At 37.0% G+C, this 116,370-nt stretch overlaps 2 protein-coding genes and 1 pseudogene across 10 annotated transcripts; 2 read left to right on the forward strand and 1 right to left on the reverse strand.

The window, feature by feature from the left end:
- The first annotated feature begins 3,044 nt into the window (after positions 1–3,044).
- LOC138074708 (U6 spliceosomal RNA) lies at positions 3,045–3,141 on the forward strand (annotated as a pseudogene).
- Positions 3,142–23,174: 20,033 nt separating this feature from the next.
- FUBP1 (far upstream element binding protein 1) lies at positions 23,175–56,683 on the forward strand. Of its 6 annotated transcripts, XM_068966048.1 has the most exons (22): positions 23,175–23,351; positions 29,201–29,291; positions 30,121–30,183; positions 30,997–31,035; positions 31,999–32,038; positions 32,484–32,533; positions 32,627–32,698; positions 32,823–32,880; positions 34,501–34,663; positions 34,755–34,853; positions 34,981–35,082; positions 35,328–35,430; positions 35,532–35,632; positions 36,100–36,241; positions 36,890–37,050; positions 39,661–39,812; positions 39,900–39,979; positions 43,180–43,308; positions 45,475–45,549; positions 51,439–51,584; positions 54,206–54,252; positions 55,158–56,683. In XM_068966048.1, exons 1-22 carry the CDS (start codon positions 23,232–23,234, stop codon positions 55,186–55,188), a joined length of 2,064 nt encoding a protein of 687 aa, XP_068822149.1. In that variant the 5' UTR covers positions 23,175–23,231; the 3' UTR covers positions 55,189–56,683. The 6 variants fall into 6 exon arrangements, with proteins under 6 accessions (XP_068822149.1, XP_068822150.1, XP_068822147.1 ...); XM_068966049.1 differs by lacking the exon at positions 30,121–30,183; XM_068966046.1 differs by lacking the exons at positions 30,121–30,183; positions 54,206–54,252; positions 55,158–56,683 and adding exons at positions 51,298–51,357; positions 51,954–52,421 and having other exon boundaries at positions 32,481–32,533.
- NEXN (nexilin F-actin binding protein) lies at positions 56,657–109,979 on the reverse strand. Of its 4 annotated transcripts, none has more exons than XM_068966053.1 (13): positions 109,863–109,979; positions 88,519–88,597; positions 86,782–86,860; positions 86,548–86,696; positions 80,845–80,886; positions 79,468–79,665; positions 79,199–79,375; positions 77,304–77,492; positions 70,043–70,240; positions 62,734–62,955; positions 58,417–58,602; positions 57,803–58,160; positions 56,657–57,705 (listed from the first exon to the last, which is right to left on the reverse strand). In XM_068966053.1, the coding sequence occupies exons 2-13, from the start codon at positions 88,543–88,545 to the stop codon at positions 57,692–57,694; spliced, it is 1,839 nt and encodes a 612-aa protein (XP_068822154.1). In that variant the 5' UTR covers positions 88,546–88,597; positions 109,863–109,979; the 3' UTR covers positions 56,657–57,691. The 4 variants fall into 4 exon arrangements, with proteins under 4 accessions (XP_068822154.1, XP_068822153.1, XP_068822156.1 ...); XM_068966052.1 differs by adding an exon at positions 87,071–87,262 and having other exon boundaries at positions 56,657–58,160; XM_068966055.1 differs by lacking the exon at positions 80,845–80,886.
- Positions 109,980–116,370: the final 6,391 nt, after the last annotated feature.

The following is a 116,370-nucleotide window of genomic DNA, read 5'->3' on the forward strand; positions in this document are numbered from 1 at the left end:
TGATGGGTACTACACTTGTTTTCAAACATGGATATGGGAATTCCCTAGTGCTCAGGTGGTTAAGAATCTGCCTGCCAATGCAGGTGACAGTTTTGATCCCTGGTCTGGGGAAGATTCCACATGCCCATGTGCTTATTAAGCCCATGTGCCCTAGAGCCTGTGCTTGGCAAAGAGAAGCTATTGTAGTGAGACACCCACACATGGAAACTAGAGAGTAGTCCTTGCTTAATGAAACTAGAGAAAACCTAAGTTTAGCAATGGAGACCCAGTGCAACAAAAAATAAATTAATTTTTAAAAATCTAAGATTATAAAACAATAAATAAAAATTATACTAAAAATTTGGCACTAAGGTAGGTAGCAGCTTGACTAGAGGAAAAGCAGCAAGCCTGGGTATCATGCTTTAAAAGACATAATGCATTCAGAAGCTAACGGGCTGGTAAGGAATTCGTAATGACCTCTTCAATTGTTATTAAGAAGAGATGTATTCAGCTCTCATCATCTTTTCCATTTCCATTCCCCATGCACAAATCCGTACATATCTCAAGTCTATAGCTAGCAATCAAATTAAATAGTTTGATACAAAGACAATAAACAATTAAAAGCTAAATGGTGTTATGTAACTAAAACAGGAGTAAAGGGGCCCTTGAGGCATAGAAGAAAGAGCATCAGAGTTGGAATGAGAGAATTTGGTTCCAGTATTCTTAGTTGTGTTATTTAGTGTCTATGCAAACTTCTGGAAAAATCAGGTATTATTCCCTTATTCTCCAAAATGAGTAACATCATCCACCTCACTAGACTGACATATAGAATGAGAAAATATGGAAAGGGCTTTTAAAAGGAAAACACTATACAAATGTTAATTATATGCTCACTCTGGACAGAGTGGGGATGAAAAAGAAAAAATGTTTCATTTTTCAGGGAAAAAAATGTGTTTCAGAAAAATGTGAGCAGTATCTTGAAAGATTATTATAATTTAGAAAGAAAGGAAGGGGAAGGGTTTGTGATTTGGACCAAGAATTCAAAGCCCAGAAGAAAAAGCATAAAATTATTCATCAGATTAAATGATAAGATTTAGGAAGGCTCACTTTAAGAAGCTGACACAAAGAAGTTATGATCAGATTGTGAGAAAGTTTTAAATGTCAATTTTTTTACCTAATGACTGCTCCTTTATGACTGCTCCTAATGACTGTTTCAAAAAGTGCTATTTCCATAGGTCTTTGAAATAAACTTTGGGCTTCCCTCGTGGCTCAGCTGGTAAAGAATCCACCTGCAATGCGGGAGACCTGGGTTTGATCCCTGGGTTGGGAAAATCCCCTGGAGAAAGGAAAGGCTACCCACTCCAGTATTCTGGCCTGGAGAATTCCATGGACTTCTCCATGGTACATGGGGTTGCAGAGTTGGACATGACTGAGCAACCTTCACTTTCACTTTGAAATAAACTATTTCAAACCTTGTTTCCTATCTTAAGTGTCAATTTACTTTGAAGCTAGTGAAATGACTTTTTTGGTTCTCTTAGTAAGTTAGTGAAATTATCTTAGTTCTCTTACTAAGGTAAAAAGTTTCATTAATATTTGTAAGCTTCCAAAAACACCAGGAAAAGATGTCAAACTAACATTAAAAGTTTGATAGGAAGGAGAGACTTATCAATCATAATTCTCCTTGGACTACTGTTATGCCACCTAAATTTCCCAGTATTTTAATCACTATAGTTATATTAGTAATCCCCAAGTTCTCAAATTTTGATTTTTCCAAGTTTTGATTCCATCATTGCTTTTTTACAATAGTTTTCCCAGCACTATAATAGAATGTATCCATTCAAATTTACCACTTTAACAGTCTTTACCCAAAAAAAGACAATAAAATTTAAAAAAATTTAAGTATATACCCTTTAAAAAATAAATAAAATGGCTTTAATGTTTATTAAAAAAAATAGTAGTGTTATCTGCAGATACTCAGGTATAAGAAATATTCCACACTTTTCAAGAAAGCATTTCCCTTTGGGAAATATAGAATTGATTTTATTCTGTGGTAATATTAAAATGTTTCCTAATAAAATAGCCCAATAATAACTTGCCCTTCTTTCCAACCCTCTTTTACAAGAAGTCACTGAAAAACTTACCACAGGGCTAGTGAATAGACAGTGGGCTAATCTCATACTTTCCTAATTTTTTAGCATTAAAGAGTTCTGGGACTTCCCTGGTGGTCTAGTGATTGGGACTATGCACTTCGACTGCAGGGAGCGTGGGTTCAATCCCTGGTTGAGGAACTGAGACCCACTTGCCACACAGTGCAGTCAAAAATTACAAAAAGAAGAATCAAAGTGTTCTGTACAGTATTTTTCAATACTGAATCAGAAAGTAAAAAAAGCTATAGAATTTCTTGGTCACTTTAAATGGGTCTTGTAAACTGGTATTTGATTATGTTGAAAGATCACATAATTTACAGCACTGCTGTCTAGCAGCGAGCTACAAATAAAGTGAGTTACAAATGAAAGCCACATATGTAATTAATAATTTTATAATCCACATTTTAATAAAAATGTGAAATTTTAATATTTTAACTCAATAAATCTAAGATATACACTATAACATATAGTCAACATAAAAATTATCAATAAGATATTTTACAGTTCTTTTTTGTTGTACTAAGTTTTCAGAATAATCCAGTGTGAATTTTACATTTATACAACATCTCAATTCAGTGAGCCACATTTCAGGTACTTTGCTTCACATGGCTAGTGGCTACTGTATTAGACAGTGTAGATCTGAGGATTGTTCTAATTACCAGTGCTATGATTCAACTTTTCAGAAACCTTAACCTATGAACTTAAATATATCATATATACACATCTCTTACATGCACATTTGGGGAAAACAAAATCTGAACAGCTGAATACTAAAGAGAAGTTCATTTTGGGGAATTCCTTAGTGGTCCAGTGGTTAGGACTCTGCTTGGGGAACTAAAATTCCACAAGCCACACTGCATGGCCAAATAAAATTTAAAAATAAAAGTTTATTTTTACTTATAAAACAGTATCCCAGTGCTGACTTCAGTTGTATATTAATTGGCATAACACAGAGAAGATTATTATAGCCCTTGCCCAAGGAAACATGCATATTCATAAGGCATTTTACATTTTTTAAAAAGATAAGAGGGGAATTCCCTGGAATTCCAGTGGTTAGGAGTCTGAGCTTTTACTGCTGAGGGCCCAGGTTCATGGTTGGGAAAGTAGGATCCCACAAACCACCCTGGCATGGCCCCCCCCAAAAAAGATAAATATGTGAAGTGATGGATGTATCAATTAGAGGGGAGTAATAGTAATCCTTTCACAACGTATACATATATCAATTTTCACAATGTACACTTTAAGTATCTTACAATATTGTCAATTATATCTCAATAAAGTTAAAAAGCAAAGCATCTCATTTTTCATCTACAAAAAAGGACTTTTTTGTGAGAATTTTTTCAAAGGAATACTTTACTTTTAGGATAAAGTAGTGGGAATTGTTCTGTTTACACATGCTCCCTCAGTATATGCTTTCACAATGTTAAAAGTAAAAGCAACACTGGGAAATGAGGAATTTATGTGATTTTTATTCTTTTCTAGAGTTTCTCCTCTCACAGGTAGCTAGAGAAGGCATCATAGTCACCTGGTAAACTTAATTGGCTGGTCAGAGAGGTAGTCTGTGGAAAAGTGAAACCAACAGCTCCTCAGGGTAAGACAAGCACTAGAGAGAAAAAAAAAAAGATGCAGCACAGAGGTAAGGCAGGAGAGGAGAGGATAAGCTGCTGCTTTCCCAAACTATTAGACTCTGGCAAGACTGCAATAAGCTTATTATTTGGCAAGTTTGTTTAGCTCTCCAACTGTTTATAACTCAATAAAATGATTTATTTTAAATTTAAAACAGTACCTAACCTTAACTATGAAATATCTTTATGGGCTGCATCTGTAAAGGCAGAAATAATTAAACCACTGCCACTGTGGAAACTAAAATATGATTCAAAGACTTCACTGAAACCTAGCAAATAGTACTAAAGACATGTATAAAATAAGCCAACCTATTCTATAGTATTCACCAACTGCTATAAAATTAGGCCACTAATTGCCTAACTCCAAATACAATGAGCCCAAAGTACTGTAATTGCTTAAAGGAAGAAAAAGAAGTAGGATTTCAAGAATAATTTAATTTTAAATGGATTGGATTTAATGTTTGAGTTTTTAATATTTTAAAATACAGCCTTTTATTTTCTAGGCTAAAGCAGCAAGTCAAGGCAACTGTTCAGTTCAGCTCAGTCACTCAGTCTTCTTGACTCTTTGCGACCCCATGGACTATAGCACGCCAGGCTTCCCTGTCCATCACCAACTCCCGGAGCCTACTCTGGCAACAGTTACTGAAATCAAAACAATTTTGGTCATGATCCCTCCCCTTACAAATATAAACATAAAATAGTACCTACTGTCTACTGCTGCTTTCCCCATACAGTGGCAGAGACTGTGGCCCATAAAACTTACTGTGTGGCCCTAAAGAGAAAATGTTTGCCAACCCCTGCTTTATATAAATTATTTTTTGACTGGAGCAGAGGGCAAGCTAAAACAGCAGTGAACACAATAAAAGCCTATTAAATCTAGCAAAATTTTTAAAATAACATAGTTTTCACTATAAACACTTAGCTTATAAAATGTCAGCCTGGCGATGGTAAAATAAAACTAAAATTCTCAACCTGGGCATGTTTGCTAAAGGGAACATATAAGAAAACTTAGGGTAGGGAGGTGAGATGTTTATCAGAAGAGGGACATGTATTTTAGAAGTTTCACAATACTTTAATAATCATACCTCTATATTGTCCAGCTTGATCTAACTCATCAATCCTAGCCATAAATGAAAAGTCAAATTTACGCTATCTCATTATTTACCATAGTTACATTCTATAAACCTGCATAACACTGAATTAGCAAATACTGAATCATTGCCCCTAAGGGAAATGCTACATTAAGTCAACTCATCAACACATAACCTTTTTTCATGTGTGTTCCTGTATAAAGACCGTTTATTACAAAACTGAACTCATGGTCAAATAGCACTTTAACTCCTACCTGAATGAAGCTTATTTTAACACATGTATTCCCTCCATAAGGCACATCACAGCTTTCTTGTGCTTAGTGGGAACATCAGCTAGCATTTCAGTACGACACTGAAATATCTCTTTAAACAGTAAAATTTTTAAAAAAAAGCACAAAAATGCAAAAACACACTAAATACACTACAAAGACTTGTTCATGAGAGCTGAAATAAGGTTAAGGCCTTACTGGAAATCAGCTGTGAACAAAGACTCAATTTTTTTGCTGCTCTGCTCATGCACATGCACATGACCAGGAAAGCGCCCTGAGCACTAACTTCAGGGTTATAAATAAATTTTAGTGAGTGCTCAAACTGCAAGAATTGGTGGATAATGAAGGATCAACTGTGTAATGATGGACTACTACTGATAACTAAATTATGATCAGTTAAAAATTATTTTTAAGCAACAGCAAAATGAATACTACATAATCACCCAAAGTAATGTCTTTTATGTAATATTTCTTTAGTATGTATAAATCAAGTGATGTGTGTATGTGTGTGTATTTTCCTCTTCTCCACAGTCAGTTTAGTACTACTTTGAGATTCAGTCTCTAATTGAGCAAATCAGACTCCCAACTTGGGTTAGGTTCCTCTGACCACAAGTTCCCACATTTTTCTCAGTATCTCTTTCACTTATCACAACTATGTAACCATCTGTTTGCCAAAACCCTACTCACTGGCTTATAGCCTCCTTACAGTATTTGTTTTTTTAAGAACAATTTCACTAGTATAAGGCCTTACTATACATTGCTGTTCAATTCACTTCTACTGAGCAAACAATTCAATGAAATGAGAAATCACAAGGACCTAAAGTATGAAGACTATGATATAAAAAGACAAGTGGGTAAATCTGATAGAGGTAGAATACACACAATTTACCAACCAACTTTATATTGGGAATTTGGAAAGATTTTAGATGGCCCTGTTTTTCTCTTCTTCTTCTTTTTGGCCATGTGGCTTGCAGTATCCTCCCCAACCAGGGATTGAACCCAGGCACCATCTGTGAAAGCCCGGAATCATAACCATTAGGCCAAAGATGTGCAATGCTGGGCTACTAATGAACGTATAGAATATAGGAAGAGTAGATTTGAAGAAAAAGATAAGTTCCATTTAGCTGCCTATAACCCCTTCATCTATGCTACTTCTATACTTGGAAAATTTTATTGCCTGATAAAACTGGATTCCTAAGTACTAGCTGTGTTGGAATAACTTGTTCCAACTATAATGTAAGATCATACAGAGCAATGTTTACTTTCTGACTCCCCAAAACCTGGCACAATATTTAATTGAATTTAATGTGGATGAAGATGTCCAGGAGACAGCTGGATATTCTAAACAGGCTTTTAGGAAAGAGGTCTTCGCTGGAGATAAAAATTTAGAAAAGATCGTAACACAGGTGGTATTTTAAAAGATTAAAAGAGTCACATTTGAGGGACTTCCCTGGCGGTCCTTGGTTAAGACTCCCCCATCCAATGTGTGTGTGTGGGGGGGGGGGCAGGGTGCAGGTTCGATCCCTGGTCAGGGAGCTAAAATTCCATATGCTTCATGGCCAAAAAGCAAAACATAAACCCAAAGCAATACTGTAACAAATTCAATAAAGAGTTTAAAAATGGTCCACACCAAAAGAATCTTAAAAAAAAAAAAAAAAGAATAACATTTGAAAGAATCAAACACAGAATGCTTTGGGATACCAGTATTTAGGGGACACATCAATAAAGAGGAGAAAATGAACAACACTAAGAAGTCATACTCTGAGATCAACCAGGTGAGAGTAGTTATGGCAGACAGTGCTGATTATGAACCAAACAGCCATTCCTATTCTTCCTGGAAAACAGATATCTAGCTTCCTCCAGAGTAATGAACCTTCAAGGAAGGTTGATGCCTCCCCCTGGCTCCTGGGGAATGACTAGTGGTTAGTCTAAGTCAATCATGTAATCACATTTCCTTTTGCCAGTGACTGGTGCACAGGTGGCCAATGAGATGCAAGGGAAATGCTCTGGGGGAGATTCTCTTCCCTATAAATAGATACCTACCCAAGAGAAAACCCAGCATTGCCTATCTGCTTTGGGATAATTAAAATATTGTACCTATCTTACAACCCTGAAAGTAAACATCTGTGACACAGTGAGAATGCTAGAGTAAAAAGAAAGCAAGAGGCTGGGTTGCATCCCTGAACCAATACTGGAATCATCTATAACTGGCCTTATTGTTAAAAGAAATTGTTACTTGGAGCTGAAAGCATTGTGGTATCACTTGATATCACTGGTGTCCCAAAACCAAAAGAAGGACAGTGTTTCATGAAGGATAAAGAAAAGTCAAGAAGGGTGACAGAAAAGTACTCACAAGAGTGAGAGCGATTTTGGTTTCAGTAGTTATAACTAATCATGGTAAGCACTCAGTCCTTAACTATGTGCAAGAATTATTCTAAAAACTTAATACATATGAACTGAACAGTAAGAGAGATATGAAATTGTAAATTTAAGCTTTTAAAGATAATCTGAGGGAAGAAGAGAGACTTGTAATAAAGTAGAGATAAGGAAGGTTTGGGGCTTCCAGGTGGCACAGAACCCACCTGCCAATGCAGATATAAGAGACATGGGTTCAGTCCCTGCCTTGGGAAGATATGCTGGAGAAAGGCATGGCAACCCACTCCAGTATTCTTGTCTGGAAAGTTCCTTGGATAGAGGAACCCAGCAGGCTGCAGTCCACTGGGTCACAAAAAGTCAGACACAACTGAAGCAACTTAGCAGCAACAGCACCAAATAAGTTAATTTTAAGATAGTAAAGAGAGGAAAAAAACAGGAAAATGAGAAATATAAACATACACACAAATACGTAAGAAAAGAAATAATTGCCTAAGTAAAGTCTCAGAGGAGAGAGGAAGGTTTGAAATAGAGGAAACTGGAACAAACTCAGAAGTAAAGGTCTGAAATCAAGAGAAAATAAATAAGGAAAAACATTATAAATCTGAAGGCAAGAGGATTAGGACATCCACAACTAAGGAGCTAAGAATAAAAGTAGGGCATTTGATGCAGAATGATGGTTTGACACAGCAGTTATGGGAACTAGGAAGGAAACTAACCAGAAACATGTAAAGGATTACTAAGTCTCACTGAGGACCCAGCCAAAACCAGAAACCATAAGATGAATCAACATTCATTTATTTCTTCATAAACATTTTAAGGATTTTCCATATGCCAAGGCACTTTCCTAGGTGTTGGGGATAAATTAAGAACAAAAATTCCTGCGTCATGTACTTTACATTCTAATGAAGGTATAATTTAAAATATTTTTAAATACTATATGGAATATTAGATAATGGTAGGTACTAAGGAAAATAAAGTGGAAAAGGGAAATAAGAGAATTTAAATTTTAGATGGGGTGGCCATAAATGGCTTCACCAAGAAAATAACATTTGCACTCTGACCTAAAAGAAGGAAAGGGGAAAGCAATATAAATATGGTGGTAGAACAAATATGGTAGAGGGAAATTTCAAGTACAAAAGCCTAGAAGTGAGGGAATGCCAGGAATCTTTGAGGCTTGCTTACTTAAGAATGGTGAGGTAGGGGATTTCCCTGGTGGTCCAGTGGTTGAGAATCCATTGACCAATGGGGAAGACAAGGGCTTGATCCCTGATCCAGGAAGATCCCACATGCCTCAGTGCAACTAAGCCTACGAGCCACAGCTACTGGGCCTGTGCGGCTAGAGCGTGTGCTCTGCAACAAGAGAGAAGCCATCGCAATGAGAAGCCTGTACACCACAACTAGAGAGTAGCTCCCACTCACCACTAGAGAAAGTCTGCATGCAGCAATGAAGACCCAGCACAGCCAAAAATAAATAAATTAAAAACAATTAGGGGGTGGGAGTGGTGAAGGAGTTGGGAAATGGTCAGAGAAATAACAGATGCCTAGATGGTGTTGAGCCTTGCAGGTCACTAAAGACTTTGACTTGAATTGAGGGAAAGAAGCCATTGGAGAGTTTTATGCAGAAAGACAATAGGATTACTCTGGCTTCTAGAATGCAGAAGGACGGTAGGCAAGGATGGAAGACCAGTTAAGAATGTATTGCAATAATTGATTGCAAGTGATTTGGTCCATGATATAGTAGTGAAAGTCCTATTTTATTTATTTTAGAAGTAGAGTCAGGATCTTCTGGTGAATCAGATATGGAATGTAAGAGAAATCATAACGACTCCTAGGTTTTTCAGCTTCAGTAAATTAAAAGAACAGAATTGTTATTTACTAAAATAGTAAGATAGATGAGCTAGATGAGGAAATTGGAGAGTTCAGTATAGGACATGTTAAGTTTAAGATGCCAGTTAAACATACAAATGGTAATGTCTAATAGGCAGTTGGATATGAGTTTGATATTCACAGGGCTTCCCTAGTGGCTCAGAGCTTAAAGTGTCTGCCTCCAATGCGGGAGACCTGGCTTCAATCCCTGGGTCGGGAAGATCCCCTGGAGAAAGAAATGGCAACCCACTCCAGTATTCTTGCCTGGAGAATCCCATGGATGGAGGAGCCTGGTAGGCTACAGTCCATGGGGTCGCAAAGAGTCGGACATGACTGAGCGACTTCACTTTCACTTTCATTGATATTCATAGAGGCAGTACGGAGGAAAGACAAAAAAATCAGTAGAAATGAACTTTAAAACCGTAAGACTAAGGAGATTCTACTAGAGTGAATGTAGATAGCAAAAAAAAAAAAAAAAAAGGGTTCAAGTAGAGAGTCATAGGTTTAAAAACATAGTACTAACAAAAACTATTACTAATAAGTTAGGGTCTCTCTCTTAGCCTCAGAAGAGGCATCTCAATTATTCAAAGCTGAGTATGATACTTGCTAGAGTAAACCAGTGATTCCATTCTGATCAGCACAAGGTTAATCAGTCAGCATCTGGAAGGAGGTGGAGGTAGTAGAAAGGTCTCCTTGTTTTTATTATTTTAAAAAATTTTATTGGAATATAGTTATTGTACAATGTTGTATTAGTTTCTGCTGTTCAGCAAAGTGAATCAGCTATTTTGTTGTTGTTGTTCAGTCACCAAATCGTGTCCAACTCTTTGCAACCAGTGGATTGCCGCACGCCCGTCTTCCCTGTTCCCCACCATCTCCCAGAGTTGGAGAGCTATACATGTATGTATACATATATGTATATGTATACCCCTTTTTTGGATTTCCTTCCCATTTAGGTTACTATAGACCACTGAGTAGAGTTCCCTGTGCTACACAGTAGGTTCTCATTATTTATCTACTTTATACATAGGATCAATAGTGTATGCATGTCAATCCCAATCTCCCAACTCATCCATCCCCTCTTCTCCCCCTTGGTATCCATGTTTGTTCTCTGTATCTGTGTCTCTACTTCTGCTTTGTAACTAAGATCATCCATACCAATTTTTTCAGTGGTTTCCTTGTTTTAAAGAGAAGAAACTTTTTTCCACTTTACAATCATGCCTGCATAACACTGGGAACTGTGACAACCATTATGCAATCATGAGGTGCACTAAGCCAAATGCTGTGGATGGCAGAGGGCAAAAATGAAAAAAATAAATATATATATATGGATACTTCATATATTATTGAGCTGCTCAATCAACCAGCCCAAGAGTAACTCTGCATCTAAATTTTTTAGTTATTATTTAGTAAAGGTTTTCATTACTTACAGGCAATTGTATATGGTTACCATAATCTCATTTAATTTTCATAACAATCCTTAGAGCACAAAGAACAAAATGAGACTCGAAAAAGATTAAACATGGCCAGGTTAAATAACTTAACACATAGGTAACTAATGATGAATTGAAGCTTATCTAATTCCAAAATCTTTTTCAAGTGATTTAGAGTGGATTTTAAACAGTGGACATAACTGAAAGACAAAGGGCAATGGGAGTTGGGAATTCCTGGACTGCCAAATAAGACCAGGAAGTAACAGAGACTGAAAAAAAAGGGAAGTGTCAAAAGACAAGAAGAATGGAAAGAGTATGTTAGTAAAGAGTCTAAAATCATAAGTCTTTTTAAGAGAATACTGGGATGGAAGGCTTTTATTGTTTGAGTGGTCTGGATGAAGATTAGATGTAGACTGTACTCATAGACTGTAGCTCTGAGTAGGAGGAAATTGCATTTTGAGTGGTCAAGGATTGAGTTATTAATATTTACTAGCATCTACTATGTGACGCATTATTTTCTGTACTTGGGGTACAGTGATGACTAGACCCTGTGGAGCTCACATTATGGTATGAAACACTGACAACAAATAAACAACTAGAACTTCGGTGTGTACAGTTTTGGGCCCTAGAGTCAGAGGCACTCAGTGCTATCTGATTTTTTATGAAGTTCCCTGGCTTGCAACTGAGGCCTTTACTCAGAATTACAAACAGAACATTTTACTCAGGGTTACAAACAGAAAAACTTCTACCTCTGTTTCATTGACTATCTAAAGCCTTTGACTGTGTGGATCATAAGAAACTGTGGAAAGCTCTTAAAGAGATAGGAATACCAGACCATTTTACCTGTCTCCTCAGAAACCCGTATGTGGGTCAAGAAGCAACAGTTAGAACCCTATATGGAATACCTGACTGGTTCAGGATTGAGAAAGGCGTATGACAGGGCTGTCTGCTGTCACCCTGTTAATTTAACCTATATGCTGAGCACATTAAGAGAAATGCTGGGCTGGATGAGTTTCAAGCGGGAATCAAGACAGGTGGGAAAAACAAGAACCTGACATGTGGATGATTCATGAAATCAGAAGACAACTGCTTCTTGACAGGAAAGCTATGACAAACCTAGACAGTGTGTTGAAAAGCAGAGACATCACTCTGCCGACAAAGGTCCATATAGTAAGGCTATGGTCTTCTCAGTGGTCACATATGGTTGTGAGAGCTGGACCATAAATAAAGGAGGCAGAGCACCAAAGAATTGATACCTTCGAACTGTGGTACTGGAGAAGATTCCTGAGAGTCCCTTGGACAGCATGATCAAACAGGTCAATCTTAATGGAAATTAACCCTGAATACTTATTGCAAAGACTGATGTTGAAGCTGAAGCTCCAGTATTTTGGTCACCTGATACAAGAGCCAGCTCATTGGATAAGTCCCTCATGATGGCAAAGACTGAGGGCAGAAGAAGAGAGTGTCAGAGGATGAAATGGCTGGATGGCATCACCGATGTAAGGAACATGAACTTTGGCAAATTTCAGGAGATGGGAGGGGCAGGGAGGCCTAGAGTGCTGCAGTCCATGCGATCGCAGAGTTGGACACGACTGCACAACTGAACAACAACAACAAACAAAACACAAGAATTAAATGACAACCATGTAATTAAATGACAATTATGTAATTACTTAAAATAATTTTACATCCACTAGGAAATCAATACTTAAATAATGAATGATCTTATCTTCTCCCATTCTGACTCTGCAATACACTGCTTAATAAACTACAGTCTATTCTTTTCCATTCCTTCGAAGTTTTTTTTCTTTCTTTTTTTCTTTTGGCTGCATCTCACTCCTATGGGATTTTAGTTCCCTGACCACAGATCTAACTCAGGCCCCCAGCAGTGAAGGCACCAAGTTCTAACCACTGCACAACCAGGGAATTCTCTTTTTCAGACTGATGTAAACAACTACCTACAAACAAATACAGAGTCCTTCCAAAGTGATTCACAGTTTCATTCAACATTCACTCACTAGAATAAGCTCCCTGAGGGTAAGGATATTGTCTATTTAGTTCACTACTGTATCTCTGACACCTAGAACAATGCCCAGCGTTTTCACTAAACTGAATAAATGAATAGATTAATAAGTAGCCACTAGATGCCAGATGTTATATTCATCTCAAAAGTAAATAAGACATTTCCTGCCCTTAAAGAGTATACCATTTAAAGGTTCTAACTAAAATAAAATTTCTTGATCTTTACTTATATCAGAGTACAGTTTAAAAAGCAAGTTGTTAAGACTCAAAGTAATATCTATCCCGGATAAAAGGAATTCACTGTAGACTTCATATGTTTTTAAATTTAGAAATAAACTACCCATTCTATCTTGAAAAGTTAGTATTTCTATCATTAGGTACTATATTATATAATGTTATAAAGAATATTATGGTTAAGTCACAGGAAAATAGTAATTTCAGATACTTTTGAAATTTGTATTCCTTATTTTCCTTCTCCAGTCCTTTAAAGTACATTTTTTAAAAAATGAAGTGAGAATATCAGTTAATATGAAGCAACATAAAAGAACAAACAGAATCAGAAGGCAAATTCCAAAGAGATCACTGCTATAAATAGAGATGTGGAAATGTCAGGACAGAGAAGCAAAGTTCCACTAAAAACAACAACATAATTGTATGCCAAATGAGTTTTATATCTCACACCCACACATCTTCAGTTAAGGACTTCACTGGCAAAGATTCTCCATCTTCTAATTATCTTAAAAAGTAAATGTGAGTAAAGGCAGATGTCCTAATTTTAAAAACCAAGATGTTTTTGATTCTGCACAGATTCTTCTTTCCATTGTACCTAAAAAGCAGAAAACTTCTATCTGAAACTTAACCCAATCACTGCTGCTTCAAATGAGAAGTTATTTCATGAAATAAGAAACACTGGACTAGGAATCTAGTCTTGCAATTAATTCTGTCACTTTGTACACAGCACTCAAGTAGTCTGAGTCACAATTTCCTCCACAATAAAATGAAAGAAATGGCCTAGATGATCCTCAACATCTTTCTAAGTTCTTAGAAAAAGTTTAAGTGAAGATGCTGCTCAGCACTATTTAGCCTCAAGGGGCCCCAACATTCAGAATCATATTCAACAATTTGTTTTTAGCTCTAGCTTGGCAGGAAAATGATAAAAATAACTATAACACATAAAACTCAATTCAATAAGTATTTAGGCTTCTACCAGCAGAAAAGTGTAAGCCAGATGGGGCAAGCCAAAAAATAAGAGGCAGTCCTTGACCACAGCCCTCTCTTACACAGAGGGGAAACTAGATAGGATAAGATCTCTGAATTCAGAACATTTACTACAGTCACACTCCAGTGTTCTTGCCTGGAGAATCCCAGGGACAGGGGAGCCTGGTGGCCTGCCGTCTATGGGGTCGCACAGAGTTGGACACAACTGAAGTGACTTAGCAGCAGCAGCAGCAGCAGCTGGGGAAACAAATTTTAATTCAGCCTCCTCATGTAAATACTTATTAAATACTTTTTTGTATAAAAGTCAGTTTTCAAACTATGATAAACGTAAGAATCTAAGATGCTTTTTTTTTTTTGGCCATGCCCCGTGGCTTGTGGGATCTTAGTTCCCTAATCAGGTATTGAACAGGCCTCTGGCAGTGACAATATCAAGTCCTAACCACTGGACTGCCAGAGAATTTCCTTAAGATGCTTACTTTTTAAAATGTGTATTTCCCAAAAATATAATTCACTAGGTCCAGGTGAGGCTCAGGTATCCACATTTTTCAAAAAGCTGATAGGGTTTAGAAACAGAAAATGTTTCTAGAGCTTGAATTCTTAAGATTATATGCCTGTGACTACCAGAGGGCAAATTGCAAGGCATTAAGAATAAGCAAAAGTCTGATGGAGCCCGTAGACTTTATATTCCAGTGGTTCTCTAGTGTGGGCTGCACTTTAAAAATCAACATTTTTACAGTTTTTACAGATACAGATATAGACCAGTTAAATCAGAGTCTCTGGGAGTGGTAGTTGGGGCCCAGGCCTAACATTTAAAAAAAAAATCTCCTGTAATCAATTGCAGACAACCACTGAATTAAAGACAAGATCATTGGAATTGGTCCTGAAGAGTCTTACAGTCTAGTTAGTGATGTGTACTACAAATACATAACCCCCTTGAACAATATATTTGAAAAATAACACAGCATCATCAAATATACAGGTATATACATATACACACACACACACACCATAAAGCACTATGTTCTTTAGTAAGGTATATTACTAATCCACCAATGCAATCAACAATACAGAAAAACAAACTTCTATAACATACAACACATTGGTTCTTTAAATTCTGTAAGTAATCTAAATATTTTTATTACCTTACATTAAGAGTTGCCTTTCCATGAAGAATTTTAGCCTATATCTTGATAAAAACTAACACAAATATTTAAAAATCCAAGTAAGAAATAACTTGTGACTCATACCCTAGAAATTATAGAGAGATATGTTTCATTACTTGACTTTTTAGTAGATTCTTCTTTTTTTTCCAAGTCAGGCTGCCTAAGCCCTAACATTTATTAACATGTGATCTTGGGCAAGTTATCTATACCCCAGTAAAATGGAGATATTAATAGCACCTACGTCATAAAGCCATTGTATGGATAAATGAATTAAACATATGTAAAGCACTTAGAGGTGCCTTCCCAGGTAGCTCAGCAGTGAAAAATCTGCCTGCAATGCAGGAGACACAGCAGACGTGGGTTTGATCCCTAGATTGGGAAGGACCCCTGAAGGAGGGCACGGCAACCCACTCCAGTATTCTTGCCTGGAGAATCCCATGGAATGAGGAGCCTGGTGGACTACTGTCCACAGGGTCACAAACAGTGGGGCATGACTGAAGTGACTGACCATGCACCCATGCAAAGCACTTAGAAGAGTGCCCAGTATATAGCACTTTAGAGTGTGTTCTGCAGTAAAGATACAGGAAAAGACATAGCCCTTACTATCATAAACCTTACAATAGAGTGAAATTCTAAGTAAACAATAAATGATATTACCATGACATGGTATATGAGAACAAATAGGAATCCTTAAATTTTAAGAGTTTTATACAGGTTTTTTGGAAAAATGGAAAATTTTCAACAGACAACAGGAAATAAGAGGTGAGGAAGTGTTCCTAACAAAGAGAAAGATATGGGTAAAGGCCCAGGGGCTCTGCAGTTAAGAATAGGTGGGAATGACAGGATTTATGGCAAATTAATGGTCATCAGCAAAATCCTAGAGGATCTGTCAATCCGCTAACAGCCTTTCAATCAAGACACTATTAAATCTGACATACAAATCAGAGAAGAAATTTCTAATAACTGAGGGTGAGATGATACTTCTGAAAGAGAAAACAAAAATCACTGTGTAAAAACATATGACTTAAAAAAATTTTTTTTTTTTACTTTTCAAAAACAGATTAAACTGTTCTCTCTTTTTAGTATGCTGGTAAAAGGAAGAAGTTATGTGACTTACCAAAGGGCACATGGGTTAGACTTGAGTCTAGATAGATCCTCTGGGATCAAGTCCAGAGTTCTTTTCACTATATGAAGCTGCCTCCAATTTCAGACACTAGTCAAAATGTGGTTCTCCTCAAAGTTCCCAAGTTACCTTTGTGTTAACAACCTTGTCCTTTAAAATAAAAGTATTTCCTGCTTCCATTCACACAGTCTGAAACAGTATCCTACAAACTCAATCAGAAAGGATACAAAAGTCATTAAAACCAATATTCAAACACCCTGAAACAACATTAACCATCAGATACCTTAAAATAACACTGTGGACCACTTACTTCAGTTTGAATTGGCCACTTTCTTCCTCATATCTAACCTGGATCTGTTGTGACTGTGCACTGAGAAAGTACAGGCCTGGTTCAAATGACACAGAGAGTACAGGATGAAGTTATCAGATTCTTTTGGCTAAGAGCTGTTCGGATATAGGTGATGGATAATAAAAGTGAGGCGAGAAGTCTAAAATTTTGCCACTCAAACACCTATCCAAAAAGCCATAAAAGGACTGTTTTTCTTCAGGAGCTATAAAAATCTATTAATATTTCACACAGATTTAACAAATTCAATAGTGGAAAGACTTTTATAAGCTTAAAAACACTGAATTTGTTTCATTCTAAGCACAAAATATGAAATACTAATTTCTATGTTAAGACAGTGACTATAAAATATAATTCAGCTGAACAATTAGCCAATCTCTTAAAGCACAATAAACAAGTTTTAGATTATTAGCTCTTATACACCCATTTTAAAGATGATTTACATTAGGCAAAGGGAAATGAACTTACTAAAGAAGTCTTATTTCATCAATTACAGTGAAATTATCTAGAGTTACAAGCAAAGTACAAATGAGTCCAAAGACTGAATAGATCCAGAACTAATTCACATATAACCAAATCAAAAGTCATTGGTTATAGTTTTCCACAAGTCAGTTGTATTTCAGGATCCTGGCTTTTACAAAAACTAAGATTTGAACATAGATGTTTAATCCAAAAAGTGTATAGAAGTTGCATACCATGGATCATCCTTTCCTAATTATGAAATGTGCTGATGTGTGTTCAGTGGCTTAAGGTCAACCCAGGTAGTTAGTGATGAATTTAAGATTTAAACTCAGATGCATGCTAAATCACTTCAGTAGTATCTGACTCTTTGCAACCTCATGGACTCCATGCTGCCAGGCTCCTCTGTCCATGGGATTTTCCAGGCAAGTACACTGGAGTGGGCTGACATTTCCTACTCCAGGGGATCTTCCCGACTAAGGAACAGAACCCACGTCTCCTGTGTCCTCTGCACTGGCAGGAGGATTCTTTAACCACTGTGCCACCTGGGAAGCCCCAATTATGAAATACCAGAAGACAAATTCTACATTTAATAATGCCAATTTCCATTTGATAGTATTTCCTGGTTTCTGAAGAGCTCACAGAGATATCTCATTTGAGGATACCAACACAGATTATGATCCTTATGTAGATAAGAAATCTAAGATACAGAGGCTAAGTTCACTTGACCAAGATCACAGAGTCAACTAAAATGTGGAAGTGGATTTTTTTCAATATTCATTCATTCAACAAATATGTAAGCCTACATGTTAGGGACTAGTCAATAGTAGAGACAGACAAGGTCTTTACTACCCAGGAGTTAACATTCTAATAGAAGAGAAACAATAAACAAGTTAACACCTACAACATCATACAATTTTCAATCAATTCTATAAAGAGAACATGGTAAGTGGAGAGAGACTGCAAAATGGCACAACCAGAGGTCAGAGATGGTCTAAGATGACATCTAAGCTGAGACCCAAATGACAAGGACAATTCATCCATGTGAACGTCCCTAAGAACATCTGAATCATCTGAAAGGAAAATGCAAATATAAAACCCTAGAGGCAGGAATGATCTTGGGCAGCCAGGTGGCTCAAGTGTTTCCTGATAGTAGCCTGATTATATGGAGCCCATAGGCCATTCCAGGGGATAGGATTTAAACATAGGTGAGACTATCTGACTGATGTTTTACATAAAGCTTTTAAGCTCCTATATGAAGAAACAATTATAATACAATCAGGTAGAGGCAACTTTGAGCTTCAAAAGTATTGTTAATGGTCTGCTTCTTGGAGACCCTTCTTGGAAAGAGGATGTACGGGTGCTTGTTACTTTTGAGAACTTATGTATATAACTACACAAGCTGGAATCAAGATTGCCGGGAGAAATATCAATAACCTCGGATATGCAGATGACACCACCCTTATGGCAGAAAGTGAAGAGGAACTAAGAAGCCTCTTGATGAAAGTGAAAGAAGAGAGCGAAATAGTTGGCCTAAAGCTCAACATTCAGAAAACGAAGATCATGGCATCCGGTCCCATCACTTCATGGCAAATAGATGGGTAAACAGTAGAAACAGGGTCAGACTTTATTTTTTGGGGGCTCCAGAATCACTGCAGATAGTGACTGCAGCCATGAAATTAAGACGCTTACTCCTTGGAAGAAAAGTTATGACCAACCTAGATAGCATATTCAAAAGCAGAGACATTACTTCACCGACTAAGGTCCATCTAGTCAAGGCTATGGTTTTTCCTGTGGTCATGTATAGATGTGAGAGTTGGACTGTGAAGAAGGCTGAGTGCCGAAGAATTGATGCTTTTGAACTGTGGTGTTGGAGAAGACTCTTGAGAGTCCCTTGGACTGCAAGGAGATCCAACCAGTCCACTCTGAAGGAGATCAGCCCTGGGATTTCTTTGGAAGGAATGATGCTAAAGCTGAAACTCCAGTACTTTGGCTACCTCATGAGAAGAGTTGACTCATTGGAAAAAACTCTGACGCTGGGAGGGATTAGGGGCAGGAGGAGAAGGGGACAACCGAGGATGAGATGGCTGGATGGCATCACGGACTCGATGGACATGTGTCTGAGTGAAATTCCGGGAGATGGTGATGAACACGGAGGCCTGGTGTGCTGCGATTCATGGGGTCTCAAAGAGTCGGACGCAACTGAGCGAATGAACTGAACTGAACTGATATACTTCGCTATACAAAATCTCATAATTTTTAAAAGTAAATTGAAGAGATGTAAGGGTACAAGCAGAAAATCTAGAATGCTACTCTAACAGCCAGGACTGACTCAGGAGCAGTGGAGGTGAAAAGTAGTGGCATGTAGAATATACCTCTGAAGGATGGCAAATACATCTTCTTGATGGAAAATCAGGGACAGCTATTAAGGCTGACCAGTGGTCAGGAAATGGCAACCCACTCCAGTGTTCTTGCCTGGAGAATCCCAGGGACAGGGGAGCCTGGGGGGCTGCCGTCTATGGGGTTGCACAGAGTCGGACAGGACTGAAGCGACTTAGCAGCAGCAGTGGTCCTTACTGTGGAGTGATTTTGCCTCCGAGGGGACAGCTACAGTATCCAGAGACATTTTTGGTTATCATAATTGGTATGGGGGGGTATGTGCTTCCGGCGTCCATGGGTAGAGGCCAAGGATTCCGCTAAACATGCTACAATGCACAGTAGTGCTACAAAGCAAAGCATCTAGTTATAAAGTGTCCATAGTGCTGAGGCTGAGAAATCCTGGTCTTGACTGATTTCAAATGGTTCCCATTCTAGAATATCCATACTTCCGGAAGACTTTACAAAAAAAAAACTAGAAATGGAGGCCTTTACTTAACATTTCAGTTCTGTTCAGTCACTCAGTCGTATCTGACTCTGTGACCCCATGGACTACAGCACGCCAGGCCTCCCTGTCCATCACCAACTCCCGGAGTTTACGCAAACTCATATCCATTGAGTCCATAAAGCTATCCAACCATCTCATCCTCTGTCATCCCCTTCTCCTCCTGCCCTCAATCTTTCCTAGCATCGGGGTCTTTTCAAATGAGTCAGCTCTTTGCATCAGGTGGCCGAAGTACTGGAGCATCAGCTTTAACATCCGTCCTTCCAATGAACCTCAGAACTGATCTCCTTTAGGATGGACTGGTTGGATCTCTTTGCACTCCAAGGGACTCTCAAGAGTCTTCTCCAACACCACACTTCAAAAGCATCAATTCTTCAGTGCTCAGCTTTCTTTAGAGTCCAACTCTCACATTCATACATGACTACTGGAAAAACCACAGCCTTGACTAGACAGACCTTTGTTGGCAAAGTAATGTCTCTGCTTTTTAATATGCTGTCTAGGTTGGTCATAGCTTTTCTTCCAAGCAGAAAGCGTCTTTTAATTTCATGACTGCAGTCACCACCTGCAGTGATTTTGGAGCAAAAAATAGAAGTCTGACACTGTTTCCACTGTTTCCCCATCTATTTGCCATGAAGTGATGGGACCAGATGCCATGATTTTAGTTTTCTGTTGAACTTTAAGCCAATTTTTGCACTCTCCTCTTTCACTTTCATCAAGAGACTCTTTACTTCTTCGTCCTTTTCTGCCATAAGGGTGGTGGTGTCATCTCCGTATCTGAGGTTATTGATATTTCTCCCAGCAATCTTAATTCCAGCTTGTGTTTCATCCAGCCCAGCGTTTCTCATGATGTACTCTGCATAAAAATTAAATAAGCAGGTGACAATATACAGCTTTGACGTACTCCTTTTCCTATTTGGAACCAGTCTGTTCCATGTCCAGTTCTAACTGTTGCTTCCTGACCTGCATACAGGTTTCTCAAGAGGCAGGTCAGGTGGTCTGGTATTCCCATCTCTTTCAGAATTTTCCACAGTTTGTTGTGATCCACACAGTCAAAAGCTTTGGCACAGTCAATAAAGCAGAAATAGATGTTTTAATATTTAGAGCTAACCAAAATTGTAGTATACATAAAATCTATCTCTTTGGAGGTAAATTATAGCACTCTGTGACTATGTCAATAAGGACTTACTGGTGTATGTCTAATTAATAAACTATTAAAAAATCAATTATTGACTAATAAATGCCATTGATTGGGCAGACTTTCTCAAAGAACCACTGAAGAAAGTCTATTTAGCAATACCACCCAACACTGCTTTTAGATTTTCTTTTTACCGGTAAGCTTAAATCTATAGCCCAACACACGCACTGCTTTTCCAAATACAGATTTCCCCTATATCAAAATAGATGGCCATGCTGCACACTGAAAAAGATAATCAGAGCTGTAAGATGGTAGGAAAAGCTAGTAATAAGAGAATAATGGCCCACGTGTATCCGCGTGCATGTAACTGTTTCCAGGCAAGAGTACTGGAGTGGGTTGCCATTGCCTTCTCCGTAAAGGTCCATATAGTCAAAGTTATGGTTTTTCCAGCAGCCATGTACGAATGTGAGAGCCGGACAATAAAAAAGAACTGATGCCTTCAGACCTGTGGTGCTGGAGAAGACTCCAGAGTCCCTTGGACAGTAAGGAGATCAAATCAGTCAATCCTAAAGGATATAATCCTAAATATTCATTGGAAGGACTGATGCTGAAGCTCCAATACTTTGGCCACCTGCTGCGAAGAGCTGACTCATTGGAAAAGACCCTGATGCTGGGAAAGATTGCAGGCAGAAGGGGATGACAGAGGATGAAATGGTTGGATGACATCACCAACTAAATGGACATGAGTTTGAGCAATCTCCTGAAGATAGTGACCCACAGGGAAGCCTGGCGTGCTGCAGGCCATGGGGTCACAAAGAGTCAGACACAACTGAGAGACTAAACAAAAACTCTTTGAGAACTGATTCACTAAACACAAAATACCAAAGTTGGTAAAGTTCATTTTACCTCATTCTTTGTTACCTAAGCGGAAAAAATAGGGGCAGGGAGAGAAATACAATCATTGTAATAGACTCCTAAAGCATTGTAATGTGTCTCAAACTATTACTAATGAGTCTAAACTACTACTACTATTGCAGTAAATTACATGTGACGATATGCTCCAAAAGGAAATTACCTGGTAACTGAAGATAACAGAAAATACCTAACAATACAACCTAGCTCCCAGATGACAATAAATTACATTTGAGTTCTCACAGGTTTGGGACACTATTTCTAAGAAGCCAAGAAGCCACAAAGAATTTCTGTCAAGAAATGGATGCTGTTCAACTATAAGGACCTCAATAAAACTGGCCATGGTTACATACGATATTAGGTTACCAAGTCCGGCGAAAACTACATTTTAGGAACAATCACATTTCTAAAAATTAAAGAAATGAGCAATCATATCGTCACAGCCTCATCCAAAATATTTACACAAAACCTTTGTAAAATCAACTCTAGAACTAAGGCCTCCAGCCTGAATTCATCCCCGCTTGTGATAAAACTCCAAACTGACAACCTAGAAGTAAAATACAGGGACACTTTACTCCCCTGAAAATCAGGCCGCGTTGCCGCTAGGCCGGGCGGACGTTTTCCGCAGCATCACCTCGCGGCGGCCGGGGCGCGCTCTCTCCCAGGCGCACTCCCGGCCGCAGCGCTCTCGAGACACTGTTGCGCCGCCGTTGCGCCTGTCGACGTCACCTGCTTCCCCAAGGATACAACAGAATGACCCTCGGTGGAAAATCCACCCACTCTACTCCCTGAGGCGGCGGCCAATAAGACACTACTCCTTTCCTCCGAGCTTTCAAAAATTAAAGCGAACCGCAGTCGCCCCGCGAGTCTCTACCCACGACCAAAGTGGGAAAATCGCACCACCTTAGCTCAAGGATGCACAAAGAGGCGGTGCCAAAGTAAACCCCATTCTCGCGAAATATAAAGACAATTCTCGCGATGTCTCCTCGCCTTTTTCTAGCCTCACCCCTCAAGCCCGCGCGTTGCCTCAAAACTTCGCGAGATTTTCTTCTCTCAGTCTCCGCCCCTTTACGGCACGATGGTCGCACAAGAATGCGATACAGGCTTGACGGCCGCCATTTTCTTTCTTTCTTAGCAGTTGGCTGAGAGGTCACTGGGAAGAATCGGTAGCGGCCACTGTAGTGTAGGCATGGCAGACTATTCAACAGTGCCTCCACCCTCCTCTGGCTCAGCCGGTGGCGGAGGCGGCGGCGGTGGTGGTGGAGGAGTTAACGATGCTTTCAAAGATGCACTGCAGAGAGCCCGGCAGGTAAGTCTGGACCGCGCGGCGGGATCCCGACAGCTCACGGTAATTGGCCGCTGGCTGAGTAGGCCGCTACTTCTTCGCGCGTTAGGAAGAGGAAAGAAGTGCCCTTCCGGCCTCTGAGATGTGAGAAGACTCACGTTTCTCCACGTTGGTAATACTGATTAGAAGCTGGAATTCGGGTTTTGTGTTCATAGTGTATGTGCCACTTTGAACCCCAACGCATGCTCTGCGAAGATGGCTTTAGGTTGTTCTCCCGCTTCTGCGGTACTCGCGCTTTTTTCTCCAAAGAGTTAGCATTTCCTTTTCTTCTGAGTGAACATCCACTTCCACGGGATAAAGCGCGCGTAGTTTTACACAATAGTATGGAAGCTTCTAGTAATGAGTTTGGGAAAGGACTAGGGTCCGTCTGTAGCAGCCATCGTAAGGGAAGGGACCTGTCATTAAAGCAGTCTTTAGAGCTTCCAGCCCATTCGAACTCTCCCGCAGTTAATCTTTCGGTATCATTCACTTTCACACATTGAAGGAAGAGAATTAAGGGAGCAGCAATATCCCGGGCTGGAATCCTTCCTCAGGGCGGGATTTACGCGTATTCTCTGGCTCCTTCCCTCTTCTCAAAATGGCTTCAGGTCCTTCATACCCGAAGTTTCAGTTTGAATCTGCCTCTCAGTTCAGAGTCGTAAACTGACCAAGGACTCTTTGTATTACGTAGGTGCGCACATTAGCCCTGAAGGCACTTCTTTCCCAAACGGCAGCTGTTGAAAAGAAGTAGTAACGTTGTGCTCTAGGATTTAATTTGAACTTTACCTTCATGTAATTTTCAAATGTATGATGTCGGTATGAACTTGTGTCTAAAGCAAAAGTAAGAATCTTTGTGACACGATGCTTATTAGATGCTAGACATTTTTGGAATACAGTGTTAAGCTAATGGTAATCAGAAATCAATTTTGTGTTATATTTTGATAACATTAGGAGTTCACTTCGTTAACTTACTTTTTAACCCCTAGTTGGATTAAAGGATCATTTGACTCAGAATCCATAAAATCTGTAGTGATGTAGCATATCGGTCATATTTTAATAATGTGAACATATTGTAAGTAAAAATGTACCTGTACTTGTTTATAATCAGAAATTTTCCAGGTAGTCAACAGGGGGTATTTGTTTACCTAGTTTTTATTTACTTTTTCTGAACGTGTTTAAAATCGTGACTGAAACGTTAATATAATGACAGCAACCCTGTTAGAGGGGTTTTTAGAGAAGACTCAACCGGAATTAGTTTATTCAAGCAGCATATTGAATTAGTTTGTTCCATACACTATACTTCGATACTGGAGAATTTTTTGAATGTGTTAATTGGATTTTTTGCTTTCTAGGAAGCCATGATATAGTCAAAGAACCAAATGCAAAAGAGTAGTAGTATCTAATGCTTTCAAAACGTAGACAAGATTTAGGCACTGTTAATTCGTCCATTTGTTCTGTAAACATTTAGAGTTCTGCTGTGAATCAGGTACTGTACACATCACAAGGGAGTGGGGTACCCTACTGCCAAAGGACTGATATTTTAAGCAAGGCATTAAAGAATGAGAGTTTGACCAGTGGATAAAGAAGCAGCATGCGCTAAGGTATGGGGGTTTGGGGGAATAGAGTGAAGTCGTTGAAGGATAGGGTTGGGTGGGGAAGGAGGGTGGAATATGACGTGAGAAAAAGTGAAGGTGGATACCAAGTTAGAATGCTTTCTTACCAAGTTAGAATGCTTTTTTAATATAGAAATTGTCCTCAAACTATGAATTTCTTGTCCTGCAATAGAGTTTACAAGTGTCTTTTCTGTGATTTGATTATTTCTACAGAACTGATCTTAAATCTGATATTCTCAAGTTTAGCATTTGAGTTGAATTGCCCCTTCTCGTGGTATTTGAGAATGCTTCCATATATATTGGTTGTAGCTGCTTGTCTGATTATTCAGGTGTGGAGTATAGGGAAAGGTGTTTGGGTTGAAGGAACAAGTTAGGTTAATATTTGAACTACTTTTTTCCTTATTTATATTAAGTGGATTCTGAATTGTATTTCCAAAATCTCCATCTAACCTTAAGTTTCTTTTCTTTGTCCAGAGTATTATGCTATGTTCTTTGGAAGGAAGAGGTATAAGAACAGCTTATTGCCTTCAAAGAGCTACATACTGGTGGGAAATCTATTGGCATTTCAGCTGAACAGTTCTTTGTTATGCGGGAAAGCAGCACAAATGATTAGTGTCCCTGGACCCTATCTAGTTAAAGCTAGTAGCATTTACTCCAGCTGATTGTTGCCATCTGGCAGTGGAGCTCAGTCTTTTTTCCAGAGAATTCTAATAGTTTTATTTTTAATGTGAAGTTTTCAGATCTGTGAGCTAAATCTAACACAAGGGCACTAAATTGCTTCTCTAGGGTTTCCAACGGTATAGTTTAGAAATTATATTTGGGTATTTCAAGCTTTATCTGTGGAGGGTGATATTGAAATTATTTGACTAGATATTTAGTGATCACACTGATAACAAGTTCTGTCCCTGAAACATTGGAAAATTAGTATATATCTACTTTTTTCCCCTTAAAGTTATATGAAGATAGAAGTAAATCTGAGACCAAGTAGTAAGTAGATCGCAGGTTAAGCAAGATTATCAACCCTCATCACTTCCCCTCTAAACTATTAAATTAGTTGTTAGGTACTCAATTCTTTAAGTCTCTTCCTTGATAATTGTGAAAGTAATTCAGACTATTGTTTGAATAAAAAGAAAAATTTATAAAATAGAACTCTTGGCTTTTTACTTACCATTATTCTCTTCAGCATTTGAGAGTTTTGTTTTGAGGGCTTTTTTAAGTAACATTTTGAGATAGTATAGCAAAGCATGATTATGATATTAAAGACTTGGGACTATAGAGAGGGGACAATATTAATAAAGTGGTAGCCTAGTAATATTTCTAGCCTCTTCACATTTCTGGTACATGGAAACAGTCCATTAGGGTCTTTCCCATAGTAGGTACTCAGTATTTATTAAATTGAATCAACATATCTTTAATGAATTAGTGATGAAATTTTGTTTTGAAAATAATTGCATTCTTTCAAAATGTATGTCTTGGGCCAGTATAAATAAAAGGCTGTTAAAATTTTTGAACCAAACATTTGAAGTCTTGTGAACTCTGGATTATTGTTAAATTCTAGTGCTGACTTGTTCATAGTAACTGGCAATTTATATGCTACATATTAGGTCTCTGTGCTAAGCATATGTGTATTAATTCATTTAATTCCCACAATTATCCTATAAGGTAAGTGGAGAAACTATTTATCTCTTTTGTACACAGAAGATGAATGAGGCACAAAATGCTTAAGGAAATTTGGCAAGGACACAAAGCAGTAAAACCAGAATTACCACTGACCCCAAATCACGGTTGGACCCCAGAGCCTAAGGAAGCATGTAGACTGAAACTTAGGAGATAGTCATTTGGGGCATTTAGGTAATTACTTCTGAAAGTCAATCTTTTGTGTGCTATTGTTTGTGGTTTTATTGTTTTATTCTTGAAAATCAGGTGGTATGACTGAATCTCTTAAATTTTCTTTCAACTCCAAAATTCTTAGATTCTAGGAATAATCAATGAAGAAAGTTGGGAAATGCTAAAACAACGAAAATACAAAAAATATTTACCCTTTTGAGAAGTAAGGAGAGTCCAAATAGAACACTCGTATTTTTATTGTAAATTAAAATCAAAGAAGTTGCCTACACTTAGTTCTACTGGTCTCATAAGAATTTTATATAGCTGAAGGTTGAATTTTAAGGATTACTATTTCTCTTAAAGTAATCCTGTGAGGTAACCTAGCAAATATATATTTAACTGGTTGAATAGTAGTAATTTTACTAAAAGCTTTTCACTGACGTTTTTAGTGAAGGGGGCTTCCCAGGTGACACTAGTGGTAAAGAACCCACCTGCCAGTGCAGGCGACGTGGGTTTGATCCCTGGGTCAGGAAGATCCCCTGGAGAAGGAAATGGCATCCCACTTCAGTATTCTTTCCTGGGAAATCCCATGAACAGAGAAGCATGGTGGGCTATAGTCCATGGGGTTGCAAAGAGTTGAACAGGACCAAAGTATCTAAACACACACAGTGTTTTTGTATTGGTTTGGAATTTTTGAGATGGTGTTAACTGGTTCTTCTGAGTGAACTTAATGATCAGTTTTCATTTGGATATTTTAGAACTATCCAATAAATGGGAAGATATCCAATTAAGTATCCTTTTTCTATCCAGAAGTTACTTGGAGTTCAAGGAGTGCTGCTTTGTAAACTCAGAGTATTTATAAAAGCTAATTGCAGAAGGTATTGCCAGCCTAAACTATTTCCTTCATGTATATTGTTTCTCAGACCTGAAATACTTCCCTTAAATCAGTGCCCAGCAGCTAAGTTCCTTTGCAACAGTTCAGACAGTCATTGCTTTAAAACTGAAGTGGAAAAGCAATTTTCAGGTGTGATGAGGAAAACTTTCAGAAATAATATTAATCAGATCAAATATACAAATACACTTTTGAGAAAGTGAAAGATGATTAAGATAGCATCAAGAAATATATACCTGTTATCAAGCATTTTTTTATTTAATCCGAATATGCTTTGTAGTGGGTGTTTGCATTTACAGATGAGAAAAAGGGAAATCTGGGAACCCTAGGAAATATATTTGGTATATGGGAACAGATAATGTAAGTATCAGGACTTATGTGTGATACATTTTGAATTCAGGCTGTTAAATACACTTATCCTTCACAGTTTTCTAGTTATAATGAAGCTTGAGGCACTTGGTTTAGTTCCACATCAAGATCTCTCTTTGGAAGAATTCCAGTCATCAAAAGTTTCATTTTCTCTTTAACTTTTATCATAGAAAATTTCAAACATACTCAAAATTCAAAGGATAGCATCAGTGCATCACCCATCTTTGGTGACTACCCCTTTAGTAATTTCCGTGGCGCTCTGTAGAAATTGGAACTTCACCATTGACTTACTATGCCTCTTGAGATGTTTTTCAGTTGTAAGATGATTATCTCGTAAGCACTCTATCTCACAGAATTGTTGTGGTGATTCAGTGACAAAATGAGTATAAAACATTTATTACAGATAGACAGTTTGGTCTGTTGGCACTCAGCAATTTTAGTTCCATTTCCTTTTTCATAGAAAAATGCCATAAATATACCCTGGTTTTGCCTCACTTGTGAGGCTGGTGTTTCTTATACGACGTTAGCCCCAGAATGTGGTTCTATAATAGATGTACAACTTCCCAGGTTTCCCTCACACCTCCACATTTCCTTAGAAAAAGATTGTCCAGAAGTATTATGCAAGTAACATATTTTAACTCAACATATCTAAAATATTGCCATTTTATTGTATTCAGTATAAAAATTTGGGGGATGCTTTGTATTTGTTCCACAGTTTCACTACTTAGGGTGTCTTTTACACTTGAAGTACAGCTCAGTTTGGACTAGACATATCAAGTACTCGCTGACCAGATGTGACTGGCGTTTTACACCTTGTTAGACAGCATAGCCTTAGCATCTCATATGCTGCTCTCCCTGTGCCAGCCAACACATGGTCATGGAGAAGACAGAATTAGGAGTCCGACTTTCCTCAAAGTTCTTTAGTCAGTCTTCTAAAGATTCCTAATTGATTAGTTCTTAATACATCAGAAATTTTCAGGTAACTGTCTGAAGTTATTAATGATATAAATTGAATTATTTTGTCTATCAAGTTAATTTTCTTACATGATAGATATTTAGCATATGTGAGGAAATTTAGTTCTGAATAGTTAGAGCTATGATGTTGTCCTTGATGATGTGTTTTGTTTTTTAAGATTGCAGCAAAAATTGGAGGTGATGCTGGTACGTCACTGAATTCAAATGACTATGGTTATGGGGGACAAAAAAGACCTTTGGAAGATGGAGGTAAGTTATAGCCGTAAATATTTTAAATTGTTTTACACGGAGTTTAGTTGAAGTAATTTTCATTACTTTTCAAGTGTTCTTTTTTTGAAACATTGCTTTTATCATAAGGTTCCTAAAATTGTAAGGGTTATATTGGCCTCAGAAGGAGAGGGGGTAAAAAGAGACCTAAACAAGGTAGGTAAAATTTGAGTTAACCAGCCAGTTTTGTCTTAGTAGAGAACATCATTTTCCCTCTTTTAGGATTGTGCCAGATTGATAGTTTGCACAGACAACTTGTTAATATACTGAAGTAAAAGTCTAGGAAACATTTCACTGGTTTTTCTCATCATACATGAATTAATCTGAGATGCTATATTCTCATTACTTTGTTATTTTAGATTTCACTGTAAAGGTTGAAGTTGCTATATAGTTTGCTACTTTTGTGTGTTGCAGGTTATACCATTGTTACCTTTTTGTTTGCTTTAGTACCTTGTTTTGTGTTTCAGGTTTAACTCAAAATGTGGCTTAAAACAGTAGATATACAGTGCTTTGTATTTTTTTAAAAAAACATAATTGTTGAAGCTTCTGAACTTAGAAGTCTGCACGTATTTTTTATTTTAGATTTGATGTATGAATTCTGATACATTTTCTTTTTGCCCGTTTATTCTTTTTTAAAGGAGGATTCTGAATGAGCTTATAGAATGTATTTGTAGCTTTTGATCAGGAGTATTTGGTTTCCTTTTATTTAAGTGTCTTTCACATTTATAGTGAGGTTTTAATATACAAAAAAAAATGAGCTAATGATGCTTCAGATGTTGTATGTAATGTATTCTTTTTATTTTATGTGTAGATGGCTCTTGGACAAGTCCGAGCAGTACAACACACTGGGAGGGAATGCCCTCTCCTTTTAAAGGCAGGAATTTTTATTTATTACCTGTGTTCAGTATGTAAACGTGAAATAAACCAGTGGATTCTTAAATGGACACAAATACTTCTTGGATTATGTGTCTGAATTTTTGCTGCACAACATTCTGATGTTTAATCATTTAAGTTTGAAGGGGGGAGGAGAATGTAGTACTTTGAGCTGTAGGTTGCCTATTCTAAGGTATGCATTGTATTCATGTGTGTAAAGGATGTAGATAAAGATGAAGTCATGTAGTTGTTGAGTTTCTGCTGAAGTTTATGCTGTGAAATGTTTGGTTAGGAACAGTAGAACAGTTTAGCTTGAGATTGCCTTGTAATGTGATTTTTTTTTTTTTTTTTTACTTATTTTGCATAGCTTTGTGTTCATTGTCAGGTACACTCAGCTTTTGATATGTCAAAATTTCACATTTTGATAGGTTCTTTTCCTTCCAATCTTCAGTTCCTACAGTGGGAAGCATCATTAGACTTTAGCATGTGATGTTTTGCTAACTAATGGACTAAATACTTTGTTGTATCATTCTAAAGTGATTGACATACATTAAGGTCAGTGATTTGATTCAGTAAAAAAAGAATTTTCTTTTAATGTCTGTGCATCTTTTAAACATGAAGAGCATGAAAGAAGTGCAGTTTTCTTTGTTTCGATTCCTAAGTGTTTGGGCTGAGTTTTGGTGGTTTTGGTTCAAATGATAAACCATACCCTCAGCTACTTCCATAAATGTTTATATTGGTGTTCTTGATTGGGTATGGGGGAGCTGAGTCTTATATTATTGGCAAAAAATTAAAAGACTCTTTAATTTTGCAGATCAGCCAGATGCTAAGAAAGTTGCTCCTCAAAATGATTGTAAGTATTTATTATAAATTTGGTTAAAAACTAGATTTTGATAACAATTTTGTTCCTGTGTTTTATGGTATCTTTGAAGTTACTTGAAGGCCATAAATTTTTTTTGAATGAATTTATTTGTAAAGATCCACCTTCTATCTTTATAATCTTCCACTTCTGTTACGGCAGTGTATATATTATAAGATTTGGTTGCTAAATCATTTTATGTATTCAATTTGTTTTATAACTCCCACTTTTTAATTGATAGATAGTTGTTATATTTTCCATTATGGTCTATCATTGGATATTGAATATAGTTCCCTGTACTGTACAGTAAGAACGTATTGCTTATCCATATATATGTATACTTTGTATCTGCTAACCCCAACCTCTCACTCCATCCCTCCACCAACACCCCCCTCCACCAATCACAAGTCTATTCTCTGCCTATGAGTCTATTTCTTGGATAGATTCATTTGTGTCATGTTTTAGATTCCACATATAAGTGATATCACGTGGTATTTGTCTTTCTCTTTCTGACTTCATTTAGTACGATAATATCTAGTTGCAGCCATGTTCCTGTGAATGGCAATATTTCATTCTTTTTTATGGTTAATAGTATTTCACTCTGTACATATACCATGTCTTCCTTTATCCATTCCTCTGTCCTCAGACGTTTAAATTGTTTCCATGTCTTGGCTATTGTGAGTCGTGCTGCTGTGAACATAAGTGTTACAATTCCATTTCTTAATCTTGGCTTAACAACACTTGAAAAGGACATTTTTTAATGCTGTTGCTAGTAATGTCTGCCCTTTCACTGAGTTTCTTGCCGACTCTGTTGATTTAAGTATTCTGCGTAAAATTTTATTCTTTTCAAGATGTTGTCTTATGTCAGGGGAAAATTGTAGAATTGCTTTAAATGATATTGTTAAACATCTGTCAATTTAAATAAAATAATTTGTATTTCATTTAATTTTTTGGTAGCTTTTGGAACACAGTTACCACCAATGCATCAGCAGCAAAGGTATAGTAAAATAAAAGCTTTGCTAAGAGTATTTTGCAAGTTTTAGTTGAATTCAATGTGAAATATAACCAAGTTAGTATATAGTGAATATACATGTATGTATGTGTGTGTGAATCCTTTAAAGCCCTTGACTCAAATAGGTAATCGTGATGATCAGTTTTCTTTTTGAGTGAGATACATTTATACTTTGGAAGGATTGGTGGAATTAGCCACCCTTTGGAAAAACTAAAGTGATTAAAATAACTTAAAATAATACTTCTGAACTTCACCCCAACTGCTTTTTTAGCTACATAGGCCTCATATTTTGACTTTTGAGTATTTTAAGTGTGTGCCTACAAACTTGGTTTAAGCTCTTAGAACCTGTTAGATTTCTATGTTTATTTTTATTTGTAAACAAATTATGTTTCTTTGAAGAAAATTGTTAGTTTCTGTCATTTCTTAGCAGGTCTGTAATGACTGAAGAATACAAAGTTCCAGATGGAATGGTTGGATTTAGTAAGTAATCTAATTTTTTTTGAAGCTTTGAAAAGACATACTCAAAATACACTTTAAAACCTTCCAGCAAATAATTTTCTTTTTTCTTACTAGTAATTGGCAGAGGAGGTGAACAGATCTCACGCATACAACAGGAATCTGGATGTAAAATACAGATAGCTCCTGGTAATGTTACTCTCTTGCTGTAATTTTCAAAGTCACAAGATAACTAGCATTTTTAAAGTTTTTAGTGAAAATGATGCTGTTACTCTCTTCTTGGCCTAAGATTTTTGTTTGTTTTTCATTGTAGACAGTGGTGGCCTTCCAGAAAGGTCTTGTATGTTAACAGGAACACCCGAGTCTGTCCAGTAAGTATGAAAATCATGTTCCAGTCCCTCCTTCCTGAAGGATGTTGTCCCTGCAGTTGAACCAACTTTTCTTCTGCACTGTTACTTTTCCCCTTTTCTAGAAAATTTCTAATAGCACATAAACATGCTTTTAAAAAATCCCTTTGTCTGAACATAAAACCATCTTTGAACCCCACATTTCTATTTTCCAGGTCTCTTTTACTAAAAATAGGAAAGGTGGTCACTGCTTGAATCTTCAGCCTTGATTTCTTTCTCTAAATTCCAGATGTATATATCCTGTTGCTTCCTCAGTATACATCTCAAAGTTTAGCTTGTTAAAAACAGAATCATTGTTTTTCCAGTCCATACTTTTACTTGTCTAATTCATCTCATTTCATTGTATGACAACTGTTCTAATAACTTTCTCTTTCTTTTATGGTTCATTTATCCATAAGCAACTCTTGGTCATTTTATCTTTCATAATTTATTTAGAATTCAGCCTCTTCTTGCCACCTTCCATGTCACCTTATTTCTGGCACCATTTGCCTGTATTACTACAAGGTGTTTCGGGTTTTTTGTTTTTTTTAGCTTTGTCGGATTATAGTACAGCCACACTGATCCTTTTAAAATGTGAGTCAATTCATATACTACTTTGTTCAAAACCCTCTAATGCTTTCCCATTTACAGTAGAAGTCAGTGTCTTTATCATGGCTCAGGTTCCCTTCCACCTTTCTCACTGCATATTTTGCTATTCTTCCAGCTCACTCTGTTCTAGTAGCCTCTTTTCTATTTAGCCTCTTCTCTATTTTTTCAGGACACCAAGAATGCTTCTCATTTGAATCCTTTGCATTTCCTAGTTCTTCTCCCTGGGATGTTTTTCCCCCAGATGTTTTCATAGTCACTCCTGTACTTAATTCAGGTCTTGGCTTAAATGTCTCCTTATCAGTAAAGTTTTTGTTTATTTTCATTTATTTACTTTTTGATCACTACTGTGCAGCTGCCCGGATCTTAGCTGCTTGACCAGAGATTGGACTCATGCCCCACTGCAGTGGAAGTGCAGAGTCCTAACTACTGGACTGCCAGGGAATTCCTCATTCATCTGTTTTACATAAAATAGCATCCCTTCACACACACATACAATCTGTCCTTCTTATCTTGCTTTAATATTCTTTATAGCACTTAACAGATGAGTTGTTTATTTAACCTTCTGTGTTTACTTATTTAATAAAGTTAAGCCACATCAACAAATACCTTAACTGTTATTTCAGTGCTGTAACCCCAACCTAGAATAGTACCTGGCATATATAGTTGACATATTTAAATTATTTTTTAAATGAACAAATAAATTTTAACATGAGTAACCAAAGTAAAGTTTTAAAAATAAATGCATCATTTAATTTTTGGATGAATGAGCTTTATTCTGAGATAACTTTAGAAGTAGGGTATGTCTTCTTGGAAGTTTCATACTGTTCTCAAAAATATTGAAGATTATATATCTGGAAAATTTATTGCATGGTTTCAGTTTTTTATATGGATGATATTTTCTTTGAATTTTTAAAATTTACTTTTAGGCCACCTAAATCTGAATTGGGATGGACGAAATACCTGATTATTTTGTATTGACTATTAATTTGTTAATAGATCAGCAAAACGGTTACTGGACCAGATTGTTGAAAAAGGAAGACCAGCCCCTGGCTTCCATCATGGTGATGGACCAGGAAATGCAGTTCAAGAAATCATGATTCCAGCTAGCAAAGCAGGATTAGTTATTGGAAAAGGGGGAGAGACTATTAAACAACTTCAGGTATTACTGTGTAAAATGATTACTTTCTATTTTGAAGCCTGTTTCCTCCTCCTCCCCTTTTGTTAATATGTCTGATTTCTATAATTAACAGGAACGGGCTGGAGTTAAAATGGTTATGATCCAAGATGGACCTCAGAATACTGGTGCTGACAAACCTCTTAGGATTACAGGAGACCCGTACAAAGTTCAAGTAAACTTAAGTTTATATTTTACAGAGGGGGATTTGGGTTGGATAGCAGTGGGTAAAACATGTGTGAATAATTACAGTGTTTTGAGACACGCTTCCTAAATTGGGTGATTTTTTTTTTATACTTCAGCAAGCCAAGGAGATGGTGTTAGAGTTAATTCGTGATCAAGGTGGTTTCAGAGAAGTTCGAAATGAGTATGGGTCAAGAATAGGAGGAAATGAAGGAATAGATGTAAGTAAAAATACCAATTCAGAAATGATTGCATGATAGTCCATAAATAAACTAGGATTTTTGCTGTTTTGTGTCACATAGCCTTCTCTAACATTGTATTGTCCCCTCCCCAACTTTTCAACTTAGAATACAGTGTATTTTGTATCTTTTTAATCTCTTCTATATAAGTATAGTGCTTCTGTGGTTTGCGGCAGATAAATTTTTCAGGAAATGGCTTTCCTAATACTTAGTTTTCTTTGCATAAGGTTCCCATTCCAAGATTTGCTGTTGGCATTGTAATAGGAAGAAATGGAGAGATGATTAAAAAAATACAAAATGATGCTGGTGTTCGAATTCAGTTTAAGCCAGGTGAGTACTTATGTTTAATTTTCTAAGCATTGCTGGCAATTTCTTTTAATGCTCATTAATTTAATGTTAAATTAATCCAATTTGGTTTCATTGTTTTGAAGATGATGGAACAACACCTGATAGAATAGCACAAATAACAGGACCTCCAGACAGATGTCAACATGCTGCGGAAATTATTACAGACCTTCTTCGAAGTGTTCAGGTTTGATAGAATGTTAATATTTTCATTGTTTTGTTTTCATTAAAAAATATTTTCCTTCATTAAGTGTGGAAGTTCCCTTCCATAGTTTTTAAATAAAAATCTGTTTGATGAAACTTTATTAATTGCTGCTGCTGCTGCTGCTAAGTTGCTTCAGTCGTGTCCTACTCTGTGCAACCCCATAGATGACAGCCCACCACGCTCCCCCGTATTAATTGCTAGGAAGTTTAAATTGCTTTAAAGGTACACATCTTGGAGCAAGAGGGCAGCTGCATAAGTGCACTAGTTTATTCACCACAGTAAAAAATAAAAGGTGATGGTGGTTTGTTGATTTGGGGGTGGATGGCGTCCCCTAGCTTCTCTAACTTTAAGATTTAGGAAAATGAAAGTTGAGGAAAATAGACATGCATTAATTTTATTGTGGAAAGAAGAGTTTCTGACTCTCCTGACTTTGTCTTTGCCCCCTTTAGGCTGGTAATCCTGGTGGACCTGGACCTGGTGGTCGAGGAAGAGGTAGAGGTCAAGGCAACTGGAACATGGGACCACCTGGTGGACTACAGGAATTTAATTTCATTGTCCCAACTGGGAAAACTGGATTAATAATAGGAAAAGGCAATGTATTTAAAACTATTAATGTATGGTTAAAAATTTAATGCTTATTCTGATTTTCTGGATGCTATTTCTGTTGCTATTGTAGATGAATAGCAATGATTTTTCTTTGGCTGTATTTTAGTATCAAAGTGTTCTTATGCTGCTATGTAACAGCTAAAGCCTAAATTAAGGGCCTTATATGTACTTAAATCTAGAGTGGGATTTGAATCACATTGGTTTCTAGATAAGAGGCTCAGCAGTTTAATTATTAGTGTAAAAAACTTTTCTTCTCACCTGGAAAATGATTTGAGTGTTTTCGTTTATTTTGCTGTTTCCTGACACGTTTTGAAATTTTTGACTTTTTAAGTCATTGTGTTAGCTCCTCATTGCTTATAAAAGCAATTTCTTTGAACCAAGTGTTGATATGATAATTCATTTTAAGGTTGGCTACAGGCATATTAAATTATGTGTTAAAACTTTAAAATGTATGATTATGATTGATTATATATTATATAAATTGATTTAAAGTGTAGAATAAATGGAAACTCCTAATAGCATATTGGCAGATGGGATACTGTTCAAAACTTCCTTAATTGTAACCAGTTCCTTTTGAATAGCTCCACTTGTATCCTATGAATCTTTAAAGAAATTACTGTGTTTTGATTTTAGGGGGTGAAACCATAAAAAGCATAAGCCAACAGTCTGGTGCAAGAATAGAACTTCAGAGAAATCCTCCACCTAATGCAGATCCTAATATGAAGTTATTTACAATTCGTGGCACTCCACAGCAAATAGACTATGCTCGGCAACTCATAGAAGAAAAGATTGGTGTGAGTATGCTTGAAACTTCCTGTTGTTAGCACAGGTTCTGTTAGTTAAATAAGACATTAATTCATACATTCCTAGAAAAATGTTAATTTCTACTCTAAAACTATAGATCTGATCACATAACAGATACCTAACAATATAGAAAAGATTGTCCAGCAGTAAAAAAAAAAAGTTATATAGTTACAGATATTCAAAATCTTGTACTGCAGTGTGGGTAAATAAGACAAGATGACATTACTTGAGTTATAACATTAGGGTTAGTAGAGGGTTGTGAAAAATACTAAAAGGTATGGATAGTTAACCAGAAGTCACTATTATTAAGGACTCACTTGGTGACTGTTATTACTTCCTTACTATTTATTAAGGGCAACCTTGGTGAGGCAAAGAAGAATCAGATGCCTCCCCAGTCATTAAAGTAGAACTCTACATTATCCTATTTCTTAGACTGGCTCCACACAGTCATCTAGGGGAATTTGGAATGTAGACAGCTTGTGTGCTTTACATTTCGACACGTAACATATGATTGTAGTTCAGAATGTCTGCAGTAGGGCCCAATGTCTAATTTTTAAGAATGTTCCAGGTGATCCTGATGCCTAACTGAGTTTGAAATTAATGAGGAAGTAGTGCGTTCAGTTCAGTTCAGTCGCTCAGTCGTGTCCAACTCGTTGCAGCCCAATGAACTGCAGCACTTCAGGCCTCCCTGTCCATCACCACTCCTAGAGTTTACTCAAACTCACGTCCATTGAGTCGGTGATGCCATCCAACCATCTTATCTTCTGTCATCCCCTTCTCCTGCTTTTAATCTTTCCCAGCATCAGGATCTTTACCAGTGAGTCAGTTCTTCCCATCTGGTGGCAAAATTCCATCAAAGTATTGGAGTTTCAGCTTCAGCATCAGTCCTTCCAATGAATATTCAAGACTGATCTCCTTTAGGATGGACTGGTTGGATCTCCTGGCAGTCCAAGGGACTCTCAAGAGTCTTCTCCAACACCACGGTTCAAAAGCATCAATTCTTCAGTGCTCAGCTTTCTTTATAGTCCAACTCTCACATCGTACTTGACTACTGGGAAAGCCATAACCTTGACTAGACAGACCTTTGTTGGCAAAGTAATGTCTCTGCTTTTTAATATGCTATCTATGTTGGTCATAACTTTTCTTCCAAGGAGCAAGCATCTTTTAATTTCATGGCTGAAGTCACCATCTGCACTGGTTTTGGAGCCCCCCAAAATACTGCTTTACTATGTTTATTTTACTGTGAAGAATTAACATTGTGAGGGAGCTTCTTAATTTATTATTAATAATTGGAATATCTTAGGAAAATTCTCCTTGATGTTTGCCATGCTCTGAATGAGGTGTTTCTCCATGCTTGGGAAAACAAAAATAGATGTAGAAAAGACATTTAAGAATACCTTAAAAATATACACAAATATTCTAAGTTGTCTGATAAGGAGAATAAATGTAATTGTTCAAAAACATGAGGAAAATAATTGTTGGACTCAGTAATGGCAAGAATTGATGCCAGAAGAATGATTAGTGCTCCTTCATTTTGGATTTAGCTATCATTAGCAAAATTAGGGTTGCATTTGGATTAATGAACATACAAGACAGGTTGTTCTGGAAAAGCAATTAAGAACATTGACTCCTGAGTCAAGCTGTCTAGGTTCAAGATACTTTCAGTCATTTACTGACTGCGTGATCTTGGAGGAAGATATTTACACTTTTTTTTGCCTCTCGTTCTTCTGAAAGTGAGGATAATTATACCTACCTTATAGGGTTACAGGGATGAAATGTTTCAAGTATGTGTGTCTAACACTTAAAAGTGTGCCTGCCCTATAAAATGTTGCTACTTTTTTTCCAGTAATCTTTTTTTTTTCTTTTACTCTTTGGAAAGAATAGGTTATGGCTAATAGAAGTGAGGGATAATGTTAATAAAGGGATTTTAAAAGTGATGAAGTTTAGCTTTATTGTGAGAAAATTGACAACCAAATATAGATTAAGCGTTTTTGTCCAAATTGTGACATGGTGGGTACTAACAGTATTTTATTTTAGAGCAGGTGAATCTAGTTGTCCTTACAAGTTGGGTTATCAAAAAGGAATCAACTAAGCATTATTAATTATGCTGTAACATGAAATGGATATGAAATAGTCTGTGACTTACTAAATCAATTAAAAGGAAATCTTTGTTGTATTTAGAAAATTATGATAAAGGGTAAGGGAGAAAATGAAATTATTGATTCAAAAGCGGTTCAGTGACAGAAGGGCTAGGAGAAAGGCTACTTTGTTGAATAAGAACTTGCTAAATATTACTGGTTTAGTATTCATCAGCCATTACACCATATTGTTAAGATATTTCTCTGGTTAATGTTAGAGTAGATGTAGAGTTGATGCAGAGAGAGAAGAGGTAAAGGAAAGAACTTGATGTTTGGTAAGCTTCTGTGATTAAGATGATAAAGGAATAATAAGAGTAAGAATTGTACAAGGAAAGGGAAATAATGGAAAAGGGAGTAGTCTGAAAAGAGAAGATAAATGTATCAGGTCTTTGCGGACGAAAGGTTATTTGACCTTTGAAATGTTTAACCTTTATTGTCTTTGTGATTTTTGTCTTTTTGCAGGGCCCAGTAAATCCTTTAGGGCCACCTGTACCCCATGGGCCCCATGGTGTCCCTGGCCCCCATGGGCCTCCTGGGCCTCCTGGACCAGGAACTCCAATGGGACCATATAACCCTGCACCTTATAATCCAGGACCGCCTGGCCCTGCTCCTCAGTAAGTTTTGAGTTTTGCTCTTGGCTTTTCCTCAAAAATTACAGATTTTGGTAAATTGTATTTTTAAATTGATTTCTGTCTTTTCAGTGGCCCTCCAGCCCCTTATGCTCCCCAAGGGTGGGGAAATGCATATCCACATTGGCAGCAACAAGCCCCTCCAGATCCAGGTAAAAGATGAGTATCATTTGATATAATCTGTGTTTCTGCTTGCCACTCCTGTTACATTCATTAGGTATTCCTAGTGTTGATTCTATATTATGTGCATTCTCTGCACTTGTTTCACTCCTTTAGCAGGAGTGTTAGCTTCTGGTTCTACTATAGCAAATAAGACTGTTGTGAATATAGTCTGTTTTCATGAGTCTTTTTCTACCTGCATTTGGCTTTCTCTGTTTCTAAAATGATGCAGCTGAATGCTAAAAGCCAAAGCTATAGGAAGAAGTACAGTGTGTTAGGTTTTAGATGCTAGTGCCATCAAATTGTGACATCCCTGAAAGAATAATGTACATTTGTTTACAAAATTATGTGAGTCAATTGAAGTGTTTAATACTTTGGCATTAAACTTACAGATTCTCAAATAAGATATGCAAGTTGTCTATTTTAGTATTCCTGATATGATAACTTCATATATTAGTAAAAGTCAGGCCTGTATTAAATATCTGCATGTTGGAACTCTTAAAATTCATTTAGATAAAGATTTTTTCTGTTCAGATCTGGATTTATGCATTTGTTACATTTTATCCTATTCTTGAATCTTTTCCTACCCTGTAGTTTACTTTCCATTACAAAGAGAGAATTCATTGAAACCAGTAATTTTTATGATCCTTTTTTCTCACCTACTGTGTACCTTTTCACTGGAGTAGTTTCAGGGAAGGTACTGAATTAAGGATTCCTTTTCATACTAGTGCATATATATATTTTAAAAAACAGCTAAATTGATTTGAATAAGATTATTTTAGTGAACTTTATTAAACATTTCTAGTATATGAGAGTGGTCCTATATTTTAACATACCTTAATTTCATAGGAGGTATGCCTTTGGTACTCGGTAAAGAATCTACCTGCAATGCAGGAAACCTGGGTTCAATCCCTGGGTCAGGAACATCCCCTGGAGAAAGGAGTGGCAACTCAGTCCAATATTCTTGCCTGGAGAATTCCATGGACAGAGGAGCCTGGTGGACTACAGTCCATGGGGTCACATAGAGTCAGGCACTACTGAGTGACACACACTTTGATTTTTCGTGCTCTTTGGAATGATAAGAGGTATGCGTTTTGGAATATGATGATATAACATGACAGCAAATAACCTCAAGTGTCACACATTCAAGAAGTGTGCTGACGTCTGAGTATGAGTAATGAATTTACATTCTGTAGCAGAAGAGGGTAGGTAGCAGAAGTGTTAGCAGTACTGTGCTGTTAATAGAAGGACTTATCAGAAGAAAGGTCAAATATGATTTATTGTATAATAGTCTAAAAGTTAGTCTTTAAAGAATGGAAGAACTTTTCTTTCCCTCTTGTAAGCTAAGGCATGGTGTTACTAAGCTGAGGAATCACACCACTGAAGAGACTGAGAAAATTAAGGGGCAGATTTATATTGGTTAACTTGAATCTGTAGGATTGCACCTATTTAGATGCTCTGTTCAGGTAAGTAGTAAGATCGAAAGAAATGATGGAAACAAGAAGTGGCCCCGACCAACACAACATCGTAAAGCACTTGTTCTCAAAAAAAAAAAAAAATGTAGCTCCTCATACTCTTTATGCCTAGAAAGGTTGATGTCCTTGTATGAGGCCATGCCGTTGAAATGAGAGTTGCTGATGAAGACCAAATATCAAAAATTATATATAACTTTATTTTCTGTTCATTCAAGCTACTGAAAAAAAAGATGGTTTATATGTTTGAATATCTCTGTATAGAAAGTAAAAGCGGATCTTCCTTTGCTCTTTTTAAAAAATAAGTGGTCTCTATTATAATCTCATTTTCCCACTTGGAGTAGTGGTGAAGTCACCACTCCTAAGAATTGGTATTACTGAATGTGGCTTTCAGTAGTGCCTTTGGGAAAGAAGTTACTTAACCATTTAGCTAAAAGATAGCATCTAGGGTTAGATATTGCTTGTAAAACCAAAATATTTTATTTAAATGAAATTGTGATTTTGTGTTAAATACCCTGGTATTTTAATGTGGCCCTGTATTGACAATAAAGTCAGTATTCTCTGTATTAAGTCTTCCTATAAAAAAATCAATGGATTATGAAAGATTTGTGTAGCAAGTCCCATAATTTTGACTTCAGAAGGTAAGAGACTTGAATAAGTCCTACTCTTAGAACTTACTAATTATGGGATGGCAAGCAAGTTTTGATGGCAAGTCTGTTTTATCTATAAAATGATGAATGAATATTATATTGAATGAATTCAGTAAGTTCTTGGTATGTATTAGTCATATGTGTAGACTGGTTTTCATATAGATATAGACTGATGAAGGAAATTACCAGGATTTTTCTTGAGGATATAAACTAATAAAGATATAGCATCCTATGATACTCCCAAGTATAAAAGAATCAGTAAGAGGATTTCTATTTCTGACTGAAAAGTCCCATTCTGTTAATGCATCAGTTTTTTATGAAAAATTGAGTGAGGGTCAGTCAAGTGCAGAGGAAGCGTAACATGCTGAAAGGCCCAGATAAGAGCATGATGACTTGAAAAATACAGCCAGTTTACTGTGTTCAGACCTTGAGTGTTGGAAAGATACCAACAGCAGAGAGAGGCTGGAAAGGAAAGTAAAAGCCAGGGTGTCCAAATATCTTGGTAAAAACATTGAATGATATGCTGTCCTTAAAAGTTTTATTAGTCCTAAAGACAGCAGGAAATAATTTCAAATAGGACAGTGACATCAAATTTATCTCTTAGGATAATCCCTGGAATATGATGAGATGAGATACGGCTAATCTCGATTTCATTTTCCAAGATTTAATTGGCTCTTCATTGAAAGAAGATAGGGTAGTTCATAGTTATAGAATAATCGTTTCTTGTATGGGCTAGTTCCTGGAAATTCTTCATAAGGACTGCTGTGCTTGAGGCAAACCTGGTTTAGGAAAACCACACAGGATAGTTTGAGACAAAGCATTGGATTTGAAACCAAAAGATCTTCATTCCTATCCCAACTTTGCCACAAGCTAAGTTTCTAGGAACTTATCTGAGCCTCAGTGTTCTAAAATAATACGGCAGTAAAAATAATAGAAGAATTTGGAAGTTTCCACCTACTATTTTTTAACGTCCAGTTAACTTGGAATTCTGTTTATTTGCTAGAGACAGGTGTGTGTGTGATTAATGACTATGAATTTTAGATTCAAATGTATAACTTTTGTTTATTCTAGCTAAAACAGGAACAGATCCAAATTCAGCAGCTTGGGCTGCTTATTATGCTCACTATTATCAGCAACAAGCACAGCCACCACCTGCAGCTCCTGCTGGTGCACCAACTACAACCCAAACCAATGGACAAGGTAACTATGGTAACTAAAGAATTTATTTTTTATATAGAAAGTGAAAACTTGTGTTTGGAATTATATATGAAGTACATCAGTGTATAATACCCCCATATTTATAATACTCAGTTAATAGCTTAAGTAAGTAGCCTTCAGTTTTTAAAAACAAGTTACTTTGAGATAACTGTTAAACCAATAAAAGTTGTAAGATACATTACCAAGAATACCCAGATAACCTAGCTGTTAAATGTGTATCTCCCCTGTTTGTTCCATTACCCTATCTTATGTGTCCATATCTATTGTCATTAGTCTTTTTCAGAATCATTAAGACCAAAGTGTAGACTTAATGGCCCATTACTCTTAAGTACTCCTTTCTGTTTCTCAAAAAATACATGTAACCATCACACTGCATTCAAAATCAGTTAATTAACACTGATTCTTTTTACTATGCCAAGGCATAGCCCTTACTCCATTTCACTAATTGTTCCAACAATTTCTCACTAGTCAAAAATAATTCCTACCTTTTTCTTTGAAAAGAGTACAGACCTTTTGTGAGAGGCTTATGGGTTAACCATAGGTCCCTTCAACCTTTTCTCATGAAGATGAGGTCATGATCAGGGTTCCAGCTTACGTACAGTGTGGCAAGAATACTGCAAAAAAATGAATGAGGTCTGCCAAGGTTCTATAAAATAACCATTTTTCTCTTTGAAATTAATACTGTCTAGAGAGTTAGAGCAGCAGCAGGAGAGTTATACTGTGATTATACCGCTGTTCTGTTCTCTTTTTGGCAGGACAAGTGGGATAATTTTATTGGTTTCCTTAAAGACACAGTAGAAGTTTTACAGTTCAGTTTGATTAGATGTAATTTATAATTTTAACTTTTTTAAAACAAATGAGAACAAAAATAAAGAACTAGTACAAATTATAAAACTGCTAGAGCAAAGAGAAATTACCTTTCTGATCAAAACATAACACCACAGCTAAACTTCCTTAGAAAACTTTCCAGGATTTCTCAGCTGAACTTAGGATTCTGTTCCTCATTGAAGGCCTTAGCCTTCGTTGATAGTACCTACCTAATTCAATTACAAACATGATAATTTCTACTTCCATCATTTTTCTACATTTATTAGGTGGTATTTTACTATAAGAAATAGGTTTCCTGTTCTATTTCTTTATGTCAGTATGGATTTAGTAGGATTGGCCAGTCAGGAGCACCTTCAAGATGGCTCCTGTATTCTTTTGACATGCCTGTCAGTTCTTTCAGCACTTTCCTGCTTTCTTGCACAATAAGATGCTTACTTTGTGCTTTTGGAGCTTCAGCCCTTGAATTAACCATTTTTCCAAGGAGCCCTGATGTTTTTTAGTAGATGATGATATTTAGAAGCTAAATAGTTGTGTTCGTTGCCACTGAGGTGTTATTGCTACTAGCTCCATACAGTGTGCAGAGCTAGGAAATGAATTTACATGCATGCATACCTGCTGCTGCTAAGTCACTTCAGTCATGTCCGACTCTGTGTGACCCCAGAGACGGCAGCTCACCAGGCTCCCCATCCCTGGGATTCTCCAGGCAAGAACACTGGAGTGGGTTGCCATTTCCTTCTCCAATGCATGAAAGTGAAAAGTGAAAGTGAAGTCACTCAGTCGTGCCCGACTCTTAGTGACCCCATGGACTGCAGCCTACCAGGCTCCTCCATCCATGGAATTTTCCAGGCAAGAGTACTGGAGTGGGGTGCCATTTCCTTCTCCCTGCATACATATAAAAATGCATAAATATCCATATGTGTATATATTTTTTAAACTGTACATTCATATAACCTGCAATTCTATTCTGAGACTTGAAAGTTTTTTCCTAGCTTTTCTGTTTTCCATGCTTATACATGGTGAAAGACCTGGTGTCTTCAGTGTGTTTTCTTATTTGACCAATGAATTTACTTATATGCTCAGTGTAACTACTCTTCTAAATAGATAGACCATCTCTCTGCCCACTATCTCTGTTCCCCCAGAATCCTGGGTGGGTCTTTGGCACCAGCAAGGATGCCACTACCACACAGCATTTCCCTCTTCTCATTCCCCATGACAGACTACTCCCAACTCCTCTCACACATACACACAACAACCCCAGCAGGGCCAGAATTGCTTTCTAAAAACCTTAATCATAATTTTTTTATGTATTTCTTGAATAAGGAGATCAGCAGAATCCAGCTCCAGCTGGACAGGTTGATTATACCAAGGCTTGGGAAGAGTACTACAAGAAAATGGGTATGTTCTATATTTCATTTTTTATGCATTTTATTAAAATATTCAGTAACTACCACGCTAAAAGGTTAAAGGTTTTGATAAAAAGCATGTTTTTTCCATGGTTTTAATACTTTGGACTTCTTTCATCCAGTAATTAAAAATCTTGACGTGTAGAAGGATACATTCCAAAATCACTGAACTCTCAGAAGTATCATGGTCGTTTCAAATCTTGTTTAAATTGTGGTTAAGAAACTTTATTTCTAAACACATTTATCAGCCACTTACTAATTGAAACTAAAATATGGAGCACCAAGCAATAATTGGTTGTGTGCAGTGTTATTTTTTGCTGCAAAATAAACAGATACAGAAGTGACCTATAGTGATAAAGGCAGTTAATTAAATAACATTTGCATATATGAAAAAAAACAGTCACCTAGAATTGCTGTCTTCATTCAATAAACATAGAACGTGTATTACATGCTAAGCATAGAAATAGATGCTGAGAATGTTATTGTGGGCATAACACCTAGGAGTTCTGCCCTTCTGGTTATTATATTCTAATGGAGAGTACAGTTGTTAATAAAAGTACTTTGCAAATACTATATCAGTGGTTCCCCACCCCCCACCCCCTTTACCCATGGGGGATATGTTTGAAGTACTTCCCCTCATGGATTCCTGAAAGTGCAGATCGTCCTGAGCTCTATATATCTACTATGCTTTTTTCCTATTATAAGGTTTATTAATTAGGCACAGTAAGAGAGTAACAACATTAATAAAATAGAACAATTAAAGTATATTGAGTGAAAGTGAACATGAATGACCTCTGTCTCAAAATACCTTGCCCAAATTTAATGCCTTTTCCGTCTTAACCAACCATATGTCACACACTGTAACTATGTGTCACATACTGTAGCCATAACTTGAATTTTGAGGAGTGACAGGAAAACTTGGAATTTTTTTTTGCCACAGTTTAATAGATTTGTTCTTCTTGTAGATCTTAGCAACCTCAGCATACAATTTTTTTCTTATTAAATAGATAACTTTTTACCTTTTCACTTAAAGGAAAAGCCTTTTTGGCATATCCCAATTGCCAGCATCACTCCTCTTGCACTTTAGGGCCATTATTAAGTAAAATAAAGGTTACTTGGACACACAAGCACTGCAATACCAGGACAGTCAACATTATATACACAAGATGGCTGCTGAGTGACTATTGGGTGGAATATGCCGGGTAAAGGGACCGCATGAGATTTCATCTTGCTATTCAGGATGATGTGCAGTCTAAAACTTATGAATTGTTTATTTAATATTTTCAGGTCACAGTTGACTTTAGGTCACTTCACTGCAGAAAACAAAACCATGGATGGGGTGGGGTGGGGGCTACTGTCTGTTCACTGACACATGTACGGATTGGGAAATAAGTCACACAACTACACAGTGGTGGAACCAGACTTTAGAACTCTTTAAGGCCCAAGTTCCGAACCTGTCTCCTAAGTTTGCATTTTGTAGGGACCATTTCATATCCAATGATGTACTTCTGGATAGATCTGGCTGTTTCTCGTGTGCTTATTCTCTTAGTCGTTTAAAATTAAATGACAAACTAATCGTATAAACTTGCCCATTCTGCACTGATATTGAAAGTATCTATTGGTGATAGGTTCATCATAAAATAACAGCTTATTTGTGATTGATTCTCAGTGTAAATTTCAGGGTTATCTGCCAAAGAATATCTGCCATTTTTCACAGAAAAAAATTTCCAGAATGGTGATTCTATTAATCTTTATGTGAAAGTACATAAAACTGGTGATAAGACTGTTTTACACAGCTAATTTGTATTTTTAAAAAAAGAAAAATAATTTCTCCTGTTAGAAAGGCTTTCTAGAAAAGTTGCTGTATGTTATTCCTGAAATTGTAACAAATTCATTAATTTATGTTTTTGTGGCCCAGCTTGACCCAGCTTATCTCAGACAGACCTACAACAACTAAAACTCTGCAAAAAGAAACTTTAAAAATACTTCAAGACAGAATACTGTAATTAGGGTGATCACACAACTTATTGCCCAAATTGGGATACTGTCGAGAATAACTGGGAATGCTGTTAGTAATCGTTCCTTAACAACATAGTGGTCATGACCTGTGGTCATTCTAGCTTGTATGAAGTAGCATCATTACTAAAAGTTAAAGAGTTGTATTTTCACAATGGGCAGTATGCTTTATATGATCCCTACATTAATATTGAATTTGGGTAAAAACAAACCCTGTTGGTAGACTTAGGTATTTAATAAAGTCACGTGTTACTCACCTAAAATGTGTTGTATAATCTGCAAGGTCTAACCATTCAAATCTTTATTTTTAAGGGTAGACATTTCACTTTGCCTTTTTAAAAGTTGTTTGTGTTCTTTTCCCTGCTGACTGCTGTATAAAATTGTAATTATAGAGGTAGTCTGCTGGTCTGTCTTGAAACCTTTGTGGGAAAAGGTGGTATAGAAATAACTTAAAACACTATGTTTGACTGAAGATCCTCCTTAACCCTTGCCTTCTTTTCACTTGTTATTTTTCTATAGCACTGCAAGTATAAGCTGTTAATTTTATGAGCAAAGTGAACTGGTTGAATGATTCCCCTCAAATGTAAATCTTAAATAATGTTAGGTGATCTTTAATGATAGCTGCTGCTATTTCTGCTAAGTCGGTGATCTTTAATGATAGCTGCTGCTATTTCTGCTAAGTCGCTTCAGTCATGTCCAACTCTGTGCGACCCCGTAGACAGCCCACCAGACTCCTCCTGGGATTCTCCAGGCAAGAATACTGGAGTGGGTTAAGAGACCTTAAAGGATAAAACTAATCAGTTGGATCTTTGATGTTTTTAAATAGGAGGGAAAGAGTACTAGAATACCAGGGAGAGACAGTGATCTTTATCTCCAAATCAACTCCTTTATTTGTAGAGATTTTTACTCTTCCAAGTGGCAGAGGTAGGATTTCCTAGGACTCTGGATGTCCTGTTTCCATCCAGTGCCCTTGTCACCATACTAGGAGAACTGTCCCAGAATTTGAAGCCTTTTCAGCTTTTTCTGTTAAGAAAATCCACAATAACACTGTAGGTTTTTCAGTTTGCTTATTAGTAAATAGACCTCTGTTGAAAACAGATAAGTTGTTTTTAACTTAGTTTTCTAAGACAATTCTAAATTACCTGCAATTAGCACAAAGAAAACTTAGGAGAGAAATTCTTTAAGATGAGATTCTTGAGGGTTAATGACAGAAACTAAGAAATTCATATTGCTGCCATATAAGGAATGACAGTAATCTGGATGTGTGTGCTTTTGAAGCTAGAATGAAAGGAAACTTTCTCAGAAGTAAACTCCCTAAAGAGAAACAGGGCTTCAAAATAGAGATATAGGAAGTATCTATTTGAAAGAGAGTAAGTGATGACATTTGGGGATAAGTTTGACTTCAGGGAGGCCCTTTTAATGTTAAGCACTGATATGGTGAACTCTGAACCCTTAGTATATGATACCTTAAGCCTTTAAAAGAGCCAGGAGAGAGTGGTTGTGAGAAAGATAAAGGTGTCTGAGGATGGAATCTATTCAAGCAGAACTGTCTCTTAATCTGTAATAGAATGTTGCATGTGAACTCTAGGGTGGTAAGTCTTATCTCTGGAATGAAATGAAATTAAGATTTCATACATTGTCAAGTTATATATAAATGTTAAGTAATGTTCTACTGAAGTATAAACTAAACTGTCTCACGTCAAAACAGTTTTGGAACTGAGGAAAAGAATAAAGGGAACAAGTTAAGTACATACCTTTCCAAAGGGCAAGAGGCTAGAGGAATGGAAGATCCAAAACATAAACAGATTAGACGGGAAAAGTTCTTTCCCTACTTTTCAGCTGAGCAAAAAGAAGCGCGTTTGCCCTTCATATAGGAGTGGAATGAATTTTTCTATGGATGCTTTCAAGATTGGAGTGTCAGATGTTGATGACTTAACCAGGTGTTTATGTTTCTTGGAATTTTAACATGTTTACTTTCAGGTTTACAGGAGTATTTGAGTTTGGGGGTGTTTCAGTGAACATTTGAGTTTGATATTTTCTTGATATGTCTCCATGATACTGTAGTTTTTTTCCTCTCTAAAAATGAGTATCTTTTAATGAAGTTTAGTTCTGTTTTTAAACCTGAAGTGGACGTTGTTGTTGCCTTAAATAAATTTGGCCTCAAGTCAGAAGGCTTTCCAGTGGGCAGCTAGTTTAAAAAAAGAAAAAATTGTGTGGTTTTTTATTCTTAGTACCAGGATATTTGGCAGTTGTCTAAATACTGAAACTGGTTTTAGATTTACTTGAATTGTGTCTCATAAAATCAAAATATTAAATTTATTTCCTAAAAGGAGTATGGAAAATGAAAGTGTGATAATTTTGTTAAGAGAATATAGAATTTCTCTGTGCTGCTGCCTGTATAAGTAGGGGGAGTTTCTTATGTATTTTAAGTCATACATCTTCAATTTTTATTTCCTCAGTTGCTTTTATTCTTTAACCAGTTTTGTGATGATAATAGACTATTTTCTAAAACTGCCTTGGTGGCATATCTAACAAACATAAAGCGGCTTTCTCTGAGTATTTTTTGTCTGGCTGCCATAACTTCATAAAGTCAAATGAGTTACAAACTAAATAAAATTCTGTTCAAATAAAAAACTTAAATAGGAAAAATTATGTTCTCTTTCTCCCCAACTTTTAATTTTTCTAATACCTTCAGAAAGTTGGAAAACCAGTACAGCGAACACCTATATGTATATTTTCTGTCCAGATTCACCATTTTCAAAAAGTTTGTCATATGTACTTTGTGTGTATATATACTTGTTTTGGTGCCTGAGCCATTTCAAAGTAAGTTGCAAGCTGTTGCTCAAAATAAATTTTTAATAATATTTAAGTTTCCCTGGTTGTCAGAAAGAAATGCCTTGTAGCTACTTGTGTGTAAGAGGTGGGGTTGGTCTTTTTTTTTTAATGCAGAGCCCATTCAAGTTTCATGTGTTACATTTGATTATGTCTCTAGTCTCTTAATTCAGGAAAGTCACCTAGAAAAAAGACCTCTTTCTGAAAGCTCTTGAGCCTTGTGTTTCATTGATTTTGTTGCTTAGAACCTCTTCAGTAGTGATTATTCTTTATGTCCTGCATCAGGTTATTTTTAATAAACTTGTTATCATTTGGGCATAGCATATTAAAACTTTAAATATCTTATTAAAAGATATCTTGAAGATTAGTGTTACACATAGTTTATAGGTTACTAATCTGGAAACAACAAATCTTGGCCAGATCTTAAAATAATAGCTTTTAACTGGGTTTTTGTTTCTCAAGAAATATTCTTTCTCTTCATTGAAGATTTTCGTTTTAAAACTTGTAGTGTAACAAATCTGAATGGAGAAGAAAACTACCAAAAATAGTGGTCCATTCATTCCCCCGAACATAACCATTGGGGAACAGTGGACTGCATGTTTCAGACTCAATTTAGAATATGAACAGTTTATAAAAACTGTGACTGAATCAAAAAACTACGTAGATAGTTTTGTTTTTTATTAAAGAGTAATGCTAAAGAACTGAAAGTTATGATAGTATGGCAAAAAGAAACTAAAGAGCATTTGGATTTTTAAATTACAGAGTAGTTTTTTGACACTAAGAAATATTAAAAATAGAACAGGAGCAATTCTGACCCTCTGTGCTTTTGTCTTTATAACCTGTACTTACAGTGGATATAATTTTGTATTAAAATTTAGGGGGTTTTTTTTAGGTCAACAAGGGCAGACACAAGATTATTCAAAGGCTTGGGAGGAATATTACAAGAAGCAAGGTATTGTTTTTATTAGAAATGAGATTCTTTGGGGCTTTTAATTGTGGTTACAGCAACAAAGTTGTTCTGTTTTCTCAAAAGGTCAAGCAGTTCCTGCTCCTACTGGTGCTCCACCAGGTGGTCAGCCAGATTATAGTGCAGCCTGGGCTGAGTACTATAGACAACAAGCAGCCTACTATGCCCAGACAAGTCCCCAGGGAATGCCACAGCATCCTCCAGCACCTCAGGTATAATAAGTTTGCTAATGTGCTGATTTCAACTTCAGTCATGTTCTATGCATGTTTACTTTTGTCTGGGATTCTGTTTGCCTTTTAAATTTTTATCTGGCAAAACTGTAAATGAAGTACTGTGATATATTGCTTTGGGTTTTTTGTTTTTTTATAATGCTTTCTGGCATCTGAGTGCTGAATATTTCTATAATGCCTTTGATTTTAAAAATAAACTTTTTTCCCCCAGGGATTTGCAAATCATGCAAGAAGCCACCATCATTTATATTAACCAGTTTTTCTTTCTTAGAGGATTCACTCCTGAGTTAGCTCCATTTAAAGGATTTTCTTTAACTTTTTGTGTATTTCTTATGTATCTCTTCTGCACAGGGCCAATAATAAGAAGTGGACAATACAGTATTTGCTTCATTGTGTGGGGGAAAAAAACCTTTGTTAAATATATGGATGCAGACGGCTTGATGAAGATCTTAATTTTGTTTTTGGTTTAAATAGTGTTTTTCCTTTCTTTCTTTCTTCCTTTCTTTTTTCTTTTTTTTTGAAAATGTACAAAATATCTATCACTACTGATAGGAGGTTAATATTTCTGTGTAGAAATGAAAATTGGTTTGTTTTTAGTATTTAGTGTAGATGTACACATTCCAGCAAATGTATTTGCAACTATTATGTGGTTAATGCTTTGTGATATAAATGTACTTTTTTCAATGTATACTTTCACTTTTAAAATGCCTGTTTTGTGCTTTACAATAAATGATATGAAACCTCCTGTGTCGGTAAGTTGGATATGTGGGTATTTAAAGAATTCATAATTTCTTAGTAATGATAAATTAAGATACATATACACAAATATATAAGCTTTCCCCATGAAATATTAATTTGAGTTTTTAAACACTGGCATGTTTTCTTCCCCCTTGCAGTATAGTAGTAGATTGAAGGATCTTTTCCATTTATTGTATTTGGCTGTTTTCAGCACAAGTAATCCTGATATCTTCATTTTTTTCCTTCTGTTTGATTAAAAACTGCATGTGTGTACAATGATCTTTTGGCATACTTCCATTGCATTAACAGTGAAATTTCCTTTTATACATGACCACTGTTTCAGACCTCTACTGCTGCTATAACAGTTAACCTTTCTGTTTTTAATTTGATAATTACTTGATTTCCAAGACTGTTTCAGCATAACTAATTTTAAACAGTTTTGAAATAGTAAATATGAGTAGTCTATAATAAGAACAGTTTTTTTTTTTCATGTAAAGGAGCTCTTGCAAGGTATGCAATATTAGTGTGTTTCTTTCTAAATGTAGGGTAGAAAAAGTGAATAGTATGCAAAAAGTATAGCTACAGTGCATCTGCCATTGAAACATTATTGCGGTATGAAAATGTTTGAGCTGTTTTTTTCTTTTTTTTTTTTTCCTTTTTGCAGTATAGATAAGCTTTGTTTTGTAAATACACAAGTCCAATCATTGAATCAACTTAATTTTTTTATGTACTTGAAATCATTTTATTACTCTATAACACTCATGCTGAAGTTCTGATATTTTGTTGAAATCCATTGTTTTACTCTTTGCATATTTGTTGGCTCTTTGCATATTAATATATTAGACTACATGCAAATACAGTCTGTCTTGCCATTGTCTGTTGAAGTGCAGGTTTGATCCAGCCAGTATAGAACTAGCTCTGTAGGGGTGAGGAGGACTGTGCTGTGTATCATCCTTGATTGTGTTCCTTCAAGGAGCATTGCACTGTAAGTACATCAGAATGACAAATTGATGAACTGCAACAGTATCTTTTTGTCAATGTTCCACATAATGCAAATGCCATACTTTGTTTGAATATTATGTTGGAATACAGTGCTTATATCTTGGAAACCATAACTGCTTCTTAATTTAACATAGAATATTCATAGGTCTGTATTTTTTTTAAGTGAGCTTAATGGGTAAGTATTTTTGATATGCTTTAGCTATAGCTAAAGAAAACTCATCATTAACAAAGTTGAATAGTATTACTCATTGGTGCTCCTAAAATATATTGCTTTTCGGTATAAAATAATGCATATCTTATATATTAATATGAAAGACTTGAAATGTATCAGACAGGGTGGTTTTCAGTTTGCAAATATTAAGCAATGTAGTGGTTTTAATACCATTTCCTAAATATATATACTAGCTCTTTCGTTGGTAGGGGAGCACCATTTGTTGTTCTGAATATACTATAAAAGGAAGATGTACAGGACATGAATGTTGAGATTATTTATAGGGTAGAAAATAGCGGTACAGTTCATTGTAGCTATTTTGAAATGTTTTTGACTATCTTATAGAACCTAGAGTGACTTCTTCCCTTGTCCTTATTTAGATATGGATATTTAGTTCTAGTTTGAAGTTTTAATAGTTAAGGAGTTATCTGTTTAAGAGTAGGGTATTGATGTGAACAGTTTCAGTATTTTGCATGATACTGTTTTATAGATGACCTTTTAGGAAAGTGGTGCATTTATTAATTAAACTGAAGAGAGAGTTTTCAGTTGGATTCAGTATCATAACTCACGAATTGGAGGCTGTTGATTTTGATTCATTTAAGGTTTAAAATCTTTATTAATTGCAAACAGTGCAATTATTTATACTTCACAGTGCCTTCCCAGACCTTCCACCTTAGGTTCTGCTGCAAAAAGCAACAGGTAAGCACAACCTAAGGACATATATAAATAAATATTTCAGTACATTAATGTTGTCCCTGTGAGGTTTTTGTGGTTGTGTATTCAAAAGCAATCTGCTACTGCTTCCCCAAAATGTATTTTGTTGTTTATGCTACCATTTCAGTGGAAAGTCTGTAAGTTGTTCAAACAACTGTTTACTTTTCTAGGTGATGTTTTTATTTTGATTTTTCTTTTTATTAAAACAAGAAAATTATGAGTAGATTGCTGCTGTAATTAAACTACATCCAAACTTTTTATAATCTTTTCCCTAATATAGAGAAATTGTTAGGATTTTAAAAGGAAAGTTACATAGTTCTCAAGGTTTAGGAGATAATTTGGTTAGAAACTTCAACAGCCTTCACAGTCTGTTTATGATTGACAAGACATTTTCTTTGCTCTCCAAAGCTATGGAGTCTTTACTTTTTTTCTTGTTCTTGAACTGTAGCAATTCAGTAAGGGCGTTATGGGTCAGAGTTTTATTATGACCTTTTTTCCTTAAGACAACTCAGTTTTCCTAACTCTTTACTTATATACACCGAAAGAAATACTGGCAGTATGTTTGATAAAAGGCATGTGCATCAGTGAAATGTTAACTGTATAGCAAATAACCTTTCATAATCTGTATAGCAACCAATATTTTTCTGATTTATAATACTTTAATAACTTGACGCTGCATTTATTTTATTTTTTGCCAGTTTTAAATGTTTGTGTGTTCTTGTAGATAATTTTAACTGGTAAATATTTTGAGTTAAGATGAATGTATTAAAGCAGCATCCTATCAGTTTTGTTTATTCGATTTCTAAAATGTGCTGATCCTTTTAAAACTCCTGCTTATCTTTGCAACAAAGAAAAATATTCAAAAATACTGCCTTCATTTTCACACACAGTGCTGAAGATGCTGCAAGCACCAAATCATAGCTCATAAAATCAGGTCCTGAGATAGTTACCCATAAAGAGGAATCCTTTGAGTGTATGCCATTGGTGAGCCGATGAGCATGGACCATAGAAGGGCTCAATGTAGAAGGTAAAATTGGCAAATCGTAACTGAGAAAAATGAAATGTTTTCCCATACGTAATATGATACAGGGTGTACTGTACCTGCTTTTGATCACTTTTCATTTTAAAGTGCTATTCACTTGATCTTAAATGTTCCATGAAATGTTAAATTTTGAAAGTTATATATAGTTATTGCACCACATTTATGTGTGTGTATATGTGTTTTAATAATCAATGTTAAAATTGATAATATAAAGGAGCTCTTTGAACTTTAAGAGCCTGTCAAGTTTTGCTTAGTTGTAGTTTGCATTTTTATAAAAGAAAATACATATGAATGCTAATAGATATTGGGGCATTGTTTCTATCTCATGAGAATTTTTTTATTCATTAGCATAAGCCTTCATTGATACTGCAGGCATTTTTTAAATGGCGCTAATCTTAACCTTGAAATAAATGGAAAGCAGAAAAGGTGAGCCAGTTGATTTGAATGCAGTGGTGTTAGGAGTGGTAGAGACAATGTTTGGCTTGAAATTGATTTATTTAGCACTTAAACTTGACAATATGTTTTTGTTTTTAAGATTTCATAGTGTGGTGATAATTAGAATTCTTATAGTTTGATGTTTCTCTTAGAAATGGGAAGTATACTTTTATTTTTAATAAATGAAAATGGTTTTAATACTAAAATTAGTCATTTAATACTAGTTGTTTATGAGCATTGTAAAATATATTCTTAGACAAATACCTGAGTAGTTAATTTACAGGAGTGGGTTTGTGTAGGAGTAAACAATACCTTAAGAGGAAGATAGGAATATATTCAGAAGTGAAAATGTTTGTTTGAATACTCTTGCCAGGAGAACCACTTCTACCTGCCAAGTTATGTTCTTTAGAATAAGGTTGTAGAAATTACTAGTTAATGAAGATGTCTTTTTATTTTCTGAAAATTCTGCCTCACTTTAAAATGTATTATAACAATACCTAAAGATAATTTTGATTCTGAAAATAACCTTATTTTTTGTTTCGTCATGTGAGTTTTCTTGCCACAGTATAAACTTCTGAGGGATTTTTTTTTAAACTGGTGCTTTTAAGAAAGCAAATATGTCCCAGGATTTTATTTTCTTCAGTGATACCCCTTATAGGAACTCATAAATGTATTTGCACATATATATATTTTTTCTTATGCATGCTCAATGCATTTTCGTCCTGAGAAAAGTGTTCTCTACAGAAACTACCCGTGTAAAAAGAAGATTGGCTTAAAATGGCTACTGTGATGGGAACAGTGTCTTAGGGAGATGCAGCTTGGACTTGAGGTAAATTGAATACTTTACAAACTGTGGTTTAGTTTGTTTTAATACCATTGTATGTAAAGGGGTACATGATTGCTGTAATTTTGTATTGATTATGGTTTCCTCAATAAAATAAATGTACATTGGTGAATATTATGAAAGAGTGTTTGTCTCTTTTCTTAAATACAGAAGTGACTTTATTATGGTTTTACATTGTAAAATAAAATTGTTTTCCAGAAAACTAAAATATAAAACAACTTGATAATAGAACATGATAGCTAATTATTTACAAACTCACTTTAAAAACTCAAAATTGATGATTGTGCCATTTTCCCCTACATCTAATTAATTCTGTTAGATCTGAAAATCTTTGATTATGTTTTCTTCTGCATGAACTATTAATACAAAGTTTTCTCATTAAAATATAATTTGCTCAGGAAAATCACAACATAAATTTGCTTTTTATAAGCTGAATATATATTACACAGATTTGAAAAATACATGTTTGATATTCCCAACATTCCGTATTGGGCAGTGGTATCCATCAGATTTGCTCTGACAGTTGTTTCTTAAAAGTCTTCTAATTCTTGTTTTGTGTTCTCTCTGCATAGAGGGAGAAATGACAACCCTTCCCCCTCATCTCTCTGCTCCAGAAAGACTTTGAAATTACAACAACCAAAATGATACACTACTGAGGGGAAAAGCCCACTTAAATTGATAGGTTCCAAATTCACTAACTCATCTATTTCAGACTAATTTTAGGTGTGACTAATTCATAAATGATAATCTTTTCATGCAAAATGTGTCCTGTTTACAATTTCTTTAAAACTTAATGCTGTAAACATGAAAAATACACAGCGTTTGTAATAGGTTCAGATAGAATAATTGAGTAAATTCCCCCCTTTGCCCCATTAAATTACACATTAACTTACACTGCATAATGGGGTGATGAATCTGGTGCTCTTTTGGAAAGGAAAAAGGTATTTTTTAGATGAGCTTGTTTTTTGAAGACTGTTAGGGAAAGGAATAAGAAGTCAACACAGTGGCACTTCCAGTTTCCTTTTTTGGCCCCGCCACAGAAAAGATGGATGTAGTAAGAAAGTCGGAGAGAGAGGGTGTGTTCCAGGGAGAGGGAAGGGGACCTAGTAGTCGTCAGCTAAAAAAGAGAAGAAGAAAAATGATTTTTTTTTTTTTAAGAAAAATATTTTTAAATAGAATGAAAGTTCTAGATTCAAAGAGTGATTAATTCTTACTTTCAATGGTAAGAATACAGGTACTAGCTGCAGATCCTTTGCTGTTCACTGCTTTACACATATACTCTCCTTCATCTTCTGGGAAAGTTTCTGGTAAATAAAGGCAATAAGTTTCTCCTCTTTCAATATATTGATAGTCTTCTCCATCCTGCAATATTTCTCCTTCAAACCACCATGTAATTTCTGGTTTGGGTTCTCCTGTTACTTTAACAGTAAATCTAACTGGCTCACTGTCTACAACCGATGTGTTTCTTAGAGGCTTCTTAAACCATGGAGCTCCTGATCTGGTTTGCTCTTCATCTTCAATGGTAGACCCATTCATGGTGCTACCCTCTTCCTCCTCCTCCTCTTCTCGTTTCTGTATTAAAATAAATACATTCAGGTTGGCATTTATACTGTAGTCATGTTTTCAGGACAGTGATTTAGTAATAGCATTTGGAGGTAGATATATTACCCCCCCCAAGTAAAGAACATGTAAGTGTGCTTACTATAAAGTGTGTTTTATATTAACATTTCACTGATTTGAAAGCTATTAATGTGTTTTTAATCCCCCTTAAATTTCATTGTTTTTCAGAAATCATCTTTGGAAAAGAAAGGATATGAAAGCCTGGTACCTTTTGTAGTGCTGCATCAATTTCCTTTTGTTCAAACTGCATGCGTAGGAACTTTTGCTCTTCAATTCTTCTTTGTTCTTCTTCTTCTCTTGCCTTAGCCATACGTTCAAATCTAGCTTTCATATTCACTTTATGAGTAAATGGAGCCTCACTTTTTTTTGCAGGCTTAATATCAACATCTTCCTCCTTTACAAAAAGGGGCCAAGAGTAAGAATTGTTTACTTTCTAAAAACCAACAAGAACTAAAATGTTAATAGTTTTGAAGATGCCTAGGCACAAGAAAATTAACATGTTTGGGTTATGCCATTTGCTACACTGCAGACTGTCCCCCAGTTTAGGAAAGATGAAAGTTCACTTGTGAAATACTCTTTAACAGGTGAAATTGTTCTCCCAGTGTAAATATCGCACATTGTCTCTAGAGTCCTAGTGTATTTTATTTGCCCAACCAAATCTCAGTGCTTGTTAATAGTACTGAGTAAAGAAAAGAATGAGGAAATCATACACTATTAACAGTTATTAAAATACTTTCATAAGAGTCTCCACATAACTCTTTACCCTACTACATAGTACAGAAATGCAGTTTTGTTACTTTCCACTTGATTTCTTCCTCACCCTTTTTTAAAAATAACTGAGATGAATTCCATCCAGTAAATAATTTATCAATAAGCAATGACAGAAGAATGTTTACAGGTAGAATAAAATAGGAAGACAACTGTTGAAAGAGGCAATGACTGAAACTTGGGGAAACTGAGGAAATATAGTTCTGAGTCAGTTTATTTAGGGGTAAGAGTTGGAAGCCATGAAAATAAAGGGGTAATGTAAGAGTAGAATTTGAACTGTCAGGTAGTGCGTCTGTAAAACCAGTTTGGTGATGAGAAGGTCACTCGCCTTTGAGGGCAGTTTTAGTAGAATGGGGTCTTGTGAGTACAGTTAACCCATGGTTTCAAAAATATCTTGGTTGTAGTTGACTCTTGGTCTCTAAATTACTTAGACCTTGTGAGTTTATCTAGAAATCTCACCATTTGTATTTCAAAGTACTATGAGGAAATTACTTCCAGATATCCTATGCAACCAAGTAAAATTTTGAAATAAGCTATAAAATAATTGCCTGTATAAGAAAAATAATTGGTTCATCAATGTTTTATAGTTTGAAGTGTTGCACCACAGCTCCAATGAATGTAGAAGTTAAAAGTAAGTTAGAAAAAAGAAAAAAAAAAGTAAGGCTGCTTTCCTGGTTCTCCGGAATCCAGTTTTTATTTGATACTGGAAAATGCTAGGCTATCAGACATAATTAGAGACTTGATGGGTAAATTCTGTTGTTCATGCCATTATTTAGCCTTCAGTTGATAAACATACGAGACTACCACTATTGCTAATGAATTTTATTAATATGATTGTTTCCTGTTAGATTTAAAAGATAGGGTAAAAAAATACATGTTAAACAATGGTCTGCTTGTTTAAGAAGCAAACGAAACAAGTTTTATCTCAACAGACTTCTGAGACTTACATGGAAAGAAAAATGGACCTCTGTTCACACTGAATATTTAATGTTATTCTTTGCTTAACAAATCTTTAAGATAGTGTATTTCAGCAAGTATAACAACTACTATTCCGACTAAATACCTCCCTCTTAATAACCTGCCTTCTAGATTTTTGTATAAAGACTTGTGTAAACTCATTAATTTTACTTAAGTGGTTACCTAAAACCTGCCTTTAGAAAATAACTTTTAAGTAAAAGTTAACTTGGAGAAAGTTTATAAATAGTCTTACAGTTATTAAGTACAGTTGCCTTTCCTTGAATCCCTGTAAAGCCAGGTTAGAAGTTTTAACAGGAAATGGGTCTACTGAGAATTAGGTTATAAATGGAATGATCTTTGTTCTTTAGGTGCATTCTTCGTAGGGTATTGGTACTCCCAGCATGGCGCACAGAGTTGGACACGAATGAAGCGACTTAGTAGCAGCAGCAGCATGTGGATATTACAGGCAGTACAATTAAGCAGTGAATTTGGGATAAAAGAATGTAAAGAATGGTTCTGGAGAATCTAACTAGAAAATCAAACACGCCTATTAGGCAGTTAAGTGATTTATGTACCAAATGTTGGTACAGTTAAGGGCTACAGGAGCTGGGATGGAATTCTTAGATTAGGTAAGTTTACATGAATGACTTAGGCCTTGAAAGATGTCTGGAATATAAAGAAGGCATTTTCTAAAGAAGGAAACCTGAAACGATCAGATAGAAGGGTCAAGTCCTACCCTGGAAGTTGACTCTACTCTGCCAAAACTATGCTAATACAATATTTCAGTGACCCTTAGTTTATTGAGATAAGAATGCCAGGTTCCTCACAGAAAACTCAACTCAGGACATCCTCATGGGTTAGAGAGTCAGCCAGGTCCTAATCTTATGTCCTGTATAAGAGAGCCAGTAACAGCATTAAAGCAAGCAACCACCAGCATCATTTCTTTTATTCTTACCTACAAATTTTATAGGGCTAGGTATGACTGCTCTGAGGTTTCACTACATTTAACCAGAAATGAAGGGGGGCAAGTGCATCCTGACTTAAATTCTTTACCTTCCGTGATTTATCTCTAAGGAATCCCTAATCTTGTGGCCCATCCATCCACTGAATGTTCGTGTTTTCCAGGATTTTATTGATCTGACAACTATTAACCCTTTCAAGATGGCTGTATCTACATCTGTACTTTCAAATAGTATCCAGAAAAGTTACAGTCTTTAGCTCCTGCCTCTTAACTGAGCTCAATACCTGTGTTTCAGACTGACATTACCTGTCCAAATATAGCTCAAACTTCACAGGTCCAAAAGAATTTGTTCATCCACCCCTCCTCTCCAGACTTCCTGAATTCTCTGTATCTAGTTTCCCAAGTAATCTTGAAATGTTAGCCTTCTCAGCAACCACCTGTCTGTAACTCAGTTTTTCTCCCTTGTCCCCAACTTCATTACCCTGTCCCAGTTCATCCTCCACGACCCCAGGATTCTTTAAGCTAGCTTTTTATACTCTGTCCTAAAACTTTGATTACTAACATTGTTCCTAAATCATAGTGCCTGCAAGGTTAAAAAGGCCCTTCAGTTAACAACTCCTAGTTTTACAACCTTTTATCCTATCACCTATAATTGAAACTATTTTCCACTTCACCATGTGACTTTACTTCCCAGTCACTATTTTACACTCCTACACCTGTCAGATGATTCTAAACACATAACCCAGGACTCATGCAGGTTTATTTGCCAGTGTAGCCCCGGTGTCCAGAACAGTCCCTGGAACTTAGTAGGCTTTCAAATAATTTTTTAATGCATGAATCCAAAACCATCTTTAGCTTCAACATGAAGATGCCTATTTGATAATATCATTCCATGTTTTAAAAATTCCTTTGGTGCACCCCAATAAAGTTGTTTACCATGGCATCTAAGATGCGTCATCTTGCTGGTGCTTGTGTCTTCATTACCTTGTGCTGTGCTTGCATTCTCCCTGTCTCAATGAACTGCTTATAGTTCTGGAGTTTGCCCATAGTTTCATCATTTGTATTCAACAATCTCTGAATGCCCTCCCAAATTTTCATACTTGTATTATAGTTGAATATTTGGTGAGAATGAATTTTTAGAAGAGTATGTGTTAGATACAACAAAATGGCAATTCTGACAATAAGCTTTCCAAATCTTATTTAAACCAATATTCATATCATGGAACTAGTCCTTAAACTGGAAGGGACATTATGGTCATCTAGTGAGTACCTCCTAATTTTACATGTGAAAGTGAAGTCACTCAGTCCTGTCTGACTCCCTGACCCCATGGACTATAGCCTGTCAGGCTCCTCAGTCCATGCAATTTTCCAAGCAAGAGTACTGGAGTGGGTTGCCAGAGGTACTTCAAATTCACATCACCTGAATTTTTTATTCAGGCTCTGATCCTGAATGATGTAGCATGACTGAGCAGATCTCATAGGATTTGTTGGCCTCATCTTTAAGTAGGTATGAATAATCCCTAGAGTTTAACTCAAATATACACTGGTTCCTACTGATTCAAAGTAAAAACTTGTGCCAATATTTACTTTTGAGCTATTTTTGCTAGAGTGAACCATTTGATGTTCACTATAGGCTCTCATTCTCTGTTCCAAAGTCATTTTGGAATAATACTAGAATAGCGAAATCTGTGATTTTGCTCTTTATTAATTCCCAGATTATTATATACTCTGACGGTTAATTGTAGGTACCAACACTTATTTTGAAGTCATTGTTACTTCTGTTAAATTCATCATCATTATTGTATTACAACTTAAATATAAAACTATATATATATATACCTCGTGGAAGTTTTCTGCTTCTCTCTCTTTAATTTCAAGGTCAATCGCTCTTCTTCTTGCTCGTTCTTCTTCTATCTTTTTCTGAATTTCTTTTTCAGACAATTGTCCAATTTTTTCAAACTTGCTTTTTAAATTTTTAGCTTGAATAGAACCACTCCTTTTCAATTTGATTAATTCTTCATATTCCCTGCTCAGTTCAAAGGTTTCATTTTCTTCCTCTTCCTACAAAAAAAATTAAGATTTTTATATATTAAATACCATGAGTTTGTACTTAAGTTATCCAGAAAGTTCACTATTTATTATTTGAAACCAAAACTAAATGTTATAAGTAACTTTTCCCCTAAACACTATGCCTAAATTTACTAATTAAAAGTAGTGCTACAAATTTAAGACTTCAGCTAACATCTTACTTTATTTAAAATACTACTTAACTAGAGACTATGGCTGAAAAACTCATTAATATTCCATTATAACCTGCTAAAACTAAAATATGCATATGAGGATTAACTTTTATGAGAAATTGTAGAGGAATCTTTTAGGGGGAGGTAAATTAAAATCACTGGGCTAAGAGAAGTTCTAATTCTGACTCTGATACTGTCACCTTTTGCCTGGTCTCAGTCCACTGGACATGATTTTTTTCATCTCTATATCGAGCCACAGTATCTCTGAAAATTACTCCCGCCTTTGATTTGATGATAGTCAAATATCACTCAATACTCTGAATTAAGCATTTCTACAGATACACTGTGATAAAATCCTTACCTTTTACTACATATCACTTGTATTCTCTATATTCTGCCAAGAAAGATAAGGACTCAGTGAAAATCAGGCTCCAGTTCTTTATACCATTGTATCTTGAATACTTTTTGTTTTCCCTTTGCTTTTCACAAAATATTGTATATTTCACAAATATAAAGTATTTGTATACTTCTTACACTAAATCCTAGTGGAGGAGTAGAATATTCCAGTTATTCCTGGTACACTTCTAGGGAAGACCTAGAGTTCCAGGCAGAGAAATAAAAAGGTGGGACTGGAGTTTGGGTAGGGGCGAATGGTATGCAGGGAGAGTTACAGTGGATGGTGTTGACATGAGGCTTAATTTTTTGATTCAACAAAAGGAAAAAGGTTTATTCCTCATACTACCTCCACATTTTGGTCTATCTGGGTGAAAATGAGCAACTCCTAAAATAGAAATTAACAGTTATGACACTGTATCATATCACAGTGGTTCCCAGGTAGCTGATCAAAATTAATGGTTGACTAATCAGTTACAATCTGAGTAATCTTGAAATTGGCTTTCTACTTGATTGAAAACTCCCAGACATAGCAGAGTAGCACCAGAATGTCCGACAGTTAACTTGCCATATGTTAATTAGATTACTTCTCAATAGTATACTAAAATTCTAGTTTTACCTCATTTTTCTAGACAGACAATTCATTTTCAGCTTCCTTTATAAAATAAATCCTATTACTTTTTTTTATTCCAAGGCTAGACCTTGCAGTATTTTCCTGTAGCATATTCATTATATTTTCTTATTAACTATATATACAGCACTTGTAGCCTCTTGGTCGATTTGGGCAAGGAAGTAAATATCCCTACAGGTCAATTGCTCCAACCCATGACAGAGTCAGCTTCTAAGAGACTGCAACCTCTGTGAAGGAACCCACTCGGTTCCTAGATCAGGAGCTGGCAAGAAGTCCCCCCAGAGTCAGTTAAACATGCCATTACACTACCAGTCCTACTTGAGTTGGGGTGCTCGCCTCACCCCAAGCAATGGGGTTGTGCATGCATCCTAGACTGCTGCTTGTGTTGCTGCTGTGGCCCATTGCCCAGCCAGAAGCCTAAGGTGACAGTAGAATGCTGGCCACCTCCCTCACTCTCCCCTCTAACTGTCTGGCCATCTAGATGGAGCAAAGAGGTGTCCCACGGTAGGAAGAAGGTTAAACGGTTTTGTGGCATCAGGAGGTAGAAGAGGTGCCAAGAGCCCACCATAGATATAAGCAGAGAGACATCATGAGGAGTGGTTGAGGCAAGGCTCCAAGACTAGTGCAGGCTCCACTGTCCAACTGCTTTTATTTATAACACGGAGATTCAAAGATAAACTCTAAATTTCAGAGACAACCTCAGAACACTAAGTCCTAAGTGTGACCCTTCTTAGTCTGGAGTCCTGTGTGGGCACAAGCTGCCCCTGTAGAGTCTATAATACAGGCATACCTTGAGAATATTGTGAATTCAATTCTAGACCATCCTAATAAACATCTTAATAAAGTGAGTCACATGAATTTTTTGGTTTCCCAGTACATACACTATACTATAGTCTATTAAGTGTGCAATAGCATTATGTCTAAAAAAAACAAAGTACATAACCTAAAACATTGCTAAAAATGCTAATCTGAGCCTTCCGTGAGTCGTAATCTTTTTGCTGTTGGATATTCTTGCCTCAGTGTTGATGGCTGCTGACTGATCAGAGTCGTAATTGCTGAAGGCTGGAGTGGCTGTGGCAATTTCTTAAAATAAGACAACAATGAGGTGTGCTGCAACAATTGACTTTCTTTTGTGAATCGTGTCTCTAGCTTACAATGCTCTTTGATATCATTTTGCCCACAGTAGAATTTTTTTCAAAATTTGAGTCAATCTAAAAACTGCTAGTACTTTATCAACTAAGTTTATTCAGTATTCTAAACCCTTTGTCGTCATTTTAACAATTTTCACAGCACCTTCACCAGGAGTAGCTTCCATCTAAAGAAACCACTTTCTTTGCTCACCCATATGAAGCAACTCTTCATTCATTAAAGTTTCATCATGAGATTTCAGCAATTCATTCCTATCCTCAGAGACCACTTCTAATTCGTGTTCCCTTGCTGTTTCCACATCTACAGTCACTTCCTTCACTGATCTTGAACCCCTCAGAGTCATCCATGGAGTTGAAAACAACTTTTCCTAAACTCTTCTGAATTTGATGTTTTGACTTTCTTCCCACGAATCATGAATATTCGTAATGGCACCTGGAATGTTGAATCCTTTTCAGAAGATTTTCAATTGGTTTTGTGCATATTCATTGGAGAAATCACCATGAGCTCAGTTCAGCTCAGTCGTGTCCGACTCTGCAACCCCATGGACTGCCTCACGCCAGGCTTCCCTGTCCGTCACCAACTCCCGGAACCTACTCAAACTCATGTCTGTCGCGTTGGTGATGCCATTCGACCATCTCATCCTCTGTTGTCACCCTTCTCCTCCCGCCTTCAATCTTTCCCAGCATCAGGGTCTTTTCCAATGAGTCGGTTCTTCACATCAGGTGGCCAAAGTACTGGAGTTTCAGCTTCAGCATCAGTCCTTCCAAATAATATTCAGGATTGATTTCCTTTAGGATTGACTTGATGGATCTCCTTGCAGTCCAAGGGACTCTGAAGAGTCTTCTCCAACATCACAGATCAAAAGCATCATTCTTTGGCACTCAGCTTTCTTTATACTCCACATCTCACATCCATACACGACTACTGGAAACACCATAGCTTTGACTAGATGGACCTTAGTTGGTAAAGTAATGTCTCTGCTTTTTAATATGCTGTCTAGGTTGGTCATAGCTTTCCTTCCAAGGAGCAAATGCCTTTTAATTTCATGGCTGCAGTCACCATCTGAAGTGATTTTGGAGCCCCCAAAAATAAAGTCTGACACTGTTTCCCCATCTATTTGCCATGAAGTGATGGAACCGGATACCATGATCTTTGTTTACTGAATGTTGAGTTCTAACTCAACTTTTTCACTCTCCTCTTTCACTTTCATCAAGAGGCTCTTTAGTTCTTCCCTTTCTGCCATAAGGGTGTTGTCATCTGCATATCTGAGGTTATTGATATTTTTCCCAGCAAACTTGATTCCAGCTGTGCTTCATCCAGCCCAGCATTTCTCATGATGTACTCTGCATATAAGTTAAATAAGCAGGGTGACAGTATATAGCCTTGACGTACTGATTCCTGATTTGGAACCAGTCTGTTGTTCCATGTCCAGTTCTAACTATCTTCTTGACCTGCATACAGATTTCTCAGGAGACAGGTCAGGTGGTCTGGTATTCCCATCTCTTTCAGAATTTTCCACAGTTTATTGTGATCCACATAATCAAAGGCTTTAGCATAATCAATAAAGCAGAAGTAGATGTTCTGGAATTCTCTTGCTTTTTTGATGATCCAGCAAATGTTGGCAATTTGATCTCTGGTTCCTCTGCCTTTTCGAAATCCAGCTTGAACATCTGGAATTTCACGGTTCACATACTGTTGAAGCCTGGCTTGGAGAATTTTGAGCATTACTCTACTAGCGTGTGAGATAAGTGCAATTGTGTGGTAGTTTGAACATTCTTTGGCATTGCCTTTCTTTGGGATTGGAATGAAAACTGACCTTTTCCAGTCCTGTGGTGACTGCTGAGTTTTCCAGATTTGCTGGCATATTGAGAGCAGCACTTTCACAGCATCATCTTTTAGGATTTGAAATAGCTCAACTGGAATTCCATCACCTCCACTAGCTTTGTAGTGATGCTTTCTAAGGCACACTTGACTTCACATTCCAGGATGTCTGGCTCTAGGTGAGTGATCACCCCATTGTGATTATCTGGGTCATGAAGATCTTTTTTGTACAAAACGAAGCAGGTCAAAGGCTAACAGAGTTTTGCCAAGAGAACACACTGGTCATTGCAAACACCCTCTTCCAACAACACAAGAGAAGACTCTACACATGGACATCACCAGATGGTCAATACTGAAATCAGATTGATTATGTTTTTTGCAGCCAAAGATGGAGAAGCTCTATACAGTCAGCAAAAACAAGACTGGGATCTGACTGTGGCTCAGAACATGAACTCCCTATTGCCAAATTCAGACTTAAACTGAAGAAAGTAGGGAAAACCATGACCATTCAGATATGACCTAAATCAAATCCCTTACGATTATACAGTGGAAGTAACAAACTGATTCAAGGGATTAGATCTGATAGAGTGCCTGAAGAACTATGGATGGAGGTTTGTGACACTGTACAGGAGGCAGGGATCAAGACCATCCCCAAGAAAGAGAAATGCAGAAAGGCAAATTGGTTGTCTGACAAGGCCTTACGGAGAAAAGAAGAGATGCAGAAGGCAAAGGAGAAAAGGTAAGATATACCTATTTGAATGTAGAGTTCCAAAGAATAGCAAGGAGAGGTAAGAAAGCCTTCCTCAGTGATCAATGCAAAGAAATAGAGGAAAACAATAGAATGAGAAAGACTAGAGATCGCTTCAAGAAAATTAGAGATAGCGAGGACCGTTTCATGCAAAGATGAGCACAATAAAGGACAGAAATGCTATGGACATAACAGAAGCAGAAGATATTAAGAGGTGGCAAGAATACACAGAACTATAAAAAAGAAAAGAAAAGATCATCATGGCAGCTGAAGCCTTACAAAATTTATTTCTTCAATAATAAGACTTGAAAGTAGAAATTACTGCTTGGCCTATGGGCTGCAGAATGGATGTTGCGCCAGTAGGCATGAAAACAACAATATCATCACACATCTCCATCAGAGCTCTTGCATGACCAGGTGCACTGTCAATGAGCAATAATATTTTGAAAGGAATCTTTTTTTCTGAGCAGTAGGTCTTAACAACGGGCTTAATATTCAGTAAACAATGTTGTCAACAGGTGTGCTATCATCTAGGCTTCATTGTTCCATTTATAGGGCATATGAAGAGTAGATTTAGCATAATTCTTTAGGGTCCTAGGATTTTCAGAATGGTAAATGAGTACTGGTTTCAACTTAAAGTCACCAGCTATTTTAGCCCCTAACAAGAGAGTCAGCCTGTTCTTTGAAGCTTCAAAGCCAGGCAATGACTTCTCCTCTCTAGCTAAGGAAGTCCTAGATGGCATCCTCTTCCAATATAAGCCTGTTTGCCTATATTGAAAATCTAATTTTTAGTGTAGCCACCTTCATTAATTATCTTTGATCTTCTGGATAACTTGCTGCAGCCTCTACAACAGCACTTGCTGATTCACCTTGCACTTGTTATGTTATGGAGATGGTTTCTTTCCTAAAACTTCAAGAACCAACCTCTACTAGCTTCAGACTTTTCTTCTTCAGTTTCTTCATCTGTCACTCTTCATAGAATTGAAGAGAGTTAGGGCTTTGCCCCGGATTAGGCTTTGGCTTAAAGGAATGTTGTGGTTCATTTGGCCTTTTATCCAGACCACTAAAACTTTCTCCATGACAGTAAGGCTGTTCAACTTTGCTATCATTCTTGTGTTCACTGGAGTAGCACTTTTAATTTCCTGCAATAATTTTTCCTTTGCATTCACATCTTGGTTAACCATTTGGCACAAGAGGTCTAGATTTCAGCCTATCTCAGCTTTCAACATGCATTCCTCACTAAGCTTAATCATTTCTAGCTTTTAAAGTGAGACAAGTCACTTCTCAACCAAGCATAAAGTGAAAGTCATGAGACTCTCACTTGAATACTTAGAGGCCATTAATTGGCCTACTTTCAGTACTTTTGTGTAATGAAATAGGCCCAAGGAGAGGGGAAGCCAGTAAGTGGCACAGTCAGAACATAATACATTTATCGATTAAGTTCATCATCTGATATGGGTGCAGTTTGTGGTGGCCCAAACAATTACAATAGTAACAACGAAGGTCACTGATCACACACCACTACAACATATATGATAATAATGAAAAAGTCTGAAATATTGCGAGAAGTACCAAAATGTTATACAGAGACACAAAGTGAGCAAATGTTGGAAAAATGGGTCCACTGACTTGCTCCATGCAGGGTTGCCACAGACTTAATTTGTTAAAAAATACAGTATCTGTAAAGTGCAATCAAGTGAAGCACAATGAAATGGAGTATGCCTGTAAAATGATTCAAAGACTTGCCAAACTGATGTTCCTATTAGCATCCATGGTACTCTTGTAGGTTTTTCTTATTTTGATGATCAGTTTAATTCTGTTTCAAGGAAAATAAGTATAAATGGTATATTAAGCACTCTGGAACAACAGTTCTCAATCATGGTGTAATCACACACAACTGTGAGGTATATAGGAAGAAATATTTACTTAAGTATTGATGTAATATCTCAGTCACTTGGAATTATATATTTTTCAAACTAGCAAGCAGGAGTAGAGTTATAGCAGGCTGGAAAGGTACACTCAACTATGCTAAAACTTATCCAAGTGCCTCATAGGAGTGTCCTTTATGTGAATAATACTTAGAAAGTTGTTATAAGGTAATGTATGTGAAATACTTAGATTAATAAATATTTGTGGGATATAAATGGATATTTCTTAAAATCTTACCTCTCCCATTTCTTGTCTCAGTTGTTCAAATTCCTGTTTTTCCATCTCTAGTTTATGTTTCCGCTCCTCCTCTGTTCGTCGTCTTTCTTCTTCCATTTTTTGTTTTAATAATTCTTCAAAATTAATTTCCAGTTTTCCCGGTATAAGAGATTCTTGAGAGATTGTTTTATATATCTCTGGGGTGTCATCATCTACTACCTATTTAAAATAATTCTTTTATCACTTTTGCCAGAACTATACATACTAAAAAGGGAACATCTCTTGAATAGAAAGATTTCACATTGAACTAAAAACCAAAAATTCTCTTTAAAAATATAAAATAAACAAGGAATAATTATTAGAAAACATAAGACTAAAGTATTTTGTAGTAACAGAGAAAATGGTGACCATCTAGTCTCCATTCCAATGAATACAAATAAATACTCTGACTTTTACTATGAGTAATTTGAATTAGGGGCTTCCCAGTGGCACAGTGGTAAAAGAATCCACCTGCCAGTGCAGGAGATGCAAGAGATGAGGGTTCAGTCCCCTGGATGGGGAAGACCCCTGGAGGAGGAGATGGCAACTCACTCCAGTATTCTTGCCTGGAGACTCCCATGGACAGAGGAGCCTGGCAGGCTACAGTCCACAGCATCACAAAGAGTCGGACACAACTGAAAGACTGAGCACACAATTTGAATTAGACATTAAGATGCTCTAGCAACAACAAAAATTTTCATTAAAAAAGTTTAAAAGATGTTCTAATATTGGGAAAACTTTTTAATTGGATTAAAAATGAACCTCTGGACTTCCCTGGTGGTCCAGTGGCTGGGACTCCGTGCTCCCAATGTGGGGGGCCTACCTAGGTTTGATTCATGGTCAGGGAACTAGGTCCCACATGCCATAACTAAAATCACACATGCTACAACAAAGAGCAAAGATCTCACATGCCCTAACTAGCTCTTGGCACAATCAAATAAAATTTTTTAAAAAGTAAAATGAACCTCAATTCTGGTAATTAAAATAGAGCATTTCAGTTAAATCATGGTTTTAACTGAATGAGTTATCATTATGATCCCTTCATAATCAGGCAATAATCACTTAATGCTGTGATTTATTATACTGATTTATTTCCTGTCAGGCTAATTAAAAATAAATAATAGTTAATACTTACAACTGCCTAAGCACTTTACATGTATTGACTTATTTTTCTGTAACCATATGAAGTAGGTGTTGTTAATAGATGAGGAAACTAAGGCAATAAAAAGTAACTTGTCCAAAGTCAATACAAATACTATATGGAAAAGGTAAGATCCAAAACTTTAGAAGTCTAACAACATTATAAATAACTACCTTTTCGTAATTTTATAAATTACATGTCTAACTGCCATTTAGTTGCAATTTAGTTGCAACCGTGGACAAGTTACATAGCCTCTTTAGATCTGAATTTCCTTATCTGTGACAACTTTCATTGAATTGTCATGAGAATCACATAAAGTTTCGAAACACTGCAGTGTGCCTGACACCACGGTAAGCTCCCAAATAGCAGTTTTATTATTACAGTATCATTGTATTCCAGCAGTCTCTAAACTGCAAATAAAAACTCTGCTTTTAAGTCATTGACTTGCAATACACTTTGCATGACAAGAAATTGCCTAATTCTGTTCCCTGAAAGTACATACATAAACCTCTCATTAAAATTATGTCCCTGTGGTTGAACTAGACACTTGAATAAGAAAAAACAAATGGTAATTATTTATTTGTTCCAAGTTTTATAAATGACAGGCTTTACCACAAAACCAGTTCAACTCAGAAACAATGTTTACATAGTTTTACAATCTACATATTACCCCCCAAATTTTTTAATAATATATGAGCTACTTGAGCTATAATATGGACTGATGCTGAAGCTGAAGCTCCAGGATTTTGGTCATCTGATCCAAACGGATGACTCACTGGAAAAGTCCCTGATGCTGGGAAAGATTGAGGGCAGAAGGAGAAGAGGGCATCAGAGGATGAGATGGCTGGATGGCATCACTGATGCAGTGACCATGAACTTGGGCAAACTCCTGGAGATGGTATGGGACAGGGAGACCTGGCGTGCTGCAGTCCATGGGGTCACAGAGTCGGACACGACTTGGGCAACTGAACAACAACAGTGAAATGACAATACTTGGTCCTAGATAAGAAAACCACATATACAAAGGAAAAAGTTTCTCGTTCCTAATACAGAAATGTCTCTGGAAACTAGAGTCTTGGTTTAATGACATTTTCCTTCCCTGTACTTTTTGCACTTTTCTCACTAGTACATCATGATAAAAGAGAGTTTTGGCCTAAAAATCTGCCCCAGGCCAGGACTAGATTTCTTAATCTTCACAGCTACTTCTCAGCTAGCGCTTCTGAACCAGCTTGTTCTCTAAAAATTAAAGTGCTTTCACAATTTTGTAGGGGTGCTTTCACAATGTTTATATGGTTTCTGTGTAGAAACCATTTGTGAATCAAGGATTACCTAATAATATACATAAAAGTCTTAACATCACTTATTCCACAAGCATTTTAGGAAGTTTGTTACACTAGAATGCATTGTGCCATGTACTCAGTGTGGTCTCAGCCTCACTGAGTGAGGAAGGCAGTCACAAGCAACAAGAATACAGCACTACTGCTACGCTGGGGGAACACAAAATGCTCTAAGAGTACATGAAAGGAAGCTTTCTGGAACTTGTACTATCAAGAAAGGCTTCCAGAGGAAATGGAATATATTAATAGGAGAGAGCAGAGCACAGGGAAAGGAGAGGGATAACGTGTTTCATACAGTATTTATGAAGTTCCAGAGATCAGAGCATAGCATTGTGAAGAAATGGAAAGAAATTTAGTATGTCTGGAACAAACATGGCAGATTAACGAAGAATCAAGAAATGAAAAGAGAAAATACTAGGGCAAGATTGTAAAGAAATTTGTTTTAAAATTGTAGTGTTTGCGGTTGTGAACTCATGCAGTGGGGAGGTCCCACACCCAACAGAGGCATCTAGCCCCCTGTGTATAAGGAAGGACATTTTCCTTTGCTGTACTTGCTTGAGCAGTTTTATTGTCTGTACATGTGAGCTGTGTGAGATAGATGTGAAAAGTTAAATGAATGCAATTTCCTGCCCATGTATACAGATCGCCATCTGTACAATGAACTGTATGTATGAAAGCAAATGTACTTATTTATAAATGGGTAACACTTGGGAAAAAAAATAAATAAAATTGTAGTGTTTGGATTTTTGCTTTAATGGAAGTAGAAAAATTTTAAGCAAAGTAGCAACATAATCAAATTCACATTTTCTTTTAAAGAACAGTTCAGTTCAGTTGCTCAGTCGTGTCCAATTCTTTTCGACCCCATGCAGCACGCCAGGCCTCCTGTCCATCACCAACTCCCAGAGTTCACACCAACTCATGTCCATCGCATCGGTGATGCCATCCAACCATCTCATCCTCTGTCGTCCCATCTTCTCCCACCTTCAATCTTTCGCAGCAACAGGGTCTTTTCAAATGAGTCAGCTCTATTCATCAGGTGGCCAAAGTACTGGAGTTTCAGCTTCAGCATCAGTCCTTCCAATGAACACGCAGGACTGATTTGCTTAGGATGGACTGGGTGGATCTCCTTGAAGTCTAAGGGACTCTCAAGAGTCTTCTCCAACACCACAGTTCAAAAGCATCAATTCTTTGGTGCTCAGCTTTCTTTACAGTCCAACTTTCACATCCATACATGACTAATGGAAAAACCATTGCTGACAAAGTAACATGCTGTCTAGGTTGGTCATAAGTTTCCTGCCAAGGAGTAAGTTTCTTTTAATTTCATGGCTGCAGTCATCATCTGCAGTGATTCTGGAGCCCCCAAAAATAAAGTCTGCCACTGTTTCCCCTGTTTCCCCATCTATCTGCCATGAAGTGATGGGACTCGATGCCATGATCTTAGTTTTTAGAATGTTGAGTTTTAAGCCAACTTTTTCACTCTCCTCTTTACTTTCATCAAGAGGCTCTTTAGTTCTTCTTCCCTGCCATAGGGGTGTTGTCATCTGCATATCTGGGGTTATTGATATTTCTCCTGGCAATCTTGATTCCAGCTTGTGCTTCATCCAGCCCAACATTTCACATGACGTACTCTGCATATAAGTTAAATAAGCAGGGTGACAATATACAGCCTTGACGTACTCCTTTTCCTATTTGGAACCAGTCTGCTGTTCCATGTCCAGTTCTAACTGTTGCTTCCTGACCTGCATACAGGTTTCTCAAGAGGCAGGTCAGGTGGTCTGGTATGCCCATCTCTTTCAGAATTTTCCAGTTTATTGTGATCCACACAGTCAAAGGCTTTGGCATAATCAATAAGACAGGAATAGATGTTTTGCTGAAATTCTCTTGCTCTTTTGATGATCCAGCAGATGTTGGCAATTTGATCTCTGGTTCCTCTGCCTTTTCCAAATCCAGCTTGAACATCTGGAAGTTCACGGTTCATGTACTGTTGAAGCCTAGCTTGGAGAATTTTGAGTATTACTTTACTAGTGTGTAAGATGAGTGCACTCCCTGAGTGAACTCCCAGAGTTGGTGATGGACAGGGAGGCCTGGCGTGCTGCGATTCATGGGGTCGCAAAGAGTCGGACACGACTGAGCGACTGAACTGAACTGAACTGAACTGAAGATGAGTGCAACTGTGCAATAGTTCGAGCATTCTTTGGCATTGCCTTTCTTTGGGATTGGAATGAAAACTGACCTTTTCCAGTCCTGTGGCCACTGCTGAGTTTTAGAAATTTGCAGGCATATTGAGTGCAGCACTTTCACAGCGTCATCTTTTAGGCTTTGAAATAGCTCAACGGGAATTCCATCACCTCCACTAGCTTTGTTCATAGTGATGCTTCCTAAGGCCCACTTAACTTCACATTCCAGGATGTCTGGCTCTAGGTGAGTGATCACATCATCATGATTATCTGGGTCGTGAAGATCTTTTTTGTACAGTTCTTCTGTGCATTCTTGCCACCTCTTAATATCTTCTGCTTCTGTTAGGTCCCTACCATTTCTGTCCTTTATTGAGCCCATCTTTGCATGAAATGTTTCCTTGGTATCTCTAATTTTCTTGAAGCGATCTCTAGTCTTTCCCATTCTATTGTTTTCCTCTACTTCTTTGCACTGATCACTGAAGAAGGCTTTCTTATCCCTCCTCGCTATTCTTTGGAACTCTGCATTCAGATGGGTATATCTTTCCTTTTCTCCTTTGCTTTTTGCTTCTCTTCTTTTCACAGCTATTTGTAAGGCCTCCTCAGGCAGCCATTTTGCTTTTTTGCATTTCCTTTTCTTGGGGATGGTCTTGATCCCTGTCTCCTGTGCAATGTCATGAACCTCTGTCCATTGTTTCATCAGGAGAATTCTCCTGGCTTTATGGGCTTCCCTGGTGGCTTAGACTGTAAAGAGTCTGCCTGCAGTGTGGGAGACCTGGGTTCAATTCCTGGGTCAGGAAGATCTCCTGGAGAAGGAAATGGCAACCCACTCCAGTATTCTTGCCTGGAAAATCCCATGGATGGAGGATCCTGGCAGGCTACAGTCCAGGGGTTGCAATGAGTTGGACACAACTGAGTGACTTCACTTTCTTTCTTTCTTTCTTTCCTGGCTTTATAGGAAAGAATAGATTATAGGCAACAAAGCAAATTAATTAGGAGTTGGCCTGAGGCAAGGGCTAACAGTGACCTGCATTATAGTAGTAACAGTAGGAAGTGCTGGGAAAGATTGAAGTCAAAAGGAGAAGAGGGTGGCAGAGGATGAGATGGTTAGATAGCATCACTGACTCAATGGACATGAATCTAAGCAAACTCTGGGAGATGGTGAAGGGTAGGGAAGGCTGGTGTGCTACAGTCCAGAGTCTCAATGAGTCATACATAACATAGCAACTAAACAACAGTGGGAAATGGGGGAATTTTAATAGTGATATACAGGAAATGAAATTTAGTGAGTGATTGGATATGAGGCACAAATGAGAGGTGAACTGCTTAAGGTTCTCAGGTCTGATTTAAGCATCTGTGTGTATAATGATGTTTTTCTGGAACTCTATTGCTTTTTCCATGATCCAGCGAATGTTGGCAATTTGATCTCTGGTTCCTCTGCCTTTTCTAAAACCAGCTTGAACATCTGGGAGTTCACAGTTCACGTATCGCTGAAGCCTGGCTTAGAGAATTTTGAGCATTACTTTACTAGCGTGTGCTGCTGTTTCTGCTGCTAAGTCGCTTCAGTCGTGTCTGACTCTGTGTGACCCCATAGATGGCAGCCCACCAGGCTCCCCTGTCCCTGGGATTCTCCAGGCAAGAACACGAGTGGGTTGCCATTTCCTTCTCCAATGCATGAAAGTGAAAAGTAAAAGTGAAGTCACTCAGTCGTGTCCGACTCTTAGCGACCCCATGGACTGCAGCCTACCAGGCTCCTCGGTCCATGGGATTTTGCAGGCAAGAGTACTGGATTGGGGTGCCATTGCCTTCTCTGCTAGCGTGTGAGATGAGTGCAATTGTGTGGTAGTTTGAGCATTCTTTGGCATTGCCTTTCTTTGGGATTGGAATGAGGCAAAAAAAACACTTGGAATATGTGTCTGAAGCTCACCCAGACATAGGAAGAAAACCAGGTCATGATATGACTGAAGCGAATGAAAATGTTTCAAGAAGGTTGTGCAGCATTCACATGTCAATGTACTTAAAAATAGAGTTTGTCAGATAATTGTATATTTACAAACATTAAAATGGTATAAGAAGTATAATTTTATAGCAGAGTTAAGTTGGGTAGCAATATCCAGAGTAATGATAAGCATTTTGGAGAGTTAAATAATTGTGATTAAATGGCTTTGGTCATTTAATGTATCCTGATGGGATGGAACTTGGAAAGAAAGGAGGGAAGGAAAGAAGGAGTGAGGAAGGGAAGGAGGAAATCCGGCTAGGGAGAAGAGAATGGAGACAATGGAAGGGAAGGTGGGGGTAGGAAACCCCCTCCCTCCTAGCTTAGATACTTAGTTCTAGAAAACACACCTTCTCAGAGAAGGAAGATAATATATACTAGGCAGAGCAATTTAACCTTTTCAACATGATACTGAAGCAAACATTGTTAACTGATGGTATTATGCCATAGGAGACTTTTAAAAACTTATATGCTGTCCCTACTTTTGGCACAACTTCCAGAAATAATAGGGTATTCCCCACAGTTGAATGCTTTCCCCTAACATACTCTAAAAAGCTGAATCCCAATGGCCACCTGTATTCACATTCTGTCTTACCATGCTTCTCCTTGCCTCAGCAAATGCCTTCTTTTCTTCCTCTATTCTTCTTCTGGCATCTTCTTCTGCTTTCCTTTTTTCATCTTCTCTCCTTTGTCTTTCTATTTCTTCAAAACTGAGCTTGAGTTTACCAGGGCGGTACCCTTTAAAAATGTTTTCTGTGTCTTGGTTTTCCTCCTCTTCATTTACCTAACCAACAAACAACTCATTATTAAGAACTGAGATTCATCAAAGACAGGAATGAATTATCAATCAAAAGGCACAGACTCAGTCACCTCACATAGGGGACCAAAATCTCCTGCCTTTATATGATTCAAAAAATATGAATCTAATATTTCATCTACTATTCTAATTAATATTAGATTAATATTCTAATTCTAGAATAATCTAATATTCAAAAATATGAATCTAATATGATTCAAAAAATCTAAGCTGGAAAAATTAGGGGTTATTTAAAAGTGTGTGTTGTACTTTCATTGAGGTTCAAGTATACACACACAGTCTCTTAGATAATAAAGTCATTCTGTAATTTTCATGGATTTTTTTTTTTACTATGAACTGTGGTAATTAAATGGGTAAAATATCTGGAGCTATTTTATATACAATTCAAATTTAATGATTTTATAATTAAAACTACTGAACCGATAATACAAATTAATTAGATACTCATTGAAATTTATGATTTAATTAATTAATGATATTACTATGTCTTTTCATGAAATTGACCACCAGTGATATCTAAAATGTGTAGATATCCAACTATAACTGCCCAAAAGTAACAATATTTTCAAACAAAATATCTAGAAAATTAAAATTTTGGAGGTACAGTCCTTAGAACATCATTATTTAAAGTTGATCAAGAAAGTCTGAAAGCTTAAAAAATTATATATGTTCCATTCTTCAGTTCTTGCAATGAGATTTGGAATCAGTGTTTTCTTATTTCAGTTTTATTTTTTGTTGGTAAATCTGTTACTATAAGAGCAGTTAATGATTTTAAAGTGCTATTGGGAGTTCCCTGGTGGTCCAGTGGTTAGGATTCTACACTTCCATTGCAGGGTGCACAGGTTCAATCCTGGTCAAGGAACTAAGATCCTGCAAGCTCCACTTCATGGTCAAAAAAATAAAAATTAGAAAATAAAAATAAATAAAAAATAATGCACTTCTTATATGCTAGATGCTAATTGCTTTCTGTGTTAACTCATTTAATGATTTAAGAAGTAGGCCCAATTATTTTCACCATTTTACAAATGAGGAAAGATATAGAGAGGTTAAATAACTTGTCCATGGATACACATTTAATAAATGTTAGATATACGAATCCAGGCAGTCCAGCTCCAAAGTCCATGTTCTTAACCACTTAGATTGTATACATTTATACACACGTATATGTTCACTCTGTGTATGTGTGTGTGTGTGTGTGTGTGTGTGTGTGTACACACATTGACACTAAGTGTATACTTATGATTAGACTTGAAAGTGTGCTGCACCATGCTATTAAACACACTGCAGGCTGAACTAACAAAGAGCTGAATAATTATTCTGCTGAATAAATATTTTGTATGTTTGCAACAAATTTATAAAAATTTGGAGAATATTAGATAAAATATCCCAAAATGAAAACTAGAACATAATATAGATGCATATTATATATGGAATATATATACAGTTTCAAAATCAGACCCTTCTACATAGAAGATCTCCTTAAATTTACAACAATGAACCTTTCCAAATCCAGCTACCTCCCTTAATATTGAATGCTTTACAGATAACATTTTTATAATATTATACATATAATTTATATAATTTGCAATATACATTATATATAATTATGTGTTTTATAATTATGTATTATAATCCACATATATAAATGTTACATATACATCAGTTTGTTTTACCATTTGCCGCCTTGCTTCTTCAAAAGCACGCCTCTCTTCTTCTAAACGTTTTCTTGCTTCCTCCTCAGCTTGCTTCCTTCGGTTTTCTTGTCTTTGTCTTTCCAATTCTTCAAAAGTCAGTTTCAGTTTTCCAGAAGAAAGTGATTCTTTTTTTGCCTCACTTTCTGGTTCATCATCCTAAGAAAACATAATGAAAATCTACCCGTTAATCATAAAAGGATATGATTTGACTCAACTTAACTTTTTATTTGTTCTTAAAAAAAAATTACCATGACCAATGAAAGACACTTTGCTTCCTTGAGAGATCGGCGTTGTTCTTCACATCTTATTCTTTTATCTTCTTCATACTTGACCCTTTCCTTCTCTTCTCGTTCTTTTTCTATATCTTCAAAATTCTTTTTTATCTTTCCAGATGTTTTGTGTGATTTGACAGGTACCACTGTTACAAGCAGTGACTCATCTCCTTCCTAATTTATAAAATAGGTGATTAGCATATTTCTTCCAAATTAAAATTTAGATTCCATGGGACATTACTTACATCATTGGTGGATTTCATTACATTGCTATCAATGCTATGAAGAATAAAAATAGTTTTTACAGATTTCTATTAAATAGGTCTTTCTCTGAATTCATTGTACATTATGAATTAATCTTACTGAAATCCATTGCTGACAAGGTTCAAGAAGCATCCTTTTTCCTAGAAGATGGTGTTAATACAGTGTTCAGATAAAACCATGTGACATTATCTGAATTTCGCTATCATGCACTCATCCCGCAAAAGGTAATATGCATGTGAGCACACTCTCAATCAATTTGATGGTGGATAGATTCAGTGTAAACACACAAGAAAGCTTTCTGCATTTGGCTTTTCTCTCCATGTAAGTTTTTAAATACTTAATAAAACCAACATTTAGCGAGGAAAAAAAAAACAACAGTATTTCCAAGTGATCTAGAAAACATTTATATTATAGACAAAACTTTGGCATTTGGTCCTATTCACATATTCTTAAACTTGTTTTTGAAATTCATTTTAATTAGTTCTTTTACATCATCTATTACTGCCTCCAAACTTTTTTCAAAAACTAAGAATTATAATTTGTAACACATGCCCCTGAAGTAAAACTGCTTCCAATTTATTTGTCTGTACTTCTAGGCACACGATCAAATTGATTGATCTATAACTTTGTATGTTAGATTAGAAGAGACCTAAAACTGTTGTGGTTGTTGAACATTCCTTCATGGTAACAGATACTGTACTCTCTGCTAGTATGTAATAACCAAAACAAACTTTCAGGAACTCTGAGGAAAGAAGACAAATGATGAAAAGAAAACTGCGTTTTTCAACATTAGCTTTCAACAGTCTCAACTATTAGTAACAGTTCAAGAAATATATAGTCTTGGCAGAGTATTTCAAACTCAGACTTGTGCCTCCACTTGAACCATGAGAGCAAAAACATACTTTTCTCCAAAAACACTAAGCTATAGTGTTTGAAAGTGCAAAAGTATGACATTGCTTTGCAAAATATTTTTGTCCTTTTTCTTGTTGCTATATTCATAATAAAACTCTTTTAATTTTTTAATTGAAAGATTATTTGTGAACCAGATAATTTTAGGTGAATGTTTCATTAAAGGAAATGTCCATTTACCTCTGGTGCTGATTCAGTTTCCGTATTGTTTATGTCCTCAATCTATTGAATAAGAATTTCATATCATTACATTACATCAGATTTCTGCGTTTTGCTTTAAACATATAACTGAAAAGTAATTTAGTTGTGATTTATGGTAAATTTTCAAAATTTAGAATTTTGGAAGTATTTTTGTGTTGCTCCAAGTTAGCCAATTATGTCCTTTACCTTCTATTATTTTTTGCATTTTGATATCAATATCTTGGGAACAGTATATTAAGAAAAAATTAAAATAAATCCTACCTTTGTAATTCTGGAATTTGAATAACGGACCAAGTTCTTACAACATGGCTGTGAGCTTACAACCAACAGTTGTTAAATAAACAAGCAATTTAAACTGAAGTACAGAAGCATTTCTCCATTCTCTGACACAATGAAAGGAAAACCTACCATTAGCAACCATCATAACTATACTTTATAATATGGCCAAAATATAACTGACACAATAATAAAGTGCAGTGAAAGGTATAGGCTTTCACATGTCTAGTTTAGGAGGAAAAACAATCATAACTGTTTATTGTATATTTTGACCAGATCTATATATAGGAAAGGCCCTCATTCCAAAGAAGGGAGCTCCATTTTGGCCAATAAGGTTAGCAGGCTAATATACATAACAGAGTGAGAAATGACAGAAACATGATTTAAATAGCACAGTGTTTGAAGTCTCAGAAAAAAGAAACATAAACAATGGGAAAATGAAGAACTTAGAAAGTAAAAATTCAAATTATTTATTGTTTTAATTTGATTTCTAACACCAGTGAAAGAATCTGGAAGTAGTCTGTTCCTCACTCAGGCTAAGGGAATTCAGCTGTACCTTGCTCATACTAGGCTGGTTTAATCCCTGTTCTCTCATCATCCCTCTTTTCTACAGTCTCCGTCAAGGGAGAAATTACTCATGTTATTAAGATATCAAATTTCTTGAAAAATAAATTATTCTGAACAAATTGTTTTTTAAAAATAAATCTATTGTATATTTTAATAATTTATTTTAAATAGTTCAGAATAATTTGCTTTGTTATGGAATTATCTATTATACTGATTTTCTGTGTAAATGATGAAACTTTTATTGAATGATAAATGATACTATGAAAAATTTTAGTAGATCTATAATAAAATAAATATAAAATTATTTCCCTTCAAAAGAGTGATAATAATTACTCTACAATTTGTGTTAATCTCAATAAAAAGTTCTAGGAGGTATGGTGAGAAGTGAGAAATTGAGAGCATAGGGAAAAAAATTTAAATTTTTTAACCCCAGATTTCTTTTTCTTGGTGCTACCACCTTTTCAGATTTTTATTAGCTTGCAGTAGATAATAAACTATTGTGTTGGCCAAAAACTTCATTTGGGTTTTTCTGTAAGCTGGCTCTAGTAGCATTTAGTTGCCTTTAACTTCATTTGAAACAATTCTGTTAGATTGTATTGTGACAGTTGTCATATCTGCGTGCATTTAAAAAAAACTTACCAAAATTGGTGAATTTCGTGCAGCCATTTTAATATTGAAGGTGGAATTAAAAAAATGCTTTATTATTTTGAGAAAGGTAAAAACACAACTGAAATGCACAAAAGTCTTGTGCAGTGCATGGAGAAGGTGCTGACTGATGGAACATGTCAAAAGTGGTTGTCAAAGTTTTGTGCTGGAGATTTCTTGCTGGATGATACTCCATGGTTAGGTAGACCAGTTAAAGACATTAACTGAGAACAATCAATCTTATACCACAAGTGAGATATTTGACATATTCAAAATATCCAAATCAAGCACTGAAAATAATTTATACCAGCTTGGTTATGTTAATTGCTTTGATGTTTGGGTTCCACATAAACAACAACAAAATTTTCTTGATTATATTTCCGAATGTGATTCTCTACTTAAACATAATGAAAATGCTCCATTTTAAAAACAGATTTTGACAAGCAAAGAAAAATGGATACTGTACAATAATGTGGAATGGAAGAGATTCATGGGGCAAGCAAAATGAACCACCACCAACCACACCAAAGGCCAGGCTTCCTTCCAAAGAAGGTGATGTTGTATATATTGTGGGACTGGAAGAGAGTCCTCTATCATAAGCTCCTTCTGGAAAACCAAAGAATTAATTCCAATAAGTACTGCTCCCAGTTAAACCAACTGAAAGTAGCACTCCATGAAAACCATCTGGAATTAATCAACAGAAAATGCATAATCTTCCATCAAGATAACACAAGACTCCATGTTTTTTTGATGACCAGGCAAAAACTGTTACAGCTTGGCTAGGAAGTTCTGATTCATCCACCATATTCACCAGCTGTTGCACCTTCAGATTTCCATTTATTTTGGTTTTTAAAAAGTTATCTTAATGGAAAAAACTTCAGTTCCCTGAAAGACTGTAAAAGGTACCTGGAATAGTTGTTTGATCAAAAAGATATAAAGTTTTGGGAAGATGGAATTATGAAATTGCCTGAGAAATGTAGTGGAATGAAATAGTGAATAGGTTGTTCAATAAAGTTCTTGGTGAAAATGAAAAATGTGTCTTTTCTTTATACTTTGAAACTGAAGGAACTTTTTGGCCAACCCAGTATATTTGGAGGAGTTTTCCTTTGTTTGGTTTTTTGTTTGTTTGTTTGTTTTTGCTTTCTTCTTTGCTCATTTTAAACCATTATCAAAACAACAAAAGATAGAATTTTTTTTCATTGGGTTTCAACAAATAAGGAAAAAGATGAATTTGCCTAAGCATTCATGGTCTCAGTATATTCACAGAGAACTGAAACATTCAGTTCGATTATAGTGCTAGTTTTCAGAAGCTACCAAGGAAGAGTTGCTTCCCAACTCTTTCTTTTGATTCATGGGGAAAAAAACTCCTTTTGCTCCTTCCCAAATCAATTTCCTTGCTCCCTTTTCTCTTTAACAGCTCAGTCTCCCACCAATAACATCTCTTTTTCTACTTTCATAGATGTTAACCTTGTCCATCAAAATACCCTAGAAGATAACTAGGCTATACCAAATTAAGATCTCCCCCAAATTTTATTGGTGTTTGATTCCAACATGCTATATACAAAATATTTCTATTTTTAATTCATCATCATAAGAAGGGGACAGCAGAGGATGAGATAGTTGGATGGCATCACCAACTCAATGGACATGAGTTTGAGCAAGCTCCAGGAGATGATGAAGGACAGGGAAGCCTGGTGTGCTGCAGTCCATGGGGTTGCAAGGAGCTGGACATGACTGAACAACAAAAATAATCTAGAATCTCATAACTGGTAATTATTTCAAACATTACTCAGCTACTTGTCTGACTCAAAAATCCTATCCATAGTAAAGGACTTGTACAAGATGATTTTTCATTAAGACTCTTCTTAACTACCTATATCATGCTTTACTTCTTATATTCAAAGATAGATTAAATTTTATTAGATTTGAGTGGAAAATGTACTTAATTAGGTTTTAAAATTAGATTTCCCATATTTACAAAATGAAATTACTATTAATAGTTTATATTGCTCTACCTACATATTCTCAAATAATTCAATAGGCTAAAATTTTTATTAACCAAGATTCTCTTGCCATACAATATCTATGATTACTAAAATGGTTCTTTATCATGATTAGCTTTTTTCCATTTCTTTCTGAGTACCCTATGTCTTCATCAGATTCAAATTCACCTCTTCAACACATACATAGTTCTCTGTGAAACCACTGCCTGCATATTCAGTTCATGGGGTTGTAGTGGGTCTCAAAGTCTAGTGTGTAATCAGTGCTTCTTGGAAAAGAACACAAGATTTAAAAGAAGTAGACTAACCTCACGTGTATACTCATTATTTCCTGCCAAGCACCATATATTTTAATTATACATTTTACTATAATTTTATTACCTTCTTTTACAATTTGTATTATAAATATAATTACACATAGTGATATGTTTTATATTTATAACATATAACCTAAAATGTTCATTTTTAAATAATTGTGCTCCCTTTTGAAATTTCATTTCAAAATGAATCCTAATCTTTGATGACTGGAGGTGGCAGAGGTAAAGTATACCATTCTCTCTTTACACAAAGAGATACAAAGTGATAAAACATAGAAAATCCCAATTCTTTTCTATAATTTCATCTGGCATATATCATTATTTGCCACCATACAAATGGCTACTTGGGCCATAAAAGTGGTTATCCGCAAAGTCAGAGTAAATAAATTTCCTTGACATGCAAATATGGCATATGCTTTGCCTTCTTTGTCATTTTTCTGTTTGTTTTTGGGGTTTTTGTTTGTTTGTTTGGGCATGCTGTGCAGCTTGTAGGATCTTAGTTCCTTGACCAAGGATTGAACCTGGACTCCCAGCAGAGAAAGTGCTGAGTCCTAATCACTGGACTGCCAGGGAAGTCCCTGTCACTTTTTTCAGAAAAGTTGTAGGAACTGAAAGAAGCATAGACACTTAAAGCAAAGGCAAAAAGGAGCCAAGTACAACCTCACAATAAAAATGGTTATGAAAGAGACAATATACTGCGAACATTATGTTAGGATAATTGTTAAAATGTTGATAAGAGAAGGGAAAACTAAAATGGTTTCATGATATTTTATTTATATGTACTACTATTTAGATGAAATATTCATTTATAGCCCACTTACTTTATACCAGGCACTGTCCTAAATGCTTCCATTTATTAACTCATATAGTCTTAATAAAACTCTGAGAGATAAACACCATTATTGTACTAGTTTAGTTTCACTAAAATCAGTATATTAGTCATCTCTTTTGATGGTACAATGTAGACAAGGTTAAAGCACATAAGAAATATAACTGTCTTCTGGTGTTTTTTTCAACTCTGTGACTACAGATCATTTATAATATAAAACAAATATCAATATATTAGAGAAATTTTTGTGAACTGATCAGTTCCTTACTTAATAAAATGTTCATTTTGACTATCAGAATTTCAAGTTTCTACGTCATTACAATCATTAATCATTTTGAGAGATTAACTTTTTCTGGAACTTAGATCAGATTCTTGAGTATTTTAAAATCTTTACCAGCCTCTTAGTTCTCATCTTTCGAGCAGAAAATATATGGGAATTTTAAGTTCATTAAGAGATTCTATAAAATCATAGTAATAATGTCTTCTAGTTTGTTCTTCATGGCTATGGGCATCAGGAATGGCTACGTAAAGGACATGACTGTCACACGTATCTCCCCTCTCCTACTACCATCCCCAACTTGCTAATAATACCATGATTGAATAAAATGTGACTTAATTTTGTTACATGTTACAAATAATTGAGTAGGAAGATATTCTAATTAAGCCTTAGTGCTTGATAATAACCAGCAAGTATTTTTGATCGCTATTAAAAGATCAGCATTTTGTTACATCTGGATAATTTATGTGTGAATTTGCCTTATATTTTTGTAAAATTTTCTAATGTGTCAAGAAAAATACGGAATGTGGACAGAATAAGACAGTATATAACAAAAGTCATCTCGGTACTCAACCTTGAAATAGACACATTCTGCCCTTATCCTTCTAGGCATTCGATATTAATATTATGCTTAAGACCTTACTTTCATGCTAGCTACTATTTAATAGGTTTATGTTATCATGAAACACTTTGATTAGGCAACATACTGGTTAGTTTTACTCTGTACAATTAGTTTCTGAAGCAAATACTGACTTAATATCTATTGTATACCTGCTCGGCCCTTCTTGCTAATTCACGTTGTATCTTCCTCTTCTCTAAAAGATCCTGCTCAATTCGGCGTTTTCGTTCCTCCTCCGTCCTCTTCCTTTGTTCCTCTTGTCTTTGTTTCTCCATTTCAGCAAATTTACCTTTAACAGTTCCTAAGAAAATATGAAACAAGTTTGACATTTTGTTTTGTTTCTTTGTTTGCAGTTTTATTTACAGTTTACCCCTCAAGTGGCTTACCTGTTAGCTTTGGGACATAAGCCTTTTCTACTTTAGAAGATACCTCTTCTTCATCATCAGAAGCAAGCATTTCTTTAATCTAGATGGGTAAATAAATTAATATGAACATGTCCAAACTTCAGACTAAATCATATTATATGCAGAGTTTGAAATTAGCTTATAAATGCAGAAAATATTTTAAATACAGTTAATATGAAATGTGGTTAATGTGAATAATAAATAAAATGTAAATTTAAATGATGAAAATGAATATTTGCACAAGAATAAAATAAAAATAAAATAAAATAACCTCCTGCTTTCTCCTGTTCCATTCTCTCTCTCTAATATATTGTTCTTTTCTTCTTTGCTTTTCGTCTCTAGATCTCCTTTGATTTCTTTCTTCCCTTGCTCTCTGCATGGCTTCAAACTTATCCTTTACATCACCCTTGCCAAGTTTTGGCACATAGGTTTTTGGTATAGGTTTAGATGAAGAAAGCAGAATCTTCATTAGAAGAAAATAAAGAGAAGAAAGTTAAAAAAAATAAGAAAGGAAGAAATTAGGTAAAGATAGATCAGAATAAGCAATATAAGAAATATTTATCAAAACAGAATATAGAAAGGAGTTTGAAACCTTTATTTGTATAAGAATCAGATTAGATACCTTCTAAAATCTAAGTATGAAAGATGATATTACAGAAAATATGAGAGCAAAAATGTTAATAATATATTGCAAGGAAGTCCCATATTGTATGTGTTCCACTGAAGCTGAACGCTGGAAAAATATAAACTTTGAAGACTGGATTCCAATTCAAAACAACCTGTATTCTACTGACCTATTTCATTACTAAAGATTCAGATTTTACATTACTTCCTTTAAAGATACCCAGTCTAATTTTAATAAGTTAGATAAGTTGAAAACATAGCAAAAAGCTTAAGCCTAATTTACATATTAATTTTCTTGCTTGTTTCTGTATCTAATATGTGGAAAATTGAAGAGCCTTTGCTTCTCATTTGTGGTGGAGGTGAGCCATGGTCTTTGTGCACAAGCAGTGATTTTTGTTGTTACTACTGCTATGCTGCCCATCTAGAACTTCTTTAAGCCAACACTGAAAATACATGAGAATGCTGTATCATTCCAAGTAGGATGTGCTCTAAGGGGAAAATTCCCAAATGACAAACAAGCTTTCCAAAGAAGGAGGAATCTGTTAAAAGACTGGAGAAACGGGTTTCTCCATTTTGAAACCAGAAAAGCAAATTATTTTCATCTTTTTGAAAATTATGCTGATCTCTGAAAGAAGTTTCAGTAAATAAAACTTCATCACCTCAGAACACCAAACTCCTTCTCCTAGTGATAATGGCAAATTGATTAATCTGTGGCATACACAGCCTCTATTTTATTTTCTACTTATGGTGTCATTGATTTCTCATAAGAGTATATGTCAATTCTGGGTTTTTTTAATACTGAAAAAACAACTTCTAAGATTTGTCAGTATATTATGTTAAAATTTACTCAAGATGCTAGCCATCACATCCACTTTATCATCACACACAAAATTTTATAATCATGCTTCCTAGATAAGAATCCAAATGAAAATACTGAGACCAGCCTGTGAATTTTATCTCTTCTTATGTCTTACATCTTGACAGTATGTTACTATGAATTTCTGTGGATGACCTTTCCACCAGTTGCCCTTCCAGCAGTTGTGCAGTCAAAGCTATGATTCCCCCATTTTTTAACTTGTAAGTTAAAAAGCTTACCTCAGCCTTTTGGGAAATATCATTCATGTTTGCTCTATGTGGTCTTGGGGTGATTATGAAGCTTTGTAATTTTTTGCACCTGAAAAAAAATATTAGTATTGAGTAAGAATTTTTGATGACTTAATTTTAATGTGCTATATAAATATTTTTATAAAGAGAAATAGCACATTTATTACCCATTAAAAAATAATGACATAATCTAAGCACATAATTAATTATAGTAACTCTCAGTTCTTTCCCCAAGATTTAGGGTATAGAAGGTATAAGGTGCATGGTGTTAAAAAAATCTTTGTAAGTTAATAACCCAAAATAGTTTAGTGAATGTATCGAGTTCCTGTGCAAAGAATTTATATTGTTACTGGATGTGTATTATTCTATAATTATCAACGAGGTCAAGGTGGTTGATCACGTTATTTGGATCTTCTATGTCTTTACTAAAAAAAATTTGTTTTGGTCTAGTTCTTAACCTATATGGAATTGTCTATTCCTTTAATTCTGTCATTTTTATTTCATGTAATTTCAAACTTTTAACAATGCATATGCATGTGTGTGTGTGTACATATGCCATTCCCCTTTTCTGCCTACTTCTGTATTGATTGAATATCTTTTATTTTAATTTGTCTATCAGCTTTAAATTTTTAATTTTTAAAAAATTTGAAGGTATAACAGACATACAGTAGGCTATATTTTTTGAAAGTGCACAGTTCAATAAGTTCTGACATATGTATATATCCAGGACACTATCAGCACAATCAAGATATATATAGGGATTCCCCGGTGGTCCAGTGGTTAGAACTCAATACTCTCACTGTCGTGGCCTGTGTTCAATCACTGGTTAGGAAACTGAGTTCCCTAACTTCTCAGTTAGGAAACTGAGAAGCCACACAGCACAGCCAAAAAAAAAGAAAGAAAGAAACTGAATATATACTTACACCCAAAAGTATCTCAGATCTCCTTAACCTCCCTTTTCTTTCAGCTGTTCCCACCTCCATTCCTAGGCAGATACTACTTTCTGTCATTTGTACATTAGTTTAAGTTTTCTATGAAAGGAATCATACAAGTATGTACTCTACTGTTCAGCTTCTTTCACCATGCATAATTATTTTGAGATTCATCCATGTCATTGCATATATCAAAAGTTCATTTCTTTTTATTACTGAATAATATTCCATTGTATGAATATACCAGAGTTAACCACTGTTAATCATTCATCTGCGGATGGACATTTAAGTTGTTTCCAATTACTATTACAAATAAAGCTGGTATGAATATTTACGTACAAGTCTGTGTGTGGACATACGCTTTTTTATTTCTCTTGGGTAAATAAATGAAGTATAATGGCTAGGCCTTATGGTAAATGTATGTTCAACTTTTTAAAGAACTGCCAAACTGTTTTCTAAATGCCTGTACTATTTTATCTTCCCATCAATATGAGAGCTATACTTCCTCTGCATCTTTGTCAACACTTGGTATAGTCTTCTTAATTTCAGACATTCTAAGTGTATGCAGTGACATCATATTATGGTATTAATTAACATTCCCTGATACCTAATGATATTGAACATCTTTTCATATATCTCTTTTCTATCTGTAAATATTCTTTTATGAAAGTGTCTATTTAAATCTTTTGCCCATTTTATTGTTGTTCAGTTGCTAAGTCAGGTCTGACTCTTTGCAATCCCATGGACTGCAGCACGCCAAGCTTCCTCATCCTTCACTTTGAGAGTTTGCTTAAACTCATGTCCATTGAGTCGGTGATGCCATCCAACCATCTCATCCTCTGTTTCCCACCTTTCCTCTTGCCCTCAATCTTTGTCTGCATCAGAGTCTTTTCCAATCAGTTGGTTCTTTTCATCAGGTGGCCTAAGTATTTCTGTGTCTGTGAGATAATTATATTTTCTTAATCTTCATTATGGTGAACTATATTAATTTGCTTTCAAATGTTAAATAGACTTTATATTCCCAGGATAAAATTCATCATGCATTATCCTTTAACATACTGATAATTTGATTAAAAACTTTTGAGAAGTTTTGCATCCATGTTTATAGAGCATATTGGTCTGCAGATTTTTTTTTCTTATAATGTCTGTTTTTGTTAACAGAGTAATACTGCTCTCATAGAATGAGTTGAGAAGTATTTCCTTTTCTTTAATTTTCCCTAAGAAATTTCCTCCATTTCTTTATGTTTCATGCAGAATTGGTATTAGTTTTTCCTTAAATATTTGCTGGAACTTCCTAGTGAAGCCATCTGGGGCTAAAGTTTTCTTTTGTGGCAGGAGAAAATATGATAGGAGGGAGGTGGACATGATTCCATGTAATTATTAACAAGTTCTTAACTTTGGTCATTTAGTAGATCTGTGAGTGCTTACTATATTATTAATAATAATTGCCCAATAAAAGTAGGTCATGCATGAATGAGAGTGTCATTAACCAAGGTTTGAGCAATCTATGGGCCTGAGATAAAAATAACAAACAGCTCTAGTTCTGTTCTCTTACCTGAGCCATTCTATTATATCTAGAGTTACCTATTAGATATTTCTTCCTGTATAACTAACAAAACCTAGTCTTCATTGTCATAGCTTCTCAAGTTTTAGAGTTATTTATGGTTCATTCTTCTTCTATATCTCCTAATTTTAACAGATTATCACAATTTGTTAATATTACTTTCAAATTTGTTCTTATATGTTAATTACTTCACTATTTTCACTGCTCCAGTATTAATACAGCCTTCATCACCTCACAGTTTGATTACTACAATTTGATAATCAGACCTAAATCTAAATTCCAACTCTGTTGCTTCCTAGTTAGGATTAGGTAACATATGTTATCTCAAGAATAATGCCTTACATTATTAGGTATCAATAATTTTGATTGATTTCATTACTCATGATCTCCCTTACCCTTTTCAGCAAAAACGAATTCCCTGCCAGTGAGCATATATTAACATGTTATTTGTGCAATTTAAAATAGTAATACAAAAGGGCATAATGAAAATTTGTGCAATCTCATGAGATTATAAGGACTGATCATTTTAGCTGAATTAATTGATCAGCGGGAAGTCTTTTTATCCTGGTGAAATTAAATAAAATTGTGTGGCTTGTTGATACTGTCAGTAGTAATCCTGGAGAACAAATGGATCAGTTAACCCTTGTCACCTAGTTAAAAAAGAAATCAAATTAAATTTTGACCTCTTTATAGATTCAGAATAAAATATTGATTTTTTAAATTTAGTATGAACAAAACCACTTAAAATAGTTTTTTAAAGTGTCATTTCAATATTCTGAGCTCTCATTTTGAAAGTCTGTGAAAATTTGAATAGTACTAATGTTAACATTATTGCTTAAAATATGGGCAAACTATCCTTTGCTGACAGTTTACTCTGTTCTGAGCTTTGAGGATAAAAAAATTGTAGCAAAATAAGTTTATTAGCTTTTGTTTTTTAAGGTGTAAATTACAAACCAGTAGGACCCATATATCTTTCATAGTTTTTGGCTGAACAAAAAAAAAATTCAAAATCAAGCAGATAAATATTTGTAGGATTTATAGATAATTTTTAAAAGACATTACACTGCCTGGTAGAAACAATAGCAGGATTTCATTGCTAACTCTGTTGTCTTTCTGTGCTAAACCAGGGTTAAAGGTATAAATTTGACCACATTTGGTTTATTAGTTATACAGGAAAAAATTCTGTTCCACAGTCATTGACTGCATTATATTCTCTCACTGGTACTACTGTACTATCTCACCAGCACTGTCTCACTAGTACATCCTTTTATCACAATATGAATAATTTATGATGATAATAATCCAAGCTAATAGTTATTGAGCCTTTACTGTGTGCCAGGTAATATACCAGCTGGTTAACAATCATTATTTCATTTATTTTCCACAATAATCCTTTGAAGTGAATACTATTATCAAACCCTATCTCAAAAAACTTTCCAAACTCAGTCATTAAAAATTTCTTAAAATATTAATATGAGAAAAATGTCTTGGAGTTTCTCTAGCAGGATTTGAAGTCTTATGGAAATTGTTACAGAAAATGAGACTTAGAAAAGTCAAGTAACTTGCCAAAGACCACACAAATAATGAGTGGTGGACAAAGGGGACAGAGACTGGCAGTGTGACTACTGAGTCTGCACTCTTACCCATTGTATTATGCTGATGCCAAGAAAGCAGCACAACTGCTTTGTGTGATGGGGACGAGGGGAATACCAACCAGCTTATAAGCTTTGACTTACTTGTGTAATCAACAGAGCCTTTAATCCAATTATTTGAGAACCACAATTCCAGCAGTAGAAATATGTCAGAAGCTGAAAAGACATGATTAATGGTATTCTCTACATTTAATGAATTTGTAATCTTTAGCTGGCAAATAATAGCAGAATACGGTGCTGGATAAATTGAGAAACAGGTATTTTGCCCTATGAGAGCATCTCAGAGTTTTTATTTAAGTAGCTTATTTCCTTTTAAAGTGATACAGGCTAACAGTTATTCTCTTGACGTTAAGCAGAACACAGACTGAGGTTGCGAAATTATTCACAGGTACTGAATGAAATGCTGCTATCTCAGCTGGTTGCGGTTTAGAATTCATTTAGTAAACTCATTCATGTGGGATGAAGTCAGGGGCCGTTTGGGCTCTGATTTTTAAAGTGCCCAAGTCAGCAACATGCAAGCATGACTGCTGCAACTAATGACAATGAAGAATCCAGAAACAATACTCACATGTATGTTATTCTCTTGATTAAGGAACACATGGATATATTCTATCATTCTGCTAAATTGCCAAAAGTACAAAAGGCTTCTACATTTTTATCTAACAGAACATTATTTAACAGTGCACTCCAAATTCCCTTTTATTTGTTTAGTGATTTAGAATTTTGATTTTATGAAAACTTTTTAGTTTTTTAATGCCGTGGTTGCTTAGTTGTAAAGTAGTGTCCAACTCTTTGTGACACCATGGACTGTAGCCCGCCAGGATCCTCTGTCCATGTGATTTCCAAGGCAAGAATACTGGAGTGGGTTGCCATTTCCTTCTCCAGGGGCTCCTCCTGACCCAGAGGTCGAACCCACATCTCCTACACTGGCAGGCACTGGCAGTTGGACTCTACCGCTGAACCACCGGGCTGCAGCCAGGTCTTAGTTGCAGTACACAGAATCTTTTATTTGTGTTGCAGCATGCAGGTTCTTTAGTTAAGGCATACAGGATCTAGTTCTTTGATCAGGGATCAGACTCAGGACCCTTGCAGTGGGAATGTGGAGTCTTACCCACTGGACCACCAGGGAAGTCCTATGAAAACTTTTTAAAGTATTAATTGACTCCAAAAAAATCATGACAAGGACTCTATGAAGCATTTAAAAATTAGCTGAATGTCACACATTTTAGTGAATCTCAACACTAAACCATAAATCCATCAAGGAAATCCCTGCGAAAGGGAGTCGCAGACACTGAACTTTAGTCAAGGAATGGAGCCATAGTGCTCTCTAACTTGCAGCTGAAAATGTTTCAGTTTCCGTAAATCCTCTTCTTTCTCTCTCTCCATCCTCACTCTACAAGCCTGAAATACTCATGCCCTTCCTACCAGACAGACACAGTCACCTTCGTGCATGCTAAGTCACTTCAGTCCTGTCTGACTCTTCGTGACCCCATGTATGTAGCCCACCAGGCTCCTCTGCCCATAGGATTCTCCAGGCAAGAATAGTGGAGTGGCTTGCCATTTCCTTCTCCAGGGGATCTTTCCCACCCAGGGATCAAACCCAAGTCTCATTATGTTTCCTGCACTGGCAGGCGGATTCTTTCCCACTAGTGCCACCTGGGAAGTAGCCTTCAACCCTGACAAAACTATCTCCTTTCCTGTCAGCCAACTAGGGACCGTGCTGTGGACTAAGTTGCTCAATATGTGAATGATCGTAATTATCTGCAGTAGAATGTGTATTATGAAATTAAAATTTAAAAACAAATAACATGTACAGTTTCAATCTTGTCATAACATTTCATAAGCTTTCTCATACAAAAGCTTACAGATTTGTGTGTTTTTTAAATTGGACAAAAGTTTCATACAAATATAATATGAAATCTTTCAAAATTTTCTCCTAGAACTTTTGATGCTTAAGGACCTTGGTAGAATTCAGAATTATAAATATATCCTAATGATTATATCTCACTTAATTGTTGATTTTTCAAATACATGGCAACAAAGATGATGGAATAGTCCAGTGGCTAGGACTCAGCACTTTTACTGCCAGGGGCCCAAGTTTGATCTCTGGTTGGGGAACTAACATTACATAAGCTGTGCAGTGCGTGTGGCCAGAAAAGCAAAAACAAAAGACAACGATGGTGGAAGAAATACTGAAATTAGAGCCTGAAAACTTCGATGAGGTCATTTATTAGATGTATGGTCTTGGGAAAGCCAGCTAAATTCTGTGAACTTCCATTTTACATGTAAATTAGGCATAATAATGTTTTTCTTTTTATGAAGTGAAGTGAAAGTCACTCAGTCGTGTCTGACTCTTTTTGACCCCATGGACTATACAGTCCGTGGAATTCTCCAGGCCAGAATACTGGAGTAGGTAGCCTTTCCCTTCTCCAGGGGATCTTCCCAGCCCAGGGATCAAACCCAGGTCTCCTGCATTGCAGGCAGATTCTTTACCAGCTGAGCCATAAGGAAAGCCCAAGATTACCAGAGTGGGTAGCCTATCCCTTCTCCAGCGGATCTTCCCAACCCAGGAATTGAACCTAAGTCTCCTGCATTGCAGGTGGGTTCTTTACCAACTGAGCTATCAGGGAAGCCCTTTTCTCTTTATGCGTGCATGCTAAGTCGCTTCAGTCATGTCTGATTCTTTGCAACACTGTGGACTGTAGCCCACCAGGCTCCTCCGTCCATATGGATTCTCCAGGCAAGAACACTGGAGTCTGTTGCCTGGCTCTCCTCCAGGGGATCTTTCCAACCCAGGGATCCGACCTCATCTCTTACATCTCCTACAATGGCATTCAGGTTCCTTCCCACTAGCAAATAAAATGTACAGCTTCTACCTTCTGAACTTCACTGCTGCATCTGACACTCTGTCACTTCTTTATTCTGAAATCCTTCTCACTTGGCTCATGATACCATTTCTCTCCCTGTTCCTTCATGTCTCTAACCACTCCTTCTCTTTTGAGGGTTTCTTTGCCTCTCTACACTTCCTCAGTGTTGTTTGCCCCCATGTTTCAGCCTTTGCCCTTTTCTTCTCTCTCTACACTTTTATTTCAATGAGTTAATACACTTTGGTAGTTTACCTCTCTGGTGTCATCTTTCTCCATTCTTCCCTCCCACTCTATCACATGTCCTGAAATACTGGCCCACCTGAGCCTTTACACAGCTAGCTCCCTCAGCCTGATATTCTACTCATCCTCTTAGCTAACTCCTACTAATCCTTTAGTTCTGAAACTGTCACTTTTCTCCAGGAGGTCTTTCTTGAATCATGAGACTGGGTTAGGTGGTTCTCTAGTGTGTGTTACAATAGCACTCCCATGCTCACCCTAATTACGGCATTCGCCACAATATAAGGGCTTCCCAGGTGGCGCTAGTAGTACCGAACATGGCTGCCCATGCAGGAGACGGAAGAAATGTGGGTTCAATCCCTGGGTCAAGAAGATTCCCTGGAAGAGGAAATGGCATCCCACTCCAGTAGTCTTGCTGGGACAGCCCCACGGACAGAGGAGAGAGGAGGCTACAGTCCACAGAGTTGCAAAGTCAGACAGGACGTGAGCATTCTGGGCAGTGATAGAGGATGAGATGGTTGGGTGGCATCACTGACTCAATGGCTTGAGTTTAAGCAAATTCTGGGAGACGGTGAAGGACAGGGAAGCATGGTGGGCTGCAGTCTGTGGGATCGTAAAGAGCTGGACACGACTTAGCAATTGAACAAACACAACAACCAGGCACTTTCTTGACCACCTCCTCTACCAGAAAGTAAGGTCTTTGAGAGTACAGACTGTATTTTATATACCATTGTATCCACAGTATTTAGCATATGCTGATATATAGAAGACTTATATAATAATTATTTACTGAATAAGTAAATCCTGCCAACTTACAGAGGAAGCACTTTATATGCTGAGATATAATGTGTGACTCTCATTATGGTTAACATTATGTGGGACTACAATATAAATAGAACACACCATTCATTACACAAGTATTTATTAAGCAACTCTTACGTGCCAGGCACTCTGCCAGGTGTTGAGAAATGCAGCACTGAACAGACAGACACTCTCCCTATTCTCATGTTATTAACAGTCTCCTGGCCAAAACTCTGAACAAAAGCCTTGGCACAGGATTTTTAATGGTCCAGCCCACTATGCTATCTGTAGTCTCAGGTAAGATTCTAACATCAACCATACCTGATACAGAATTGCAGACAGCAGACACCATACCCCAACCTTCCCACGAGATGCCTGAGGTCAGTGACTTCCATTCTCAGTCCACATTTTGCTCTTCTCTTACTTCCACCTGGGCCTTCATCTGTACATTTGGTAAACTTTATGTTCCTTTTATACAATACAGAGGACTGATTCCTTTCTAGTGCCTAGCTCCATGCCTGCTAATTAATAAACTATAATTTAAAATAAATCCCCAAAGCCATCATGAAAAGGTTTTCAATATCCATGTAATAACCATCAAAATGAAGAACTCCAGAAGATCCCATTCCTTTGACTCAATTTTTAATTCCCTTAATAAACTGTCTATGCAGCTAAGTCACTTCAGTCGTGTCTGACTCTGTGCGACCCCATAGACGGCAGCCTACCAGGCTCCCCTGTCCCTGGGATTCTCTGGAGTGGGTTGCCATTTCCTTCTCCAGTGCATGAAAGTGAAAAGTGAAAGTGAAGTCACTCAGTCATGTCCGACTCTTCATGACCCCATGGACTGCAGCCTACCAGGCTCCTCTGCCCATGGGATTTTCCAGGCAAGAGTACTGGAGTGGGGTGCCATTGCCTTCTCCGAAACTGTCTATACTACATTTTAAAATTTGCTATTGAATATTTCCAAAAGATTTTCAAATTAATCTTTTAGAAACATATTCTCAAATTCCAAATATCCATGCAATCTTTGATCATTTTATCATCTCCCACTTTCATGCTTTCTACATATATTATTAGTTAACATACAGATGAGTTTCACCTACTTGTCTGTAAACTTATGTGAAATTTGCTGCTATATTTGTTGCTTTATAGCACAGAGTTCCCAGGCCCTCCTTCAACTTCACATAATAATCCTTACTAGAAATATTCATATATATTTATTATTCATGTGGATCATTATCATCATGATTAATAAACTTACAAAATGAGAAAATATAAAATTCAAAGTATTCACTTTAATAGTTTTTCTCTCCTTCAGAATGCTGATAAACCTCTTTGAATTATTAAAACTTTTCAATTGGTACCAGAATCCAAAGTGATAAGGACACAAAGTTACCTCAGTTGCTATAAGAAAACTTATTAAACACAATTTCTTCAAAGTTCTTAACTGGCACATATAATCAGAATAATGATTTTAAGTACAGGTTACATATTGTAAAATAAAGTTTCAAAAGCTCCAGAGTGGGACATCCTTGACAGCCTAGTGGTTAAGACTCTGTGCTGCCAATGCAGGTGGCCTGGGCTCGGATTCTGTCCCTAGTAGGGGAACTAGGATCCCATATGCTGAGCAGTCAAAAAAAAAATTCAGAGTAACTTCCAACCCCAATTATTTTGATTTCTAATAACGTGACAGCTTGCCATTCTTTCTACCTTCACCAACTTGGCTACTACCTTGTCTGCCACTCTGTACTCTTTAGTCTATGACTCCAGCTCTGAGGATGTTAACTACATAAGACCAGAACTAAAATTCTTATCTGGGCTTATTAGGCCCTTTTGCAGGTTCCCTTAGCCTCTCCGATTTACCTTGTCTTCTCCCATTCCTTCAACCTCCCACCTTGACACATATATTCAATGACTGTTTCTACCTCTGAGAGATTTGTTTTCTCCCTGTAGTGCATATAGTATCTTAGTTCCCCACCAGGGATGGAACCTGTGCCTACTGCAGTGGAAGCTCAGAGTCCTACCCACTGGACTGCAGCGAATTCCCTCCAGGAAAATTCTTAAGCCACTTCCTTACCAGTGAAGTATTTTCCCAAACTAACAATGGTGGTTTTCTGCATTTCACACTAAGAAGGGACTTTTTTGCTTTCAGTCTCTGACATCTCAAAATGTGCTTAGATTTTTCTAGATATATCTAGATTTTCTGGTTTCCAGATGCATCTGGCATAAGTTAAAAATTTTGTATTAAACATATCCAACATATTAGTCTATCTTCTTTAACTTTCATTATTTCAGGAATATAGTGAAAGCAACTAATATAATCAAACCTCATACACCCACCACTAAGCTTCAACAAGTATTCGCTTCTTCCATTGTCTTCAACAATACAATCTATTTCATTTACTTTGTCCAATATCTATTTCAGCATAATGCACACTACCTTATAGATGCTCTAAATCCTACTCCAGCTGCACTCGCCACATTCTAGGCACTACGCAGTGCATCCTCCTGACACCTCAGAATTATGCCCAGAATTAAACCCTATAATTCCTGCCTTTGATTCTTTCTTGGGAAGACTTTAAAGTAACCACTCAGAGAAAACTGGTAACTTCTCATCTGAGGAAGTCATTAATAAAATGAAGTTACATATATCAATAAAATGTAAGAATTTTTAAAAAGTTATAATAAATTAGAGGAAAGACCTGGTTTTTCTACATTATATAAAGGAGGAGAGTGGAAACTAACAACTGAATCCCTATTATGTGCCATATACTAGGTGGTTTGCATGTTATTTCATAAACTTGGAGGTGATAAGTATGATAGAGTCAGAAATAATTGGGAAATGAAAAATTAGCTAAAATGAATAAATATGTACTTATTAATTAATTCAAAAACATTTATTAAACATCTTTCTACAATGTGCTAGACAGTATGAGGCACTACATATACAAAGATGAGTGCAGAATAAAGTATTTCTTTTCAGGGAGCTCATAGACCACATGGGATGACAGACAATAACCAAGAAAATATACAAAGGCCCAATGTACAGGCCTGCTACTGAGGAGCTCAGAAAGCTTTTGTTTATATAGATTATATCTACAGATATCAATCTATTAAAAATTAAAAGAGAATTTTCAAATATATACTTGTCAAGGGAAATAATAACAAACTTATTATACATCAACATACACATATTTTATGAAAAAAAATGTATTTTCCAAAATAAAAATACTTAGGAGAATGACATTATTTTATGTTTGCACATCTTTTTAATATCTGGCTTAAAAAAAGATAGCTATATTCTCATAGCTACTTCTGTATTCAAAGTATTGTGATATGTTGTTTTGACTAACGTAAAGAAAGTATGGCCTCATACAGATATGTAGTTATAAAAAGAAAGGCCTATGGGTCTTTGAAGGGTCTTGGGGCCTCCCAAGGATTCTAAAACCATATTCTGAGATTTGTTGAATTATAGGAAAAATATTCTATCAAATCACACCAGTTTTAATTCAAAACAAGAAAGTAGTTTGAGTGGGCACTCTCTGTCTGTATTCTAGAATACTAAATGAGGATTAGTTTAACAACGTAATTCTTACACTCAGTAACCTAAATACCAAGGGATTTTATATCTGGAATCCCACAGACTTTTCTTAATCTAGTATTAAGTGACTTTTCTTATCTGAGCAGGCAGATGTAAGGTCTTTAGCCACCTTAAAGGAGCAACAGCAGCACAATTAGGCCCCACTGTACTTTCCTAAATGTCTAAGATCTCAGGCAAGCCAGATGAATTGTTATCAAAAATAAGAGAAAACAATGACCTAAGGATAAGGTTGAACATGTGACTCATCAACAAGTTTGGTCATAATAAAGGGACGATGAATAATAAAGGGATTTAATTCCAGGTGGCACTAGTGGTTAAGAATCTGCCTGCCAATGTAGGAGACACAAGTGACTCAGGTTCAATCCTGGGTTTGATCCCTGGGTTAGGAAGCTCCCCTGGAAAAGGAAAGTGGCAACCCACTATGGTAATCTTGCCTGAAAAATTCCATGGACAAGAGGAGCCTGGCAGGCGACAGTCCATGGGGTTGCAAAGAGTTGGACACGACTGAGTGACCAAGAACAGCACACAGAAGGGATTTAAGAATGCCACCCCAGCATATTAAGTACTGATGTTAAAGGAAGACAACTGAGTATCCAGCATAGAGTTCTGAGGGAATACTGCCGTCTTACTATAGCCTGTCTGTGATCTATCAAAAGCGTATTTTTTTCAAACTTGACAGATTAGACCTGTATTTATAACATAGTATTTTTATGAGGAAAACCCACTGTGTACCAGGAATTATGCCTTGGTGATGGTATACAAAATATATGTGACAGCCTTTGAAATCAATTAGTGTTGTTAGGAAAAATAGATGTGACCACAACTAATTATAATACAAAGTAGTAAGCATATATAATAGCAGGATATGTACAGAGCTATAGAAATATGGAAAAGTCATGGAAAAGATCATGGTGGGGTTAAGTAGGAGGTGGGGTTTAAGGCAGATTACACAGTGATAAATGGTGACATTTGATGGAGACACTGAAGGATAAGAGGACTTCACAAAGTAGAAAGGAGAGTAAGGGCATCTAGGCAAGAGGAGCAACATGAACAAAAACACCCATGCCTGACAGCCCACTGAAAATTGGGGGAGCTATGAGTTGTCCAGAGAATGTATGGTAAAACTAGAAAGACAGACTGGACACAGAGTGGAAAGATTCCCAAATGCCAGGCTAAGAAAAAGTTTAGACTTGATCCTACAGTCAATGGGAGCCAGCAAAGGATTTTTAAAGCAAACATGTGACTTAATGATACATGTATTCTAGAAAAGAAAAAAAGAGACTGATAGCAGTGTAGAAAATTGGAGTAACATGAGGGAAGACTACAGGGAGAAAGACAAGTACAATGATCTTGGCAAGAAAAGATAAGGGCCTAAATTAAGATGGTAGCATTAGGAACGAAAAGTCAGAAAAGATATTTTAGAAATAGGATTGACCAGACGTGGTAACCCATTTATTCATTTATCTAAGAAGTATTTATTAAGCTCCAACTAAATGCCAGAGATGATCCTAGGCTGTGAAGAAATGAAAGTGAACCAAAAGACAACATCCCTTCCTCCAGGGAAGGGGGCTGTCTTGGGAGCATTATTGCAAAAATTTTGACCAAATTAGATTTGGAGGGTAGAGGTGAGGAGAGAAAGGAAGGAATTGGTTCAAGGTTTTTATTTTGAGTGAATGGATGAACAGGGTTACCATTAAAAGCATGTTTAAGGGGTAAAAAAATGAGTTCAGCTTTGAACAGATTTTACTACCTGTCAGAATTACATTAGGGGTCTTGTTATACATATACTAAGTATTATGAATTTTTAGAGCTTATTCACTAAAGACCTTAAAGACCAATTAGTCAAAGCCATTCATTTACCATAAGAAAAAACAGGAGGTTCAAAATGATTCAGTGACTAATTCAAGGTTGCAAACTGTTCAGCAGCACAAGGAACTAGACTCCAAGTTTCTTGACTTCTAGTCAACTACTTATTTCACTCTACCATTCTACATTTTTATCTAAAAGTACTTGAAATATATATACATGAATTGTATATATCACTGCAGATGGTGATTGCAGCCATGAAATTAAAAGATGCTTACTCCTTGGAAGAGAAGTTATGACCAACCTAGATAGCATATTCAAAAGCAGAGACATTACTTTGCCAACAAAGGTCCGTCTAGTCAAGGCTATGGTTTTTCCTGTGCTCATTTATGGATGTGAGAGTTGGACTGTGAAGAAAGCTGAGCGCCAAAGAATTGATGCTTTTGAGAAAACTCTTGAGAGTCCCATGGACTGCAAGGAGATCCAACCAGTCCGTTCTAAAGATCAGTCCTGGGTGTTCTTTGAAAGGAATGATGCTAAAGCTGAAACTCCAGTACTTTGGCCACCTCATGCGAAGAGTTGACTCACTGGAAAAGACTCTGATGCTGGGAGGGATTGTGGGCATGAGGAGAAGGGGAAGACAGAGGATGAGATGGCTGGATGGCATCACCGACTCGATGGACACGAGTTTGGGTAAACTCCGGGAGTTGGTGATGGACAGGGAGGCCTGGCGTGCTGCAATTCATGGGGTCACAAAGAGTCGGACACGACTGAGCGACTGAACTGAACTGAACTGAACTGAACTGAACTGATGTGCTTAGTTGCTCAGTCCTGTCTGACTCTTTGTGACCCTATGGACTATAGCTTGCACTGCAAGCAGATTCTTTACCTCTGAGCCACCAGGAAAGCCCATATATATGAATACAAACAAATATACTAATGTTGGTATCAAATGGCATAGCAATTAATGAGGTAGACTTCAGGAAGTTTTTTAAGATGACTTAACAGCTTAATAAAATGTGTTTCATAAATATACTTTGGGGCTGTTATACTAAGGTATAGAACTCAAACTTTGAAATAATATGAAAGTTTCAAAGTAGAATATAATATTAAGTATAACAGATCATCTTAAAATATGCATGCTAATGTTCTCATTCTAAAATTTCACTGGACCTCTGTTTGACCTCTAAATGTTCTAAATTTAGTTACTTTATTTGATTTTTATATGTGTAATTAAAATATTTCAAAATAGAAAATAATGCAAGACTTAAGAATTTTAAATCACAGCTCTCTATCATTTACAATAACTGTTTCATCATGTGAAAGTATTATCACCTTTCTCAAGGAGAACAGACCTGACAAGAAGTGACAGGTTTAAATCTGCATTTCATTAAACACAAGTAAATTCTTTGTCTCAACTTTTAAGAAGGTTATAGACAGAACACTTACCTATATACTAGAAGTAAATGTTAAAACTCACCTCTTTATAGAACAAACAACATTGTTTTCAGCTTCATAAAATGTGAGCCTAAATTTTTATCAGTTTCTACTTGTACAAGAAATATAAACTTATGTAACCTTATTACATTTAACGAAGGTTGTAACCTTCTACTTTGAAAATTATATTAAACATTATAAACCTCATTACAGTTCAAAAATATGAAACTAGATCCTATTTTACCTACTTAAAATAGTGAGTTTTTTCCTCCTACCAATATATAATTCCTCACTGATAATCAACAATATTTTTTTTTTTTTTGCTTTGGCTGTTTCTGTCATTTTGTTTTTTCGTTTTTAATTTATTTTTTAAATTGAAGTGCAGTTGATTCACAGTGTTGTGTCAATCTCTGCTGTATAGCCTAGTGACGCAGTTATACACATTTACACATTTTTAAAGATTCTTTCCCATTATGATTTATCATAGTATATTCAGTACAGTTCCCTGTGCTATTCATTAGGCCCTTGCTGTTTATCCATTCTAAATGTAATAATAGTTCGCATCTACCAGCTCCAAACTCCTAGTCCTTCCCTCTCCCTACCCACCTCTCCCTTGGCAACCACAAGTCTGTTTCTGTGTCTGTGAATCCATTTCTCTTTTGTAGATAGGTTCATTTGTGCCATATTTTAGATTCCACATATAAGTGATATCATATGACATTTGTCTGTCTCTTTCTGACTTACTTAGTATGATAATCTCGGTTGCAGTCATACCAACAATCTTATTTTCAACCTGCCTCGTCATTCTTCTATATTAATATATAATACTTTGCACTGGTATGACTGTGTGGAATATTTTTCAAAGAACATTCACCACACTCTGAGTCCCTGAAGGGAAAAACTGTGCTCTACTCCATTTTTTATCTTTAGTGTCTCACATAGCAACTAGGACACAGTACAAAGTCAGTTCACATTTGAGCTAGCGGATGAATAACTAAGAGATACCAGAAAAGTGTCTGATCCAAAATGAGCCCAAATAAAACTCCTGTATTATATCTCTAAAAGGAAAGCTGGTGATGAGGATACATGAATGAGTGAATGAACGAACAAACAAAATCGTAGAGAGTAAAATTAGATGGAGTCAGTTTACATTAAGCTAGGTATCATGAAAAACCAGATGTGCGATTCCCAAGCAAATGGATGTGGTGATTTCTGGAGCAGACTAGAATTCCTCAACCCTCTTCAAGTGGAAGGAAGATGGCCTTTCAACGAGGGACACAACTGGGAATGGAAAGACCCAGGCCTCTGGCTCCAAACAAGTGGGTAGAGCAGTGAAGTAGAAGAATAGTAGTAAACTTCACTTTATGACCAATGTGGAAGGGTTGCTAAAACTCTCCTAAAGACTTCTAAGATGGGGAAGACGTAGGATTATTTAAGAGTTCCTAGGAAAGAGTTCTTTCCCAGAAGTATCTCCCCTATACTTTCTAAAATCCCATCAGTTAAAATATTCTGTTTTAGTTCTCAATACATGGTTCCTTTCAGTTCAACTGACACTAGCAATTAGTGTCAATGACAGTTAACCTCTCCTTCCCAGCTCCATGATTACATTATTTAAGAGAAGGATGCTAATCAAAATATATCTATCGCATTTAAAGTCCAGCTTCCTAATGCCAAGTCCAGCAGACTTTCTATCATATCACGGCTTCAGACTTACCCTAATACTTAGATCAGGGCCCTGCATATTCAAGTGTCTATGGTCAGGTAATATAAGTTAATGTTATGCAATATAATTGACAAGTAATGTATATCAGTGATAACTGGTTATCAAACAATAGGGGATGGTGGAGACTATGTTAAGAGGAGAGTGTGTTGTGTGCCCTGTCTGAGAAGGGAGTCACTACTTAGTTTCAGGGTATCCCTGCTATGCAGAAATGTGGGCCAGTTTTGCTGAGACCTTTCAAATTCAAGAGAGGCTGAAAATCCATATTTCAATATAAAATTTACAATTTTGAAACATGTTTGTGGCTAAAAGTGGCTTTCTGGCTCCCAGTTTGTAGACCCTGATCTAAATAAACAAGCAGCATTAAGAAAATACAGAGAGACAGGGGTGGGGGCTGTTTTGCCTAGAAAGAGGGAGGCAGAGCGAAAAGGAAGGAAATGGCAGGAAAGAAGGCCAGAAAGAAAGGCGAAGTCAAATTTCACCAACCTCAAATGGGTCCAGGCATCAAGAAGTTATGGTTTCTCAAGTATCTACTTAAGTCATTAAAGCCTAAATGTCCATTCTGTTAATCACATGCCTGAATTTCCAAAGTAGCAGCATTTTGATTCATCCCTCTTGTTAAGTGTGCTGATAGGGTCATCCCTTCAAAATTAGACCCAGGGGTCAGGTTTGGGCGGGGAGGCTCTTGCCAACCAGCCTTGTAGAGACATTGCCTGCCTCCTCCACTGCCTTGCAGGGTGTAGCAACATCAGACTAGGAATCAGGACAGTAAATCCCAGGGTTTGTGTAAGGGGCTGTATGGTGATGACTCTGTTGGTTTACACTTCTAACAGAAGCCCATATAATCTAAAATCAAACTGCCTGTATCAAGACAAAAAATTTTTTTCACCAACCTCAAAACCTGGCCAGGGACCCCAAACTGTCTTCTAAGCGGAGAACAAAAAGGAAGAGATGACAAAATAAATAAATAAATAAAGAAGGGGGAAAAAAGAACCAACTATTGAACACTTACTAGATGGCAGATACTGCATCAATGCTTTCACATAGGTACTTCCACTGAGATATGGCATTGTGAGGGGAAAAACTCCTATTTGTGGAGAAAAGAGGGAACTATATCAAAGTACTAACAGTTTATGTGTCAGATGATGACAGTTCCCCACAATTTTTAACCATAAATATAACATAGTTGTATTAATTTTCTAATAAAAAAACAAATTTGACTGGATAAAAATTCATCCATCTTACCATAGAGAAAGTATATTACCATGCAATGTGAAGGATGTGCTCAGTCATATCTGACTATTTGCGACACTTTGGACTGTAACCCTGCAGGTTCCTCCATGCATGGGATTTTTCAGGCAAGAATACTACAGCGGATTACCATTTCCTCCTCCAAGGGATCTTCCTGACCTGGGGATTGAACCTGTGTCTCCTGTATTTCCTGCACTGCAGGTGGGTTATTTTACCTGCTGAGCCATCCAGGAAGACCCATACTATCATAGTCAAGCCAAACCATGCACTGAGTATTCAAATAGATGAAGAAAATATAACAACTCCAAGTGTGTATAAATATGTAATCTCGACAAGTGATAAAATCAGAAGGAAGAGAACATAAAAGAAACCATACAGGTGATGTAGACCACAGATAGTTTAAATAAGAACAGAAATATGTGAAATTACTAAGAATGGTATAGGTCATTTTCCCTCTTAATTATAAAGTTGACTACTAAGATGTTTTGTGTGTCTGGCCAGCATAAGATAAAATGCACAGAGTCTTCTTTTCTATAAAAATATCCAGACATCTGCCCATCTGTTACATACTTTTCTACATTTACTATAATACATTGTTTTCTTTCTTTTAGGCATGTATTTTCACTTAAACAATATTTTTATTTGCTTTTGCGTGTTTGTTTGTGCACTCAGTCGTGTCTCTTTGTGACCCCATGGACTGTAGCCTGCCAGGCTCTTCTGTCCATGAAATTTTCCAGGTAAGAATACTGGAGTGGGTTGCCATTTCCTTCTCTAGGGAATCTTCCCCACCTAGGGATCAAACCTACATCTCTTGTGTCTCCTGTACTGCAGGAGATTCTTCAGTGTTGGGCCACCAGTGTGAAAGTGAAAGTTGCTCAGTTGAGTTCAACTCTTTGGGACCCCATGGACTATACAGTCCATGGGATTATCCAGGCCAGAATACTGGAGTGGGTAGCCCTTCTCTTCTCCAGGGGATCTTCCTGATCCAGGGGTCGAACCCACGTCTTCCTCATTGCAGGCGGATTGTTTACCAGCTGAGCCATGGGGGAAGCCCTTATTTCCCTTAATGAGTTTCAAAGATAACAGTAGGGGTTTTTCCCCCCTAAATGAAACAGCATCTCATTTCAGGCCACTTGGGTTCTAAGCAATCTAAATTTCCAATTGTGTGTGCGTGTGCTCAGTCATGTCCGACTCTTTGCGACCCCATGGACTGTAGCCCACCAGGCTCCTCTGTCCATGAAATTTGCCAGGCAAGAATACTGGAGTGGGTTGCCATTTCCTACTGCAGGGGATCTTCTCCATCCAGGGATCAAATCCATATCTCTTGCCTTTCCTGGGCTACAGGCAGATTCTTTACCGCTGAGCCACCAGGGAAGCTCTTAAATTGCCAATTAATCTCACCCAAATATACATACCCAGTTTTTATTCTGTTCACAAGTGAAACCCTAACCCAAATACTTCAAATGTAATTTCAGGGGAAAAATACTGTTCAAAAACCTAGATAATGCATTCCTTTGTTGATGCTAAATATAGTCATCTCAAGATGACATACATTTTAACAATGATCAGTCATACATATCAAATTTTCAAAAATAGCACAGATTTTCAGGTGAGCAGGAAAAATTGCTATTCTCTACATTCAGTTTAAAATGGATTTAAAAGTGTGCCTCTTTCATGAAAATGGAATTACATCAATACTGTATTAAGGTAAACTGGATTTTAAAGAATCTTGTGGTTTTTACTTTGGGCTCCTTAAGGGAATCACTGCAGATAAAATACAGAATTGTCCACATTTTTCTTTAAAATATTCCAGTTAAAAATACAAAATATGTTTAAAAATAGGAGGCTAATAGCTGTGAGGATCTTAATTAATTACATTAAATAATGAAAGTTTATTTATACTAAGTATCTGTGTGTGCTCAGTCCTGCCAGACTCTTTGGGACTCCATGCAGTCCTTCATGGGATCCTTCAGGGAGGAATACTGGAGTAGGCTGCTATGCCCTCCTCCAGGAGATCTTCCCCCTCAAGGATCGAACCTGAATTTTCTGCCTCTCCTGCATTGGCAGGTGGGCTCTTTACCACTGAGCCGCTAGGCAAGCCTTATTACTAAATATACCTCCTCAAAAAAATAAAACAAAACAAACCTTGTCCCTCAATTTAATTGATTGTTCACTTTTCCACCCTACTGGACTTCAAAACTGAAAAGAATTTCAGAGACTTATGTGTATTCTGCGTTTTCTTATGGCAGAAATTTTACCTGTAAAAGGATTATCAGGGGGAAAGTAACGCAATACATTCAATGACTGACGGGTGACTAAGATGGTATAAATACTTAAGTTGACTTAAGCATGCTACCCAACACATAGTTATGCTGTGACTCGAAGACCCGTGGGCCCACACATGAATTCATTAACAAAATTTAGCTGATGAATGATGCTCCAGTTTCTTCGCTCATGGAACTGATTTCTTTCTTATTATGGCTTATTTCTTTTCTCTACCTGCCTCCTACCCAAGGACAGACATTTTGTTAGGACATAGCCTTATGCTATTTTTATCTTGTTCTCCTTCTGTCCTCTCTCTCTCTCTTCCCCTCACCCCACTTTCCAACTCTTTGTTCACATTCTGGACCTTAAATAAATATGAAATGAAGACCCTGAAGCCATCAACGAACCTCTGAACTTGGCTATTTTCTTTACAAAAGCCATTAATAATATATTTTTTTTAGCATTTGTAGAGCGTTTCACAGTTTACAAACAGCTGGAATGGCTCGGCGTTTTTAAAGAGCATACAGTCAAGGGAGGTCTCAAGAGGTGATTCCATCACTCATTCCAAGTTCAGCTCTAGCTGCAACTCCCAACATCCGACCTCGGACAGAATCGCGAAAAACTAGTTTGGAGGGAGGGGGCAGACGACGGGCAGTTAAATCACATCTCACTCCCCAGCCTCCCACTGGGACAGATGGGGAATGCTTTCTCTTAAAAACAGCAGGCAGTGCCGGCGGACAAGGAGACAGCGCCGGGGGCACGTGGTGGGGGAGGACGCGGCACTTTACCTGCCGGGCCCACTGGGACCGAGCAAGGGGTCGGGAGCCCGCTCCACTTGCAGAGGATCGCTCCCGGAGGATCACTGCCTGCGAGACCCAGAAAGCTCCCGAAACTGCATACATAGGGCGCAAGCTAAGCTGAGCTGCGGAGCTGGGCAGGGATGTCGCGGCCAGAATCTGCCCAAGGCCGGTGACCGCGGAGAGACAGCCAGGCCGCCCCGGCCCGCCCCACGCCGCGCGGAGCCCGGGGATGCGGCTCCAAGGGCCGGTTCGCTCGCGCCGGGGACCAGCACATCCACACAGCTGGATGGACCCCGGCCAGGAGCCGCGGCGCGCGTCCCCGCAGACCCCGCCAGTCGCCCAAGGGGAGCCGACGGCTGGATCTCGGCCGCCCCCGTCCCACGTTCCCCCGACTCCTCTCACCCTCCTCAAGCCAGCGACACGCGAAGGTCCAGGGTGCGCGCGAGGAAGCTGTGCGCGTCGGGCGCCGGGGTGTGGGCAGGGGTCCGGGTGCTCCAGCCGCCGCTCCAGCCGCTGCGATCTCTCTGGCCGCCGCCGCCGCCGCCGCCCGCTCCAACAGCAAGTTTCCATAAAAGTCCTGGTGCGCAGCCTGTTCCCGCATTCCAGGCGGGCCCAGCGCCGGCTGCAGCTGTTCCAAAACACGAGGCCAGCTCCCCCAACCCCCGCCTCCGCCGTATCGCCCGGAGAGGGGTGGAGAGTCGAGCAGGAAGGCGGGCGAGGGGGGCGGTGGCTGCCAACTTTCCGCCGGGACCTGACGGTCGCCCGACTCTGGATCCCGGAGCAGACCCCCTCCCCTCGGTCCACCTCCGCGTCCCGGCGGGCTCCGGGGAAAGGAGGCTGCCTCCCCGGTGAGGAACGGGAGCTACTGGAGTGGGATTCGGAAACAGGCTGCAGCTGCCTTCCCTCTACCCACTAACGGTTTGCTCTAGGGCCTGCTTCTCAGCTGAGCTATCGGTTCTGGGGTTTAAGTGGCCAAATCACCACCTCATCTTCATTCAAAGCGTCGCCCCTCGGCCAACTTTCCTTTTACTGTTGAGAGCAGAGAGCAGCAGAGCGGGGACCACTTCATCTGTCTGTTGCTCTCCTTCTCTCGGTTCTGGTCTTTCACTCTCAACAGGACGGTTGATAGAGAAAAGTGGACGAAAGAGAGAATGCGAAAGAGGAGCAGACGGGGAGGAGGAAGCATAAAAAGAAATAAGATTTACATAACATTCCAGTTTTCCTTAACAGAGGGCAAATCATCTCTGGTCTTTCTAAATCCACATTAAGGCGTCTTGCAAATATTAGCACCAGCTAATTGAATATTAGAACTAGATTGAATATTTTCAATCTGGACCACCAGTCTGTCAATTAAAGCCATCAGACAGTCCATATTAAAACCTGAAATACTCATTAAATGGGGACATTTTCCTGGTGGGGGAGATCTTCAAGTCTTCACTGCATGCATAAGATGAATATCAATTTAATGAATGAATAAACAAAACTGAACTAGCATCTACACAAACCAGGGACAACCACCTCCAACTTCTAGCGCTGGAAAGACAGTGGTGCTCAGGTTACATTTTCAGAGATGTTGAAAAGGCCTTCTGGTCTTAACTATAACCTTCTTTCTCCACCCCATCCCTATACACTATTTACTCAGATGGCAATTCTTTTAAGAGGTATAAGCCATTCATTCTTAAATTACAGAAAAGTTCTAGATTGGTAAAAAAAAAAACAAAAAACACAGCTATTTAAACTTATTCTCTTGCTCCCTTCAATACTATCACCCTGACCTTCTTCGATTCATGGAATTTTCTGTGGTCACTCTAGTTGCCCGGCCTTTTGCATAAGCTGTTCCCCCTGTATGAAATTCTCTTTCCCTAGACTCTTCACCTACCTAAATCCAACACATGCTTTTGCTATCTGCTTATATGTTGCTTTCTCAGAGCAGTCTTCCTTTTACCCCAATCTGTATCAGTCCCTGGGCTTTCAATGTGGCTCACTGATAAAGAATCCACCCACAATGTGGGAGAAACAGGACTGATCCCTGGGTCAGGAAGATCCCCTGGAGTAGGAAATGACAACCCACTCTAGTATTCTTGCCTGGAAAATTCCATGGACAGGAGTCTGGGCTGCAGTCCATGGGATCACAGAGCTGGACACAACAGCATGCATGCACATATCAGTCCCATTACAAATTCTTATTCCACTCTTCCTCCCTACACTTACCAATTTATAATTACACTTTTATAATTATGATTTGAGTAAAAACTCTCCTAAAGGATCTACTCAGCAGATTCACCAGACACAACAAAGCTCTTCATTCTATAAACTTTGCCAGCTGCCCACAGCATGCAAAGCTGTGTCTTCTCCCCTCGATTCATCATTCATTCACTCAACAAATATTTAGTTCTACTTAGGATATACCAGTCACAAAACAAAAAGCCCTGCCATCATATGACATATATTCTAGTGGAAGAGGACAGACAATAAGCAGATAAACAGCTTAGTAATAAGCAATAGAGATAAAGCAGAGCAGAAAAGTAGGAAATGCTGGGAATGGAATGGCTAGATATTATCCCTTTGGATAAGAGTTTAGAGAAAGCCTCATATGAGAAAAGCCTATGAGCCATGTAAGTATCTGGAGATCTCTGGGAGAAGATTGGTCCAGGAGGAAGTGCAAAGGCCCCCATGAAGGATGCTATCTGACATATTCTAGAAAGAACAAGAAGGCCATGTGAGTGAATCTAAGTAGTTCAGTTCAGTTCAGTCACTCAGTGGTGTCGGACTCTTTGTGACCCCATGAATTGCAGCATGCCAGGCCTCCCTGTCCATCACCAACTCCCAGAGTCCACCCAAACTCATATCCATTGAGTAGGTAATGCCGCCCAACCATCCTATCCTCTGTCGTCCCCTTCTCCTGCCCTCAATCTTTCCCAGTATCGGGGTCTTTTCAAATGAGTCAGCTCTTTGCATCAGATGGCCAAAGTATTGGAGTTTCAGCTTCATAATCAGTCCTTCCAATGAACACTCAGGACTGACCTCCTTTAGGATCAACTGGTTAGATCTCTTTGCAGTCCAAGGGACTCTCAAGAGTTTTCTCCAACACTACAGTTCAAAAGCATCAATTCTTCAGGGCTCAGTTTTCTTTATAGTCCAACTCTCACATCCATATATGACCACTGGAAAAACCATAGCCTTGACTAGATGGACCTTTGTTAACAAAGTAATGTTTCTGCTTTTGAATATGCTATCTAGGTTGGTCATAACTTTTCTTCCAAGGAGTAAGCGTCTTTTAATTTCATGGCTGCAATCACCATCTGCAGTGATTTTAGAGCCCAGAAAAATAAAGTCTGACACTGTTTCCCCATCTCTTTGCCATGAAGTGATGGGACCAGATGCCATGATCTTAGTTTTCTGAATGTTGAGCTTTAAGCCAACTTTTTCACTTTCCTCTTTCATCAAGAGGCTCTTTAGTTCCTCTTCACTTTCTGCCATAAGGGTGGTATCATCTGCATATCTGAGGTTATTGATATTTCTCCCAGCAATCTTGATTCCAGCTTGTGCTTCTTCCAGCCCAGCATATAAGTTAAATAAGCATGGTGACAATATACAGCCCTGACGTACTCCTTTTCCTATTTGGAACCAGTCTGTTGTTCCATGTCCAGTTCTAACTGTTGCTTCCTGACCTGCATACAGGTTTCTCAAGAGGCAGGTCAGGTGGTCTGGTATGCCCATCTCTTTCAGAATTTTCCAGTTTATTGTGAGCTACACAGTCAAAGGCTTTGGCATAGTCAATAAAGCAGAAATAGATGTTTTTCTGGAACTCTCTTGCTTTTTCCATGATCCAGAGTATGTTGGCAATTTGATCTCTGGTTCCTCTGCCTTTGCTAAAACCAGCTTGAACATCTGGAAGTTCATGGTTCACATATTGCTGAAGCCTGGCTTGGAGAACTTTAAGCATCACTTTGCTAGCGTGTGAGATGAGTGCAACTGTGCAGTAGTTTGAGCATTCTTTGGCACTGCCTTTCTTTGGGGTTGGAATGAAAACTGACCTTTTCCAGTCCGGTGGCCACTGCTGAATTTTCCAAATTTGCTGGCATATTGAGTGCAGCACTTTCACAGGATCATCTTTCTAGCTAAGTAGGCAAAGGGTGAAATAATACCAAGTGGAGTGGGGCAGGAGACTGATTGTGAGAAACCTTTTTCACATTGTAAGGACTTTGGCTTTTACTCTGAGTAAGATGGGTGACTATCGGTAGATTGTGAACAAAGCAGTGACATGATGTGATGTATTTTTAACATGTTCAGTCTGGCTGAAGTGAAGTGAAAGTCGCTCAGTCGTATCCAACTCTTTGCGACCCCATGGACTATACTGTCCATGGAATTCTCCAGGCCAGAATATGAGAGTGGGTAGCCTTTCCCTTCTCCAGGGGATATTCCCAACCCAGGAATCAAACCCAGGTCTCCTGCATTGCAGGCAGATTCTTTACCGGTTGAGCCACCAGGGAAGCCCAAGAATACTGGAATGGGTAGCCTATCCCATCTCCACCGGATCTTCCTGACCCAGGAGTTGAACTGGAGTCTCCTGCATTTATTGCCAGTGGATTCTTTACCAGCTGAGCCACAAGAGAAGTCCTCAGTCTGGCTGGTGTACTGCAAATACACTAAAATGAAGCAGGGAGACCAATTAGGAGACTTCCAAAATAATCGTGATGACAGGCAATGGGAGTTTGGGCCCAGGTGATAGTTCTGAAGGCAGTGAGAAATATTTGGTGTATTTTTTCCTTGGTACTTTTGAAAAGTAGAACTGGTAGGATTTGGGTAACAGATTGAGTATGAAATGTGAGGAAAAGAAGTTTTTGGCCTGAGGAACTGGAAAAATGGAGTTGTCATTTACTAGGATGAGAAAGACTGGGAGGAGGTTCAGGCAGGTACGGGTAGGAGCTCCCTTTTGGACATGCTAAGTTGGAGAAAACTATTAGAAATTCTAAGATTTGCTGACTTGCATAAACACTTCTCGTATATTTATCATGAATCAATTGGATTTGTTCTCAGACTTGACTATTAGTTGCACATTATTGAAATTACATAAACATTACAAAAAGGAAAAAAATCACAAAAGCAAAAATAGTTATCATTTTTATAAAAGCTACGTTGAATGCTTTGAAGACTTGAAGGCAAACAGCTTTCAAAAATTACCATCCAACTAGGTGTGGGGAAGACAAATGTAAAAGACTGTGTAGAAAATTATGAAAACCTATGGGGATTTGGCACTCGTTGCTTTTCATGTAAATTTTTTCTCCTTTAAAAGTAAGGGAGGGCTTTTCTGGTGGCTCAGTGGTAAAGAATCCGCCAGCCAATACAGGAGACACAGGTTCAATTCCTGATCTGGGAGGATCCCACATGCTGAAGAGCAACTAAGCCCGTGTAGCCCATGTGCTACAACTATCGAGCCTATATTCTGGGGCCGGGGAACCGCAACTATTAAAGCCCATATGCCCTAGCTCCTGCGCTCTGCAACAAGAGAAGCTGCAATGAGAACCCCATGCACTGCGATTAGAGTAGCCCCCGCTCCCTGCAGCTAGAGAGAAGTCCCTGCAGCAACGAAACTCAGTGCAGCCAAAATAAAAAATAAAAAAAAAAGTAAGGGAAACTATAAATCCCAGATGATGATTTACAGGTATAGTTTATGCAACAGACATCTCAGAATACTGTGCTGATCCGTATACACAAATAAAGGCCCTGACCCTACCCCAAAAGATTGGCCCAAGAATGTGCACAGATTCATTTAAAATTAAAGTAATTGTAATACATAATGTAATATATATTTTTACATAATGTAACTACAATATGTAATACATTATGATACATTATATATACATTATCTCTTTACAATTTCTTATGATTCCCTGGTGTGATAGTTAACCACCAAGATAACCTCAAATGATCCTGCCTCCTAGTCTTTCTGTCCTTGTGTAGACTCCTCCCCCATCGTATCATGGTGGGTCTATGTGACTAATAGAATATGGCACAAATGATGGTATGTCCCCTTCAAGTCTAGGTTATAAAAGATATTGTGTCTTTTGTCTTGATGTCTACTGGATTACTCACTCTGGAGAAAGCCAGCTGCTAGGTTTTAAAAGATACTTCTTCTCCATCCAGGCAGTTCTGTTCAGAGGCCCATGCAACATGGACCTAAAGCTCTCTGACAACAGCCATATGAGTAAGCAACTCTTGGAAGCAAAATCTTCCAGGTTTAGTCAAACCTTCGGATGACTGCAGGCTTAGGGCAGAATCTAAGCGAAGACCACTGGAACCAGCCATTCCTAAACTTCTAACCCTCAGAAACGATGGGACATAATGTTCCCTGTTTAGAGCTGCCAAATTTGGGGATAATTTTTTAGGGAGCAATAGATAACAAGTACACCTGCTTTAACCTACTTTTTTAAAAATCCCATGTGCTATCACATAAAGTACTCAGTCCTTTTTAAAGTCTCTGGACCTATTCTCTCACCTATTCTCTCATTTTATTTATTAAATAAAAGAATTAGCAAACTTTTAGAAGTCATGTATCTCAGGTGTTTTCAAATGTCAAAGTCCTTCTCTATATTTAAGTATTGTGGTATTATTTCAAATAGCAAATTATAAAAGTTCTGTAATTTCCTATAAATAAGTACACTGTGAAAGGCTCCTGTGACACACATAAGAGAAAGTTAAAAGCAGAACTTGAGGTGGTATTTGATATACCAGTTGCCTTGCTGTGGCTTTTAAGTAAAGAATAAAAAGCATCATAGAAGGAAGGTTTGCCCTTTTTTTTCTGTATGGGAATTCAGTTCTTTCCTGCCCCAATGATAGAGGTTACTTAAGGGTTTTCACTGTTAAAAGGTAGGAAAAAAAAAGAACCTCATCAGACAAAAGAGCTGTG

The sequence above is a fragment of the Capricornis sumatraensis genome, chromosome 2, assembly GCF_032405125.1.
Source record: "Capricornis sumatraensis isolate serow.1 chromosome 2, serow.2, whole genome shotgun sequence".
NCBI lineage: Eukaryota > Metazoa > Chordata > Mammalia > Artiodactyla > Bovidae > Capricornis > Capricornis sumatraensis.

Coding starts and splice junctions, on each gene's coding strand:
- FUBP1 (XM_068966048.1), top strand. CDS start 23,232: ATGGCAGACTATTCAACAGTGCCTCCACCCTCCTCTGGCTCAGCCGGT. Junction 30,184..30,996: donor AATGCCCTCTCCTTTTAAAG/GCAGGAATTTTT, acceptor TTAATTTTGCAG/ATCAGCCAGATGCTAAGAAA. Junction 34,664..34,754: donor AGACTATTAAACAACTTCAG/GTATTACTGTGT, acceptor TATAATTAACAG/GAACGGGCTGGAGTTAAAAT.
- NEXN (XM_068966052.1), bottom strand. CDS start 88,545: ATGAATGATATTTCCCAAAAGGCTGAG. Junction 87,263..88,518: donor ATATTTCCCAAAAGGCTGAG/GTAAGCTTTTTA, acceptor CTTCTAATGAAG/ATTCTGCTTTCTTCATCTAA. Junction 58,161..58,416: donor TTGATGCAGCACTACAAAAG/GTACCAGGCTTT, acceptor ATTTTAATACAG/AAACGAGAAGAGGAGGAGGA.